Raw genomic sequence first — 144,179 nt, forward strand, 5'->3', positions numbered from 1 at the left:
AGAAATCCTGAATTGGAGAGGGTGCAGGCTGGCTGAGGACACCCCTTCCCAACTCCTGTTCATGAATATTTAAAATATATACCATATTTTCCTACGTATAAGACGACTTTTGAAACGAAAAAAAGTCAACTGAAAATCGGGGGCAAAAGACCAAAATTGCACAAAAATTACCTGCAGATCTTAAAGGCAAAGTAAGTCTTTTCTTTGAAGTGGGGGGTAGTCTTATACAGCGAATATAGGCCTAAACCTATGTTTAGACTGTAAAATTAGGGGGTCGTCTTATACGCTGGAAAATACAGTATTTACTTTATTGATTTTTTACAAAGAGGAAGAGAAAGGGATAGTTAGAAACATCGATGAGAGAGAGACATTGATCAGCTGCCTCCTACACACCTCCTACTGGTGATGTGCCCAAGATACATGCCCTTGACCAGAATCGAACCTGGTACCTTTCAGTCTGAAGGCCGATGTTCTATCCACTGAGCCAAACCAGTGAGGGCCCATTCAAGAATTTTGTTCACCAGGTCTCTAGTTTAAAAATATTTTCTATTGAATTAGGAGTTGAAAATTTTGAGAGAACCTAACTTATAATGTGAGCTCTGGATTCATGGTTACTTAAAGGTCCATTGTTAAGTGTTCCATCTCTAGCAGGGCCAAGTTTTCCAAGACATGTTATTCTCTGCTAACAATGGCCTGGCTCACCTCCAGAATCATAGAGACCTTCTGGAGCTTGTCATGAGTGCCACACTGCATCATCTTTGTCCCACTGGCAATTCCTAAAACTCGGGATATACTTGATCAGATGCTCCCAGTGGCAGGGCTGATGACACCATGGCCTAGACCAAATGCAGTGCTCTTTCCTGCTTGGAGTACTTTTCAAAGCAGGCAGCCTTCTTTGTTAACTGCATCATGGACTGGACCAGTTTCCCAGATGTGAAATGTGTAGCAGCCAGAACCCAAAGAGACCTGCTAGACACCACATTTCTTATTTGTGAAAGATTCAAGATGTTGCAATTTGCATTTGTTTGAAAGAGGTATCCCAGCAGGCTCTTACCAACAGACCCTTAAAAACTACACTAAATTGCCCATTGAATCTTCAGAGCACATGTGATGTACCCAGGCTTCCAGTGTACTGTGCCTCTTCCTCATCTTGCCCCCGCACCATGATGGCGATATGATAGAGTGGTTTGTGTAGCACTGAGATGGTCACTAGTATTTGTCTGCAACAATGTAACATTTGTTACTTTTCATTTTTATCTTATTTTAATTTTAATGTTTGATCATTAATTGGTTGAATCCATGCTGTGGAACATGCAGATTTAGAGAGCCAATAGCAACACCAAAATTTCCGTAACAGCTGCAATGAGGCTGCTGCTTGGTCTTTGGTACTATCAGTCATTCTCCAGGATCTATCTGGTTTCTGCAGGGGCCAGACTGGTGAATTAAATTGAGATATGATAGTGAACATCACCCTGCCTGCATATTTTAGGTTAAAAATCTCTAACATCCACACACAGTATCATAAAATTCCTCTTGGGCCCTAGCCAGTTTGGCTCAGTTGATAGAGCCTCGTCCTGCGGACTGAAAGGCTCCCAGGTTCAATTCCAGTCAAGGGCATATACCTTGGTTGTGGGCACATCTTCAGTAGGGTGTGTGCAGGAGGCAGCTGATGGATGTTTCTCTCTCATCAATGTTTCTAACTCTCTATCCTTCTCCCTTCCTCTCTGTAAAAACAATCAATTATATATATTATTTTATTTTATTTTTTAAAGAAAATTCCTTTTGGCCTTCCTCATGATAAAAAAAAAACATTTACTCTCTAAACCATGGATATAAATGTTGGGTATCTATTTCAACTATGCACTAGAAACTAGAAAGTGACATGAAATAGGTCCATGGATCCAGGGGCCCCACTGTTAGCTGGTTTTAAGCCAAGACTCCTTTTATTATTACCTGGTTCCTTCATCATCATCATAATCATCATCATCATGATTTGAATCTCTGGATATCAAAGTCAACTTAGATGTAGTTCTCAAAATTTCTGTTTTTTCTTCTTTCCACAGTCAACTGAATAAATGGCCATAGGTCAATTTGGGGGGAAATGAGGGAACTGTCACAGAATGAACTTTGTCATGATGTTACAGAATCCTAAAGGACTTGGCTACCTCTTAGATCAAAGGGCACTAGAATTGAAAAATGGCTCAGATGTGGGAATTGAACATTGAATTGTGATTTTTTTTGAGGTAACTACTTTCAGATTTTTACTTCTTCATTCTTACTTTTTTATTCTTTTGAAATTATAGATATTAAATAGCACCTTGCTGTCTAGGGCAATAATCTGAAAACTACTTCTGGAATATTGCCTGTTTTTGTAAATAAAGTTGTATTGGAACATAATCATGTTTAGGCTTTTAATTTTTTCCTTAGTACCTGTTATGAAAGTTAAGGCATTTCTACTTTGCTAAGAGTTGGCCACTATTTCTTCCAGGTTTTTAAATACCACACCAACATGAGTTTGTTCCATCTCCTGGGTCTTTGCTAGAGTGATAATTTTACATCATGAGAAATTGTCTCAAAATCAATGAATTCTTGCTTATCCAACTTTACATTCTGGCATCCTACATTGAGTATCCTTAGAATCTAACCTCAGGAGTACTTCCCTGGTTCTCATCCCATTGGGAGTTGTTATTTTAATTTTTTAGGTGTATAACATTTTTCTTGTCTTGCCAAGCTTTAACCTGACCACAGATGGATTATCCTGGGATTTAACCCTTATTATCTGTCTGGAAGCTGAGGTGAAGATGGAGCCAGTTCTAATTATCTATACTTGTGGCAAGAAGGATTCTGTAGCATCTTCCAGCCTGGTGAAAGTATTAGCTCCTGTGAAAGTATTAGCCCCTGCTAGAGACAGGTGGGCCCCAGGTGCATGCCCAGAAGGTAAGGGTGGGAGTGTTCAAAATCATCAAGAACATCTATCCAGGTTTCTCTGCCTTGAAGGAGTTTTTTTTGTTTTTGTTTTTGTTTTTGTTTTTGTTTTTAATATCTCTGGAACTCTGCCATTCTCACAATTAGGTCTAAACTTGCCTTTAGATTATGTCTGCTCTTCAGCCACATTTGATAAGGACCTCTTTATCTGCTACCACCATTACCATGGAAGGCTCAATGAGTCTCATACTTAGCCATTAAACACTTGTTAATAGCTATTAATCTCTCAATCTTCTCATCAGAGAGTCAATACAATTAGTGTTGGCTGGCCAATCAGGTTGTCTTCATAGGCACTATTTTCCTTGTATTTTTTTTAAGCGCTAGCAATGTAACCCACGATAGAATTTGCCTCCACAGAGACATTTTTAAGGGTCACCACCAGAGAAATATTTAGCAATTGAACTGTGTCTTGTATCAAGGACCAAACATGTGCTTTCTACCTGCCATGTTATAGATGAGCTAATTCCGTTTCTCTGTCTTAATGCCTGTCTTCTCATACCACTCGTGGTACTATTTGTGTTATTCCAGACCATCTGAGAAGCAGACATGAAGACAGGGTTAAATATTCAAGAATTTTATTAAGGAAAAGCCTTCCAGAAAAAGATTAAGAAAAGAATGAAAAATTCTGGGAGTAATGCCAAACTATGAGGCACGAGTGAACCCAAGCGAGGAAGAGAGTGAGAACATTGAATGAATTGTCCTAGTGTTTCCTGCAGTTTAAGAAACCTTCCACAAAGATGGCAAGTATTCCTTGAGTTTAAATTGACCAAAAGAGAATTTTCATGTCTCCCCCACATGAGTCTCCTTTAGTATTTCTCACTATACTCAGTCCTTGACTGGGGAGGAGCCTATGGGAGTCATAGTTTTGGCCCAAATGAAGCAATAGATTTCCAAGAACAGCATCTGGGCCTCTGGGTAAATTCGCCTCTCTAAAACAGTAGGTTAAGAAGGCACATTTTCAAGTCTTCCATAGAGAGGCAATGTGATTTCAATCAAAATCTCATCAGGATTAAGAGTTCTGTTTCGTTTTGTTGGTACAAATTGATAAGCTGATTCTAAAATGTGCATAAAAATGTAAAGGACTTAGAACACCTAAAATAATTTGGGGGGAAAAGTTGAAGAATACACAAACTAATTTTAATATTTAGTATAAATCTACAGCAACCACATATACATATAAGTCATTGAAATAGCATAGAATCCAGAAATAAATGCAAACATTTATTGTCTATTGTGATGTTGTTTTTTATTAAAGATTCAAAGATAATGGGGAAAGGATATTTCTTTCAATAAATGATGCTGGAACAATTGGATATTGTTAAATTGCTAAACTTAGATCCTTACTTTATTTACTTTTTATTTTTTTAAAATATATTTTATTGACATTTTACAGAGAGAAGGAAGGGAGAGAGATAGAGAGCTAGAAATGTCGATGAGAGGGAAACATTGACCAGCTGCCTCTTGCACATCCCCTACTGGGGATGTGCCCACAACCAATGTACATGCCCTTGACTAGAATCGAACCTGAGATCTTTCAGTCCACAGACCAAAGCTCTACCACTGAGCCAAACTGGTTTTGGCAGATCCTTACTTTATACCACATATCAAAATTAGCTCAAAATGGATCATCAATCTACATGAAAGTAAAAAACTATAAAATTTCTAGAAGAGAATATGCAACAATCTTTAGAATGGGTTAGGCAAATATGTCATAGAATAAAAATATTGTGCACTATAAGATAATTTTATAAATTAGACTTAATCAAAATTAAAAACTTTCACTTTTAAAATATATTGTTAATATGAAAAGGCAAAAAACAAGCTAAGATAAAATATTTGCAAAGCATATATGCAAGCAAAATTTTTGCAGAACATATAAACAGCTCATACAATTTAATAAGAAAAAGACAAACAGATTAATTTAAAAAATGAGCAGAGAAAAAGTTTTGGCCAGACACATCACCAAAGAAGATATAGGAATGACAACTAACATGAAAATATGCTTAACATCAATAACTATTGAAAATTAAAGATTGAAACCATAATAATATGCTACTACATAAGCACTAGAATATCTAAATTGAAAAAGACTGACAATAGCATGTATTGCCAAAATATGAAACCAACAGAATACTTATATATTGCTGATGAAGTGCAAAATGGTACAACCAACGTAGAAAACCATTTGGTAGTTTCTGATACAGTTAGACATCCACTTAACATGTGAGCCAATAATCCCATTCATACATATTTACCCAAAGATAATGGAAAACATATATTCACACAAAGACTTGTAAATTAATGTCCATAGTATCTTTATTTATAATAGCCCAGATTGGGATCAATCTATACTTTAGCATATCTGTATGTTCACACAATGAAATTAGTATTTAGTAATAGAAAGTCATGAACTGTTATATGCCCAACAACATAGATAATTCTCAAAATGATTTGCTAAGTGAAAGAGGCCAGATTAAAAAACAAAACAAAACTGTATGATTCTATTTATATGAAATTCTAGAAAATGCAAAACTATAGTAGCAGATCAGTGGTCTCTAATACCTGAAAATGGAGAACAGAGATTGATGGAAAATGAATACTTGGGGACTTTTTGTGAGAGATGGAAATGTTTTGTATACCATCTGGGTCGTGGTGGTTACACACTCTACACATTTGTCAAAACTCATTGAATTTTACTCTTAATAACTCTGGCTTTTAAAATTTAGAGAAAATAAAATAATGATGAGGATATAAAATAGAATATGGAGTAGCATTAAGAATAATGGACTCCTTTAATGCACCATGCATTTGGTTTTAAGGTTTATAATTGCCATCTTGAAAATGAAAATCTAGTCATTTACAGAATTTACTGTTCTTGATTATAAAACAAAATATAAATTTTCCTCTGTGCATATAATAGACACACTTTGCTATCAGAACAATATTATTATAGTAAACTCAACTATCATGACTATCAAGACATCCTCTGCACTGTTTCTCAAATTGACCCATTTTATAGGCAATTCAGTGAAGGAATTTTAGGAACAGTCATTAAAACACCATATAAATTAGCAGAGATTTTTTTTTTTTAGCTATCTTGTGATTTTAAAATATCAGAGGACATTGAGTACTGTAGGACTTTCCATTTTTTTCCCCCTAAAGGTTATTTCTCCCAATGAGGCTTTTAACAAACATTGGCAATAAGTTCAAGGTTGCATTTCTTGGCATGGGCAATGATACAAGCTACTCAGTGGTGCCAGTGACCAGCTTCCCCTGGTCCAACACTTGAACATATCATTAAATTGGAGGTAAAGGTAACTTGTTTGTGGAAATTGATGGTTCTAACAAGAGAGGACTCTGTTAGCTTTATCCTTTATACAATAGTCTCCTTTTGTATTTCCCCGTAAGAAATATACAGGAGTTATTGTTTTTTAACTGTTACCTTCTCTGCAGATTCTCATAGATTAAGAAGCTTGAGTCAACTGTACATTTTTATCAAGTTATAAGTATATTTAAAAATAAAGGTTGCCAGAAAAATCTCTAAATATTGTGATAAATTTATATGTTAATAATTGATAACTTATGGATCATTAGTAATTTATAAATCTGTCAGTGTGTCTATGTGACTGCATGTTTACCTTCATTTAGAGTTATAGTCTGAAATTACAATGAAATAATTTCTGAACATGAAGTGCTTGACAAATGTCTCTCTTGTAGCTGTCCACCCCACCCCACATAGACTATGTCCTCTAGGATGACATATATAATAGGGCCCTGCAAAATCATATGAAAAGGAAATAAATAATGATCTCTATATTCTAAAAACTCTTCTAAATGTTAAATGCTTTACATGTATAAACGCATTCATTTTTCACAAATGCTGTGAAAATAAGATTATAATTATGAGATAAATACTATTTAGATGACGAAAGAAAGGCAGAGTAGTCAGTAACTTGCCAAGGATCATGGCTAGTAACTGGCTGAACAAGCTCCAAAGTCCACATTCTTAACCATTATGTTATAGGTTAAATTATGTAAAGTTGCCAATTGTCAATCATTTGTGACCTACAAAATTAGCAATTTCACATGCTGGGATTGACTCAAGCTATGTTCATATGAGTATGCATATATTCGACACACTGTTCTTATTGTTGCTCAAGAATACACCTTTTATATGAATTTGGCAAATAAAGTATTTATATCTGAGTGCTATCTGCTGCAGGGCAAAGACATTTTAAAATTCATGACTCCTTTGTGCAGAGGTGGGAGGCATAGTAAAGCCAACAAGGGCTTAGTGGAAAGAAAAATTTTCTATTGTGTACAGCTGTCAAGGTGGGCTGATGGCCCTGTATACAGTAGTGGGAGTTTTTTTCCTGAGAGCCACTCTCACAGGTGGGACATGCTATTATCCAAGATGTTAATTGAGGTTTGCTTCCTCATTACAGCTCCAGCCAGAGCAAGAGTCAAGTATCTATCCCTAAACACCCAGGAATGGTAAGGTCGCTGTGCTGGCAGTATACTATGGATGATCTGATGCCAATACAGAAATCCAAGGCAAGGGGATTCTACTGAAAAATAGGATGTTTTCTCAGTCCAGTTGAAAATGTTTGTAATTTGTAGAAGATTTAGAGAGAAATAATGCTATGTCTTTAAAAAGCTCATATTGAGAGTACTTAAATTGTGTAGCTTCTTATAAGCACCAGTTTCTTTTTGCTTCCAATAGCTTGCTAAACAACCTTGATATTTTTCTTCTGGACAGAGCCCATGCAGTTTTTTAGATGTTCACCACTGGGATTTAATAGCATTGGATTTATTATAAATTATCTCTGGAGGTTAATCTGATCATGGCTACTCCCATGATCTCCATTTTTGTACCTTTGTTCACCTAGATATCAGGATGCACCTAGACATGTTTACAGCAGCTGGCCAAACTGCACAGCCCTGACTTTAGCTGGAAGTGAAAAGTTATCCAGTTCTATGAGCTAGCTCAGTTGGCTCATCCTGACCAGTAGGACATCATACAAACAATGCCTGAGAAAACAAAGTCAAACCGTCTGTGAGGCTACACAGAAAGAGGTGAACGTTTTTGCAGGGTTAAATTTTCTTCTTCCTTCCATACCATGTCCACACACAGCTCCCCTGACCTGGGTAAGGATAGCAAGTGTCCCATTTGCTGTGAAATTTGGTTTTACTGATTATAGCTTATAAAGATCGCTTGGTTCAATGGATCAGATCTTACTTTTCCAAAAGTCATTTTACGTAGGCACAAATGTGTTTGTCTCTCCTCACTTATCCTGCTCAGAGGGACAATCACTTATCAAGATCAGATTGGAAGTGATTTCTTTGATTTCCCTTTGATGTTTACAAAAGGAAAGATTTCTGCATCCCTCTGAGTGCTCCCTAACAGTGTGGGGAGCCCTAGGACAGCTGGGATGGGGGTGTCCTATTTTCAACTACAATCATATTGTTAGCCAGGACACTACATGCCCAGACCTTTAGAAATGTGTCTCATACAGTACTTACATGACTTGCCCCTCAAGGAAGCTGTCCTGTTTTCTGGTTGCTCTTGGATCTCTGGAGTCAGGATCAGGGTGAGAGCCCATCACTACCACCCTAGTCCACTCTTATCAGAGGCTGGTACATTTTTCACTTTCTGCCACTACCTTTTCTTTCTGTGCTTATAGATTCTTAATAAAAGCAGCAGCTGAGAGAATCCAATCTAGCATACTGATTGAGAATGCAATAGCAGGGCCAGGTCACTCTGGACTTCCTCTCTCCAGATGGTCTGCATGGCTTCAAACTGGTCCTGCTCTTTCCCTAAATGTCAAGGAAGGGCTGTTGTCCTTGCCTGTCAGACTCAGCCCCAAGGCAAATGCAAGGTGTCTCCATTTATCTTGTGTTACTTTATGCCTCTGCCTCCAGGGTTTCAAATAATGATTTATAGTTTTTTGGATTGGTTCCCCTTTGTAATATGTTATGCATTCTCTTCTTCCTCAAGTTTTCCCTTAATATAGCCCATGCTTAAGGCTGCTGTGTGGATCTTTACCACAGGAGAATTTTCAGGTATTCAGCAACTGAGAGAAATGAAGACTTATGGAAAATCTTTTTCCTGATACCAATCACATCTAACAGTTCTGACACTGACGTAATTAGCTAGTTATAATAATAGAAAAAGAGCAAAGAGGGAAAGCCAGACATTATAGGCATGTCATGTGACCAGCTTCACCAGGAAGCTGCAACTTTGCACTCCCCAGGGAACCACCAACCTATTCCCTGCAAAATACTGGGGTAAGGGATCCACCAAAGAGAATATAGACACATGCCCAATGAAGTTAGGGTGACTAGGGGAGATTCTTGCCTATCAGTCAAGTCTGGGGAACCATGGGTTGGCCATTACAAACACAGGGAAATTTGGGAATACATAATCTCCTAAACAAGGAAGTTTACTCCCTTGTTGATCTTGGCTTGTGACTCTTGGCTCAGGAATTCTTTTGCTCCTGCGTCCTTGCATTCACCCATATGGCCTACATGAAATGGACTAATAGAGTGCAGCCGGGAAATACTTATTAAACTAGGCTGATGCCAGACTGGACACTGTTCCAACATGGAAAGAAAACTATGGGCACTGGCTCTAATTTTAACTCTTCTAAAGCCCCAGCTATACCTCTTCTAGGGCAGGAAAAACGGAAATGGGACTTTGGAAACCCAGGGGTGTAATTCCATGCAAATAAAACTTTCTACTATATCTCCCATGCAAGAATCAGAAAATTCATTTTCTCAGGATATCACAAGAAATCCACTCCCCACAAGCAAGTGGAGAAGATGAGGCCCTCTCTCTTTTACTAACATTTCCTGAGAAAATAAAACATCAAATAATTAAACTGATAGCAGCCATAATCTTAGTATAAAGGCCAAAAGGCAGAAATTATCTCTTTGTGCTGGTGCATGTATATATTTTAGTCAACAAAAGAAACTGCAATGTGCTCAGTCAGGCCATTTTGTTTGTTGGCTGGTCTGGTCTGCAGATTGGATCTGAGATTATATCCCATGACAACACACAGGTCCCTCAATAACTACATCTTTTCACATCCAGATCACATTAGAAACACATTTAGTTTATTCAAAAAAAGTGTGAGATGTTCAGTCCTGACTCTTTGGTCATTATTGGCATCTGAACATGACTGCTCTTGTCCTCACACACTTATGAACATTTTGAACTGTGATTTTTATTTTTTAACCTAGGGCTTTTCAATTCTCCTAAAGGGAAAAATCCAAACAATAACACCAGACCTTATGCTATCATATTAGCTCTATAAAGGAAACAATAGGGAGCAATAATAAGTGAAATAACAAATACCAGGTGAGATCATTAAAATCATCTTAATCCATCATACTGAAAGAGAGATGTCAGCCCATTTTTGTCTTCTTATTTTTTTAAACTATGTAAGTTTCAGCTTTGATTTCATTTCAAACAGCTCTCCTCATCACTGATTGTTCTGCAAATGCTAATCTGTGGCATAAATTAAGTATGTCTCAAGGCATTTAATATAGTAATAATCTGCTTCTCAGAGGAGAAGTAAAGGGGGGAAATAGCCAAGAATATGCACCCTACAGTGCCAAGTCTCTAATGACATGCAGAGATGCAAAGAGGAAAGGGCTCCTGACCAAGGCAGAGCCATTAGAACAAGTTTGACATTACCATTGAACCCTACCGGAAAAGGGTAGAAAAATCACTGGAAGTATAAACATAAAATGAAGGGTTTTTTTTAACTATTTTTTCTTTGATGGGGATGAGGAATAAAAGAGCAAAGTGCAGTCCTTAAGGGAAGCCAATCAAGGAGCCTCACAGACTGTAAGACCCCAGTCATGTGACACTGGAAATCCCACTGTGAAGAAAGAAGCCACAAAGCTCAGAGGCTCAAGTGGGCAACAGTTGCTATACCTTTAATGATCCTGTTATATACTGGAAGGAGCAACCAAAATGAGAATGTATTAGGTTGAGCTCAGGCTCCACCACTTTGGGGCAGTCTGTTTCTTCATTTACAGAAAAAGAAAAGTTAGATCTGCCCCAGGAATCCTAGATGTTTATGCAAGCCAGCCAAGAAGACAGAATCTGAGTAGGCTTTGCATAGGGTGAAGGGAGGTATAGTGAAAGCTGAGGTAACCTGAAGTCACATTCTAGTAACTATGATTTTGCATTAAGATTGGACTTTCTTAGCACACACGTTAAAAGAATAAAGCAGAAGATAGAAAAGGTGCTTTATTAGAGAGTGGCAGAAGGGTGGAGAGAAGAGAATTTTGTTTTGAATCTTACCAATTAATTTCAAAACACTGATAAAATTTGGATTTTTAAAAATGGAAAGTTCTAATGAAGCAGCTAGAGTCATATTTCTAAAAAAACATCTAGTCACACAGTGCTTTACAGAGACTTTCAGGAAGAAAATTCAAATACTTAGATATCCTACTTGGGTTAAATTAATAAGTCAAAAACTGGTACCATTGGCCATTAATATATGCTAACAAGAATAGCAAATATAAAAAAGGAAAGAATATTGAATTTCTCTTTGATTAATTTAAAGGATTGAAAGAGAATTACAAAGACTAGCTTCAGTATTTTTTTCACATGGAACCACCAAAAAATCCTCAGGCACCAGTACTATGGTGACACCTTATGTCATCCCTTCTCAATCTTACTCTTCTTAGTCTTCTTCTATAAAAGCTGACCAAATCTGAATTTCAGCCCATTAGGAGACTGAAACGAATTTGATAAACTCATTGAAGGGGAGGTGCTAATGAATGATAATGGCCAAATTAGGGTGAGGAAATCTCCAAAGAAGCTATCTGTGTTTATTGATCAAGTCCCAGAGCACAAAATGGACAACTCCTCAAAGACACCCTGACAGCCACGGAGAAGGCATCAGCATGATTCTTTCCTTTCAATTGGAAGTAGGGACAATCTCAGGATGGCCCATCTTCAAAATAAAGGCAGAGAGCTAAAAGGAGGCAGGAGCTATGCAGACCCAATCAACTGTGAAAGCTCTGGCTGGTCTCCTCATTTGCTATTTTTGTGTCATTTTTCTCAGTGTTTCTCCTGAGACTTTAAATTTTAAATCTGTGTTTCTATTCATAATGCATGTCACTCCTAACCACATTGACACATAGAAACTTGGAGGGAGAATCACGAGGTGGGGAGGGGTGGGCTAGTGGCTTGTTAAGTAACTCTGACTGTCCCCTGAAATTTCGCCTTCCCCTAGGGGTATGTGTTCTTTTTCTTATCACATACTGCAACAAAGGGCCTCAAACACAAAACCTTTCTTTTGGCTTTCTGTTATAAAACAGAAAAAACCTTGTCTATTCTAAGGGGAAAATTAATATATGTAATATAAGAATACTATTCAAGAAGCCTAAAAACACCTCAATACACAAAACATGTAAAATAGCAACTCCTGGAGATACAATCTTCTAGAAAAATCTATCAAAATTGGGCAGGAAGTGGGAGAGGTTGTAGTTATCCAAACTGGGTATGTATATTTACAAAACAACAGCAAAAACCTTGCAAACACTGCTCTATCCCCAAAGGACTAGCTTCACTTCCTTACATCTGGAACAAGGAAATGGTTCTTCCGCTAATAACAAAACAAAACAGCACGTAATAACAAAAATACAAACAAATTAAAAGATAAACAGAAGTCCACATACAATTAGATCTTAAAGCACGTGCTGCAACATTAATCAGACATAGTAGGTGGAGCTGGCTGCCTTTTCCCCATCCCCCAGAACTCCCTGTCTGAACAATGTTTGCTTTACTCTTTCTTAACTCTTTTCCCTCTAATTTTTCCTTCCAGGTTAGTTTCTGTGTTCACCTGAACCTGTTCCAAGTGTGTAATGCAGGGTGACTTTACCATCTGCACCTGCCCTCCTCCCATCTTCACTAACCTTAATGCTGGGTGGGGAAAGCAACTGCCTGAAAGGTATGTGATTGGAAGGCAGAATGGAAGATTTCTATCATTTCCAGATAGATGTACCTCCTCTTGGCTCTACCATGAATCCTTGATGATGAAGTTATTCTGCTTTATCTTGAAGAACGTACTAAATGCCTCATTAAATTGCAAGTGGAACCTGAGTGAGTAGATACCTGCCAGGGAAGCCTGGCCTTTGATTGGTAAGTGCCAAAGCTACATCTCAGCCTAAATCTACTGCCTGGATTGTTGTTGTTGTTGTTTTACCTTTACCACAGTCTCCAGGTACTCACCATTCACTTTCCCTTTTTTTCTCATCTATTTATTTCTGCTCTATAGGAAGATGGTAATGAAAAATATTTTAATAACACTGTAGGCTTTAACAAAAGCAGTGCTATTTTTTAATGATAATATAATATTTTTAGAGTCATAAACATAATCAAAATCTCACTTTAAGGGTATGGGCATCATCTTGAAACCAGTCTGGCCATAACGTTTAAATGTCTTTGAGCACAGGCAAGCAATACAGCAAGTTGCAGACGTTTGTGAGAACATGTGGAATCACCAGACAAGAAAAGGTCATTCACTTTTATTCATTCATTCAGCATATATACATTGAGACCTGTTTGCTTAGCACTCTGCTCTGAGTATGGTATTTCTCTGCCCTTATGGAGAGTAGGCAAACATTCCACAGCTAATTACATAAGAGTGTAATTACTACTCATTTACCGATTCAATAATTACATGTTAGACACCTACTATGCTCCTTGATGAGAATGCAATAGGTAACAAAAAAAAAAATAACATTCTGTACCTTGTAACTTAATCAAATGTAACACAAGGGAATGTAAAATTGTATGTAAGGTAAGAACTACAAAAGGAAAACAGGTGTGTGAAAGTGCATAATTAAATATATATATGAATCTGTAATTGGAAAAAATGCCTCCTCTGGAAGATCACAGAAAGGCTTCTTCGCAAAAGAGAATTGAGCTAAGAATCTGAAAGAGTCATGTTTAAGGAAGGTTGTTCCAGTTAGAAGAAACAAATGTGCAAAGACCTGACAGGTAGGAATAGAGTAGATAGAAAACCAGTGTGGTAAGAATGGAAAAGGAGGGAGCTGGTTGCATATAAGAGACATTTAAGAGGTAAAACTCCAAAGAACATGGTAATTTGAGTTGAATGCAAAAGTGAAAAAGATGATTGAAGAAATACTAGTGCCATTCACTCAGATGACAAACACTGAAAGGAGAGTAGGTTGGATAAAGATGTAGATGCTGAACTTCACACTCCTGAACTCATTTTCAGACTTTGGCAGTTAAGGTAGGGCATACTGGAGGAGGTTTGGCTTTGGAAGTTTGGAAAATAACACAGTTCTGATAACAGGAAATTTGAGAGCCCATAGAATCTCCTGTGGAGTTATCAGATAGAAAGCAGGGTTCACAGTTCTGAAACCTGTAGGGCAATGGCTTCACCATGGCATCCTGTCAGCCTTGCACAAATCCACATAAGCTACACACACAAAGCACAAAAGCAAAATCCGAGTAATCTGATTCATGCAGGAAGCCTTATAATCCTGTGGGGACCTGCTCTGAGTCCATCTTCCATTTCCATTCCCCACTCACTTCCCTATCTTCCTCAGGAGGCTGTTATGAGATATTTTCTGGTCACCTCCAAGGTTATAATTAGTAGGAGACTTCCTGTCTCACTCCTCAGAAAGGCGCTCTAGAAAATAAACACTCTTATCTGTAGTCTAGATTTGGGGCCCTGCAATGGAGCTCAATGTTGTCATCTGAGCCTTTTGTTTCAGTGTCACCCTTTTTGGTGAGTTGGATGAGCATTATGGGAAGCTAACATCTTTGGTTAGTGTTATGTTTTCTGCAACAAACTGTCTCTGTCTAAATGTAGTTCACACTATCTTTACTGCTTGAATAAGTGATGGCTTGGCTTTGAACAAAACTAAAAAAAAAAAAAAAAGGGAGAATAGATTTAGAAGGCATAAGCCCATTGATGATATTTTTGTTTCTGAAGTATAACTCAAACATAGTAAAATGCATAAATCTTAGGAAGATGGCTTGATTATTTTTTACATATGTGCACACCTGTATCCATTCTGTATGGCTGACATAGATCCATGCCAGCATGCAGCAGATACTCCACATCCAGATACATTGATGTTCTTATCCCAATCATCACAGATTAGCTAAATCTAATTTTGGAACTTTAAACAGATGCAATCTTACAGTCTCAAATTTTTTGTATCTGTATTCTTTCACTCTACATTATCCTATATATAAGAGCCTAATATGCAAATTGACCACATGGCTGAATAACCAGTGAAAGGACCAGTCACTATAATGTGCACTGACCAAGTTTTCTAATCCACTCACCTGCTGATGGGCACTTAGGCTATTTCCAAACCTTAGCTATTGTAAATTGTACTGCTATGAACATATATGAGTGCATATATCCTTTCTGATTGGTGTTTCTGATTTCTTATGGTATATTTCTAGAAGTGGGTACACTTGGTCAAATGGCAGTTCCATTTTTAATTTTTTGAGGAAACTCCAAATTGTTTTCCACAGATGCTGCACTAGTTTGCATTCCCACCGGTAGTGTACCAGGGTTCCCTTTACTCCAAATCCTTGCCAGCACTTGTCATTTGTCCATTTGTTGATGATAGCCGTTCTTATAGGTGGGAGGTGGTACCTCAATGTTGTTTTGATTTGCATATCTCAGATGATTAGTAACTTGGAGGATTTTTCATATGCCTTTTGGCCTTCCGTAAGTTCATTTTGGAGAAGTGTCTATTTAGGTTCTTTGCCCATTTTTTAATTGAATTGTTTATCTTCCTTTTTTAGTTGTATGAGTTCCCTGTACATTTTAGAGATTAGTCCCTTATAAGATGTATCATTGACAAATATATTCTCCCCTGGAGTAGTGTCTCTTGTTATTTTATTGATGGTTACTTTTGCTGTGCAGAAGCTCTTTATCTTGATGTAGTCCCATTTGTTAATTTTCTCCTTAATCTCCAATGTCGTAGGAGATGTATCAGTAAACATATTGCTATGAGAGATGTCTGAGATTTTGTTGCCTATGGTTTCTTCTAAGATTTTTATGGTTTCACATCTTACATTTAAGTCTTTTATCCATTTTGAATTTATTTTTGTGTATGGTGTGAGTTGGTGGTCTAGTTTCATTTTTTGCATGCCTCTGTCCAATTTTCCCAACACAACTTATTGAATAGACTGTCTTGATTCCATTGTATTCTTGCCTCCTTTGTCAAATATTAATTGAGCATAATGGCTTGGGCTGATTTCTGGTTTCTCTGTTCTGTTCCATTGGTCTATATGCCTATTCTTGTGCCAGTACCAGGCTGTATTGAGTATAGTGCCTTTGCATTATAACTTGATAACTGGTATTGTGATTCCTCCAACTTTGTTCTTTCTCAAGATTGCTACAGCTATTGGGTGTCCTTTGTTTATTCCATATAAATTTTTGTAGTAATTTTTCTAGGTCTGTGAAATATTCTTTTAGTATTTTAATAAGGATTGCTTTGAATCTATAGATTACATTAGTAGTATGGACATTTTAATTATGTTGATTCTACCAATTCATGAACACTGAATATTCTCTCACTTGTTTATATCTTCCTCTATCTCTTTCTTAACCTCCTGTGGTTTTCCAAGTATAGGTCTTTTACCTTTTTGTTTAAGCTTATATCTAAGTATATTAATTTGCAATGGTAAATGGGATTGTTTGTTTAGAATCTTTTTGAGAGTTTATTATTGGTGTATAAAAATGACATCAATTTCTGGGTGTTAATTTTGTATCTTGCTATGTTGCTGACTTCACTTATTAAATCTATTATGTTTTTTTTAATGGGGTCTTTAGGGTTTTCCATGTACAATATCATCTCATCTGCAAATAATGACAGTTTTACTTCCTTCTTTCCAATTTGTATGACTTATATTTCTTCTTCTTGTTTGATTGCTATGGCTAGCAGTTCCAGTAATAAGTAGAGTAGGAGTGGTGAGAGTGGGCATCCCTATCTTGTTTCTGTTTTTAGGGAAATTGTTGTAGTTTTTGCTCACTAGTGTGATGTTGGTTGTAGATTTTTCATATGAGGTTTTTGTTATGTGAGGTATGCTCCCTCTATTCCCACTTTGCTGAGAGTTTTTAATCAATAAAGGGTGTTGGAATTTGTCAAATTATTTTTCTGCAGTTATTGATATGATTATGTGGCTTTTGTCTTACAATCTGCTCGTGTGCTGTATCATATTCATTGATTTGTGCATATTGTACCTGCCTTGCATCCTTGGAATAAATTCCACTTGATAATAATGTGTGATCTTTTTTTAATTTCTAGATCTGATTTGATAAAATTGTTTTGAGAATTTTAGCATCTATGTTCATTGGGGATATTGGCCTGTAATTCTCTTTCTTTGTAGTGTCTTTATCTGATTTTGGGATTAGGGTAATGCTTGCCTCATAAAAAGAGTTTAGAAGTGTTTCTTCCTCTTGAATTTTTTGGAATAGTTTGAGGATAAGTGCTAGTTCTTCTTGGAATGTTTAGTAAAACTTCTCTGGATAAAGGCTTTTGTGTGCTGGAAGGTATTTGTTTGTTTGTTTGTTTGTTTTATTAATGCTTCAATTTCATCAGTATTAATCGGCCTATTCACATTTTCTGATTCATCCTGATTGAATTTTGGAAGATTTTTTTTTTTTCTAGAAATATGTCCATTTCTTCAAGGCTGTCAAGTTTGTTGGAATAGAGTTGTTTGTGGTATTTTTTTTTATTTTTTTACAATCCTTTGTATTTCTATGGGGTAATTTGTTTCTTCCCCTCTTCTGTTTCTGATTTTGTTTACCTGAGTCTTCACTTTTTGCTTCTTGGTGAGCCTGGCTAGAAGTCCGTCACTCTTGTTTAACCTTTCAAAGAATTAGTTCTTAGATTTATTGATCTTTTGTATTGTGTTTTTGTGTTGTTTTTGGTTTGTTTGTTGTTATTTTTTGTCTCTATATCATTTATTTCCTCTCTGATCTTTATTATTTCCTTCCTGGTATTTAGTCTGGGCTTTTTTTTTAATTTCTCACTTTCTAACTCTTTAAGTTGTAGTGTTAGATAACTTATTAAAAGTTTTCCTTGTTTTTTTGTAGTAGGCCTGTAGTGCTATATAGTTCCCTTTCAGGCTTTATTAGATATTGGATTGCTGTGTTTTCATTGTCATTTATTTCTAAGATGCTTTTATTTCTTCTTTGATCTTTTTGGTAACTCATTCATTGTTTAATAGCATGCTATTTGGCCTCCATGTGTTTGATTGTTTCTGAATGTTTTTATTGTAGTTGATTTCAAATTTTGTGTCATTTTGATCTGAGAAGATCTCTGGTATAATTTCACTCTTCTTCAATTTTTAGGGACTTAGCTTGTTTCCTAACATGTGGTCTGTCTTTGATAATGTCCCATGTGCACTTAAGAAGAATGTGTATTCTGTAGCTTTGGAGTGAAATGTTCTGAAGATGTCAATTAGTTCCATCTGATCTAGTGAGTCATTTAGGATTGCTATTTCCTTGTTGACTTTTTGCCTAAGAGATTTATGCAGTGATGTCAGTGGGGTATTAAAGTCCCCTACTATGATTGCATTGCTGGTGATCTCTCCCTTGATATCTTCCAGAAGTGTTTTTATGTATTGGGAAACTCCTATATTGTGCACATATATGATTACCAGAGTTATATCCTGTTGTTATATTGTCCCCTTTAGTATTATGAAGTGGCCTTGATTATCTCTTATTATAGCCTTCATTTTGAGGTCTATACTGTCAGAGATAAATATTGCTACCTCAGCAATTTTTTTTTCTTTCCATTTTCCTGAAGAATTTTTTTCCATCCCTTCACTTTCAGTTTGTGTGAGTTCTTTGTTCTGAAGAGGATCTCTCTTAAAAAGTATATAACATATATGGGTTATGTTTTCTTATTTATTTAGCAACCCTATGTCTTTGGACTGGAGCATTTAATCCATTTACATTTAAGGTTATTATTGATAGTACTTGTTTGTTACATTATTATTCTTTTTTTTAAGTCTACATGTTTATTTTATTTCTCCACAACTATACCTGCTTCCTGGCTGTTTTCATTTCAATGGACTACTAAAACCTAAAGTAATGCATCAAAGGAGGGTCTGATAATGAGGCTAGAGGCGAGCCAGGGTGGAGGTGAGAGGCGGGTTCGGAATAAAAATGTGAGCCAGTCTAAACTTCAGACAAACCGCAGCCAGGGATCTGAGATGAGAAGCTGGGCCAGGACAACTCACAGTCTACAGTCCACACATTAGGCAAGCAAGGAGGCAGACATAAGTTGAAGTGAGTCCATGTAAGTGGTAGAGCCTGGTAGTGGTACCAAACATGAGGTGAGGGATGAAGCCCAGTGAGGAGGCCTTGAGGTGAGCTGGAGATGAGAGCAGGTACAGCCAGCCTGTGAGGACCAGAAAAGTGTGCCTAGACTCTTTCTGGGGTACAAGTCTCAGGTGCAAATTTAAGTGAGCAATTCCTGTAGAACCATCTTTCTGTGAGTACATTCTCTAGTCTAGACATTGGATTTAAGAGTGTATAGTTCTGGCCCAGTTTTCTTGAGCATTCTGAGGCCAACCTCATAAGTTCTCAGGAGCAGAGCTGAGCCTTAAGCATAGATCTTAGAAAACTATAAAAATGATAAATTTATGCCAAAACCGGTTTGGCTCAGTGGTAGAGCGTCAGTCTGCGGACTGAAAGGTCCCGGGTTCGATTCCGGTCAAGGGCATCTATGTTGGCTGCGGGCACATCCTTGGTGGGGGATGTGCAGGAGGCGGCTGGTCGATGTTTCTCTCTCATCCACGTTTCTGGATTTCTATCTCTCTCCCTTCCTCTCTGTAAAAAAATCAATTAAAAAAAAGAATAAATAAATAAAATGATAAATTTATTAGTAATAAAAATGTGTAAGGTGATACCTCATTGTCATTTTAATTTCCATCTCTGATGATCAGTGGCTGAGTATCATTTCATATATCTCTTGGCCTTCTGTATGTTTTCTTTCGAAAAGTGTCTATTTAGGTCCTTTGCCAATTTTTAATTGGGTTGTCTTCCTGTTGTTAAATTGTATAAGTTCCTTATATATTTTGGAAGTTAACCCTTTATCAGATGTATCACTGCTAAATATGTTCTTTCATAAGTGGGCTCCTTTTTAATTTTGTTGATAGTTTCTTTTGGTGTGCAGCAGCTTTTTATTTTCATGTAGTCAAATTTGTTTATTTTCTCCTTAGTTTCCTTTGCCCCAGGAGATATATCCATAGACATTGTGCTACATGAGATATCTGAGATTTTGTTGCCTATGTTTTCTTCTAGGATTTTTATGGTTTCCTGACTTACATATAAGTCTTGTATTCATTTTGAGTTTATTCTTGTGTATGTATAAGTTGGTGATCTAGTTTCATTTTTTAAAATATCTCTGTCCAATTTCCCCAACACTATTTATTGAAGAGACTGTCTTGACCTCATTGTATGCTCTTGCCTCCTTTGTCAAATATTATTTGAGCATAGTTGCTTGGGTTGATTTCTGGGGTATCTGTTGTGTTCCATTGATCTATATGACTGTTATTATGCCAGTAGCAGATTATGTTTTGATTATGGTGGATTTGTAGTATAACTTTAAATCTGGTATTGTGATTCCTCCAACTTTGTTCTTTTTCTCAAGATTACTGTGGCTATTTGGAGTCTTGTTTGGTTCTATTAAAATTTTTGGAGTATTTGTTCTAGATCTGTGAAATATGCCATTGGTATTTTAATAGGGATTGCATTGAATCTGTAGATTGCTTTGAGTGGTATGGACCTTTTAATTATGTTGATTCTACCAATTCATAAACATATTATATTCTTCTACTTGTTTTTATCTTTTTCTATCTCTTTTTTCACCATTATGCATTGTTTTGAGTACAAATTTGTTTTTACCTCCTTGGCTAAGTTTATTCCTACGTATTTTAATTGTTTGTTACATAGTGAAAGGAATTGTCTGATTAGTTTCTCTTTCTGATAATTTATTATTAGTACATAAAAATCCATTGTTTTTTTTTAATTTCTTTATTGATTAAGGAGTTACATATGTGTCCTTATTCCTCCATTAGCCCCCCTCACCCCGCATAGATTTTTGTGTATTGATTTTGTATCCTGCTACATTGCCAGATACATTTATTAAATCTATTGGTTTATTTTGGTATAGTCTTTAGGGTTTTCTATGTACAATATTATGTCATCAGCTAATAATTACAGTTTTACTTCCTCGTTTTTAATTTGGATGCCTTTTATTTCTTCTTCTTGACTGATGGTTGTGGATTGGACTTCCAGTACTGTATTGAATAATAGTGATGAAAGTGGAAATCCCTATATTGTTCCTGTTCTTAGGGGAAATGGTTTTAGATTTTGCCCATTGAGTATAGTGTGCATTGTAGTTTTGTTATGTACGGCCTTTATTGTGTTGATATATACTCCCTCTGTTTCCACTTTGCTAAGAGTTTTTATAAAAAATGAAGGTTGGATTTTGTTGAATTTTTTTCCTGCATCTGTTGATATGATCATGTCATTTTGTCTTTCAGTTGGTTATATGATGTATCATGTTTATTAATTTGCAAATATTGTGCCAGTCTTGTATCCCTGGAATAAATCCAGCTTGGTCATGTTATATGATCTTTTTAATATATTGCTGGATCCGATTTGCTAATATTTTGTTAAAGATTTTAGCATGTATGTTCATCAGGGATATTGGCCTGTAATTATCTTTATTTGTTTTGTCTTTATCTGATTTATGAATTAGGGTAATGCTTGCCTCATTGGAAGTGTTCCTTACTCTTGATTTTTTGGAATAGTTTGAGTAGGACAGGTGTTAGTTCTTCTTTGAAAGTTTGGTAAAACTCCCCTATGAAGCCATCTGTACTTGGGATTTTGTTTGCTGGGAGTATTTTGATTACTGTTTGTATTTCATTAATTGTTATTGGCCTATTCAGGTTTTCTGATTCCTCCTGATCCATTTTTGGGAGATTGTACTTTTCTAGGAATATGTCCATTTTGTCCACATTGTCCAGCTTGTTGGCATATAGTTGTTCATACTATTTCTTTAAAATCCTCTGTATTTCTGTGTTATCAATGGTTACTTCTTTGCTTTTGCTTCCCATTTAATTTATTTGGTTCCTTTCTCTTTGTTTTTTCATGAGTTTGGCTAACTGTTCATCAATTTTCTTATCATTTCAAAGAACTAGCTCTTTATTGCATTGATTTTTAGTCTGTATGTTATTTATTTCTGCGTTAATGTTATTTGTTTCCCTCTTGTTACTTACTCTGAGGCTTTTCTCATGGTTCTCTTTCTAGTTCTTTAAGTTGTAAGGTTAAGTAGTTTATTGTTGATTTTTCTTAATTTTGAGGTAGGCCTATAGTGCTATGATTTTCCCTCTCAGGGCTGCTTTTGCTGTAGCTCAGAGATTTGTGGTTGTTGTATATTCATTTTCTTTTTTCTTTTTTTCAGTAAGTTGTTTATTTATTTCTTGATTTCATTAGTAACCAATTCATCCTATATAATAAAAGACTGCAAATAGACCACAAGGCAGAATAACCGAAACAACTGAACAACTGGTCTCTATGATGTGCACTGACCAATGAGGGGGGGGGGGGGAGGAGGAGGGGTGGAAATAGCAGGCATCAACCACGACAAGATGGTGGAGCAGATGAGCGGCCAGACCAAGGTGAGGTGCCAGTCACTGCCATTGGGGCAAGCTTTTGGTGGTTACTGAAAATTCTTTGTTTCCATGTGCTGCAGTCCTGCTCAGTGTTTGCACCTGCTGCTAGTGCCTGGCACTGGCTCTGAACATTTGGCACCATTGGTGGGTGTGAGTGGTGGCTGCTGGCCCCCATCACCCCTAAGGGCTTCTCCACCTCCCCTTGCTCCTGAGGGAAGATCAGAGCTCACAACCAACTCTCAAACCCACTGCCAGTGCCAGAACCACTGGTTGCACCCACTGCCAACACCAACTCTACTCACACCTGCAGCCAGTGCCCGGTACTGGTCCTGATTGCTTGGCACCATCAGCAAGTGAGAGAGGTGAATGGCTGAACTGACCCAGATTGGCCCTGAGAGCTTCTCCACCTCCCCCTGATCCTGAGGGGTGATCGGGGAGAGCAGGGCTGGTGTCATCAGCATGTGGGAATAGTGGAGACAGGAGTGGGGCTGCAGGCAGACAGGAGACAAGGGGCCATGGTGGGAGAATATGACAGGGGTGCAGAGGATAGGCCAAGACCCGCCTTTGTGTCTACCACAGCCTCGTGGCCCACAGTTCATTTCAAGGGGATGGAGTTTGTGAACTGGGCCCTAGTTGTTTAATAGCATGCTATTTAGTCTCCAAGCATTTGACTATTTTGGGGTGTTTTTACAGATGTTGATTTCTAATTTCATTCCAATGTGATCTGAGAAAATGCTTGATATGATTTCAGTCTTCTTGAACTTGTACAGACTTGTTTTGTGTCCTAAAATGTGGTCTACCTTTATGAATGATCCATGTGCACTTGAGAAGAATGTATATTCTTAAGCTCTGATGGGAAATATATATATATATATATATATATATATATATATATATATATATATATATATATATATATATAGAGAGAGAGAGAGAGAGAGAGAGAGAGAGAGAGAGAGAGAGAGAGAGCGCCAGGATTGTAACATCCACAATGACCAAAGGCTCAACTGATCACCAGGCTGCACAAAGCAGGCAAGTGGGATGAACTGCTGACCTGAGAGAGAGAGACAGACAGAGAGAGAGATGATCAACAGTAGATGCTGGCAAGGCCCAGATAGAGAAGCAGGGTGATCAGACCCTGCTTCTCTCTCCTGCCTCACCAGCAGCCAAGACTCTCTCTCAGAGGTCAGCAGTTCAGCCATTCACCAGCAGCCTGGGCAGAAGCTGATAAGCTCGGCTATTATCAGGCCCAGAAATAAGCCTGGAGATGCTGACTGGCATAGAAACCAGCCAATCAGAACTAAATCTGGGTGAACTGCCAAGGCAGAACCTAAGATGGAGGCTGAGAAGGGGTTTTAAGGGAAACAGCTGTTTGGTGCAAAGTGTAAGAAAGTGATTCAATTTTTAAAAAATATATTTTGTTGATTTTTTTACAGAGAGGAAGAGGGAGGGATAGAGAGTTAGTAATATCGATAAGAGAGAAATATCGATCAGCTGCCTCTTGCACATCCCCTACTGGGGATATGCCCGCAACCAGAGTACATGCCTTTGACCAGAATCGAACCTGGGACCTTTCAGTCTGCAGGCTGACGCTCTTCTCCTGAGCCAAATTGATTTCAGCTGATTAAATTTTTTAATGACTAGTTTATCAGTATAGTGCATATGGTTGGCTATCAGTGCAAATACAGGTTTTTGTCTGCCAAGAGCATCTGCTTCTACTGAAAAATTATTTTCCCCCCATTTCAGCAATCTTATCCTATATAATCTATCTATTCTAATAAAAGTATAATATGCTACACCAGGTAGAGGTGTGCTTCCAAATAAAGCCATGGTAGTGGGGGCTGAGGCAGAGGCAGTTGGGGTGATCAGGCCAGCAGAGGAGGAAAGTTAGGGGCAACCAGGCAGGCAGGCAGAGGCAGTTAGGTGTGATCGGGCAGGCAAGGGGGCAAGATAGGGGCAATTAGGCCAGAAGGAGGGCAAGGTAGAGTTGACCAGGCAACAGGGGGGCATGGTAGGGGTGATCAGGACAGCAGGCAGAGAGGTTAGGATCAATCAGGCAGGTAGACAGAAGGGTTAGGAGCTAGTCATCCCGGATTGTGATTGAGATGTCTGACTGTTGGTTTAGGCCTGATCTATGTGGGATTGTACCTAAACTGGCAGTCAGACATCCCCCTGAGGGGTCCCACATTGGAAAGCATGCAGGCCAGGCTGATGAACCTCCCTCCATGCATGAATTTTTGTGCATCAGGCCTCTAGTGTTCTATAAATGTCATTTAAATCCATCTGACCCAGTGTGTCCTTTGGAGTCACTGTTTCCTTGTTAAGTTTTTGTCTGGCAGATCTACCCAGTGAAGTCAATGGGTTATTAAAGTCTCCTACTATGACTCTATTATGGTCCATTTCTCTCTTAAAGTCCTCTAGAAGTTCTTTTTATGTAGTTAGGCATCCCTGTATTGTGTGCATTTATGTTTACCAGGGTTATATCCTCTTGTTGGATCAATTGCTTCAGCATTATGTACTGATCTTTGTTGACTCCTGTGATGGCCTTCATTTTGAAGTCTAGTTTGTCAAATATGAGTATTGCTACTCCAACTTTTTTATCTTTTCCATTTGCATGGAAAATTTTTTCCATTCCTTAACTCTAATCCTGTGTGTATCTTTTGTTCTCAGGTGGATGTCTTGTTGTAGCCTGCATATAGTTAGGTCATATTTTTGTATCCATTCAGGTACACTATGCCTTTTGATTGGAGCATTTAATCAATTTACATTAAGGTTATTATTGACTAGAGGCCTAGCACATAAAATCCATGTGTGGGTATGGTCCCTAGGCCTGGCCTTCAATCAGGGCCATTTTTCCTGGCTGCTGGCAGCTGGCCCCACCCCTTGTATCCACCCATGCCTGATTCCCCATTTGCCATCTGGTGATTGGAGCCTGCCAGCCAGGGGGAGGGACCAGAGGTCAGCTATTCTCACCCACTTGTAAGCCTCACCTGTGCTGTGGGTCTTCCTCTGTGTGGGGGGTGACTGGCAAGGTGGGGGCCTTGGACTGGCACCACCAGCATCCCCTGCCACCCACCTCTGGTTGCCCATTTACCATCGGGCTATGGGAGCCTGCCACCCAGGGACAGGGACCAAAAGGTGGTCAGCACATCTCACAATGGTTGAGTAGTTGTTCTGATCATTCCACTGTTAGGGGCAAATTGCATATTACCTTTTTATCATATAGTATAGGTACCATTTTAATTCTGTATGGCTAGATTTCTCTCTCTGTTTCTTCTCATTACAGCAGTTCCTTTAGCATTTTTTGTAATGCTGGCTTGGTGGTGATGTACTCCTTTAGCCTTTCTTTGTTTGGGAAGTTCTTTATTTTATTATTTATTTTGAATGATAGCCTTGCTGGATATAGTAATCTTGGTTTCAGCTCCTTGCTTTCTATTACCTTGAGTATTTCATCCCATTCTCTTATTGCCTTATGGTTTCTGATGAGAAATCAGGTGTCAGCATTATTAGAGCACCTTTGTAGGTAATAGATTTTGGGTTTTTTTTTTTCTCTTGCTTTCTTTATTATTCTCTCTTTGTCTTTAATTTTTGGCATTTTAATTATGATGTGTATGGGCATGGGCCTGTTTTGGTTCTTCTTGCTTGGGGTTCTCTGTGCCTGCTGGACTTTTGTGACTTTTTCCTTTACTGGTTAAGGAAGTTTTCTTCCATTGTTTTTTCAAACACATTCTCTAGTCCTTTCTCCCTTTCTGCCTTTTCTGAAACACCTGCTGTTCTAATATTGTTACATTTCACATTGTCACACAGATCTCTTAAACTGTCCTCCTGATTTTTAATTGGTTTTTCTTTTTAGTTCTCTTATTGAGTGATTTTTTCCAACCCTGTCTTCTAATTCACTGATTTGATTCTCATCTTCCCCTAATCTGCTGTGAATTCCTCTCAGTGTGCTCTTTATTTTTGTTATGTCATTCTTTATTTATGTTTACACAGTTACTATATCTATTTTCATGCTATTGAGCATATTTATTATCATTACTCTGAATTCTCTTTCAGATAAACTTCTTATCTCTGTTTCATTTATCTTTTCTTCTGGAAGATTCTCTAGTTCTTTCATTTGGGAGTTGTTTCTTTGTCTCCTCATTTCAGCTGCTTGTTTGTGTTTGTGACTTTATATTAGGTATATCTGCCTCTCCTCTAAATTTTTAGTGTAGGACAGAATCAAATGCTATTTTTTACTAATTAGATCAGCCAAAGGCTCAAAGCCTCCAGAGAACTACCTCTGCCTACAGACTGATAGGATGACAACATGAATTGCCCTGATAATAGTCCTCAGGTGTGGCCAGAGTATTTTTCAACAGGATGAGGCAGTTGCTTCTGCCTGGAGGCTAATTGTTACTTTTAGTCTCTCAGGTGGCCTCAGGCACTCCACACTGTGGGGCAAAGTGTTTTCCAATAGAGTGGGTCAACTATTTTTCCCCCAGGCATGGTTGTCTATATAGCAAATGTCTGTGTGGGAAAGATGTTCCCTGTTGTGTGATGAAGTGACTCAGCACAGAAAACCATGGTGTCTGCCTACTGAGCTCTAATCCAGAGTCCCTGATCCTGGCTTCTGCTCACACAGCTCCAGTCCTCTTTGCCCTCCCACTGCCAGAGCACAAGGTGGGTGACTCCACAGGGAATTTTGTGCATTGGCCTTTTAAGAGGGTGCCTGAATTTCCAGCTGTCTCTCCCTGTCCAACAGCAACCCTATTGCTTCTCACAGCCAACTGTTATGTGGGTATTCCTTGTCAGTTTTTATGCTCTCTGCTAAAGGGCCCAGGTTGGGAATTAGACCCAGAGTTGTCAGTGGAAACCTCCCACAGCTAAGATTTCTCTCAGGAACTTCAGCTGCTGTCTGTGGGAGCCAAACCATTCCTCTCATGCCTCCGGCACACCTACCAGTCTCTATGTAATCTCCAGTTATGGTCCTCAGTGATCAGGGTTCTCTCCAGTGAGTCTTCCAGTGATTATTCAGGAAATTTTTCTTTAATTTAGTTGTAACTCTAGTTTGTTTCTGGGAGCGTGTCTGTGTAGCATCCACTTACTCCACTGCCATTTTTAATCTCCTTGCCATTTTTATTCTTTACTAGAGGCATGGTGCACAAATTTGTGCCCAAATGAGGTTCCTCCACCTGGCCAGAGATCAGGGACAATCAGGGCTGTCTTGCCCAGTCCCAATAGGGCTGATTGGGGCCAATAGGGGCTGGTGGCTGGGGAGGGACTGTGGAAAGACTCCAGGGCGTGTCCAGCCACATCTTGCCCAGTCCTGATTGGCCAGACCCCAACAGCAAGCTAACCTATGGGTCAGAGCATCTGCTCCCTGGTGGTCAGTGTATGTCATAGCAACCAGTCAGTCAACCACTTGGTCAGACACACACACACACACACACACATTATATATATATATATATATATATATATATATATATATATATATATATATATATATATATATATATATATATATATATTCTTGTGTTCCTCTCTCTTTTTTATTTCTTCCTCCTACAACAGTCCCTTTAGGATTTCTTGCATTGCTGATTTGGTGGTAATAAACTCCTTTAGCTTTCTTTTTGTCCACCAATCTATCACTTGTGTCTGCCTTCACAGGCCTTGGCCCCAAGAAGGAGGGGTCAGAGTTTCATTGTGTGTGTGTGTTTTTAATCTCTAAACCCAGAACACGGGAGTTTTCATTGCTACTACTCACCAGAGAGGGAGGTGTGGACTTGAGGTGCCTGAGGAGAGGCAAAGGAGGGAAACAGGGTGTGGAGATGTGGAAAAGCATTAGCCAGAAGTCCCACCAAAACAGCCATTTCTCCAGAGAGGAGCTAGTTACCCCCAATAGCCAAAGGGCAGGCAAGGGGGGAAAAATGCCCTAGTGATATAAAAATAAAAAAGAAACAATGAAACTGTGGCTTTCTCTTCCACAGGCAGCATGCTGCTTTGCTTTTCCCTTTTGCAGCTAGAGTCTCAGGTCCAAACTCCCTGGCAGCCAGCAGTCCTGAGGCTTTTCCTTTTCACAGTTGGATGTTATATGTGCCACCAAGCATTATGTATATGTGGTTTTATTTGTTTATACTACTGATATAATAAATGGTATTTTTTGTTTTCTAGCAGTAAACCAACTATGCATTCCTCAAAAAAACAACAACAAAAAACTTTGTAATATATATCATAGATTGCTTTATTCTACGTGCTATTATTTTATTTAGGATTTTTACATCTATATTCATGAGTGATATTGGTTTATTGTTTTCTTCCTTTCTGTTTTTCTCAGTTTCCCTCCTTGTTCCATCCTCCCTTATTTCTTCCTTTTTTTTCTATTTAGGCCTATTGTTTTATATTGCAATTTCCTCCTTTGGTTTTAATATCAAAGTTATGATGATCTATTAAAAATGTTGTTAAGTATTTATTCTTCTCTATTCTCTGGAAGTGTTTGTTTAAATTTTGTATTGATTATTTCATTAGTATTTGAAAAAAATGTGTCAGTAAAACAAACTGGGCCTGGAGTTTTCATTGTGGGAAGGTTTATAATTAAATATTTAAAGATATTCTATCTAAAGATGCTCTATTCAGTTTTTAAATTCTCTTTTTGAGTCACTTTTAATAATTTATGTTCTCTTAGGAATTTGTGCACTTTATCAAAATTTTAATTTAAAAATTGTTTATACTAGTCCCATATTTAACTGCCTATAGAACATGTATTCTTAATCCTCTTCTCACTCCAAATATTGTTAATTTGTGTGTTTTGTTCACAATTTTCTAAATCAGTCTTTCCAGGGGTTTATCAATTTTATTAATCTTTTTCAAAGAACTGTGTTTTACAAATTCTGCTCATATCTTTCTCTGACTGGATTATTTCATTTAGAATAATACTCTCCAGGAACTTCCATGCTATTGTAAATGACAAGAATTCTTCCTTTTTTATAGCTGCGTGGTATTCCATGTGTAAATGTACCACAGCTTTTTGGGGGAGTGGTGAGGAGGGAGTGATTAAATGGGGAACTTATAAACTTATATGCATAACCCATGAACCCATACAAAAGAGTCATGGAGGCCTGGAAAGGGTGGGAATGGAGAGGAAGGAGTCAATGGAAAAAGTGCACAAACAAGGGGTCATCTGTAAGACTTTTAACAATAAAGATTTTTTTTTAATCTGCTTTTATCTGTGCTATGTTCTTTGAATATAATATAAAGCTTTTTTTCTAGTTTGTCAGTGTAGAAACTTAGGTTTCCACATGTGAATTCTAACATGTGAATTTACAATCAGAATTTTTTTTTCTGAGTGCTGCTTTAACTGCATCCTACAAGTTTTTATGTTTTTATTATCATTCAGTTCAAAATATTTTTAATTTTCACTTTGAGTTCTTCATTGCCCATGCGTTATTTAGAAATGCATTACTTAATTTCTAAACACTTGGGTGAGTTTCTAATAATCCTTATGTTATTTCTTTTAAATCAATTTCAAATTCTATATATTTTAATTCTTTTATATTTTGAAAAATTTTATGACCAACATACAGTCTGCTCTGGTCAGTGTTTCTTGCAAATTTGAAAAGAATGTGATTTTGTAGTTTTTGCACGTGACCTTTATTAGTTTCATAGATCTGAATTAGTCATGTTGTGCAGATCTTACTATATCCTTAGTGACATTTGTGTTTACTTTATATCAGTTACAGAAAAGAGAGTGCTAAAACACCTCAACTATGATTGAGAACATGTATAATTTTTCTTAATTCTATTAATATTTGATTAATTCTTCTTAATTCTATTAATAATTCTATTAATAATATCTTAATTCTATTTATATGTTTTGAGTTTTGTTATTTGGGCAAACAAAAATTTCCCCAATTGTTATGTATTCCTTTTGAACTGACTTCATAATAATCACTTCTAATAAAATATCTTGTCATATTCCTTCTTTATATGATATCAATACAGATATATTAATTTTGTTTTAGTTGGTATCTATATGATACATATTTTCCTATCCTTTTCAACTTAAAACTTTCTAGACTCTTATATTTAAATTAGTAGGGGTTCTCTCAGTCCAGCCTGCACCCTCTCTAATTGGAGACCCTTTGAGGGATGTCCCACTACTATCTCACAGGGATCAGGCCTAAACCGGCAGTCAGACATCCCTCTCACAATCTGGCACTGCTGGTTCCTAACTGCTCCTCTGCCTGCCTGCCTGCCTGATCACCCGAAACTGCCTCTGCCTGCCTTCCTGATTGCCCCTAACCCCTCTGCTTTCCTGCCTGATCCCCCCTAATCTCTCTGCTTACCTGCTTAATCACCCCTAATCTCTCTGCCTGCCTGCCCTGTCGCCCCTAACTGCCCTACCCTGCCGGCCTCATCTCACCCTCAACAGCCCTCCCTTGCCAACCTGATCTCACCCCCAACTGTCCTTCCCTGCCAGCCTGATCTCACCTCCAACTGCCCTCCTCTGCAGGCCAATTTGGTGCTGATTGGTCGGTTTCTATGCCAGTCAGAATCAAAAACCCTGCCTCCTAGACAGTCAATGGCTCCTCACAGTTCACCCAGATTTGAGTCTGATTGGCTGGTTTCTATGCCAGTCAGCATCAAAAGCTCCACCTCCTAGGCAGCCTTTGGCTCTTCACAGTTCACTCAGATTTGGTTCTGATTGGTCAGATTCTATGCTAGTCAGTTTCTCTGGGCCTATCTCTGGACCTGATCAGAGAGACAGGGCTGATCAGCAGCCCCTGCAGAGGCCCAGAGAGAAACAGAAGTGTGGCTGCTGGCAAAGCCCCTAGAGAAAGAGAGTAGCAACTAAGATCTGCTGTTCGACAGCTGCCATGGAGGCTGAGGATCAAACCCTGCCTCTCTCTCTGATCCATAGCCTCCTCAGCAGTCAGTGCTGGGTCACTGCACCCCCACTGGGTTGCCACAGCAACCCAGTACTGACTGCAGGATTGACTTCCTGTGTTCAGTAGAGCCTTCAGTTGATCTTTAAGGACCCTGGGTTTTTATATAATAGAATTATTGAATTAAGAGGTTGTAATTGTTTTTATTATTCTACCTGGTAATCTTCACTTTAGTGTAATTACTGATATGATTGGATTTAAGTCTACTATGCTGTTTATTTCTTTTTAAAATATATTTTATTGATTTTTTTACAGAGAGGAAGGGAGAGGGATAGAGAGATGAGAGAGCATCATCCATCAACTGCCTCCTGCATACACCCCACTGGGTATGTGCCTCCAACCTTTAATCAGAATTGAATCTAGGACTCTTGAGTCTGCAGGCCAATGCTCTATCCACTGAGCCAAACCTGTTAGGGCTGTTTATTTTTTCTTAATTTGTGTTATGATGCCACTCTGATTGCTTGCTGGGCATTCTCTCACACCCCTTTTTCAGTTGCTAAATGTCAATACTTACCATACACAAAACAGCGGTCACAATAATTTCAATTTTGTTATTCAATCAGATATATGTAAAGCAAGGAACAGTCCTTGGGTAAAGGATTAGGCCCATTAGTAAAAGCAATCTGTGAAGACTATCTGAGGAGAAGAGAAAGCGAGCACAAGCCTTGGGGGCAAATATATATAGGTCAAGAGCTGCAAAATGGTATTTTTGAATTATACTAGGGGACATCTAATTTCAGGCAGCCTATTACAGTCCAGGAGGTCTAACTGGGAATGGTGGAGTGGTATGCACTCAATTAACTGAGGTGCAACAGAAATAAGTGCATGTTGCATTTATTGGTGCCTTCCCTGTAAATTCAGATATCAGCTGTCAGTTTTCACATTTCTCTGACAGGTGTTTGATGACTGACTTAAATAGTTTTATTTAATCGTTTAAGTGTGAATTTTCTGAAGGTGACTCAATTCTATTTCTTCACATTTTGTATTTTCTGTGTGTTTTTTTCCCCCCATTATTATTCTTTTATTTCATTCTTTTGGATTAATCCAAAATATATTTAATGCTTTCTTCTTTTTAACTGCTTACTTTTACATTGTTGTATAATCTGCAGACTTAATTTGTTCCAGTTCACCTTAAAATGATACTTTTATAACTTCTTAATCAATGCAAGAACTGCACAACAGTTTCTGTCTATTTACTTCTACATATCTCATTAGTCCACAGATATTATTCTTACTATTGCTAAGATACCAAGATTATTTTATATTTATTCCTATATTTAGATACTTTAGTGTTCTTTATCCTTCCTCCAAATATGGGCTGTCATCGTTTTCCTTCAGCTTATATAACTTTAAAAAAATATTTCTTATAGCCCATTTGTCTAAAGAATATTTTTATCAACTTCTGTTTGTGTGAAAATGTCTATGTTTTGCCTTCATTTTTTATTTCCATTTTCTTATAGAATTTCAACTTTGCTTCTTTAAAGATGTCATTCCATTATCTGTGGCTTCTATGATTCATTTAAATGTCAGCCATCAGTTTTATTATCCTTCATTTGAATGTATTATCTTTTTACTCTGGCTATAATAAATCATTTTGTTTAAGTAGTTAAACTGTGTTAATTGTTTTCTTTTTTTTTTTTTTTTTACCACTACAAGTGAATGGAAACCATATGTTACTAGGTAAGTTAAGATGGTTAGGTAAAATGAAGTAACTTCTAGAGAGGAACAATGCTGTCTTTACCTACTAGTATATTAATAATCTCTAGTTGACTTTTATTTATTTTTTTTAATTAATAAATCTTTATTGTTCAGATTATTACAATTGTTCCTCTTTTTTCCCCCCATAGCTTCCATCCACAAAGTTCCCACTCCACCCTCTGCCCTTACCTCCCCCTCTCCCCCACTGTCCTCACCCATAGGTGTACAATTTTTGTCCAGGCTCTTCCACACCCTTCTCACTACTTTTGCCCTGAGAATTGTCAGTCCACTCCTTTTCTTTGTCCCTGATTCTATTATATTCACCAGTTTATTATGTTCATCAGATTTTTAATTCACTTGATTTTTAGATTTACTTGTTGATAGATATGTATTTGTTGTTTAATTTTTATCTTTACTTATTCTTCTTCTCCCTCTTCTTAAAGGATACTTTTCAGCATTTCGTATAATACTGGTTTGGTGGTAATGAACTCCTTTAGCTTTTTCTTATCTGTGAAGCTCTTTATCTTACCTTCAAATTTAAAAGATAGCTTTGCTGGGTAGAGTAATCTTGGTTGTACATTCTTGCTATTCATCACTTTGAATATATCTTGCCCTCCCATCTGCCTGCATAGTTTCTGTTGAGAAATCAACTGACAGTTTTATGGGTGTTCCCTTGTAGGTAATTAACTGTTATTCTTTTGCTGCTTTTAATATTCTCTCTTTGACTTTTGCTCTTGGCATTTTAATTATGATGTGTCTTGGTGTGGGCCTCTTTGGATTCCTTTTGTTTGGGGTTCTATGGGCTTCCTGGACTTGTATGTCTATTTCTTTCACCAGGTGGGGGAAGTTTTCAGTCATTATTTCTTCAAATAGGTTTCAGTATATTACTCTCTCTCTTCTTCTGGTACCCCCATAATTTTGATGTTGGTATACTTGAAGTTGTTCCAGAGGCTCCTTACACTATCTTCAAATTTTTGGATTCTTTTTTCTTTTTGCTCTTCCGGTTGAGTGTTTTATTTGTTTGTTTGTTTTTTGCTTTTTTGTATTTCAAATCTTTGACTTGATTCTTGCATTCTTCAAGTCTGATGTTAGGTCTCTGTATAACATTTTTTTTTTTATTTCAGTCAGTGTATGCTTAATTTCTAGTTGGTCCTTTTTCATATCCTCAAGGGTCTCACTAAATTTGTTGGCCTTTTCTAGGAAATTCTTGAAAAACCTTATAACCGTCATTTTGAACTCTCTATCCAGTCATTTGCTTTCCTTCATTTCTTTCGTTTGTGATCTGTTTCTTTGTCTCTGCATTTCACTGAGTTGGTATGGTAGCTATGTGTGCTAGGTGTCCTATATGGCCCAGTGGTTCAGCCTCCCCAGTTACCTAGGTGGACACTCTTGGTGCACCCGTCTGTGGACTGTATGTACTACCTTGTTGTAGGTAAGTCTTGATTGTTGTTGGTATCACTGGGAGGAATTGACCTCCAGGCCAATTGGCTGTGAGGCTCAGCTATGTCTACACTGGGTGAACTTCTGTGCTGGAGACAGTCTTTTTTTTTTTTTTTTTTTAATATATTTTATTGATTTTTTCAGAGAGGAAGGGAGACAGATAGAGAGCTAGAAACGTCGATGAGAGAGAAACATCGACCAGCTGCCTCTTGCACACCCCCTACTGGGGATGTGCCCACAACCAATGTAAATGCCCTTGACCGGAATCGAACCTGGGACCCTTCAGTCTGCAGACCGACGCTCTACCACTGAGCCAAACCTGTTTCAGCTGGAGACAGTCTTTTGAGACAAAACTTGCAAAATTACAAAAGTCTGTGCTCAGCTTGGCTGAAACAGAGTCTCAGGGCTGAGCAGTCTTGGCTTCCTGTCAGCTCTGCCCTATGAGGCCCCTGGGTCTCAGTGTCCATTGGTAATCGCTGCAAGCACCTCTGAGAGAAAGCCTCCCTCGAGGTTCACCCACTACCAGACAGTCCAGTTTCTCCCCCAATGAATCTGGATTCCCAGATTCTTGCCTGGAACTTGGGTTCAGCACAGTCAGGAGCTTCTGTCTCTTTCCTTCTAGGGAAAGCCAGCAGCACACTCAGCAGTCAGTCCTTCCTGTGCACACTCACGCACGTGCCTCCAGACCTCTGCCTTTTGCAGCTCCCTGGAGTTTCCGTGTGCTCTCTTCCTGACAGTCCAGATTCTTCCTGTTTGAGTCTGTGTCTCCAGGATCTTGCCTGGAACTGGAGTTCAGTGCAGTCTGGAGCTTCTGACTACCTCCCACTAGAGAAAGCCAGCAGCACCCTCAACAGTCAGTCCTCTGTGGGCGCATTCGCATGTGCTCCTCCAGAACCCTGCATTCCACAGCTCCTCTGAGTTTCCATGTGCTCTCTCTCTTTGTGTCAGTCCAGACACCCCCTGTATGAGACTCGGTCCCCAAGGTCTCCCACAAAATTGGGGTGCAGTGCAGTCAGGAGCTTCTTTCTCCCTCCTGTCAGAGAAAGCCATCCAGGCACTCAGCCACCCTTCCTCTCTGCGTGAGTGTTTCCATACGTCTGCCTTCTGCAGGTCCTCTGAGTCTCAGTGTTCTTTTCTCTTTCCTTCTAGTTGTAGAATTTCCTGTCAGCCAGCTTTCCTGTGGTTCTGGATGATGTCCATTTTGTCTTTTAGTTGTAATTTTGGACTTGTTGTGTAAGGCAGCAGTTTAGATGTTTACCTATGCTGCCATCTTGGTTTCCCTCTTTGTAAATCATTATTTTTTTGAGGGGGGAGGAGGGGTTTAGAAGTTTAATTGTGAAGTAGGTAAGAGTAATTTTTTGTATTTATTTTATTTAGGGTCCACTGATTCCCTCCCATCATCATTGATATCTCTCTCTCTCTCTCTCTCTTGAAAAAGAGATGAAGTCTTAATTTTGTGAGGAATTGGAAGGAGACAGATAAAGAATACTTGGAAACTTTGAGTCTAGTTGATGCTGTAAATGAGTACCATCAATCTAAGAGGTTTGTAATACTAGAAAACATGGATGTCAATCAGTTGAGTTGATTTGTATTTGTATTTAGAGTTTAATATGGCATGTGTAACAGAAGAACAACAGATCAAAGAAACTGAGAATGTTGGCAAATGAGTGGTAGATGCAATGGTCCAAGAAGTATAGGCTAGATGGATGTAAAGTTATGATAAAGTGGTAGAATGGAATAAATTAAAGTAATCACTGCTGTTTGGTGAGATCAAAGGCCAGAGTAAAGTTAGAAGTTTATGACCAGGAAGTAAAATATGGAAAATTAAGTTTTCAGAGGTGGAAGAGTTCTGCGCGAAAAGGTGCACACAGCAGTTGCCCAAATAGATAGCTAAACTTAAAGGGATGGTGAAGGCCATAGGTGCTTAGGGATCCTAAGAGCTTCAAGGTCAATTGCTAAAATAGCAGCACAAATAAAGTAATAAAAATACTAATAGAATTATATGCATTGAGAAGACTAAAAACCTGATTTTCAAGTGTATTACTCTGATCAGTGCAGTGGCAATACCCCGTTTCCCCAAAAATAAGACAGTGTCTTATATTAATTTTTTCTCCCAAAGTTGCACTAGGTCTTATTTTCAGGGGATGTCTTACCTTTCCATGAGCTAGGTCTTATTTTCAGAGGATGTCTTATTTTCAGGGAAACACGGGTAGTTGTTTTCAAATGTGTCCTTGAGAAAGCTCACCTGACCAAGAGAAGGTATGTCTGGCTTCACTCATTAAACAGCTTATCCCTCTTAAGATTGTAAAGAGCCTCCAGTCACTGGAGTCTGGAACTTGTCCACTCAGGGAGGGCTTCCTTCCAGGGAGTAGTCTCCTTGCCTGAACTACTAACAGCTCCTCCCAACTATTGTTCTCACTTTCTTCTAAAGCATTATGACATTAATTGTCATGGACTAGTGCAGGAAGAACAGAGACAGACTTTATACATAAATGGATACTCATGGCATGGAAGACCAATGGCTCAGTGCGCTCTAGAAATAATTTACTGACACAGAAAAGAGAAGCAAAGACTGAGCTATCATGTGATCCCCCTGTAGACTAGACAGAAAACTGAGCAGAACATGACAGCAGTGGGCCCTTCAGATTCAGATTCAGATGACATGGTTTCTATTAGGTCAATGTTGAGAGGAGCCAGGCTAAGTGAACCAAAATGAAAAGTGAACATGGTGGATGGTGTACACAGGCAAGCTAAATAGCTATCTCAGACAGTGATTAAAGAAAACTGAATTTATTTAGGGAAAGGAACTGGGTAATGGTATACCAAAGGCAAAGACTTCACAGCACTGAACCAAGAGAACATTGGGTCAATGATGGCAGCCCCAGGAGCTGGAGTTTTATCCTTATACTAGAGGTCCAGTGCATGAATTCATGCACATAGAGAGGAAATTAATTAGATGGCCAGTGGGGTGGGACTGGGCAAGACAATGTGGGACATGCCCTGGAGCCAATCTCCCGCAGTTCCTCCCTGGCCAGCTACACCTGGTGTGGCACTGGGGCTCAAAGGGCATCTATGGAATGAGTGGGGATCCCTTTGGCAGGTGGAGTCCATCAACCTGGCCTGTGGGGATCAGACTGAAACCAGCAGTACAACAACCCCCGAGGGGTCCCAGAGTGTGAGAAGGCACTCTGAAAAGTTGCTGTCGCTCAGCAGCTCCTGTGTTGAGCATCTGCCCCCTGGTGGTCAATGTGCATCATACCTATCAGCTGGTTGCTTAGCCTTTTATATATATAGATGCAGTCACTGGCAGGAAATTTGTCAGTGGGTTTTGGGGCTGAGCTGGTGAGCTTGGAATGCAGATGGAGTACAGTTATGCAATCAGGTGCCTTCAGGACAGTTTCCATTCCTTGTATGGTCTGAGTCCTGGTATCCAGGGAGTCATTCCTAGTTTTTGTTCTCCTGTCACTGGAAGATTACAAATGGTCATTAAAGATTGTGTTGCCCTAAAGACCTAACAGTTGCTTCATAAGAAGATTTGGTATCTGTTTAAACTAATTGTTAATTGTTAATTTGGATGTCAATGGTTTCATAGGTTTGTTTCTATTTTATTTGAAGATTTGTTTCATTTTTTGAAGCTGTAAATATTTTAATGTTTGTACAAATTTAAGTAATGTAATTCAACACTGGAAACCATGGATTATTTTTCTGGTAAGAGATTTAAACTATACATTATTCTATTCTGAGAAGCAGTGTTAAAAAGAAAGCCAAATGGCACAGAAGTCTTAGTTGAAGGCATATGATAGTAAATGCACTGGGCCAATGCTTGCAATCCCTCTAGGTTTGCCTGTAAGGCTTGAGAATGAGATCACAGGTCTTTAGAGTCTTTTCTTCAATTGCCTGGGAAGGAAGAGCTCAGCTTTGCAAACATTGTCTTGTTCATGCTTTGCTTTAGCTTAATAAAGAAGGGGTGGGGAGGGAGGAAGAGATACTCTCATCTATGTCTGGGAGTACCCTAGGGATCCAGTGTATGGAATTACACTGTCTCTTACAAGCACTTTTACTTTGCTATGCCTGCAATTTGAGCATAGCAGAATGCAAGATACCCTATACTATCATGATGGCCCCAACTCAAAGTCACTTGGATGCCACTTGTAATCTTAAAACAAAACTCACCTTTCCTCTTCAAGCACAGTCAGCAGTTTAATTATGCTAAGTACTTTTCACCCCAGGAGTCTTTGGGTTGTTGAATTAAGCAACCAAACAGCATTCTTTCAAGGAAGGCTTAAGGCTATATATTTGGAAAACTGGTAAATGTTTCACATCAGAAAGACCACACTTTGCTTGAATTGGAAATTACCCAAAAGAGAGGCCCTAACATCCTAGATCTTTACAAATGATCCTTGGCCTTGCTAGTGTTTTCTAGATAAATATTAATGGAGACTTTTAGAACCAACAAGACAAACATTTGGTTGAACATGTAAATTGTTCAAGATTAAATTAAATTCAATTATGTACAAAGAGCAGTATCATAAGCTTCATGCTAATTATACTTGTGAGTTTCAGCTCATTAAACTCAGAATGTTCAAAAAGAAAGAATCTGTCTGTCAGCAGCAAGCCATGCATCTCCCTGGCTGTCCCTTCTCTGGCTTTCATCAATGAAATTCTGCTTATTGGCAAAACCAATTCACATCCAAAAAGTCTAAGAAAAAGCCAAGAGAGATGTCCAGGGTGTGATGATGGAAGTTGTAGCCAAGAATAGAGGGCTGATGTGCACCCCACAAAGTACTAGGGAAGTGTTGCTTTAAGGGGACAAAGAAGCAGATGAGGCTTTCCAAGGAAAATGCTAATACTGGGAGATGATAAGTCTTTTCTCATATCCAATATTCACTCCCCCAGGGCAGGAGTCCAAGCCAGGACAATTCATTTTCCTCTCATTGGAGTGGGCAGTTCTCCTGGGGGAGCAGAGCAGATTAAGCCACAGGGGCACCCTGTTTGTTCAAAGGGCCTTGTAACTACCTTTTCAGCCATTACTTACTTCTCTTTTTTGCTGTTTATTCTCACCCCAACTTTGACCCCCTAGTGACCCAGATATCTGATATGTCATTCACAGTAAGAAGGTGACAGTATGCTAAACAACCCAGCAATGTTTGCATTTTTTAAAGGCCCCATGAGGAGCACAACTTCAGCACAGAGAACAAATTGCTGATGCTGAAATTTTAAGTATTAATCAAGAAGACATGTGGAGAGAGGAGGCCTCTCCTACAACCTTCAAATCTCATTCAGTGGGTCATTTCTGTCACTGGGTCATGCATTGTCTCAGAAATTAAATTTATACAACAGATGTAGACAAGTGACTCCAATTGTACAAGGCTCCAGAGCTGGAGAGAGATATGAGTCTTGAAGAACAGACCTGAGAGTCCAAATGCACTTTTAGTCAATTAATTCTGTCATATCCTTTATGTCCTTATGCATCCAAGATATTTTTGTATCAGCTATTCTTAAAAATATTTTGAAGACTTGGCAAACAGTTATATTGACACATAACAAACCAGTACAAATATCATGGCTTAAAGCAACTGAAAGGTGAACATGGTGGATGGTTTGCATGGTGGTTCATGTGGACTAAATAACCATCTCAGATGGTGATTAAATAAATTTAATTTATTTAGAGAAAGGAGATGGGAGATTGGATATCCAAAGACAAAAGGCCTGCACAGCACCAAGCCAAGAGGACATTGGGTCAATGATGGCAGCCTTAGGAGCTGAAATTTCATCCTTACATGCAGTCACTGGCGGGAAACTTGTCTTCAGTGGGTTTAGCCCCTGAGGTGGTAAGCTTGAAATGTAGGTGAGTGATGTGGTAAATTCAGGACAGTTTCCATTCCTTGCATGGTCTGACTCCTAGTATCTGTTAGGGTCACTGGAGAAGGAACACATGAGGCCAAAGTGGTGAAGGATTATGGATTTATTAGATCATTCGAAAACCAGATGGGCTGAGCCCCAAAATGTCATCAGTACCCAAAGATGGGAGTCAGAGGTTTTTAAGGACTTTTAGTAGGCTTTTTATGGGTAGAGAATTATTTGTGCAGATCCAAGAAGATCCAGAGGAGAGAGATAATAGTCTTAGCAAGTGGAATGTGCTCTAAGCAAAAGGGAATGCCCATTGTGAAGTGGCCTTAAGGTCAGTTCCCAAAAGAAGGGTATCAATTCAATTATTTGATCAAACCTAACAGTGTCCAGCAAGTTTATGTTTCCTGGTCTTTTGTTCTCCTATGACAGGAAGCTTGCAAATGTCATTAAGTATTATATTGCCCTACCTAACATTTCTCTGCTCTTTCTATTTGTTAATAATTATTCTTAACTAGAGGCCTGTTGCATGAAAGACATGTCCAGGGGAGGGAGGCCTGCACCCTCTAGCAATCCAGGACCCCTTGGGAGATGTCCAACTGCCAGTTTAGGCCTGATCCCACAGGGATCCCTATGGGATTGGGCCTAAACTGGCAGTCAGAGATCCCTCTCACAATCCAGGACTACTGGCTCCTAACTGCTCACCTGCCTGCCTGATTGCACCTAACCACTCTGTCTGCCTGCCTGATCACCCCTAACTGCTCTCCTGCCTGCCTGATTTCCCTAGCTGCTTCTGTCTCGGCCTCCGCCTCAGTGACTTTGTCCAGAAGAATGTCCAGAATGACATCCAGAAAGTCATTTGGCTGTCTGGTCTAATTAGCATATTATACTTTTATTATTATAAATCGGGGCAAGGGCTTCTATATTCTGTTAATTGTCCTGAGGAACAAGGACCCCTCATGCTGTTGGCAGGGATATATGAATAAATAGTTACCCACGTATCAGAAACCAACCAGCTTAGTATAAGGGAGGGTAAAATTATCAAAACAATTCATATTGTAATTATTAGATACTGAAAGATAATAAATGGAACACCCAGTAAAAGTCAGACATTCACCACAGGGAACTACTATAGGAACCTTTAGAGCAGTGGTTTTTCAACCTTTCTAATGCCACAACCCTTTAATACAGTTCCTCATGTTGTGGTGACCCTGCTAGTGGTTCTCAACCTGTGGATCATGACCCACAGGTTGAGAACCACTGCTGTAGAGTCTTAGACCATTGGAAAACACAGATATTTACATTATGAGTCATAACAGTAGCAAAATTAGAGTTATGAAGTATCAACGAAAATAATTTTATGGTTGGGGGTCACCACAACATGAGGACCTGTATTAAAAGGTTGTGGCATTAGAAAGGTTAAGAACCACTGATTTAGAGAAAGCATCCCTGCATCCTTATCTAGGACAGGGGGACCCAATGCATAAAGGTCCCTAGATGTGACTTTTCTTCCCAAAATTTATAGAATGAGTATAATTCTTTGTAGTAGCAATAGGTGTTCCAACTGCTATTAGGCAAGATGTAAAGGTTCCTCCTTGAGGTTCCTTAGGTTCAGTCACCCATTCTTCTCTTTCCAGCACCCTCTTCACTCTAGTGTGGTGGATTCAGGGATTTACGCCTCCAGCTTCAGAGCAGTTGGAGTGGTGAGAAGCATGTCTTAGGGTCCTGTTCATGTTGATCTCCTGCTAAGAAGGGATGTAGAAAAAAGTCCATAGTACATGCCAAATCAATAATTATAGTAGTGTTTGATTAAGATGCTGGGTGGAGTTTGTATGTGATAACCAAGACTGAGGAAATCTGTTGAATGAGTGGGAGGTAAACGCTGGTTGTGAGGCAGCCACTGTGTCACTAATCTGGTTCTCTTGGCCTGGAGCCAAAATACAACTGAGGCCTAGATTTTATCTTTAGAGAGGAGAAGGTCGGGGAGTTCTAAACTGCCAACTAGTGATATAAAGGGGAGGATATATTATCTTGGGGCCAGGTTATTGTTTTCACAGTTTTGCCCCTGATTAAGCCTCTGGAGCTTTCTGCCCTGGTGAGTTTCTGTTCCTGGCCCATCATCCTTACTCTGGGGGTCTACAGTGCCCCACTCAAGGATTTTTGGCACTGAATTCCTTCAGGGAAAAAGGGGTATAGAGTCTCTTCTATAGCTACTTTCCTGTTGAAAGGAAGTGACAGTTTTCTTCAGAGCCAAATATCCTTGCTCTTTGTCAGGGATGATGAGGCCTGGACACAAAGGAGGCTATGATGGTGGCTAGGGGTGGTATTTTCTGAGTACAAGCAGTATTTGTAACCTGGTGGAGACAAAGTATTTTATAAATCTTAGTATTATTGGGACAAAAGCTAGAACAATAAGAATTATGAATGGTCTGGTGAAAGAAGGAGATATCAGTTTGGAGGGTTGTAGCCCACTATTTAAGATAAATTTAGGATCTAGTTCAAATCATAATTGAAAAGTAAAGATCTGAGTGTAATATTCACAACTGTGTATTATAGAGTCTATGGAAACACAATTCTCCTCCTAAATCACCTTCATTTTTATTAAAGAGCCAAATTAAGACCAACGTATTTATTGTATTAAGCTTAGTTTCAATTTGGTCTGATTGCTTCTGGGAAAACAATTAAGAATAGCAATTGTCAAGTAGGCATTCTTAAAAATCTTCTTTGCTGGAGTCTCAAGAATAGCTTTAGTAAGCTCCTCTGGGCAAAGAAGCTGAGCCCTCTAACTGCCATCAGTACCTGTAGATTTGGGTGATTCCTCAAGTTCTTGGGGTCCTCAATGATGTCTGGAGGTTCTTTCTGCCAGCTCCCATAAAAACAATTTTTGTTCCTTACCTGGAAAGACTGCCATGAACCACGTGAACAAAAAAGGTACCAGGCCATTTCTTACATGTGGCTTTTGATTGGCTTCTACAAGTTTTGAGAAAGCTTTCTGGTGATGACCAGATTCTGGGCTTGTTTCTCTCAGACATGACATTCCAGTCAAAGTCTTGGTTAATAAAACCATAATTAGAACTTGGTCTTATGAAATTCACACAAAGAAATGTAATACCATGATTTATGCATTAAGAATTGTCAAATTCTTTAGGGATAAGGTAAGCAGAAAAATATAAAAGCTTCCATGTTGCTTATAAAGGTACTAGAGGCCCGATGCATGAAACTTATGCAAGAGCAGGCCTTCCTTCCCCAGGCTGCTGGAACCAGCTTCCCTGTGGTACCCAGGACCCGGGCTTCCCTTGCAGCCCCAACTTCATCCAGAAGGTCATCCAGAAGGATGTTCGGTCTAATTAGCATATCATACTTTAATTATCATAGATAATTTATCAAATTGTTCTAGGAAAATAAAAACAAGCTTTCTTATATTTTAAAGAGATGACCTGCTTAGAAACTTGTAATTTAGAGTAAGTCAAAGTCCTTGTTATGAAACTTTATTTTGTTTTGTTTAAAGTATTACATATGTCTTCTTCCCTTCTCCCCTGATTGATCCCTCCCCAGGTGAATCTTTCCAATATATTTGTGAATGAATCAGAGCAAAATAATGACAGTCTGTAAATGATAAACTTAAGTGACATGATTACATTGACCATAAAACAATTGACAAAGAACCTTGATTTTCTGTAAGATATAATATTTCAAGATGATACTAATTTTTGGTAAATAATAATTATTAGGAAATGACATAAAAGACCAACATAAAGTTTATGTCCTTTGATTAAATGTAGAGTTTTAAAATACAGACAGTCCCCAGGTTACGTCGGACTTGACTTATGTCATTTTGTGGTTATGTCACCATCTTTCATTTACAGTATTTATAAAAAAAAAAGTTCTGTAATTCCAACATATGTACACATGTGCTTTATGTTTTTGTTTTTTTATTTATTTACTACAAGTAAAGGTCAGGTATTATCTTTTAAATGTTTTTACTGTTTCACTTCATAACTTCTGTGTATGTGCTCCATGTGAGTGATGTAGGTACTTGTGTAGGTAGGTTCCGACTTACAGCGAAAATCGAGTTATGTGGTAGGAATGGATCTCTGGTGTATAGGCAGTCCTCAGGTTACACCAGAGATCCAAAATTTTAAAATGCTGCACATGATTCATTGGAAATGTGTATTGAACATTGGAAACAATTCATAAACACCTCAATGTGTGGATAACGAACATCTGAAGTACTACTGTCAGATACCTTCCATAGGAAATTATTACTATAGGCTTGTCACTGACAAGATACCTGTTTCTCCTGAGAATTTCCTATTTGAACTCAGCTCTGAATCTTTGCAAGTTCCTTCCTAGAGTGGACTGAAATTTCTACAATATTCATTTTAATAAAAATGTATGTATATTTTTATTTGACAAAGCTTCCCATGTAATTTTGTAAGCATATTAAATAGGCCTAATTAGTTTAAAAACTTAGGAGAGAGAATTAATCCTTGAGGTAATCCAGGGTTTGTGGAATAGCTCAAAGTCATTTCTTTATTTAAAAAGTATTCAAAAAAATTAAACTTTGGGAAGGTTTTCACATATGTGTATACTTAACCAAAAGATTATATTATAAACCTTTTGCAAATCTTGGTAAAACAAATGTATAACTTTATGGTAATAATTTTAAACTTAAACTGGTTTAATATTAAATATTTTGTCTGAACCATAGGATTCTACTTAATTTGTAGAGGCCAATAAAACATTTTACCCTAGTGGTGCCATCAGGAGGCAGAAAACACATCCTATCTAATAAAGAGGGAATGAACAAATTGACCATCACACCATCACAAAGATGGTGGTGCCCATAGTCACAAGATGACAACACCAAGTCCCCTAAGCCCCACTGGAGTTTCCCAGTCCTTTTAGCCCTGCCAGGCGGGTAGCAGGCAAGCAGTGCAGCCAGACCTGCCCTCAGCCCCCAGCTGCCCAGGGCAGGCATGAGGTTCAGGAAAGCATCAGATGTCAGCTGCCAAGCCACCCAAGGCTGCCCAAGGCTCAGGTAACCAGGGCCACCTGAGGCTTGTGATGCTGGCAGTGGCAGATGGGGGCATTGCCTTGCCCTGATCACCAGGTCGCCTCCTGCCCCTGAGGGCTCCTGGACTGTGAGAGGGGGCAGGCCAGGCTGAGGGACTCCCCATCCAGTGCATGAATTTTCATGCACTGGACCTCTAGTTATGTATAAGCATTATGAGGCTGGAGAAAAGGTGAGGGGGGAAGAGCAGGCCCTTCAGCCTATTCCAAGGACTAGTTTCCAGCCACTTGGATTTAAAACTGCTACATTTTGCTGAAACTGGTTTGGCTCAGTGGATAGAGGATCAGCCTGCAGACTGAAAGGTCCTGGGTTCAATTCCAGTCAAGGGCATGTACCTGGGTTGCGGGCACATCCCCAGTGGGAGGTGTGCAAGAGGCAACTGACCAATGATTCTCTCTCATCGGTGTTTCTAACTCTCTATCCCTCTCCTTTCCTCTCTGTAAAAAATCAATAAAATATATTTTAAAAAATAAAAAATAAAACTGCTACATTTTTCCTTAGTTATAAAATGCTAAGGTTTGGATGATAATGAGTTCTGCTTCTGATAGCAGACAGACTGTTGTTTGCAGTTTTGTAAAGAAAGTTGTTTTTTGGGAAGGGGGTATGGTGGTGAGAAGGCAAAATCCTGGGCCTGGAGGAGGAGGCATAAACAATACTGAGGAGATAGTAGAGGGCTAGATAGTTAGGACAGGACCATGGGAAAAGAAAGTAGAACCAGGAAGTCCAAGAATAAAAAGATTTTGCAAAAGTAGACAGAATGCAACTTGCTGATTGTGCCATTGTTCCAAGAGAAACCCCAGAGAGAAACAAAGTAACCTAGGGCTAAACCCAGTGAGGTGAGAGTTGTTAAAGTAACCCAACTGGGCAAGAAGGAAGCACAAATGAGAGACATGAGCTTTAAAATGTATGGATGTTGCTAGGGCAGAATTCTTTAAAACGACTAATCAGGAGCTAGCAAAGAAGCACACTCTCTTCCCTCTCTGGTCCACTGGATTCCTGGCTCTCCTGTGGCAGGGGACATGCTTCCCAGTGCCCAAATAACTTATGGCCATGTGGTATTCCACACATAGAGTAATGGACTTTAATTACCGTGGATGCTGAACTATACTTGACTGCAGCATGGAACAAAAGCTCTGGACACTAGCCTGCTTTTGGCTCTCCTGGAACTGCAGCTGCACCTTTTCCATGACTGGCTTAAGGGGCATGGGACTTTGGAACCTGAAACAAAGAAGCTTCACTAGAAACTGGCTTTGGGCCCCTCCCTGCTGCTCCCTGATGCAAGGAATCCATCTATCTCTCAGTAAACTGTGCTTCCACTTACCATCTTTGTCAGTAAACCCATTCTTTGATTTTGTGAGACAACGAACTCAGACCTGATCATAGCACTTTGGTTTCAATGTGACAAGAGGAACAGAGTTGAGGGTAGCGGTAGAACTCAAAGAAGGACTGAAGTCCAAATCTAACTAAAGAATGGTGTTATAATTAAGGGTGCCATTCTGGGGCCAGATCTCCTGATTGCCTAATTTATATTGTGGCCATGCTATGGCAATAAAAAACAAGGCATTTGTGTCTAATTTTATCTTGTTAATCAAAGGTCTTAAGATTCTGTAAAAGGCAGGCCAGAGGTGAGTCCTTGGGAGGAGTTGAGATTGAGCTGCCCAAGGCATTAGCAGAGGGGAAAATTGCGAACTTACTGAGAAGGAGAAACTGAGAGCCAGAGTCCCATCCTGGTTGCTGCCCCCCTACAGAGTGCTGAGTCTTATTCTAGGAGGTGTCACTTGCTAAAAAGGTTCAGTGTAGAGGTCTTGGTCCCCTGGGTGGTTAGGGATAAGTGGGAGCTTCCTCACTACTTACTTTCTAATATAGACTGGTTGGAGCCAGCTCTGGGATTCCTTGTGTGCCTTGTACCTAATGTGACACTACCAGACAAGCTATCTCCCCCTTGAAAGGGCGAAAATTGGCAATTCTGAGATACACATGCCAAGACTCATAGTTCTTAAAGTAAAATCCTACATGGTGGTTTGAGCTGGAGTTTGGGTGAGTGTGTGCTTTTTCATAGGCCTCCATTGCTTGGATCTTTGCTTTAATAGGAAGACTGCCTAATGCAATCCTGCCCATGCCAAGCCCAGTTTATCCTGTCACAGGAGTCTTCTAGCAGCAGCCACCCTAGTTGTGGCTTTTAGTGGCTGACCCGTGCCTGCAGGTGGTGGCCCAGTGGGGAGCTGAGAGTCTAGGTCCCTAGTACCCTCTTCCAAAAAAGTGACTCACCTATTAGTAGAAATCAGAAGGACTGATGTTCTGAGATTCCTGCATCTGCTTGGGAGTCCAGAAGATTTGGTCAGTGTTGAAACCATAGACTAAAAATTTCTAGGGCTTGGGGAGGAAGGAAAGGGGCTTTCCTTCTGGATAGCCCCATATAGGTCACCAAAATGAAAAGTGAACATGGTGGATAGTGGTGTGAGATAAAAACCTATTGCAGACAGTGATTAAAGAAAATTGAATTTATTTAAGGAAAGGGAATGGGGGATGAGATATCTAAAGGGAAGGGCTGCACAGCACTGAGCCAAGGGGACATTGTGTCTATGATGGCAGCCCTCAGGAGCTGGAATTTCATTCTTATATGTAGTCACTGGTGGGAAACTCATCAATGGATTTGGGGACTGAGCTGGTGGGCTTGGAATTTGGATGGAATGCTAGGCTCACTGGTGTCTATGCTCACTTGATAAGCTGGAAGGAAGCCAGCTGGTCCCAACAACCTCATGCACATATTTGGTAGTTGGCTGGATGTTGACCGGAACAACAGGAGTAACTGGGCCAAGTGCTTCTCACCATTCTAGGTGGCAGAGGCAGGGTTTTAATAGTAGTTTAATCTGCAAGCACTCTTCAAATGTCTGCTGTCTCAGATTTGTGGCAGTCCCTTTGGCTCAAGCAAATCACACAGTCCAGCCTGACTCATTGTCACAGAAGTCTCCCCAAAGGTGTGGACACTTCTGAATTTCTACTTATCAAACTCAGATAGTGCTCAGAAAGAGGGCAGCGATAAGGATCATTACTGGGAAAATCAAGCCAAGCTACATATGATATATACCATGGTTAAACAAATAAAAATCAAGAATCCTGTCCTCTAAAGATCAGGGACTTTTTGGTTATGTAAACTAATAGCACTGAATGGGAAATGGGAGTAAAATACAGAATTGCTGAGATTTTTATTTTGTTGACTAAGCATATTAAATAAGGAACAAGTAAATATCATGTACTATCATCATTATTTTGGTAAAAGAAAGGACACTTTAATACCAAAGTAGAAGCAAGACATAATTTTAAATATACTAGACCTTTAGCTAGAATAAATTCAATTTTATGAAAAATTATCTCCATTGCCTTCATTTTTCTCATTTCACTGAAGACAATTCAATAATAGAATAATAGAAAATTCAATTGGAATGGCCCTAGTCATGTGACAGACAAATAGGAATCTATGTAATAGGGTAAGGCAGGGTCTCCTTAAGTCTTTGCTGAGAGTGTTTGCTATAGTACTGTCTTGCATGCTTTAAGGAGTAAGATAAGAGTAAGATAGTAATTTTCCTCAAAATGTTGTAGTTCAGCCTGGAATAAAGACTGGGAGTTAACATAAATGGTTAAAAATTTGTAAAACAAAATTTCAAGTGAAGATAAGAATTGCAAAATTAATAAAAGTGTGGCTGGCATATGACTGTGGTACCAGCTCAAAGGCAAGAGAAAAGTATTACTAATTAATTTCACATCTAATTCATTAATCCAGGTTTAAATGGAAGCCTTCTAAAATTGCTTTGAAGACTATTTTTTAACGTGTCTCCATCTTTTGTCTTGCCAGTTTACATTGCAGTTCTTCTGGACAGAATGTGTCTGCTTCTAAGCTGAGAACATCAGTAGCCTGAACTGTACTGGTGGAATTTATACTGTGGTCCTCTAAACAGGTTTCATTTGACATATTTGGATTTGCTGATTGCACTGAAATGAAAAGAAAAAAAAAGAATTTTTAAGTCTATTGCTTCCAAAGATTTTTGGAATCTCTTTGCAGAGGAGATGCAAGTTGAAATGGTGCATACATGTGAGGGATGCCATTCGTCTTTCTGAGACCTTGAAGTTATTTTCTCTAGGGATATAGAGACTAGGTGAGACCAAAGTGAATCTGTGTCTATGTTGGGGAGGTGCTTGTTTGTTTGTTTTGTTTTGTTTTGTTTTGTTTTAGTTTCTTGCCTGTTTCCTGCTACTCAGCACATCAGGTGAGGGTGGCTCTCATTTGAACATCAGCCCACTAGAAGCTGAAAAAAAACCACTAACAAATTCTGATCACTAAATTGTAATCCAGTATCATCTTTACATTCAAATAAGATGTCTTCTGTGGAAAACTACCTTTTTGGAGAAACCTAATTTTAGAATAACTATCATATAGAAAGATGTTTAACATAGACATGAAACCTCACATTATTTGTTACTTTTATAAGAATCATTCTCTATCAAGGCTTGTCTGTTATCCAAAAGAATGGCACAGCAGCTAACTTCCTTCACTATTTTTAAGAAAATAGTTCTTTGCTACTCAGAATCTTTTCATTGCAGCATTGTAAATGTGTGAGTTTAGGAAGATCTAGCAAGATCTAAAGTGTGACTCATACATTCTAATTACTGATAGAAAAACTTTCCCATTGCAAAAGTAATAATCTGGTTCAAGTTTATCAGGTAACTGAATTCCTAATATGTAATGCAAAGGTTATAATCCAGGTCTTTAGAACATCAGTGTATTATTCTTTGAACTCTGCTCCTAATACTAGGTTCTGCCTAAGGAAAAATTCCTGGCAGAAATTACTTGATGTGCTTCCACTTGTTCTGAAAGTCTCAGAAAACACGATCCCAAGACAGAGCCATGTCCCTCCCTAAACTACCACTTTTTGTGGACCTCTTCTAGACCATTCACACAGAAACAAGTTCTCACAATGGCAGACTATCAGAACCTGACTCCTAGTAGCTCTATTTTCAATTCGATTCTATTAATAAGGAAGTCATATAATAAATTGTCTTTAATGAAGACAATTCCTAAGTAATTTGAAAACCTAATCAAAGGGATTTCCCTTTCAAAGTACTCTGTTCCAAGTTGCTTTCCTTTAGCCTGTCACAGCTATCACTGCATGAGTGAAGTTGCCCACCTGTCTAGCTCTTTTAAATCATGACCATATATAATTTTCAGATAAGCAGAGAATACGTGCTGCTAGAGGTTTGAATCAAAAGATCACCTAGTCCCTGTCTGCCTTTAGCAGAGATGCAGTAGACACTAACAGATGGCCTTTGTTACTCTCCAGAAGTGAACAACTTTCTGTAGAGGTCACCATAATCAGAAGGTACAAAAACAGTTTCCCTTCCACAGGATTGCCGACCTTCTCCCTCCACTGAGCTCCTAAGGTACTCAAATTGCACTTGAAATCTACATATAATTGCTTCTGTGCATGAGCATATTTTTATGAGGATATGAAATCAGCCCAAATTTCTCATACACAATTTTTATAATGGTGACCAAGTAAAAATGTCACTCCCAATTCTGGAATGAGTTGTCAGTTTCCCCACTTTTGCTATAATTATTACATCAAAATGTGGGTCATATATAGGTCAGCAGCAGAGTGCATTGAAAGAGGGCAATAATGTGAGTTGTCTTTTTAACAATTGTAGGAAGCATTAGCCACCGTTTCCAGTGAGTCCATTACCACCCTCTATCTTGTGTTTGATTTGGCAACAGTTCCAGGGAACTTCAAGTATACACTTGTGGAGATTTGCCTATCAATTAAATCCCAAAATAATCTAAAGACTGTCTTTTAAAAACAAATCTAAGTCACTACATTCTGAGGTAGATCAACTTTCATTTAAAAACAAAGCTGCTAATCACATGGCTAACCTACCATGTCTTTACTGGTATTCCAGATGATTGCAGAAGAACAAGGCATGAGAGAAGTTTCTCCCCCATTGTGAGGTTCCTGCCAGGTTGGCAGCAGCCCCCTATTTCCCTGGGCCAATACTGCTCCCAAGATTACCTGCAGCTGGTAGATAATATAAGTAACATACACATTTCCCCTGATTGTAAAATGTCCTATTGGCCATTGTGAACAGATACCTCAAACTGTAGCATGTCCATAAGTCCAGAGATAATTTCTTTGCATTTTAAGAGCTAGATAATGCGAGTTCAGCTAGAGACAGTGTAGCACAGGGCGAGAACGTGAATTGGACATATGTGATGTGGCATATGTGATGAGGGGGAGGACAGCAGTGACAACACAGAAGTGAGCTTTCTCATAAGGAGATAAGAAATGTGTAAGACACATGTCATATGATAAATGAGGATAAAATGGGTACTATGGATCTGAAGAAAATTTTTCCAAAGAAAAGAAATACTACTGGATAAAGTAACATGAATGGAAACTGGGCCTTGGAAGAGCTTCAGTATGTGATCCTACATTTATTTTTGTAAAGAGAATTAGAAATTATTGAGTAAGTAGAATTATGCCACCCTATTTTTGTCAGGGGGAAAAAAACACAATAATAAGAAAAAAGTCTCAGTTATCAAGATATCCAGAGGAAGAAACCATAGAGTTTTGATGTTTTGCAAAGAGGAACTGGAGTGGAGTTTGATAGGGGATTTGTACAGAGTGCATAAAGTGCAATTATGGGGAGAATATAAATGGACGGTGGGAACTTACTGCATCTACATATGAGAATGGCTTGGCCAGTTACTTGCCAATTGCCCCTGAAGGCACCATAAATAAACCAAATCTCTTATTGACCTGCTGGGCACCTTCTGTGTGGAAGAGCAAAGCTCATTTCTAGGAAACTTTCAGAGTTGGCCTGAGTTGCTAAAGAGCCAGAGGAAGCATCTTGTTACCTCTTCACTGTGCTTACTCATTTTTCCTTCATGTAGAGGCTGATCTCACACAAGAAGTTCTCAGAACATGGATTATCTTGGGTTTTTGAACCAAAAGACATAGCATTCTCTCAACACACCTCTCATATCAAACTGAGTAAAGAAGTGAAATAAACCCAGCCACACCAAGGAATAAATACCCGTCAAGTAATTTAATTCTCAGATGTATTTCTGATATCATGAGGTACTCTTGGTACTCTAGTCATATTCTTGGTTACTGTGGAATATGTGGTTGAGACAATAACCCAGTTGAGCAGCATGTCTTAAGTCACCTGCAATTGCTAAGGCTGGAGGTGAAGAAGATACCTGAGAGATCATGCAACCAAGCATGGCTCTACCATTGTCCTCTATAGTGGTCACACTTTTACTTTTAAAAAGCCTCCTCCCCTTTTTCTGCTGGATGTGAATCTTCAGGATAGTGTGATTCTTCCCCCACTTCCTTTTCTCTTAGGACAAATGCTTGCCTTGAGTATGGTGCTCATGGTGGGGTGAGGTGGGGGATATTTCTAGAGCAAGAAAAACAATCTCCTCTAGGTTCTGCACTGGTGCCTGTCATACCCCAGTGTAGAAACCCACTGGCCAGTTACTTTGCCTTCAGAAGATACTGCCAAGGGGCAAATACGTTACTTCAGATTCTGATCCACTCACAGCCATTTTCTATTCATGGTTGGCTGGTTCCTAAATCAGTTGGTAAGGTTGCGGAAAGGTTCAGATATTTAAATTATTAATGTTTGAGGGGTATTTCTTAATTGACATACATCTCCATAAACATTATTTTACTGATCTTTAACCAAGAAATAAGTGGATATAATTTCTCCTTGTTGATGAGAAGCTGATACTCAAAAGAGTAATAAAGTTATATGTGGCAGCCAGGAATAGAGTCTGGGGCTCCTTACTCAATATTCCCTTCTCACCTATGTTATATATAGCTAAGTGATAAATGTGGGAAGAAAGAGAAAGAGAAAAGGAGTCTGGGAGTGGGGGGTGAAAGACCAGATAAGACAATATGAGGAAGTGGTGGGGTGGGAAGAAGGAATCTGGATGCTGAAACTGCAGGTAGTTGGAAAGTGAGGAGGAGAAGGAAAGGTAAACCAGAGACCAGGGGAGGAGTAATGATCAACCTTAGGAACCAAATGACAGCCTACCACAGACTAAAATGTAAGTCACCAAGGGAATTTGAGGAAAACTTTCTGTCCTATTTGTGGTTTGAAGGAATGTGGTCTAGGAAAGAGGACTGGGAATAAAAGAACATGTGTTGATCTGGCTCTGCCAGGAACAAGCCTGGGCATGTGACTTAAATTTCCTAGCCTCATTGTCTTCAGATGTAAAACAGAGGACTTAACTCAGATCATCCTAATGTCCTAAGAGGTCTCAAACAGGTATAAACCTGATTCATGTGCATATATAATGCTGGGGAGTCTGAGGTGGGCACTTAGAGTGGCAGAGGGTTAACAGGAGCCCCAATAAATTTTTACCAGTTCCCTATTGTATTGTTTGCCCTAAACCAGCCTTTGGTGGGGGGAGGGGGGTCAGGGAAGAGGCATAGACTCTGGCCAGTGGTATTTAGGGATGAGATCTCAGTGACATTATTTGAATAATGCCAGTGATGGGAAGAAACACGTTGACCAAAAGGGACTGAATTTAAACCATTTTCTCAAAATAAAGTGTCTTTATTGGCCTCTTCCAGATATTTCAAGGAGCAGTACAGGATAAAGGGAATTCTGATATCTCAAATTAAAAGCAGCCAAGACACTTCAACATTCATCCAGCCTTCCATCAAGCACCTTTGACCAACACTAAAAGCCTGTTACCAAGAGAAGAGTGAAAATAATTTCTCTCCCTTTAGCCCTTTCTCCTTCCCAAATGTGGTGCTAGCCATTGGGAGTTGTAATTGCAGACATCACCCATGGACTCTGGATATAAATTTCACAAAGGGCAAGACCTTCCATTATGAGTGGGAAGATGGCTTTAATTTAAAAAAATCAATATATTGTTTCCAATCATTAGAATCTCATGTAGGTTGCAAAAATCAATTTTTGTCATATTAAAATATTGATACTTACATTTTCTCTCGGTTATATTACACATGAGTCATTCTGGGAGGTGGAGAGGGGTCTGCCAGAGGCCCAGGATGGGCCCAAGCCCTGGCCATGCTGAGAGCACTGGGCTTTTCTGAGGGTTGTTTAAAAAAAAAAAAAAAAAAGCTGTGAAATAAGAAATTCAACATCACACCACACAGATTTGCAATTCTATGTAGTGAAAAGGGCAGCTCATCTTGACAGGTTCACTCTTCATTCTCCCAAATCCTCAAATGAAATAAAAAAGAAAAAGAAAAGCTAGAATCATTTTTGAAAGAGGGGAACAGTTTTGTGTTGTAATGATTTCTCTCAGTCTGTCAGGACGTCAAGATGGCAAATTGTTACCACAGGGTTTAGCCAAGAAGCACCAGGGGATTCTAATGTTTAAAACAAGAAAAAGCTCCATTTTAAGAAAATAATTTACTTATTGCTGCAAGAAAATGCCTTTGATTTTAATCAGTGGCAAGGGTTTGAGTCTCTCTTCTCATTTCCTTCAAAGTAGCAGCAAATGGAGACAGGGCTGATGGTACTGGAGAGCATCATATATTACTGAGATAGACTCTTGACAGTGTTCAGTTCCCACTGGGACTATTCCATTTCCCACACAACATAATAGTAATGATCTTATGGAGAAATTTTGCTTTTATGGAAACTGTTTATTTCTAAGAACATTCTAATGTCAGGCTAATTGTAAAGCTTCCTAATAAAGAAATAAAAGAAAACGAGGTTTCTAATTAAAAACATTGTTTAAGGAGACACTTGTGAGATAAAAGAAAATCACACTTCACATGGAAAACTTAATCATGTACATTGCTAAAAAGCACACAGCAGATTATTCAAGCCAATTTCCCAGACTGCTTCTTGTCATTATCAATATTTTTCAAGCTCAGCTCTTCTGGGTCCAGTTTCCCTTAACTCCAGCTGAGTAGTTTCTCTCTTTGAAGTTAGTGTGAACCAGATGCCCAAAGGGGAGATATATACTCGAGGAATATCTAGATTTTTGTTTCTTTTCCTCATTTCACTGTGTTTGGAGAAGGATGGAACAGTCTTATCATCTGTCAAGCTCTGCCCAGCTTGATTTCTCCTCTGTGTGAACAGAGCAGACATGCCTGGGTGTTGCCTAGGCACTCATCAATAAGGACAATTAAAATATCTTTATTAGCATTTTAGAAAATTATGAGGCTGGTTTCAAATGCTCATATATTTACCTTCTTCAGTTTTTTTTTTTTTTTTTTTTTCCTGCCTATGGGAACAAAACTCTACCCAAGTTATCCCTTGCTACCCACATCGGCCTAGAGTCAGACTGGCTGAAGTCAAATGTCAGCATTGTCCCATTCTTGGGAAGTAACTTTACCTCCGTGTGACTCATTGCTTCTCCTATAATCTGGGGTTGGTTCTAGTATGTATCTAATAAGGGCTTTTCTTTTTTAATTAGGTCATCAAATTCATATAAAAAGCCTTTATTGACTAGGTTCTAGTATTATTCCCATTTACAGAGGAGGAACTTGAGGCTCAGGGAGGCTAGTGAGTTATACAGATCCTATATGAGGGTGTACATGAATTTGATGGCAAATAGTACAGTACCACCTACATAGGAAAGGTGCAGTACATATTGGCTATCCTATCTGATAAAAGTGATATGCAAATTGATCATCACTCCAACACATAAGATGGCTGCCTCATGTGCCTCAACCTGGCCACCACAAAATGGCAGGCAGGGGAGGGCAGTTATAACTATCAGAATAGCAGGGGAGGGCTGTTGGGGGGAACCAGGCCAGCAGGGGAGAGCAGTTGGGGGTAACCAGACCAGCAGGGTCAACAGTTAAGGATGACCAGACTGGCAAGGGAGGGCAGTTAGGGGTTATTGGGCCAACAGGGGAGAGCAGTTGGGGTGACCAGGCTGTCAAGGGAGGGCAGTTAGGGGTGACCAGGTTGGCAGGGAGGGCAGTTAGGGGTGATCAGGCCAGCAGGGAGGGCAGTTAGGGGCAATCAGGCAAGCAGGGGAGTAGTTAGGCATCAATCAGGCTGGCAGGGTAGTGGTTGGGTTATCAGGCTGGCAGACAGAAGCAGTTAGGGGCAATCAGGCAGGTGGGCAAGTGGTTAGCCAGCAGTCCTGAATTGTGAGAGGGATGTCCAATGATCCTACCAGTGGATTCAAGTCTAAACAGGCAGTTGGACATCTCTTGAGGGTTCCCAGATTGGAAAGGATGCAGACTGGGCTGAGGGACACCCCCCTCCCCCCCGGCACTGGCCTCTAGTTTGTTATAATAGTTTTTGATCATTCCAGTGATATTTTAAAATAGCAAACAGAAACATAGCTACAGATGGGGTACTGGATAACAACAACAATTAAAGGACAGGTAGAAGAAAAGGGAAGACAATTACAGTAGTAAGGACAAACAACCAGTAATTATATATGTGCATTTTTGTGTGCATCAGGTACTATTATAAGTGTTCCACATGTTTTGACCCATTTCATGTTGATAACAACACTCTGAGACAGGGAAGCACCCACCACTTATAGATGAGAAGACTAAAGTGTAGAGAGGTTTGGAAAGTTTCCCGAGGCTACACAGCTAATCTGTGTCACTGCCTTGCTGACAGTTGGTTCCACTGCCAATTTCCTTAAGCATCACATTCAGCTAATGTCCAAAGGGAACAAATAGGCAGAGCTAGTATGTGAAGGGGAAAAGAAGAGACACCTTATAAGACCAAAAAGGAATGGGGTGGTTGTTGGTGTTAAATTACCTTATGCTGTTCTTGGTGGGAAAGACATGACACCTCTAAAAATGGGAAATTAAAAGAAAGTTCAATAAAGGGATTATTTACAAAGTTGTGGGCAGGTGTAGGGATCCAAAAGTTATACTATAATACCCAGTGGCAGGTTACAGCAAAGAGAGTAGCTATTAGAATCGAGAGAGAGAGATGTATGGAGAAGATTTTTAAGAGGATCTGTTACTTCTATCAAGGGCAGTCCACTGGGAGACAATAGGATGGATATATACCAGCCCTGTCTCTTCACTCTCTCCTATTGTTTGCTGGGACTTGTGTTTGTTACATGCTGTTGAGTAGCTCCAACTGCCAACTGCTGAGGGCTCTATGAATGAGTATTGTCCATAATGTCTTGTACTCAGAAGTCCTACTCAGCTCCTATAGATCCATACCTGTGGCTTCTTTTATGAAGTCAGTCCATCTCATGTTTGGTTTTTCTACTTTCCTGCTGCCTTCTATTTTTCCAAGCATTACTGTCTTTTCCAAATAATTGCCTTTTAAAGACAATTTTAGTTTTGTCCTTTTTGCCTCCAGTGATGTTTCAGGCTTACTTTGCCCTAGGACCCACTTGTTCATCTTTCTAGCAGTCCAGGTATCAGTAGAGTTCCATCCAAGACCACATTTTAAATGAATCCATTTTATCCTATTAACCTTCTTTACTGTCCAACTTTCACAGCAGTACATAGCAATTGGGAATATGAGAATGTGGATGATCTTAGTCTTGGTGTCTAATGCTGAGGTTTCCCATTGGCCAAACCCACCTGGCACCCAGAGGACAAAGAAGGTTATTGAAACACCTGGTATAGTTCACCTTCCCATACTATAGAGGCGATGCAAAAGCAAGACAGAATATTTAAAGGAACACACAGAGACTATTCAGCAGAGACTCAGAAAGGTTAGGTAAAATAAGGACCAAAATTTTACTACTGGATTTAGCAACTCAAATACTTCTGGTGACTTTGGGGAAAATATTTGCCATTGGAGACATGGAGTTCTAGAGAAGCCTGAGGGCCATGAGCTGAAAGTACATGGGAAATGACACAGAGCTGTTTTAAGAACAACAGCTGTTCAGGATGGAGAAATAAAGCAAATAAGGGTAATGGAGGGAAAAAGAAGTCATTGGAATCCAGACAATGGAGTAAGGTTGTTGGGAAGTTGAAGGAGCCAGGATCAGGGCATCTCTTCCAGTGAAGTGGGACAGAAGAAAGAGGGGGTCCATATAGTTGCAGATCAACATTTCTCCTGAAGGACAGGAAGTAGATAACCTAATATCATTGCAGCTTAACTGAAATTGCTGTTTTTTATCACTTTTTACAAACAACTTAATAATGTTATCTAACAGATCAAATTGGTTAGGTGACTTGCGAGAACATTTTGTGGTTAATTTATTTGAGCACACCTATTGGCAGGCAGTGCTGATCAAAATCATATATCCCAGAAGATGAACTCTAGTTCTTCATCAGGAGGCAGAAGATAAGAGACATCTGTCCAAAACTTTTCAAGCTATAATCATATTTGCTTAGTTTCAGCAACATCTCTGGGGTCATTTGTATTGGACTATCTTGGATCTTGTAAAAAACAAACACACACACACACACACACACACACACACACACACACACACACCTAAGCTCAAACCTAGACAACCCCAAATAGAGTACAGGAGGTGAAGTCCTATAATCTAGATTTCTGAAAAGTTTTTCAGGAGATTTATTCGCACCTGAAGTTTGAATACAACTACTTCATAGCTTCCAGAGAACGTTGTTCTAGACCATTTTCTGGAGAAAGTAGTGTCCCTGCCTGCAGAAGCCACTGTTCATCTACCTCACTGAAAATCTGGATGGTTTTACTGTGCTTCTCATGTCATAGATGCATAGACTGGCAACTACTCTGCCTAATCAGGTGTCTTACACCACGTGAGCAATGGTCCTCAGAGAGCCATTCAGTCCTCCCGGAGAGTCACAATTCAATATTTTATATCACAGAGATGAGTATTTTCACTTCCCTGGCCATTTTGAAAATACACCACATAGTTAATTTTTTCCCCATCAAAATAATCTTTTCTCAAGTTTTTACTAATTGCCAGTTATCAGACTTGACATTCTAAAATGGAGTGCTAAATGTACCAAGGTGACTGGATGCTTATGAGTTTCAATTAATCAATGTTTGGAGAGTGCCTAGAGAAGTGTGTTGTATCAATGTTTAATATTATTATTTATTTGTAATCCTATTTAAGAATATTCTCCATATTGGGGGAAATTAGAAGCATCCATTTAATTCCTCAAGGCACTCAAGAATAAAATGCTGGCTATGGGAGAGCAGGGAATCACTGCAGTCTTTGCATGTAATGAAATAATATATTACCTCCAGGTTGGAAGGTTATCTAAGAGCTTAAATAGGCCTATTGGTGATATACTCATGGCTGGCACAGCAGAAAACCACTCTAACTCCCACCCCCCTTCCCCTGAAGAGGTCAGCATTAAAGCCCAGAAACACCAAGTACGTGAAGATGTCAGTGACAATAAATTCTTCTTCCAGTTAATGAGCTTCATGTATACATAAATTTTTAAGTTAAGGCAATTATCTAATTTTAACTCACCACTTGCTAATTTACTAATTCATTAACTCTAGGAAATGGCCTTCCTGCGTGATGTTGGTCTCCTGACGACAGAGCAAACTCTTGGCCAGGATTTTTTTTCAACAACACCAAGGATAAAAAGCATGAAATATTTTTGAAGAATGATAAAAAATGGATTAAAGGGAGTAGAAGTAATTTATCATGTGCAGATGTGCAGAAAGAAAAGATGGCAGCTTTGTAGCCTGGTTTTATGAAAACATAATTACAATGAAGGCATCTTGGCCAATCACCAGTTTGTGAACACAGGGACTTAGACATCTGATGAGCTATCAGGTGTACTAGCTTTCATAAAAAATTACATCTTCAAAGGAATAGTCAGTAAATTTCCCATCTTCTGGCTAACCAACCCCAGACCTTGCAAAATCTTTAAGAAGGGAAAGCAAGAAAAATCTGGCAGGTTCTTTGTTAAAATCCAAAGGCTGTGCACATGTCAGTGCTTCTCTGAGGAGTTGTACGTACCACTGCTACATGACTTGAAAGTCTTTCACAAGTTTTACTTGGTAAGAAAGGATGAAAAATAGGAATCCAAATAGGAATAAAAAACAAATTAAAGTATCACTTGCATATCCTAGAGTCTCTCAAGGAGGAAAGCACCTCTAAAAAGCAGTCAGGGATATGTTTATAAATTTGAAAAGTAAATGGAATATCCAATGAGCCTCACTTTTATAGATGGCTAAAATATTTTGTTAAGGGCATTTAATTTTAAAAACATAAGAAAAGGGGTAATGATTTTTAGAAAGACTTACAACAAAAATAGTTACAATTCTTTCTCTTACATTATGAGTTGCTTTTCACACTTTAAAGGTGTCCTTTGATGAGTAATGTGTTAATCTTTTTCTGTTTGGTAGGTGCTTTTCTGTTTTGTTTAAAAAATGATTCCATATTTTAAGTTTATGAAAGTATTCGTATACTAGTGCATGAAATTCATGCACAGGGGAGATGGGGGAGGGGTGTGTCCCTCAGCCTAGCCTGCACTCTCTCCAATCTGGGTCCCCTCTAGGGATATCCGACTGCCTGTTTAGGCTCTATTCCACCATCAGGTCTAAACGAACAGTAGGACATCCCTCTCACAATCCTGGACTGCTGGCTCCCAACTGCTCACCAACTGCCTGATTATCCCTAAACACTTCTGCCTGCCAGCCTGATCACCCCTAACCACTCCTCTGCCAGCCTGATTGACACCTAACTGCTGCCTTGCCAGGCCATTGGCCCTAACTGTCCTCCTGTACCAGCCAGATTGCCCCTCACTTCCCTCCCCTGAAGGCCTGATTGCCCCTAACTGCCCTCCCCTGCTGGCCTGGTCACCCCTAACTGTCCTCTTCTGCAGGCCTCATCCCTCCCAACTGTCCTCTCCTACTGTCCTGATCACCCACAACTGCCCTCCCCTGCTGACCATCTTGTGTTCACATGGTGGAGGCCATCTTTAACCACATGGGTGTAGCCATCTTGTGTGTTGGAGTGATGGTCATTTTGCATATTACCTCTTTATTATATAGGATTATCTTCTGAAAGCTCGACTCTTTTGATTTTGACACTTAGGCCAAGAATCTACTGGGAACTGATTTTTCTCATATGCACATTCATTTGTCCCAAAGCTTTTTATTGAGACAATTCTTTTCCCACAAACTCTTCAGGGTCACTTTTGGTATATAGTAAGTTTCTAGCTGTATCTAAATTTTCTATTCTGTACCACTGATCTATCTGCTTATCCTTGCACCAATAACACACTGTTTTATCTGCTGTAGTTCTACTTAGCCTTGATATCTGATCGAATAAGTCTGTCTCTCTCCCCCAACCTGCTTCTTCTTATTCAAGAATATCTTGCCGAAACCGGTTTGGCTCAATGGATAGAGCGTCAGCTTGGGGACTGAAAGGTCCCGGTTCGATTCCGGTCAAGGGCATGTACCTTGGTTGTGGGCATATCCCCAGTAGGGGGTTTGCAAGAGGCAGCTGATCGATGACTCTCTCATCGATGTTTCTAACTCTCTATCTCTCTCCCTTCCTCTCTATACAAAATCAATAAAATATATATTTTTTAAAAAGAATATCTTGACTATCTATATTTGCTTTTGCTTTCCTATATAAATTGTATACATTTGCCAAATTTTACAAAAAAGTAAAAAACTATTGATATTTTAACTGGATTTATATTCCATCTATAGAACAACTTGGGGGAGAATTTAAACCTTTGCAATATATATTTATAATATATATTGCAATGCATGAATATATTTCTATTTATTTAGGCTTTCTTTAACATATTGTTTTTGTTTCTTATATAATTTCTGATACTACCATAAAAATAACACATATACACAACATGTATGTCATATATTCAGAATATATTAAAAAAAAAAAAACTCAAAATAAAGAGACAAAAATCCTAGTAAAAATAGTTAAGATACTTTAAGAGTATTTCATAATAGAGGGTACCCAAATGGTGAAAAAAAATCAAAGAAGGCACTTTGACCTCACCAGGGAAATGCAAATTAAAATTATAATGATGTAACACCCCTACCCCTAAATTGCTATAATTCAGAAGATTGAATATAGCAAATGTTGTCAAGAATATGAAGTAATGGAGAACTCTCACACACTGCTGGTGGGAGTATAAAACTACTTTGGAAAATAGTGTGTAATTTTTACTAAAGTCAATGATACTTATACCCTATGACCAAACAATTCTATTCTTAAGAATGGCCTAGAGAAACCAGTGTCTTTGTCCTCCAGACTACATATACAAGAATATTCACAGGAACATTTTTTTTGTTGTTTAATATATTTTTATTGATTTCAGAGAGGAAGGGAAAGAGAGATAAAAACATCAATGATAAGAGAGAATCATTGATTAGCTGCCCACCACACACACACACACACACACACACACACACACACACACACACTGGAGATTGAACTTGCAACCCCTCAGCCCCCTTCTATACACAGACACACTGGAGATTGAGCCTTCAACCTAAGACTTTCTCCTGGGAGAAAGCATGTGTCCAATTATATTCTATTTTGTGTTTTCAGTTTGGTATGCATCATCACAGAGAATCAAATTATGACCTCCTGGTTTATAGGTCAATGCTCAACCACTGAGGTATGCTGGCTGGACCACAGGAATATGTGACTTGCATATATTTAACCCAGGGGACAGAAGTGAAGAGGGAAGCCTATAGTTGAGGCAGAGACTGATAGTGGGAGGTGAGTGAAAGTATAATAACAAAATACTTGGAAAAAGTCAAATGCCTAGAAACAGAAGAATTGAAAGGTAAATTGTGGTTAGTTCATTCAATGGAATATTATACCAAAATTAAAATGAACAATGTTTATGAGTTCACATAAAAGCCAGGAAATCTCACAAATATTAGGTTGGTTGTAAGAGGCAGACAGAAAGTAATAAATATTGCATGATTCCATGTATATAAAATTTAAAAACATGCAAACAATAAATAGAAAATCAAGAAACTAATCACCACAAGAGTCAGTCCAGAGGAAAGAGAGACCTGTGCCTGGGAAGGGGAACTAGTGGCTTCCAGGGTTCTCATATGGGGCTGGAAAATAATATTCCTCCCACCTTTCTAAGTTCTGATTGCCTGATAATCAAATTAGCATGAGATAGATTAACTGGAGAAAATGTCAAAATATAAATGTATATTTATGAGGATATGAGATCCAAGGACACATTGGACAGTTGAGGTTTACATGCCATTCTGGACTAAAGAAAGGGAGACACAGCTCTGAGATTTCAAAGAGAATGGAGGCAATTCACATACAGACAAGGAAGAACAAACATGTGGTAAGAAAATTCTTGCAACCAGAAGCAGTGGGACCTGACTTTGTTGGCTTTCTCCCTACCTATCACATTTAATTCATATGTGATAAGGTGAATATACTAAAGTTCCCTTCCTGAAGCAAGATTTTTTATCTGAATTCCTTTAGGAAGGGAAAAGGAAGAAGGTCAAATATTCTTTCTGAGTGTTTCATTTCTTAAAAATAACCAGCTTAAAATCAATATCTTAAAAGGCATATATTGGGGTGGGTGCCAAAATCTGTTCCCATCATTGTTAGTGGTCTCCTTTTGAATTGAATGATGATTACAAGGATGTTAATTCTGTAATAATCAAGTAACATATACATTCACATAATTTTCTGAATGTGCCTATATTATAAAATATTGATAATTAATACAAGTTTTACAATTTAATTTTAAAAATGGAAATCACACTCATTTACCTTATTTATTTATTTTTTTTTAGTCTGTTGATGAGTCTGTGAGAGTGTAATGCATGGAGTTGTGGATTAAAAAAAAAAAAAAAAAAAAAGGTACATGTTAACCTGACAAGCTCAGGGAAGGCCTGCATATCAGCCTGGCAAACTTAAAGTCCTTAAGTAACCACAAAGGATGGTCTGAAATTCAAACTTTAACACACACACACACACACACAAAAAAAAATAGTTATGTTGAGTAGTCATGACCTAGGCTGGTATTCTCCTTAACAAGGTCAATTTTTACCTTAACTGAGCCTATTGTCTTTTTGCATCTAAGATAACATAACTTGTAATTTCCCTCCCCCTATCCCTCCTCTTCTGGGGCACAACTAAATGCCCTGGGCACCAGGACAGAGACCATAAATTCCTTTATTGTTATTGTTATCATGTTAATTGTTGACTGTTAACTATCCTGTACTAACTAAGTATCCTGTACACTAACTAAGTAATGTGTCACTTTTTATCTAATCCCAGAGGTTTCCCCACTCTGCTTTCTCCTGCCTCCCTAATCTATCACCAATGGATTTCATGTAACCCATTTATGTCTCCTCCTTTGATGCAATGAATAATAAATAAATAATAACAAATAGGTGAAAAACTGCCATTCTCCAAAGCATTATCCCAGACTCCTGATATATTGCTTTCTGGCAATTATGGACAGTTTGGCTCAAATAACTCACAAAAAAATTCTTTATGGTTTGAATGTCTTTACGTTAACAGAGATTATATGTTGGCACATCATTTCGCATTTACCAATTCTATAACTTAACCTTTTGAATATAATGTTTCCTTTAAAAAATTGTCTCCCATTTCACCAAGTGATACCATTTCTAGGAATATATCTCAAGAAACTAGAAATACCAATCAGAAAGGATATTTTCACCCTATGTTCATAGCAGCACAATTTACAATAGCTAAGATTTGGAATCAGCCTAAGTGCCCAACAGCAGATGAGTGGATTAAAAAAAATTATGGTACATCTACACAATAGAATACTGTAAAAAGGAAGGAACTCCTACTTGTGAGATCCTCTCTCCCCGAAACTGGTAGGCAGAGTTATAACATTACTGGCATCTGCCACTGAGACATCCCCAAGACATTGAACCACCAATCAGCAAGTGCCGAGTGCCCTGAGGCCCACCCCTTCCTGTTCCACCCTGAGTCCAACCCTTTCCTGTTTCTCCCCTCAAAAGGCTCTTCATTGTTCCATGTGCTGCTGTTCTCCATTTCCATCTGTGGAGTCAGCCCGATTGGGTCCCTCCTTCTCCCCTTCCTTTAATTCTGATTTCTCTACCTCCAAAATGAGTCCCACTCATTACTGGGGAATAAACCTTCCTTTAATATATCTTGGTGGCCTTGACTTCAGTTTCCTGCCCCTCAAACCTTACACTACTATTTGCAACAGCATGGATGGACTTGGAGAGCATTATGCTAAGCGAACTAAGTCAGATGGAGAAAGATAAATATCACATGATCTCACTCATTTGTGGAATATAATGAATGACATAAACTGATTGACAAAAACAGATCCACAGAAAAGCATTATTCTGTCAAACCTCAGAGGGAAGGCAGGGGAGGTTAGGGATAAAGGGGAGAGATCAACCAAAGGACTTGTATGCATGCATATAAGCATAACCAAAGGACACAAACCCCAGGGGGGGTGAGGGCATGAGTGGTGGTGGGGCAAACAGGGGCATTGAGGGGATAAGGACACATATGTAACACCTTAATAAAGAAAATTAAAAAAAAATGTTTCCAATACCATCTATATTAATCTATACTAGTAAAAAGATAATATGCTAATAGGTTGGATGTCTTCCTGACAAAGCTGTGGTGGCAGGGGCTGAGGCAGAGGCAGTTGAGGTCATCAGGCAGGCAGAGGAGCAGTTAGAGACCATCAGGCCAGTGGGGAAGCAGTGAAAGATGATCAGGCCAGCTGGGGTACAAGCAGTGAAGGGCAATCAGGACAGCAGAGGAGCAAGCAGTTAGGGGCTATCAGGCTGGCATGGGTGCAAGCTGTGCGGGTCTGACTGCTGGCACCAGATGGGGTCTTGGTCATTATTTCACTTCCCCCCTTACAACAGTCACAGGGGCTGCAAAAGCTCATGAAAACTCCAAAAGCCTGGTCCATTTTTGGGAGACAAACAAACTAGGGGGATAAAAGGAAAAGTCCCACTGCATTTGGCACTCAGATTTGGGAACCAATTTCCCTGTGCTCCTACAACAATGTGTTTTCTCTGAATCTTCCAAGTGCCTCGCTGTTCTGTCTTCCTGCCACCTGAACATTTTGCTGTAACATATTAGTGGAGGGAGAATGAGACAAGGAAGTTAAATACAACAGTATAAAAGTGTGTTGAGGTCACCTCTGCAGGTAATGGGGGTGAGGAAAAATCCTTGATAACTCTCCTCCCAAAATAGTCCATCCAAGGGCTGGGAGGCAAGAGCAAATATCCATCAGTGCCCACTCCCCTTCATTTGAGGGTGGTATCTAGAGGTGTAAACTCTAAGCTGCACAGGTGCACCAGGCAGGTGTTAGAGGAACCCAGAGGACAGAGGAAACCCAGGGAAGCCTATGCTTGAGGCAGAGACTGATAGTGGGAAGTGAGTGAAAGTTCAGAGAGAACTGTCCACTCAGAGGCAGTTAAATTCAGAGTTTAGGTTGTGAGGATGTGAATCATGGAACCAGAAGCACTTAGAACATTCTACCACACTGATTTGTCTAAAACAAGTTCTAAAAAGTGTTAGAAAAATATTAGAGAAAGGAAAAAGATGAAACAATTATGATTTAGTTGTGTGGTTAAATTAATTCAAATTCAGCCACAAAAATAAAATCAGATTGAAATTTCTGCTTCCTTCAGGCTTCAGATAATGTAAGATATATCATAATATTAGTAACAAAGTATTAGAGTCTGAGAGTTACTTTTATTTTTCTTTCAACTTATAACAATTATTATATTTGAAACAAAAAAGTTCTTAAAATATAAAACATAGAATATAGAAACATTAAGAAAGGGGGTGATCATTTCCCCTGTTGAAAAGCACATTAGCACTAAACAAAAATGTGCAAATCTTAGAGGTGTATGGGAGAACAAAACTTTTCTTCTAGCCTCTTAGATTTAGTAGTTGGCAATAAGAGAGAGTACATAATTCTGATCCCCCCTCAGGAAATATTATGTGCCTTCATTCTATCTCCAAAGGCTCCCTTTGTTAGAGAGTCAAACTGAAAACCTGATTTATCTTGAAGCCTTTGAGCCTAGTCATGGCAAAAGATCTCCTTCCAAAATAGTATTTATATTTCAACATTCATTTTGGTGTTGTAATTCCTAATAATAAACACTTTTGATATTGCTGGAAATGTGGGAAGGCCAAAGAAGGAGATTCTAGATGTCATGAGAGGCTTTGCTTTGACTGTCCATCCATGAAAAAAGTCTTGCTTAGGATAATAATTTTGCTCCCAAATGCCCCTCCTACTGGGAACCATATTTTCCTCCTTTATTCCTTTTCTCAGTAAATGCCAACCCTGTTAACTGTTCTCTGTGGGTAAGAGAAACCCAGGCCTTCCACACTCAAGACATAAACACACACAGGAAGAAAACTGGTTGAAAATTGGGGTACTTGGTGACATCACTTCTTTCTGACTCCATCCTTGAGCTTTAATCTTAAAGCAACCTTTGACTTTCATTCAAATGAGAATATCTATCCCTGTCGGGCAGGATGACTGAGATGAGGGGGCTGGTGAGAAAATCTGGAAGAGAAAGGCAATGCAAGTCTAGTTTTACTGATGATAAAAATAAGAATGGCCCATGGTAAGGGCAGGCAATGTTGTCTTTTGTGATTGCAACTCTCTCCAAAGCAAACTACTTCACAATCTCCAGTGGGGCTAAGGTCTGCAAAGTAGCATTGGCCTTTTATGAATTGTATTAATTATATTCTTGAGCCCCATGTAAATTGCAAAATCATTTTTTTCTAATTGAGTTAGTGAAGCAAGTTTAGCACAGGCATACTGTGTTTCCGCAGAAAATTAACCTGGTGCATTGTTGGTAGATGATAGAAATTTGGTGGATGATTTTCCTGGCTTATCATGGCAATAATTCTGGTCTGTATACTTTGTAATTTTTCTTCTTTGTGAGCATGATTCATTTTCCGCTGACTGAGGTGGATATGCAGGGGACTGTAACACTTTCTGATGGTGTTAGCCATCACTGGGGAGCTGCAAATTCATTCTCCAAGTCTTAATACAGAGAAATGTTATTATCACTTGGAAACTTTCACTGAAAAGAAGATGGTTTTTGCAAGTGGCTGGTCACTTCCTCACTGATCTGACCTCCTTTTCCTCATAAACCCCCAGTAGCAAAAGAGAAACTACCTCCATCACCTCCCAGCTCTCTTCAGAGGAACCCCAGTTCATTAACAACCAGAATTCCTCTGCATTCTCCTGACCCTGCAGTCTGGAAAGCTGTGGACCTGAACCATTTAATAGGGCCTATGGCCGTGGTCGGCAAACTGCAGCTCTTTGGCCCCTTGAGTGTGGCACTTCTCCAAAATGCCAAGGCCTAGGCAAGTCTATTTTGAAGAAGTGGCGTTAGAAGAAATTTAAGTTTAAAAAGTTTGGCTATCAAAAGAAATTTCAATCATTGTACTGTTGATATTTGGCCCTGTTGACTAATGAGTTTGCCGACCACTGGCCTATGGCAATTTTACTTCCATGTTATTTTAAACACTAGGATGCCTTTGTAAGGCTTAACAAAAGACGTCTCCTTCAGGCAGTGCAATTACAATTGGCTGCCCCTCTGGGAAGCCCCCCTTTTCTGCACCTCTGATAGGCAGCAGATACCCACCTACCAATAGCTCACATACCTGTGCCTGGTGACCTTTCCCACAGATAATTACAAAATGCAAATAGGTCATCAGTGTTTTATAATCTCCTTATTCTCTATTTTATTTCTTCAAGGTTATAGGGGTGGGAAAAGAGACAATTCAATGAAGTAAATTCACTTTAAAGCAAGAATAGCTATTAATGGTCTAATGGGCTATCTCCCAGCTGATTTACTCTTTATTGATTTTATTTATTTATTTTTTATTCATTCATTCATTCATCCATTTATTCATTTATTTATTTATTATTTTAGAAACTCTCAAAAATGGTCAAATATTCCTGACCAGAAAACAAAAAAAGGATTGAAAATGTTCAAATATTTACACAAGGGTCAGTCAGTGAGGGGACTTACACTTTGGGTGAGGGGCTTACTGCTCATACCTGTCAGACAAGATAACTTCAGCATTTCCAATCAAAGCAGGAACACGCCAGCTGCCACCATTTGCCTGCTTCCATTCACTGGGAGATGGGATTTCCAATTGGCTTTGCTGGTAACTCATAAATTATAGCTTTTCCCTCTTAGTCCTGTTCCACCATGTTGCTATGTCCTTCAATTGCCAGAAATTTGGAATCTCAGAATTCTTTGCTTCCCTTTGGTCTTATATTCAGCAACATCCTCTCTCAGAAGACAGAGATCTTTACTTTCTACCTCCTGCTGTCAACTAGTCCCCTCTTGAGAGAGGACTCTCCATTCCACATCCTGGTATTAATTCACTGGAAAGGGCAGCATTCGCTCAGAATGAGATGACCTGGCTTCCTTATGGGCCCAGCCTGCATCTTGGCTAACTCACAAGTCCCTTGTACTGTCTATCCCAATGTATAGATCCACATAGATCTTCGAATGTCCTGGCATGCCCAGTATCTGGAATCTGCCTAAATTAATATCATATCAAACAAGCCTTCTCCATATGATTCCTCAAATCAAATATGGTTGGTCCATGACCCAAACACCAGGCTAGTTTCAGCCATTATATTAAAACTAGAAGCCTCGTGCACAAAATTTGTGCACTGGGGTATGTGTCTCTCAGCCCAACCTGCACCCTCTCCAATCTGGGACCCCTTGGGGGATGTTCAACTGCCAGGCCTAAACAGGCAGTCGGACATCCCTCTTACAATCCTGGACTGCTGGCTCCCAACTGCTCACCAGCCTGCCCAATTGCTCCTAACCACTTCTGCCTGCCAGCAGGATCACCCCCTAACCACTCCCCTGCCAGCCTGATCAATGCCTAACTGCTCTCCTGCTGGCTTGATCATCCCCAACTGCCCTCCCCTGACAGCACGGTCACTCCCAAATGCCCTCCCCTGCATATTCCCTCTTTATTAGATAGGGTTTTTTCTTTAACATATTGTACAGCCCTAACTGGTTTGGATCAGTGGATGGAGCAATGGCCTGCAGACTCAAGGGTTCCAGGTTTGATTCCAGTCAAGGCCATGTACCTTGGTTGGGAGCACATACCCAGTGGAGACTGTGCAGAAGGCAGCTGATTGATGTTTCTCTCTCATAGATGTTTGTAGCTCTCTATCCCTTTCCCTTCCTCTCTGTAAAACATCAATAAAATATATATATAAAAAAGAAACATTTAAGATTCTTCCATATCTGCCTGGCTGGTGTGACTCAGTAGCTGAGAACCCAAGCTGTGCTGTGAGGGGGGTCTATGTGCAGGTCCGTGTGCCTTCATCAGCCTGAGACCCCAGGCTGGGGTCCCGGCCTGATCACTGTGTGGGTGCCAGTGCTACTGCAGGCCTGAGACCCAGGCTGGGAGCGTGGACCCAAACCTCCGCTTGGTGCTAGAGCATTCCCAAGTGGCTGCGGGCCGGGCAGAATTTCCTGCCCCCAGCCGCTTGGCACTGGTATTCTGGGACCCCTGCCACTCAGGACCTAAACATGGACCTACGGGCTAGGAGCAGCATGGGTCCAGAGGATGTTCCTATTGCCTCGGAAACCCAAGCCTCCCTCCTGCTCTCTGTAGAGGTAGCCATCTAGGTTGGGTTTATTTGCATATTATCTCTGATTGGCTGGTGGGCATGGCTGGTGGGCATGGCTTGTGAGTGTAGCTGAGTGATGGTTAATTTGCATATTACTCTTTTATTAGGTAGGATGTATAATTACCATCTCTTTTTATTTTCACAAACATTTGAGTGAAGTAGATAGGAAAAACATTGCTATTCCAGATGATAAAAAGTTATAGATAAGCAAACAGATGTTCAGAATGACCAACCCGGAATCATACAGCTAACCAGCAATGGAGCTGGGATGAGGACCTATAATGCCTGGTTTTGGTCCCAGTGTCTTTTTTTTTTTTTTTTTTTTTAATATATGTTATTGATTTTTTACAGAGAGGAAGAGAGAGGGATGGAGACATAGATGAGAGAGAATCATCGATCAGCTGCCTCTTGCATAACCCCTACTGGGGATGTGCCTGCAACCAAGGTACATGCCCTTGACTGGGGTTGAACTTGGGACCTTTCAGTCCACAGGCCGACTCTCTATCCACTGAGCCAAACCGGTTTCGGCATTTGGTCTCAGTGTCTTAACTCCACTACTTATTACAATGCCAGGCTTCTCTCCTCCACCAAAGGATTTTTATAGAGACTGTTACTGTTACCATGGGAGCATATGACACACAAAATTGCTTGCTCTACTGGCTAAAAAATACTTTAAAAGAGTACTTCCAATTATTGATTTATTTATTAGGCTGCAAAGTTCTAGCACATGAGGTGCTATGTTAGAAGATAATATAGATTATGGACTTAGAAATAAGAATGCTTCCAGCATTATTAAAGAACCCACAGTACTTGCTCCATGTTCTTGGTTCCTGGTGAAATGTCTCCTCCACACTGAGGTCCAATGGGCAGAGAACACTCGCTGGGCTGCACAACTCTCTCCAATGCACCCTATAGGAAATGAAACAGAGCCCTTGGGGCTGGCCCTGGGAGGCACATAGTTTAAATCCTTGAAGTGTGTGATTATGAGAGAAATAACATTTATTCTCTTCTTTTTGTTGTTACCCTTGATTTTTATTTTACCCAGGGAAGTTTACTTCAGGTGTCAGCAAATGTTTTTTCTAAAGGACCTGTTTGTAAATATTTTAGCATTTTGAGGGTCATATTGTTATGTAAATGAAGGGTATGACTGTGCTCCAATAAAACTTTATTTACAAAAACAGGTGGTATGATTTGGCCTGGGACATAGTTTGCCAATCCCTCTGCATTTTTAAATTTAAAAAAGTTACAACTTTCATTACCAGCAGGGAATATTCCTATAAACACCTTCCATGTGTTAAGTAAGAAATGGCCAAACCTGTAGAGAATTTTTATGGGTTTATTTGAGCCAAATTGATGACAATTACCAGGAAGCAAAATCTCAATGGATTGAGAAGATGCTCAGGAGAAGGGCAGTTTTGCAGCTTACTTAATACATTAAAATCAAAGGAGGGGGAAAAATGTAAGGAGGGTTTCATGAAATCCATTGGTGGTAGATTTAAGGGGTGGAAGAAAACAAAGAAGGGAAATTTCTGGGGTTAGACAAAAAGCAAAAGAGAGAAATATTCTTTTTTTACAGTGATGGGTACAGAATAGTTAATAGTTCACATTTACTGTACATAGAGATCGATAACAATTAACAATGAGGGGTTCTGAGGTCTTCTGCTATGGTGCTGGCAGTTGTGTCTGGAAAAGAAGATAACTCTGACATTGCAAAGGTATGTCAGATGCACAAAGACCAGAGAGACCAGAGACCATTTCAAAGTTAAAGGTTGATTTTTGTCAAGGAAGCTATAGGCGTAAGATGTTACTACACATCATAATCCACTTTTAATTAGGAATTTATACATTCAGACTATCCTGTGTGGTTGCTTTAGTCTACAGGTTTGTAAGGCTGACCATGTTGCCCTCCCCTGAGTTTGTCAGATTTAGCATGTAGCCCTATTTTATTCACACATGCTTACTCAAAATCATTATTCCATGTCCAAAGAAAAAAAAGGAAAGTCCACTTTGGCCCAGCAAGAAATTCATACTGACTTCAGAAATAAAATCTGTTTACCATCTACTTTCAAAATCAATTTATTGCTCGAGTAGGATGGTGTATCTCCATTAAATTTCTAATCAATGGAAACAATTTTAGTATATTAAAGGCCTTATCTTTTATAGAAAACGTTATATTATTTTCATTCTCTGACAAAGGTAGATGCTTTTGTTAATGGCAAATGGCACCAGATGTTGGACCTCAGTCCTTGAGTTCAGCTAAGAAAAGAATTCTGAGACAGGAACTCAAATACAAGTGAAAGTTTATTTCGAAAATCACAGAAGTATAAGAAGTAAGCCATGGAATAAGTGAGCCAGTTGGGCTGCATGGACTCAGGAAACAAAAGAGGGAAAAGAAGGGCCTTTGGACCTTAGGAGAAACAAAGGTAAAGAAAATTCACCTGGGTGAAGGAGATAGGGAAAAGCTTGGGCATGGCTCTAGAGCAGTGGTTCTCAACCTTTCTAATGCCACGACCCTTTAATACAGGTCCTCATGTTGTGGTGACCCCAACCATAACACTATTTTTGTTGCTACTTCATAACTGTAATCTTGCTACTGCTATGAATCGTAATATAAATATCTGTGTTTTTCGATGGTCTTAAGCTCTATAGCAACCAGTTTCCATAAGTTGAGAACTGCTAGCAGGGTCACCTAATTTTTTTTTTACAATTTACATTACAATTCATAACAGTTGCAAAATTACAGTTATGAAGTAGAAACAAAAATAGTTTTATGGTTGGGGATCACCACAGCATGAGGAACTGTATTAAAAGGTCGCAGCATTGGAAAAGTTGATAAACACTGCTAGAGAGTTAGTGAGCATGCTGGTCCTTGGTATTAGGGGGTTTTATCTGTTACCAGAGGTGTGTATTTCATAAATATTTATCAGTTTTTCTATGTGTGTTCTTTCAGGGTGGTGGTCTCTACTGAATGGTTGGTGCCGGGGAAGGGGGCCATTAGGTATTACAGCTGATCTTTTTTTTCTTTTTTTTTTTGTTTGAAGGATTACAAATAGTAGTACATATGTCTCCTTTTCCCCCCTTGACTTCCCGCCAGTCCCCCCACCCACATATGCCTTTACCTCTCACCTCCCCCCATGTCTTATATTCATTGGTTATGCTTATATGCATGCATACAAGTCCTTCGGTTGATCTCTTATACTCCCCCACCCCCACTTCCCTTGCCTTCCCACTACAGTTTGACAGTCTGTTCAATGGTTCTTTATCTCTATAACTATTTTTCCCCATTTATTTTCTTTGAATTGCCAGGGTCCAGAGCAAAAATATCCTTACATGATATTATTCTACAATGTCATTATAATTTTTGATATTTCACAACAGCATATTATTACCACCCCCCCCCCAAAAAAAAAAAACACAAAAACAAAAACAACAACACACACACACACACACACACACACACACACACAAAAACAACTTACAAACTAATTCTCTGAATGTTTGGCAGCAATTTAAAAAAGAACATGAAAGGATTTAGTCCCTTTCAGAAGGAATTAAGGCACTGGGAAGGTACTGGAACATTCTATATTGTCCGCTCTGCCCTTTTGGCCAAGAGGGACCCTCATTTTACAATTGAATTGCCCACAGATGTTGCCTGAGCTTTCTGTTCAAGCTGAGGTTGAAACCTCGTGGTGGCTTGTACCATGGATCTGTCTCTCGCCCAATGGTGTGAGCTGGGCCCTCCCTGGAGAAGAAACCCGAGTCCTCCAAGATATGTGATCAGTGCTTGGGCCTGCCAACAGGCAAGGGGATTCCAAAACAGGAGCTGGGTGAGACCATGGGGACATAGGCTACCATGGAAACAGAACTGAACCTCAAATCACCCTGCTTGTCCCTGGAGGATGACTGGTTAGCCAGAGATGGTAAGATTCCTCAGGGAAGGAACAACTTAAGACAGGCACAGTTGCAGAGGGACCATCAGGAGAGAATGTGAAGATCAACAGAGGTGGGGCATAGACCCTCACCCTCCAAACCTTGCAGGGACCCGAACCCTCACCCCTTTGAAGGGAGGTCTCCTGCTTCCATGGCTGCTTCGCTTCCCATGCCCAGCTCAATTGAGACCCAGGTAACAGACAGAGACTTGGCCCAGCTCAGATGGAGACCCAGGTAACAGATGGAGACTTGGCCAACAGCAGCTGCCCTATATCTAAATCCAGCATAGCACCAGGAATACTCACGGCCTACTCAAGAATGCAAATAATCCTTTCCACTAACATTTACAGGATAGATTAAGATTGTTGTTAGAGTATTAAATTTGACAGTAAAACACTAATCAAGTTTTTGGGTTAATTTAAATTGATTAATAGAAATAGGTGAACATCCAAGAAAATTTAAGTGTACTGGACAAAAAGCTGTTCCTAAAGTATTAGCTAAAATTTCTATTGGTAATGCATCTCACGGTAAAATTGCTTAACATGAAATGAACCTAAAGCAGTCTTATTTTTGTGCAAAAACTTAAATTTTAAAGTTATCAAGACTGCATTACAAAATTTACAAAAGCATCCATTAAAAAAAAAGGAGGGATAGTAGGGTAATATCATCTAAGGAAAAATATCCTGTAAGCAAATTACATCTAGAAAATTTTTACTGTAGAAAATTAATTTTCATTTGTAATGCTAACAGCAAGACACCCATAAAACCACACATGGTGTCAAAACAAGCCAAAGAAAAATCGTTTGGGCAAAAATAAAAAGGATCCCATGTCAATTTTATAGAAAAGTTTCCTTTATTAATTTTTGGTCAAGAATATGTTTGTATATTTTCAGAAAACTACTTCAAGACCATAGGAATTCCTGCAACAGAAAGGAGTTGTCAGGTCTGCTCCAGCCACGAAGATAAGAGGAGAAACAGCCCAGAGATGGAAGATGCTAATGACACCTGGCCACACTAGCAGTCAGCAGCTATGTGTTGTTGCAGGTTTCCCAGGACCAAACCAGAGAGGGTTGGACCTGCATTGCCACCATCTGTTCATCATCCAGATGTCATTGTTGGCATGTACATATAAGGAACTACTTGACATTGAAACTGGGTCTCAGAATTGTTGGACACTGAAATTGGGACTCAAACGTTTTTTGTTATTATATGATTATTTCTAGTCTGCCGTTGCGAGATTTTTCAATTTTACAGCTGGTCTTGATGTCATCCATGACATGGTTTTGTTGCTTTTCTGGGCCTGGAGCTGAAATACAACTGAGGTCTAAATGTTATTTCTAGTTTGACCAAAATGATATCTCTTTGGTCAATAGGACTGAGGCTTTGTTCCTAAGATTATTTTATGCTGATCAGAACCTCATTGCCCTGAATGAGGGCTTAATGCTTAAGGGAGTGGTCGAACAAGGGCTTGTATGGGAATCATATGAGTCTATTGTCTTGTGCTGGGAGCCAAGATCAACAGTAATTAATATAAAGTCTGGTCAGAAGGCTGAATAGGGTTTTTTGATATTCACAGGGCTGGAAAGCTACATTTTATTACCTACTGCTGATGACTCAATGGCCTAAAGCAAATTCCTCCAACCTGATAATCTTATTGTTAATCAAACATCACCTTTGATATGTCTGCTTGCATTCCTAAAAGGCAATTGTACAATATATTCTAGTAAATAAAAAAAAAATGGAGACTCAGTGGAATTTGATCCCTTGTACCAAGCTCACAACTGGCTTCCCCATAATTTCCAAATTTATATTTCTTGTCTTATGCATTAATTTGTGTGTCAACCCTTTCTCCAAGTCTTTGAACCCAAGGCCACATGGGCCATGGCTTCACACTTTGGCCTCCTTGCTCCTCCTTCAAGGGGATCTACCATATGACTAGTGACATGCATAGGGAAGAAAGGTTAGTGGAGGGTTCAAATCACAGGACCAACAGTAGAAAGTTCAGAGGGTTTAAACCAAATGACCAGTGATATGCTAGGGGAGTAAAGGATCACCCCAGGGGTGAGATCCCATCTTACACTTGCTAGACACCCCAGGATTTATACCTGCTAACCTTCTGAACCTTGCTTATCATTCCTATTCTGCTCATATTTATCTCACTGCTTACTATATCACTTTATCTAAGCAACCCAATAAAGACAACTGTGACAAAGAAACACATACTGTTAAAAAATATTATAAATGTTAAATTATAAGTAAAAATGAATAAGTCTGATTGTTATAGAAATATTATACAGCTTTATATATCCTTAAGGATATTATATGTATATTCCTAATATTTATAAAATTAATTAGCATTATATATAATATTTAAATAAAATATATGTAGGTATATGAATATGTAAGAATATATCTCTCTATATATACGCCTCTTAGCTATCTGTGGAGATGATGCTTATAGGACAAGGTGCACTTGAGTAGAGATTGAAGGATCTGAACAGTTCTTTCATTTCATCCCATGGCTGACAGAAACCTGACTTCTAACCTCTGTTATGCTACCTCTCAGATGCAAAAGATATTTTTTAATGGGAATATGTTGCTTAGTTAAATGGTGTCAGGTATGAAAAAAATTTTAGAACCTCTACACTAAAGCAATTAGCTCCTGTGGGTCAGTGCTAATGGGTTGCCTTTATATGTGCTTGAGTTTCATAGCAGAGGCTCAAGCTTGGAGCACAATCAGGTCTAGTGGCTTCTCTTTTCACACCATTCATTGCTAGTGTCCATATTGACATGGATTTTTTTGGACTGGAACCTGATTCCTTGCCAGCCAGAGTTGAAGAATGAATCCATGGCCAAGGATAGTATAGCAAAGGTGGAGATTTATTAAAGAACAAGTACACACTCCCACATGGGGAGAGGAAAAGAGTCCCACAGACTGAACTCCCACATGGGACGGGGGGAAGGGTTCCTCTTCCCAATGGCTTATAAAGGCTACAGATCCTGGTGCCTTGATATCTCCTCTGATTGGTCACTATTCCCTTGGACTGGTTACTATAGTAACTCCTGTGCTCAAAGGTTGAACCTCACATGGAACATGTGAGATTTTATCCTCGTCCTTCTGTATTGTTTTCCTATTCTCTTTGGACTTTCTTTTTCTCCTCTGGATGAAGGGCTTCCTTTTCTTTATTTTAAAAATATAGACCTTTTGCTGTTCCCAGCTCCCTCACTCTATGGAAATGTACCTATTGCAGCTTTTCAGCTCTCCTGTTGTATGGAAATATACCTTCTGCTGCTCTGCAGCCCTGTGCTTCCTCTTCCATGGTCCCCTTAATTTCTAAAATTTTCTAAAACCTATCCTATTTTACCACTAAAGTTCCTGTTTCAATATCTTAAGGTAGGTTGTAAAAAAAGACACTGTAGAACTGCAAAAGCACAATGTTTAAATTCTCAAAGCAATTATTCTTTCCTGTGTCAGACATTAGTAAAATATTGAAATAAATAAATAAAGAGGCTTAAAGGTCTGTGACATATAGGGTTTTATCGGGGCACCAAATGAACTCCAAACAATGATATGTGGTACAAAGATGATGCGCCTTAGTAGCTCTCCAACACAAAGGAAACAGAAAGCAGAGACTGGGAAGCTGTCCACCCCCCACTGTGGAAATGAGCCAGCAGAGTGTTCTTATCCCCTACACATTTACTTAATCTATCAGTGGGGCCTGAAGTGAAGCTCTTTTCAAGATCAGATTCAATTTAAGCTCTGGTTCTATGCATTTAATTAAGTATCTCCATAGAATTTTAAATATCAAAATGGATTGCATATGTTTGGCATTTCTGTAGGCACATAAATTGCATACTTTAATCAGGGAGGCCTTACCTTTCCGATTTCATTGGTGGTAGTTTAAGCAAGTTCATCATGTAAATATCCATCCTGAAGCAGGAGGGAAAAGGCCAGTATCTTCAATTCCTGTACAGGTTTTCAGCAGTCTTCATTGAAATAAATGTACTGGAAACAGGAAGTAGAAAGTGGCACAAAGGCAATAACATTTGCATAAAGAAGCCATTAGGAAGGTGTGCCAATGGAACAATTGTGTGATGTTGCATAACAAATGCAAACATTCATTTAGTTATTTTAAAGATTCAGTTTATCTAGTTGTTTTTTGCATTTAAAGGGCATGATATTGAATGATTCTCCTTTCCTCAGATGCCCACAGTTCTTGAAAAAGTATTCATGGAATGATTGAAAGCATAATAAAAAGGTAAATTTCAATGTAATATTTATCCAGCCTGAATTTTCAAGTTAATACATTCAAACTCACCCCATTTTCACAATCACAGCTTAATAAAGGACATATTTTAAATGTAGGCTGTTAAAAAGACAGTGATAGAAACCAGAAACAGAACCACAAAACTCCCCCAAATGCCTCTGAGACTACATAAAACTAGAGAGTGGAGAGAAGTTTCCAGCTCCTACCTTTGAAGTTGCTCCCAAGGATGGGAGCTGAAAAGTCTACCCCACTAATGGCAGAGTTGGAGTGCTCCTGTTAGAGGACTGAATTCAGTCCACTGCTCACAGAAACTCAGCACAAATTGAAATAAGACATTAAGAATATACATCTCAAGTAAAGAATGCTGTTTGAATTCAAACCCCCTTTTCTTTTTTTCTTTCCGGCCCTTGTATCTGATTAAAACACAGGGTACTTACCTCAGCTTTTAGGTGGAGACCTGGAGGCTAAGGCAATTTCCCCTTGCCCAGGGCCAGGACCACAGGAGATTGATTCCCACTGACTCAGTAGCTTCGGGGATAGAAACTAGATAACCTTTAGAGACTAACCCCTGAGCTCTGCTTCTGTGTTATCAGCTATCACAAGATAGGACCACATTCCAATGTCCAGCAGGATGTGACTGGGAACCAACCCTGTGGGCTGTCCCTGGTCTTTAGAATTTAGTCTTTATGATTTAGGAACAAAGGAAAATTCCTGTGATTTGAACCTTTAAAAGGGCCTGCCTACCCCTGAAACGGGGCAGTCATGTGGAGACCACCTGCGTGTGGTGCCCTCGCTGCTGTCCTGGCCAGATATTTCAATAAATCCTTGCCTGCTTTTTTAAATTAATCATCAGCCTCTGGTGGTCTTATTTTGAACCCAGGTTTCGACCCCACAACAAAATGTCCAAGAAGTACTTGGAAAATGCAACTTCACAAGTAATCAGGAACGCAGATTAAAAGGAGAAATATTGTCTGGTCCATCAAATTACTAATAAGTAGATGGTGCCTTAACTAGCTTTGCTTCCATACTAGGTGTCCTATGGTCTCATGCAGATGCACACAGAAGCCTGAGTGATCCTGATATAACTTAAGACACAGGGAGATCCTCCCCTCATTGGAGCCTTCGAAAGGCTTGCTTCCCACTCAGAACAACCCTCCATCACAGACTGCCCACTGGCTGCCACTCCACACACATCCTCCCATCCTCCCCTTCAGTCTCCTTACCAGCCCCTGAAATTATAAATTAGTGCCAGCTTCAGGGCTCTTGGACCTGCTCCTCTGGTGGTCTGGAATGCTGTTTCCTTGAATCTTCATCAAGTTTCATTTTATTCTCTGCTGGGCTCAAGTGTCATTTCCTATCTAAATGCAATAGTTAGCATCCCATCTGAAATAGCACCATCCCACAGCCCCTTACCTCTTCATAGGATTTATCTCTGCACACAGTCTTTATTTCATTGTTTTTGTCCATCTTCCCTCAGGACCTGAGAGCCTTAAAGACAGGAAATTCTTTGTTGTTGTTGTTGTTTTTGTGTCCATATCTCAAGTTCCCAGAACAGTACCTAGCACACAGTAAACAGGTGCTGATGGAATGAATTGAAATGGTGTGACCTGAGGCTATTCTACCTGTATTCTTCTTCAAGGACAGTGGGAAGAGACATCCAGACAATCACAATGGAAAATTATCTTGCAATGTTACAAACACCTCTAAAAAGTTTATATCCTTGGATGCAGTTTACTGAGAGGGCAGGGCGGGGCGAGGATGAGCTCCCGACTCCGCCCCACAGGGCAGAGTTATCCCTAGCCCTCACCCAACCAATCAGGGTTAGCCGAGGTAGTGACATCACCACCGACCGGAGTAAAACTCCTGGACTGGGCGAAATTTGCGCTCTCTTCCGCCATGCTGCCGGCGTGAGTGGGAGGAGCCCATGCTAGCATGGAGAAGGCTCTTTTGTTTATTGCATCGGACTTGGCTCCCTGGTGGTCCTTGGGGATCACAAAGTCTGGGTGTAACATTTACCACTTTCAGATCTTACACTAGAGAAATAATCAGAGATCTGAACAAAGGTTTACCTAGGAAGATATTTATTGGAGTGTATTTGTAACAGGAAATGATTGGAATAAATAGTAATACTAAAAGTGATATAAAATGGCTACTACTTAGTGAGCAGTTGCTATGTGTTGGGTAAGATGCTAAGATGCTTTAAACATTCTGCCCTGGCCAGTGACTCAGTGTTAGAACGTTAGCCAGTGTACCAAAGGATTGCAGGTTTGATTCCTGGTCATGGGCATGTACCTGGGCTTCAGGTCCCATCCCTTGCCCCAGTGAGGGTGCATGCAGGACGCAATCAATCCATTTGTCTCTCTCATATCCCCCCCCCCCCCCCACACACACACACCTTCCTTCCCTTCTACGCACTCTAAAAATCAATGGAAAATATTCTCCGATGAGGATTAACAACAAAAACAAACAAATAAAAGACATTCTAAAAACTTGTTATTTTCAATTAGCAGAAGAGAACACTGAGGTAACTTGCCCAAGGCATGGCCTGATAGGCTTTGTAAAGAATTGGGAATTAGGTTCTGGCAACCTGAGCTGAGCTAAGAAATAACAAACTGTGCCAGCATTTTGTCTTACTTGATGGGAGGATGTCTGGGCAAGGGAAGAGGCAAGGAGGTGCCTGAGCCATGGTGATTATAGTGGTTCTTTCAGTTCTAAACATCCCAGATCCCATGGACTGAGCAAGGAACCTGATCCTTTTGGTCCTCTGAAGTTCTGTGTGCAGCCAAGGATTTTTGCAAACATTTATCACTGACCTTTAATAGATCAACATTTAGCAAACAAACTCTTTCCTCTACCCCACCCTTGCTTCTTCCTATTGTTGCCAGGGTTGATGGTTTCCTCTCCAGTCCCTGAACTATTCTCTGTGGAGTCTCACTCATTTCCTGTCTGGGGAGCCTTGGCATCAGATCTGCAGGCCAGCAGCAGGCCCAGGAGCCAGCAGCCCCAGGGTCTGCTTCTCCTCATTGTATTTGGGAAGACCATGAAGCTGCTCTGCTCCCCTCCCAGCCCTCACCACTGTCTTCAGAACCCAGCCTGGGGGTTGGAGGCCATCTGGCCCTGCAGCCAGACCTGTTGGTGTGTTGGCTCCCAGGCCTTGCTCCTGCTTCCCACCAACCCCTCTGTGCCCCTATCCACAGGAGGAAATTCTCAACCCCAGATGCTTGCAGCTTCATTGACTCAATCAGTCCTTAGCTCCAGATGGTCTGGATTCACTTTTCGAAATGGCTCTGCTTCTAATTCCCCATTTACTGTTCATGTGCTTATTTGAAGACTGTGTACCTTTCCATGTTTTCTCCTTATCTATTGGAAATCGTTTTAATTTAAAGCTGATGCTGCTAGCTAATTAATCAAACTTCTGCCAACCACATGCACACATCCACCCTCTGTTGCATTTGAGCTCACATGTGCGTCTGTGTGTGTGTGTGTGTGTGTGTGTGTGTGTGTATGTGTTTGTGTGTGTGTGTGTGTGTGTGTGTGAGAGAGAGAGAGAGAGAGAGAGAGAGAGAGAGAGAGAGAGAGAGAGGGAAAGAGAGAGAGAGAGAGAATTCCTTTCACATGGTCTCTCATCCCCAGAAATCTAAAAGTTTCTTTGTCTTGGCTGTTGTCCCAGCAATGCCATCTCTGTCCTTTCCTTTGGCCTATTCTTAGGGTATTAAAAAATAAAATCTTAAGGGCTCCTACAGTGCTTGTTTTCACAACAGCTACAAGAAACAGAACCAGCTTGGCCCAATTAGGGAAATCCAAGTTACCTACTGGGAATTCACTGGGAGCTCAGTTCTGAGTATTTGCCTTAGTGTTCTTCTGATCTCTCTCCTTGCTATTTTTCTGTCCCTCTCACTAGTCCCTCTCTCAGACAGTAAAGAACTGCAAGTACGGTTATAGACCATTTTTTCTTCACCTCCCCTAGTTGTCAGTTCCTTGGAGTCTTTCTGGAAAAAATAAAAGAAATAACATGATTAGCTGATTCAATAAGCCATCAGAATTGATGGGCAATAGTAACTCCATTTAACTTTTACTTTGTTGTCTATAATATCTTAATCCAAAGGAGTCATTACTACAGGAATTTTAAACCCCATAGTCACCTCTCTTCTCAGTTTGGCTTGTCTTTTTCCCTCTCTCATATGACTCTAGACCACTAGGTAATGCTTTTCTGTGAACTTGGTCTTACCTAGCTGCACCTGGCAGAGTGTGTCATTGGAATTGAAGCTACAAAGCTATTCAGGGCTGCTCTGACCACCATGGACCTTCTGGTCACACACATGTTCAAATGAACAATCTGAGAGATCAAATGAGAACCTGAATATGTATTTGCTTTCTAGTAGTAAGAATCAAATATGATTTATCCCTTTTCTTTGTTTTTCTCAAAGTGGGATGAAGCAGCAGCAAAGGTTAGGTAGCTGTTATGAGGCCAGAAGACAAGGCCTCTTTTTTAATATTGTTTTTATTGATAAACAGCTATTTACATCCATTTCCAGGCTCTCCTTCCTGTCTATAGTGCACTCAAATATATTTTCAGGATCATGTGCACAGAGATGATTCTGCCTTCTTCTTTTAGATATTGGTTGGGGTTTCAAACAAAGGGGACTGTGTTTTTAAAGAGGAAGAAAATTGGAGTCAAAATTGCCTTGTCTTTCTGATTGCAGACCAATGACTATTTGGTGAGCTGGTGAACTCTGCCTGTCTTGTGTCTTTGTCCTCATTTTCATTTCTCCAGTGCTGAAGGGTGCTGTGGCTCTGCTAGAATAGGCCCTGCTTTGAGGAACAGTCTTCTTGGTCACCGGTGTTAACAACAACAATAACAACAACAACAACAACAAAAACACACAAAACATTGAAACCTGTAAAGAATTTTAGTGAGTTTATTTGAGCTGAACTGTGGACATATGCTGGGAAGCAGAACCTTAATGAATTGAGGTAATGCTCCGAAGAATGGTGGATTACATTTCTATTTATATATTGCAATCAAAGGAGGGACATAGGTGGATTACATAAAATTCATTGGTGATTGATTAAGGAGGCAGAAGAAAGCAAAGCGGTGGGAAACCCCTGGGATTGGATAAAAAGTAAATGATGGACACATACTTAGGTGAGTGCAGGAACAATTAACATGATAAAGAAGGAATTTGAGGCATCTGTCCTTGTGCCCACCACATTTGGTTGTGCCCCAGAGGCTCCAGAAAAAAAAAGGAAGTTACAAGTTAACCAGACGTCTCACAGGCATGTGAGCTTAGAGGCAAAAAGGAAAATGGGCTCAGTAAAAAAGATCTAAGTTGATCTTTGTAGGGGAAAATATATATGACATGACTACCCACTATAACCTGTTTGTAGTTTAAATATTTAATTTTCAAACCATCTTTTGTGGTTATTATAGGTCTCTGAGCTTGCAAGACTGCCACATAGGCCTCCCCTGCACTTGCCAGGTTAGCATGTAGCTCCTTTCGTTCACACTGGAAAGAAAGAAAGCTGATTGTGAACCAGTGTGCAGAGGGCAGACTGGTGGGTTACCTGACCCCCATGGTCTTACCACACCAAAAAAAGCTGCTGACTTCAATATAAAAACCAGTTGAACTAATCTGCCAGTGCTAATAAGTCTAGTGGATTAATGTAAACTCAGTGTGAAAGAATGGGTTGCAGGGTCAATATTCAAGAGATCGACGTCTAATTTTTAGCTCTGCCACTTACTAACTATAGGTTATGAAATACATCTATAACATTAATCTACCATATTTTTCGGTGTATAAGACGACTTTTGAAATGAAAAAAAAGCCTGTTCAGATTGGCCAGAGTCAGAGAGGCGGTTTATTAAAAAAAGAACTGGTGTTGCCTTGGAAGTGGGGGGTAGTCTTATACAGCGAATACAGGCCTAAACCTATGTTCTAACTGTAAAATTAGGGGGGTTGTCTTATACGCCGGAAAATATGGTAAGTCTTAGTTTCCTACTCAATGAACTAAGATCAGAAAAATTTTTATCCATTGGAGCTATCAGGAGTAGGTAAAAGGTTCCTGTGTATAGAAATCTTAATGTAAGTGTTAAATAAAGATTTATAATCAGTTGATCTGGGTATTAAAAAGTAGTTTAGTCTGAAGATAATGTCCCCCACATATATCTCACAAAAGGAAAGCACCCTGTTGGACTCCCAAGACTGAAGGGAGGAGAAGATAGCACTTAAATTTGGGTGATCTTTGAGAGCTATATGGACTTCTCTCAGAAATCACATATTTTCTATATTGTTTTGTAGATGCTCTAGAATCATTGTGGGTCCATCCTGAGTCAGAGATTTGGTCTCAGTATTGATGGCATTTTTTTCAATGATGTACCATATTTTTCTGTGTATAAGACTATGTTTTTCTAAAATCATTAGACTGACAAGGGAGGGGTGTCTTATACATGGAAGTCAGCTGAGACGGACTATAAGGGAACTTAGCTGCCCATAAGTTGTCAAACAGTTTCTCTCCAATCATGAGCCTTATTGTTACTGACATCTGCTGATGCCATAATTGGAGGCAGAAAGTGTGAAGATGGAAAAGGGACAGGAACATTCTGAGCCCATAAAATTTTCAAAAAATAAAATAAATAAATATCGATAAGTGATTGTGTTGCTCTGAAAAATTCAAACTGAATGTAACAGCTATGCAAAAGAGCATGGAAACAGAGCTGAAGTGAGACAATTTGGACCTCCCCCCACTGAGTGTATGATCAGGCAGTGGAGAAAACAGGAAGAACAACTCTTTAAGATGCCTTAAGAGGAAAACCACCAAAATGTCTAAAATATTGATTTCTTAATTTGGGGTTGGAAAACTGGGGAGTGTCTTATACACGGAAAAATATGGTAATACCTCTGAAAAGAATGATCTCTTTTACAAAGGAAGCTGCCTGCTGGGCCACAATAGGTTGGGCATCATCCAGCTACTCTTTTTCAGGTAGAGAGAAAGGAGCACACATAATTTATAGTAATATGGAAGATGAGCCGTTCCTGGTGCATCAACTCCTGGCAAATAGTGTTAGTTCTAATAACTAACAGGTAAGCATTTCTCAACTAAACTTCATAGGACTTTGCCAAGACCGGTTTGGCTCAATGGATAGAGCGTCGGCTTGGGGACTGAAAGGTCCTGGGTTCGATTCCGGTCAGGGGCATGTACCTTGGTTGTGGGCATATCCCCAGTAGGGTATGTGCAAGAGGCAGCTGGTCGATGACTCTCTCTCATCGATGTTTCTAGCTCTCTATCTCTCTCCCTTCCTCTCTGTACAAAATAATAAAATATATTTTAAAAAAAAATAAACTTCATAGGACTTTGAACCCACTGCTACCTGAGAAATAGCCCCACAAATAAGGTAGAGTAGTTCCATCCAAAATTAGTTCCAAAGATATACCTTGAAGATTCACAGAAGCATTTTCTAAAATTTTAAAATAAAGCTCCATTTTTCTGTAGTTGAGTTTTTATGTTTCCTATTGTTGAATGCTTCTTTGAAACCAAAAGTATTGATATATTTTATCCTGCAGGAAAGTCAATAAAAGCTTTAATCACAAAATTAAATAAAAACCAAAGCCACTGACATTACACAGTAACACTCACTGAAGCAACAACTTGACGTTTTATGGTTCTCCTGCGGCTGCATTTATTATTTGCAGGAAAGTCAATATCATCTTCAGAGTTATTTGGGATACATTTTGTCATAGAAAATAAATTCCTGATAGACTTCAGTAAAAAGGTAAGAATGAGGAATCAAAATGTGATTTCCCACCAGAAAATGATTACTCTTTGACATCAAGAAAAAATAATACAAGTAGGGTAGCTCTAAATGGCACCTTCAATGATGTGTCTCAAAACACATAATCATCCAGGGTTCTGTCCACCTTCTACCAACACACTCTGCAGCTCTTGTCCATGAGTTACAGGCCTTTTCTGCAATGATGAAAAGGTTGGAGTAGAACATCAGTTAAAATGTCAGCAGATGCAGCACACATTTCTTAGGACAACCAGTAATAGTGTCCATTTGTTATATGACTTCATGATGTTAGGTAACAAAAGTCCTATTTCTCATTTGGAAAAAGAAAAAACAAAGCTTTTACAAGTCCCAGAATTGGGAGGAGCTTGAAGATGGCAACCGAACTGACGGACTTGTTCGGACTCCGGTCCCAGAACAGAAAAAAGCAGCGTCTGAGTCGCTCAGGGAAAGTTGATTGGCAGCTGAGGGACAGCGGAAATCTCAAGGAGGGTAAGGAAAGATCCGCTGGACAGGATTTCCTGACCAACCGGCCAGCACTGCGGCCGCCGCCGCGGCTCTCCCAGAGCTCCGGGCTTGGAGAGAAGGCTGCGCCATCTTACCAGGAAAGGAAGAGCTTCTCTGAGGCCTGGAAAAACCCACAGCGGCGGAGACCATCGAGTAGCTGAGACAGCCCAATAGGGGCAAACACTTGGTTTCAAGGGAGTTCTTCAGTCACCCACGGAAAGGTCAGAGTTTGCGGGGAAAATTTGAGGGATCTGGGTCCCGCGGCACAGGCAGTGATGGTAGCCGCTGAGCTCCGGCAAGGCCCCGCCCCCCACTGTAGCCGCCAGCGCAGTGCTGCCGCCAGCGCAGTGCTGCCGCCTGCACTGAGCTGCGCCTAAAGAAGGCTGCAGCGAGAATTCTGCCTGGGACACCCAGTGCTGGGTTTGGCGTAATCTGGGACTTTTTTAAAAACGCCATGGGACACAGGACAGATTGTTAAGAATCGTGGCTGTCCCGACAAGGGTGGATCATCTGGAAACCTTGGCGCCTGACCCCCTTCACCCCCTTGCTTCTGAAAACTAGGGAAGGACTGCTCAGTTGGGCTTATCCGGGGAAATTGCCTTCCTGGAAACAAAGGATCGGAGCTTTAGAGATAGTCTGGGAGCCAGTTGGCACTCTGCCAGCTAGAGCCATAGAGAAAGAAGGCCAGAGCAACCAAAAGGACTGGGAGGTCAAACTGGAAACACTGACACCTAAGAGTTGAGTTACAAACTGCTTTTTTTTTTTTTTTCTTTTTTCTTTTTCTTTTTCTTTTTTTTCTTTTTTCTTTTTATTAATCAAAAATAAATGGACACAAATAACTAAGATATAGCCTACTTAAAATTAAGGATTACCTTACAAAACTGAGGTGCAGTGGAATGCTGGGAACTGCAAGTCTGTCTGCTCAGTGAATCAGGCGTGCCAAATACAATAACAGAGGAAGTGAATGACCACTACTGGACATTTTTATGCTAATTTTACCATTCTTTATTTTATTTTCAGTTTTTAATCTTTTATTTAATTTTCATTTTTTTCATCTTTTACTTAAGAAACGAATTTTTTTTCTTTTTTCCTTACTTGATTTTACCTTTTCAATTATTACATTTTTCAATCTCTATCATCACTATTACTACTGCTATTTTGCAATTTTTGTTTCTTTTTTTTTTTTTTTTCCCTCTCCACTACCATTTTATTTTTTCTTTATTTTACATTGGGAGTAACCTTCATTCTATTTTAATCTCTACTATATCATCATTCAAACCTTTCTCAACTTGTCCTTTACACCATCACTCTTGTACTAAATGTTACCCTTTTAGTCTCTGGTTTATCCTATCCCTTTCCTGCTTTAGTTTTTCCTCTATTCTTTCTGCATACCCCCTGCTAAAGCTCTCACTATACTTATAGACCTAAGTTCTAACCCCTGACCCAAGTGTATAAATATCACTCTCTGCACTATATTAACTACTTAAAAAAAAAAAAAAAGGTTCTCCTCTCTATCCTTCTCTCATTGTTTGTGTGAAGGTTGATTATTGTGAATTTTTATGCTTTTTAGTGAAATTGTTATGCTTATACCTGTGTTGTTATTGTTGCTTTGTATTTTTTAAAAAAAATCCTCTGTTTTTGTTTGTTTCTTGTACTTCTGTATATCATAGCCTTACTTAATAATAGTGGATATTGTAGTTTGTATTGATCTCCAAGTATTGTTACTGGCATTGGCTGGGTTCAGTGGTTGTTCTATGGCAATTTTCTCCACAGATATATAGTTTGTCTCCTTCTTCTCTCTCTTTTAGTTTCCTTCTTCTCTCTCTTTCTTTCTCTCTCTCTCTCTCTTCTTTTTTTCCGTTTTCCAACTTCATTTTGTCAAGACCTTTTTCCTTCTTTTTCTATCTCTTTATCCCTCTTTTTTTTTATCTTATTTACTTATTTTATTTAATATTTTTTAAATTTTTCTTTATTTTATTTTTACCTTTCTTCCTTCTCTCCTATCCCCCAATTTGCCTCTCTAGTGGTCAACTTTGTTGGAGGTTATTAATATTGTAAATACATTCCTGTTAAGTGCCTCTTGTGTTGTACCTGGTAGTGTTGTAGTTTGTACCTTTAAATCAACGCAGGGGAAGAAACACCACATAACCAGACATCCTGAAAAGAGAGGCCATGGGGAGACATAGAAATAGCCCGCACATGAAAGAAAAGCAGGCATCACCAGAAAAGGAAGTAAACGAGTCAGAGGCAAGCAGCCTACCAGAGCAAAAATTCAGAATAATGATCCTAGGATGGCTAAAAGGAATGGAAGAGAAATTTGACAATAACCAAGAAGAAATGAGGAAGAACCATGAGGAATTGAAGAAGAGCCATGAGGAATTGAAGAAGAAACAAGAGGAATTGAAGAAGAACCAAGAAGAAATGAAAAATGACATCACTACCATGAAGAACTCAATAGAAAGCATCAAGAGTAGACTAGATGAAGTAGAGGACCGCATTAGTGAGCTAGAAGACAAGATGGAAAAAAATACCCAATTAGAGCAGCTTCTAGAAAAAAAGATTAAAAAGCAGGAGGAGAGCCTACGGAAGCTTTGGGACAATACAAAACAAAATAATATTCGAATAATTGGGGTTCCAGAAGGAATGGAAACTGAGGTAGACATGGAAAAAGTATTTCAAGAAATAATGACAGGAACTTTCCTGAGATAGAGAAGAAAAAACCCACACAAATCCAAGATGCCCGAAGAGTCCCAAGCAAAATAAATCCCAGAAGATAGACGCCAAGGCACATTATAATTAAATTGGCTAACAACAACGACAAAGTAAGAATCTTAAAAGCAGCCAGAGAGAGACAGAAAGTGACATACAAAGGAACCCCCATCAGACTAGCAACTGATTTCTCAACAGAAACATATCAGGCCAGAAGGGAATTGGGATGAAATATACAAAGTCATGCAAAGGAAGGGTCTGAATCCAAGAATACTGTATCCAGCAAGGCTATCAATCAAAATTGAAGGGGAAATCAGGAGCTTCACAGACAAAAAAAGACTGAAGGAATTTATCTCCACCAAACCAGCAATGCAAGAAATGCTAAAGGGTCTACTGTAAAAATAAAAAAATAGGAAGTGAAGAAGGAACACGGTTATAGAATAAAAATGGCATCAAATGAGTACCTATCAATAATAACCTTAAATGTAAATGGATTAAATGCTCCAATCAAAAGACATAGGGTGTCAGATTGGATAAGAAAACAAGACCCATACATCTGCAGTCTACAAGAAACCCACCTCAGAAAAAAAGATGCACACAGACTGAGGGGGAAAGGATGGAAAAAAGTTTTCCAGGCAAATGGAAATGAAAAAAAAGCTGGAGTAGCAATACTTATATCTGACAAATTAGATCTCAGAGTGAAGGACATAACAAGAGATAATGAAGGCCACCTCATAATACTAAAGGGAACAATCCAACAAGAAGAAATAACCCTGGTAAATATATATGCACCCAATACAGGAGCACCCAAATACATAAAAAAACTGCTGGAGGACATTAAGGGAGAGATTAATAGCAATACAATCATAGTAGGAGATTTTAATACCCCACTGTCACCCTTCGACAAATCATCGAAACAAAAAATCAGCAAAGAAATATCAATCCTAAATGACTCACTAGACCAGATGGAATTAATTGACATCTTCAGAACATTCCACCCCAAAGCCACAGAATATACATTCTTCTCAAGTGCACATGGGACATTCTCAAAGATAGACCACATTTTGAGACATAGGCAAAGTCTCTTCAAATTCAAGAAGATAGAAATCATATCAAGCATCTTCTCAGATCATAATGGCATAAAACTGGAAATTAACTTCAATAAAAATAATCCAAAGAAATCAAACACATGGAGACTAAATAGCATGCTATTAAACAAGGACTGGGTTACCAGAGAAATCAAGGAAGAAATTAAAAACATCCTGGAAACAAATGACAATGAAAACACAACAATCCAAAATCTATGGGACACAGCAAAAGCAGTTTTGAGAAGGAAGTTCATATCCTTACAAGCATATTGCAAAAAACTAGAAAAAAGGCTAACAAGAGATCTAACTCTACAACTCAAAGAGTTAGAAAAAGAGAAACAAGAAAAGCCCAGTGTAAGCAGAAGGAAGGAAATAACAAAAATCAGAGCACAGATAAACCACATAGAGACCAAAGAAACAATACACAAGATCAACAAAACCAAGAGCTGGTTCTTTGAAAAGATAAACAAGATAGATGGACCTCTAGCCAGGCTAACCAAAAAACAAAGAGAGAGGACCCAAATAAACAAAATCAGAAATGAAAGAGGTGAAATAACAACAGACCCCACCGAAATACAACGGATTGTTACTAAATACTAAGAACAACTCTATTCCAACAAACTGAACAACCTGGAGGAAATGGACATATTCCTAGAAAAATACGAACTTCCAAAACTCAATCAGGAAGAATCTAAAAATCTCAATAGAGCAGTGACTTGGGAAGAAATTGAAACAGTCATCAAAAAGCTTCCAGCAAACAAAAGCCCAGGGCCAGATGGCTTCACAGGAGAGTTTTACCAAACATTCAAGGAAGAACTAAAACCTATCCTCCTCAGACTATTCCAAAAAATACAAGACGAAGGAACACTTCCAAACTCCTTCTATGAAGCCAGCATCACCCTAATACCAAAACCAGATAAAGACAACTCAATGAAAGAGAATTACAGGCCAATATCCCTCATGAACATAGATGCCAAAATCCTCAACAAAATTCTAGCAAATCGACTCCAAAAGAACATCACAAAGATCATACACCATGACCAAGTAGGATTTATTCCAGGAATGCAAGGATGGTACAATATCCGCAAATAAATAAACGTGATACATCACATTAACAAATTGAAAGATAAAAATCATATAGTCATATCAATTGATGCAGAAAAAGCATTAGATAAAATCCAACACCCTTTCCTGATAAAAACTCTTAACAAGGTGGGAGTACAAGGATCATACCTCAACATAATAAAAGCTATTTATGATAAACCCACAGCCAACATTATACTCAATGGGCAAAAACTAAAACCATTCCCTCTACGAACAGGAACAAGACAGGGATGCCAACTATTGCCACTCCTCTTTGACATAGTACTGGAAGTACTAGCCATTGCAATTAGACAAGAGGAGGAAATAAAAGGCATCCAAATTGGAAAAGAAGAAGTAAAGTTATCCTTATTTGCAGATGACATGATATTGTACATCAAAAACCCAAAAGACTCCATTAAAAAACTAATTGACTTAATAAATGAATTTGGCAATGTAGCAGGATACAAAATTAATGCCAAGAAATCCATGGAATTTCTATACACCAACAGTGAAACTGCAGAAACAGAGACTAAAAAAGCAATTTCATTTACCATCACACCAAAAAAATTAAGATAACTAGGAACAAATTTAACTAAGGAAGTAAGGGACCTATATGCAGAAAACTACACGACACTGAAAAAAGAGATAGAGGAAGATGTAAACAGATGGAAGAACATACCATGTTCATGGATTGGTAGAATCAACATCATCAAAATGTCCATTCTTCCTAAAGCAATCTATAGGTTCAATGCACTCCCCATTAAAGTACCAACAGCATACTTCAGTGACCTAAAAGAAACTCTCCAAAAGTTCATTTGGAACAATAAAAGACCCCGAATAGCCACAGCAATCCTGAGAAAGAAGAGTAAAGTAGGAGGGTTCTCAATACCAGACTTCAAACTATATTACAAAGCCACGGTTCTCAAAACAGCCTGGTACTGGCACAAGAACAGACATATAGATCAATGGAATAGAATCGAGAACCCAGATATCAACCCAAATCAATATGCTCAATTAATATTTGACAAAGGAGGCACGAATATACAATGGAGTCAAGACAGTCTCTTCAATAAATGGTGTTGGGAAAATTGGACAGACACATGCAAAAGAATGAAATTAGATCACCAACTTACACCATTCACCAAAATTAACTCAAAATGGATACAGGATTTAAACATCAGACGGGAAACCATAAAAATACTAGAAGCATCCACAGGCAACAAAATCTCAGACGTATGCCAAAAGAACTTCTTCATTGATACTGCCCCTAGAGCAATGGAAGCTAAAGAGAAAATAAACAAATGGGACTACATCAAAATAAAAAGCTTTTTTACAGCTAAAGAAACCATCAACAAAACAACAAGAAAGCCTACGGTGTGGGAGAATATATTTGCAAATAATACCACTGATAAAGTTTTAATCTCCAACATTTACAGACAGCTTATACAACTAAATAAAAGGAAGATGAATGATCCAATTAAAAAATGGGCAATGGACCTAATTAGAATATTTTCAAAAGAAGACAGAAGGAAGGCCAAAAGCCACATGAAAACATGCTCAAAGTCACTAATTGTCCTAGAGGTGCAAATCAAAACAACAATGCAGTACCATCTCACACCTGTCAGAATGGCCAACATCAACAAATCAACAAACGACAAGTGTTGGTGAGGTTGTGGAGAAAAAGGAACCCTCGTGCACTGCTGGTGGGAATGCAGACTGGTGCAACCACTGTGGAGAACAGTGTGGAGTTTCCTCAAAAAACTGAAAATGGAACTCCCATTTGACCCAGTAATCCCACTTCTAGGAATATATCCCAAGAAACAAGAAACACCAATCAGAAAGGATATATGCACCCCTATGTTCATAGCAGCACAATCTACAATAGCCAGAATTTGGAAACAGCCTAGGTGCCAGTCAGCAGATGATTGGATCCAAAAACGATGGTACATCTACACAATGGAATACTATGCTGCCATAAAAAAGAAGGAATTCTCATCATTTGCAGCAACCTGGATGGAATTGGAGAACATCATGCTGAGTGAAATAAGCCAATCAATGAAAGAGAAACACCACATGACCTCACTCATTTGTGGATGATAAAGAACATTATAAATTGATGAACCAAGAGACAGATATAGAGACAGTAAAGCAACAGGCAGACTGCCAAATTACAGTGGGGAGGGGAGTGAGATCTGGGGGAGATAATAGATCAACCGAAGGACTTGTGTACATGCATATAAGTACAACCAATGGACATAAAACTCTGGGGAGGGAGGGTATGTACGGGAGGGAGGGAGGGGGGCAAAAAAAATCAATAAAATATATTAAAAAAGAAAAAAAAGAAAAAAAGAAAAAGAAAATTTAAATTTAACAAAAACAAAACAAAACAAAACAAAACAAAAAAACAAGACCCAGAATCATAGAATTAGATGTAAAATTAAGAGATATTATGTCTAATAAGCCTAACCTCTCGCTAATGTGAAGAACCACATATAGCAAGTGTGTCAAACTCACGGCCCAAGGTCCATGTGCAGCCACAACAAATATTTTTGCATTCCAGCCAATATAACAGTATATAAGAAATGTTGTTCTTGTTTTTTTTAAATATATTTTATTGATTTTTTTTTTTTTATAGAGAGGAACGGAGAGGGAGAGAGAGTTAGAAATATTGATGAGAGAGAAACATTGATCAGCTGCCTCCTGCACACCCCTTACTGGGGATGTGCCTGCAACCAAGGTACATGCCCTTGGCCGAAATTGAACCTGGGACCTTTCAGTCAACAGGCTGACGCTCTATCCACTGAGCCAAACCAGTCAGGGCAAGAAATGTTTTAATTAAAAAATGTTAACTTAATTTTTGCAATATCCTGTTATACAGTTATTAATAATGAACTACAATGTTCATTAATGAATCATTACTATAATTGTGTTGCATTCATTTCCCTTATAAGCCTTACACACAGACACACCATTTCTCTCCACTAATACTAGCAGTGAATATTTTAGCAGTCAATCGCCACATCATAATGTGTGCTGACCTGTTTGGTGTGCACAACAGGAAATATTTCCCTTTTGAAGAACAAGAAAAATATGTTTATTAACTTTTAATTATTAAATTAATAATAATAATATTATTATTAATTTGTGCAGTTATTCAGTGTCTAGTAAGTTAATGTCCAAGAAAAAATATTAACTTTTATTAAAATATTCTATTATTTTATGTTAACGATTACTCATTTATTTCAGCTCTTTGTATTCAGCATGTCTCTATCAAAATAAACCCAAGTTTCTATGAAAATTGAAGCTTTTGTTTTGTTTTGCAGCCCACATAAATTTAAACCTTGTTTATCTGGTCCTTGTTAGCTTTGAGTTTGACACGCTTGTTCTATAGTATGTCAAAGATTCACTTTTTCTTAAGTATCATGTTTCCTTCCTCATACTTCAGTGGTAATGAATATGCACAAATGTGTATGTATACAACCTTTTATCTACAGGAGCTTCCAATAAATAGTTAGGCTGAGTGCTTGTTATTCTCCCCATAATACTGTCCATGTGGTAAGTCACAGAGTATTAACTGAAACCATTGGCAACCTGAGCCATCAAGGGCTTCTCCCAACAGTGTTGTGATAACACACTCTCATTGAACTTCAAGAGAACCTGAGTTGCCACAGGGTTTATTGCTTTAATCCCTCTGCTCTTGAGTTACTGTATATCTTCAAAATGGCTTTTTTTTTTCAGGACGTAATACTGCTCACTCAAAACAGAAAGCAGAACCAGAGAATGGGGCCCAATTTGTATGTGGCAGGAGCCAGCTGGATTAGGAAGGAAGATTTTGAAAGTCAGGAAATGAAAACGGAAAGATTTTGCAAGAGTGAGACCAATAATAAATCCAGCCAAGTCAGTGCTCACAGCCCTGGAGTCATCAAACTTGAATCTACAAAGCAGGACTTAGACTCCATAATCCAGACACTAGGCATAAGAACCATTTCTCAAAGCAGGAGTCAGAATCCACTGTGGGATGATACTATCCTCAGGAAGCCAGACAACTGTAAATCTAGAGAATGCTCAGTGGTCCTTACTTCTTATCATAGATAGAGGTTGCTAGTGAGTGAGTAAGCTCCAGGGACCAAGGCAGATAGTGTGCTGAAAGACCCTGGGCCAGTGAAAGCAAAGAAATCAAGTTGTCAGTTAGACACTTGAATCTTCTCTGTCAACCCCTAAAACATTAGTATTTTTGTTCCACTGTTCTTCTTCTTTAGAGCAACTTTACTGATTAAACAACTAAGGGCCTCTTTAGCATAATTTTCTAAAAGCAATCTATTCCAGAAGGTTCTTGTCACATGCATAGTCCACATCTTTATTTATAATACTTATTTATTATTATTATTATTATTATTATTATTATTATTATTACAGGGGATCCTCCAGCAAGCTTACCCAGCAACCTTTTCCCTACTCTCCAATCAAAATTCTCCAGTTTGTGTCATTTTCCTATGCTAAATATAAACAACCAACAACAAAAATATGCAGATTTCTATCATGGAGCTTACTGTATTATTGATATAAAGGTTGCATCATTGAAATGTCCAATATCAATCATTTTGACAAAAAAAAAACACATCAAATTTCATATAGTTCAAAATATCTGTTTCTGTGTCTATATCCTCTGCTAGGCCATGCTAGGCCATGCGTAAGGACTGTGCTTTGTCTTCTGTTTGTGTAATCAGATTTAAGATGTGTTGGCGCTTCACTGGGTCTCAGTCAATGGCTAATGAATGAATGAAAGGGTTGAGAGCAGAGGTTTCAGGACCTTCAAGACTCAAAGCTGGGGCTGCATAAAGAAGTTATGTGACCTAGAAACAACCTTTCCATCTGACAGAACTATAAATAGTACACATTTCTTTGGATAATCTATTTCCTCAATAAAAACATGGCCATACTGACAGATAAATATACTGTTTTACACCCCAGCTGAAGGATTTTTCTCTCCTTGGAGGTTAGCATAGCCTCTAACACCTCACAGGGCAGGACCTAAGTCTTGGGTCTTGCTCTTTTACATGTTGCTCTGTTGACAACAAAGGCCAAAGCTTTTGTCCTGAAGACTTTGGCTTTAAAAATTACTGCAGAGCATCACACAGGTCAAATCTGGTTCCTGGTTAGACGCTGACACTATGCCATGCTTATTTTCTTCCCGAAGTGATCCCTTATCCAACCCACAACTATGTATTTCTTGCAACACCCACGTTAGTGAGGCAAGGCTAATTTTACTTGTGATCAGATTGCCTTAATCACTAAGGAGCAACATTTCTGAGGAAACTTGCGGAAATATCTTTAAGTCAATATATTTTCTTCATGATTATGGTAGAAATTTCCACATTTAGACAAAGACATTCTTCTAACTAAACATAGTTTAATTTATAGTGCAAAATCTTATCATAAGAAAGTGGAATAACCTAAAAATTCAGACCAGCAATTTCTAGGGAAAAAAGATAAAGAGAAATAAAAGAAGTCTGCTAAGAATTACTTTGCCCTAGCAGGTTTGGCTAAGTGGATAGTGCACTGATCTGCAGACTGAAAGGTCCTGAATTCAATTCCAGTCAAGGACACATACCTCAGTTTCAGGCTCAATCCCAGGCCCTGGTCAGGGCACATGCAGGAGGCAAGGAATCGATGTGTCTCTCTCACATCAGTGTTCGTCTCTCTGTGTCTCTCCTGCTCCATTCTACTCTGTTCTTTTTGGTTGATATTGTGTTGGTGGGTTGAAAAATCTGTCAACTTTGGGAAAATAAAAAAAAAGCTCTCAATCTTAATGTTAAATTTCATTTCTAAAGTCCATGGGACAATTGTTCTAATAACTGGGCATCATCACATCATCAGCAATTGGATCTGCTCAAAGTACAAGAGCCAGGCACTGTCGACAGAGAGGGCCAGGGAAAGTGGGTGACATGTGAGGAGGATGTGCTTGATTATTGCTTAAGGCCATAATCAGTTCATATTGTATTTCAGTGTTCTAAGTGCCAACGAGAAAAACAACTTAGCAATAAAGTTATGTGTGTTTGTGTAGACATATTTTATATCAACCAACTGATTTGTACTTGACAGTCCCATCTTCAGCACCTTTCCTCGAGGAAACAATCTGGATTAGCTATTTATTAGTACTGAGAATTGTGGGTGATTTAGGGGATAAACCATTAAGCCCACTTTGAATTTCCAAGTGACAGTGAAAAGCAGAGCTCTGTTTATGGACAACAGATTTTTTTCCCCCCCACCTCACTAGATCGGCCTTATTTAGGGGACCAAGAATAATAAGTGATGAGATCTGCCAAAATGTGTAGTTTAATCTAACTCTGTTATACTTATCTTTGGAGTTAGACACCATACTAACTCCTGGCCCAGCTACTTTGATCTCAATAGTTTCTGCCAGGCAACTAGTCCTCCCAGCAGGTCTTCAGCCACTCAGCATTTGTTCTGAGGAAGGAAAGACTGGGGTCCCACTGATTCACACTCAAAAATCTTCTCTCTAGCCACACACCCATATCCTGTAAAAAGGAATGCATACACTTCAAATCTCTCTACCTAGTGGTACATTCTTGGCTCTCCAGCAACAATATAATCTATTCCCTTCACTCCCATGTATCGATAGTTGAATCATGTTGTGCTTCTTTCTTTGTTCATCTTAAGAATCTTAACTGGATGTGTTGAGGACCTCATTAGTACTCTCAACATTCCTTTCACTGCTTCTAGAAGATGGATGTGGAGATAGGGATTATATGCATAGAAAATCTGCCCAATATGGCAGACTCCTTCAAAACAGGTTGTCTCCCCCTACCCACATACCTAATATGACCCTCAAAAAGATTGCAGATTTAAAGGAGCCAAGTAGAAATCTCCCAGGAATAAAAATCAACAGCTGCTTTAAAAAAAAAAAGAATGGAATGAAAATCAGTATACAAGTAGTGAACAGTTTGTAAAGATTGGTCAGAGAAACGGCCCATTAAGAAAGGCAGCAAAGTGAATCACCTGTCAGTTACCTGATACGCAAAGGCCTGTGAGGACAGTGGGATCTTCTAAGATTGAACAAAAGCACCTGCAATGTAAGTAAAAGTCTCACTTACCTTTTCTAAGGGAAACCAGAACTTTCTTTAAGATATATGCTAACTTTTTCCTTTAAGTAGAAAAGATGATGGGTCAACAGATAATTATGTTTTAAAACATCTATTTGGTTATATTTTCATATGATTTCCAGGAGATATATTACCTCGGGCTAAAATAACATTTACAAGAAAATCCTTAGACAATGTGTAAGTGTTCAGTAGGGCATATAAATGCCTGGACTTTTTATGTATTTGACTTCTCAGCATGGGAAATGTCATAATTGCTGACAATATTTCATAGTGTCCCAGAAATATTTTGCTTGGTCTTGAATTTTAATTTTGGAAATTTTTCTTACAGAAGTCATGAGATTTGTGTAGAAGACAGAGCCTTGTTTTATCAGGGATTATAAAATAGCCCCCAAAACAGCATACAGAGCTTTAAAGACAAGTTCTCAGGATTTTAAAGGGCTTTCCATGGACTAAAAGAATCCATATCCCTGAAAAAGGAAAGGCTAAGAGGGTAGAATTGATCTCCAGAGCCAACTCCCTGGGGACCATAAAACTGACCTACCCTAATGGAACCCACACTGGCCTTCAGCTCAATTATGAAGTAGATAGACTTATACTTAACATCTTCCCTCTCCACCTGAAGCCATTATTCTATGGAGATTTACAGCTGCACTTTTCTTTGCACTGGGAAATGAAGGCCCCAAGGTTTAGGTTTTCCTTTCCTCCATAACTGTATTCCTTTCCTATACACTTCTACTCTGAGCTTGCTGCTTTGGGGTCAGAGATCCATCTATGCTCATGGATTGCCATCCTCTGAGGAAAGAAGTTCATTTAAATGAGGACCCCTGGAAAAAGCTATTGGTCTTTATCCAAATGAGTCCAATTATAAAAATGTTTAATGCTGGTGACACAAGTGGGGGCAAGATGAACCCCTTTAATTACATCACATAAGAGGCTCTCCTGTCCACGTACAAGTGTCTCCTTCATTTCTAAATCTCCAGGACATCAGATAGCAATGTCAGTGTTATCACTAAGAGCTGCTTTTGCTCCAAGAGTAAGCAGAAACCTTTCTCACTCCAATCGTTAAAAGGACAATCTGAATTAGTGAAGGGTGAATAGTAGAATGTGTTTCTACTTTCAAATGTATACAATTTATAGATCTAGATTTTATGTCTAATAGAGGTCCTGGGGAGCTTGTTTTAATGAACAGATGAGAACGATTTGTAATGCTGGCATTAATTGCTTATATTTAAATAGTTGCTTCTGAAATGCTTAAGGATCTGTTTGAAACCACTTTGTTCTTTTTAAACCTCAGCCTGCAATTTAATTTGCATTCTCAATTTACTCCCAAACCTTTTATTATGTAGATAAATTAAAAGTAAATTTAGCTAACTAATCTACACATGAGATCCAGATTTCTGTAATTTTTACCTGAGTTGCTAGTTTTGAATCCTGAGTTATCTGTTGTGTTCTTATGACTAATGTTGGTTTCTTGTGACTAATGTTTAGTTTTAAGGCATATTTAAAATATACAGTTTTCTGTCCTTGCTTCATGATGTTAATTTAGCCAAGGCTGCAGTAATAAAAATCTACATAAATAATTACATAAGTCAAAAAATCTACAGGCTTCCTGGAACTACCACTTTTCTGAAACAATAGTTTCCAGAAATGATTGTAATCAGTGAGTGTTCCATTGGCTCCAGTGGGCAGTTTGGAGATGGTTTCCATTTGCAGCGACTTGCTTACAATATGCATCTACTTTCATAAACACAAATACACACGTTGTTATTCATTGGATTCAGTATATGCCATCCACAGTTCAAATTAGGCTGAAGCTAAATATAAAATATGGATTCAGTAAGGTCCTGATCACATATCATGGTAGAAATTCTACAGAACTCTTTTTAAAAGATCTAGTTGCTGATAAATCTGTAATCCTTTTTATAACATTTCTGTACTTTGAAAAATAGGGATCCAAGACCCCAGAAATACACAAAATGTAAATCTGAATGGCAATGAAATATATATTTTGCAAGGTGGTTCCCTTTAGTCTTGGAAAATGTGGACTTCCCATTTATCTATTTTAAACAGCTGAGGAAACTCAATGCCAATGTCAATCAGATTCCAGTGAATGGAGGTCTGCACTAACATTTAGTTGACCTGTCTTACTGCAACATATCCTTACACTTTCCTCTTTCCTACACGTGTTCACTCTTTGGGAAATATTTTATTTATTCCACCATGCAGAACAATATGGACTCTGGAGCACAGATGAAAGTTGGACCTCTTCGAATTTGTCTTAGGTCAGTGAACTGTGAAACAGAAATTATTCTTTCTGCATTGACAGGTTGATTAATTATGCTCACATCTCTTTTTCTGGAGTTACAGATTTTATTACATCTCTTATGAACAAAGATTAAGCCATTAGTTTGTAGTAATTTTATTTTACTAGGTGAGAGAATGACAACATCATATCCATTAGTGTTGGCATATTACCCAGAAAAAGAACAATGAAACTCACTCGTGTTCAATGTTAAAGTCTTAGGAAAGAGCTTAAGATCAGAGTCACCCATGAGGGTCATGACAAGCTTCAGCCTCACAAAACATCCACACAACTTTGCCTTCCCATCACGGGTCCTCTTCTAATACCGAGGCCATGGGAACTTGGGCAGTGGATGGGCTCCAGACATGGGGCACTCTCTAAAGATGTAAATTTCTATTTTTCTTCTTTTTTTTTTTTTTTGGAGTATTACCCTAAAAATGTTGGCAGATCATGTAAAGAGTTTTCTTTTTCTTTTCTTTCTTTTTTTTTTTTAACTTGCTTGAGTCAAACCAAGCTCTGCTGGAATTCTTGTCAGAAGAGACTCTCTCATGGTTTCTAGTATTTCCTGCCTCTGGACAGGCTGCAGCAATCTGAACAAAGCTTCTTATGGTATTTTATCCTGTTTGGACTCAGTTCCAGTTCAAACCTGAGGCAATGCAAAGCTGTAAAAAAAAATGTTCAGGAAAAAATGATCATGCTAAAAGAGTGTGATCCCTGCTAAAAGGGTGTATAGTTTGTTATTATTATTTTTTTTAGCAGCAGGTCAGTGGGAAGAAACAGTACCATATTAAAAGCCTAAGACCTGAGTTCCAATTCTTATTCTTTTGCTGTCTAAGGTGGTATTTGAAGATATTTTGCTTTATATGTAGCAGAGACTGTAATTTATTTAAATCCCTTCCAGATTTCACAGAACATATTCCAATGGTCTATGCATTTTATTCTGAAAATGCTTAAATATTTAGAAAGGCTACTTATCTGACCTGGTTCTTGACCTTAAGACAAAGCACTTCCACTTATGAGGAGACTCTATGACTAGCAATTTTCCCTGTACTGCCATTGTTACATTTCAAGCTGATACCATGGAAATTAGTTACAAACATATGTCTAGTTGACAATTTTGCTCAACCAGGAAAACACAGTTTTTGTCCCTTTAATAATGGGCAAATCTGATGTTGTTTCCCCTTTAAGTATATTCCTACTAACATTAATTGAGAAAAATAGTATGGGTCCTTCTTTCCAAACTTACCCAGGATCTCCCTGTTCAGCCTCTGAAGTTGTGCCTTAGACAACATTAGAAAATTGTATTTACCTGGGAGACAATGACATGATGTGTTTTGGGATTATGCAGAGCAATGGCCTTGACATTCACAATTTTCTATACTAATCACATTGTATTACATACTTCTTTCCTGAAACAAGTCATTTTTTTGTGCACAAAGTTCCCTTTGCCCAAAATACCTCCACCATTGCATTATAATTATTGCTTTTATTCTAATTCCTCAAACACAATAAAATTCTCACAGGCAGGCACTCTGTACTATGCCTCATAGCACAGGTAAATAAAAGTCTTTGGAAAGCATGTTATTTTGCTGCATTTTGCACAGTTTACATTATCCAGAAATAAAACCAATCAAGAAAAGGGAAGATTAAATGTTAGATTGTAGGAAGCATAAATTAAAAATGCTTTGTGGAAACTGACACAAACAAATTTTAACCTTTCTTCTCTTGCTTCTGACTCAACTTCCTCAACTCAGTTAGCATTTGTCTCCCTTTTTGTCTGTCTGCATATTTCTATTTTTAAGTGCATTATAATACCAAAGGAAAAAATAAAGGTGCACAGAACATTGAAATTCAGGAAAGCAGGATAAAGCATAACATATAAAGGTACATTAAAGATGAAAGGCATAAATATAAATTTGTTATTGTAAGAAACAAAAATTCTAATGAGATATCCTATCTAATAAAATAGTTATATGAAAATTGACCATACCTCTGCTACACCCACAAGTCATGCCCACCATCCAATCAGGAGTGAGTATGCAAATTAACCCAACCAAGCAGGAGCCACAGAGCAAGCAGGAGGCTTGGGTTTCCCTGGCAATGGAGGAACTCAAGCTTTTCACACACCCTGGTGGGCTCAGGCCTCTACTAAAAACTATAACATTTCAATTATACAAGATAAATAAATCCCAACAAAAATGGCAGCATCCATAGAGCTAGAGAGAGCAGGAGGCTTGGGTTTCCCAGGCAATGGAGGAAGCCAAGCTTCCCACATACCCTGGTGGGCCCAGGTCTCCACTCAAGGCTACAAAGTTTCAATTATAGAAGATACATAAATTACAGATACCAGGGCCTCTACTTGGATCACTGGTGGGAGTGGCTGGTCTGCAAATCACCATAGGCCCTTTGCCCAGGATTCCCCATGCCCCAAAGGAACCTCTACCTTGATCTAAGATACCCTTCAGGAAAATCAGCTGGCCTCTACCCATGCACCAGGACTCTATCCTGTCTAATAAAAGAGTAATATGCAAATTGGCCATCATTCCACACACAAGATAGCTGTCCCATGTGGATGCAAGATGGCCACCACAAGATGGCTAGCAGGGGAGGGCAGTTGGAGGTAGCCTGCAGGGGAAGGCAGTTAGGGCTGACCAGGCTGGCAGAGGAGGGAAGTTGGGGGCGACCAGGCCTGCAGGGAAGGGCAGTTGAGGGGGACCAGGCCTGCAGGGAAGGGCAGTTAAGGGGGACCAGGCTTGCAGGGGAGGGTAGTTAGGGATGATCAAACCTTTAGGGGAGGGCAGTTAGGGGCAATCAGGCTGGCAAGGGAGCAATTAGGCATCAATCAGGCTGGCAGGGGAGTGGTTAAGGGGTGACCAGGCTGGCAGGCAGAAGTGGTTTGGAGCAATTAGGAATGTAGGCAGGTGAGCAGTTGGGAGCCAGCAGTCCTGGATTGTGGGAGGGATGTCTGCCTGTTTAGGCTCAATCCCAGTAGGACGGGCAGTTGGACATCCCTCGAGGGGTCCCAGATTGGAGAGGGTGCAAGCTTTGCTAAGGGACACACACACTCATGAACAAATTTTGTGCACCAGGCCTCTAGTATAAAAAATAAAGAGAAAGGAATCCAAACACAGCATTAAAGACCCAACAACAAACAAGAGAAGAAAGCAAAAGAATAAGGGAAGAACTACAAAAACAATCAGTAAAGAATTAATAAAAGGGCAATAACTATATAATTATCAATAATAACTTTAAATGTAAATGGATTAAATGCTCCAGTCAAAAGACAAATGGCTAAAGAAGTGGTACATATATAATAATGAAATATTATTTGACCATAAAAAACAATGAAGTCTTACCATTTGTTACAACAACGATGGACCTAAAAGATATTGTACTAAGTGATATAAGTCAGACAGAGAAAGACAAACATCATATGACTCCACTTATATATGGAAACATAAACAAAATAAATTAGTAAGCAAGATATAAGCAAACTCATATATGCAGAGAATAAACTGATGGTTCCCAGATGGGAGAAGGGTTGGGACACTGTGTGAAAAGGTAAAGGGATTAAGAAGTACAAATTTTCAGTTAAAAAATAATCAAGTGCATGTAAGTATAGATAGGGAATACAGTCAATAATATGTAATAACTATACATGATGTCAGGTGGCTGCAAGGTTTATTGAGGGAATCACTTTGTATGTCATATAAATGTTTATCCATTATTCTGTACAGCTGAAACTAATATTATATTGAATGTCAAATGTAATGGGAAAAAATTTTAATAGGAAGGGTAACCTTATGACAAGTATGTCAAACTCAAAGGCTAACATGGGCCAAATAAAGAAGGTTTAAGTTCATGTGGGCCACAAAAAAACAAAAGCTTCAATTTTCATAGAAACTTAGGTATATTTTGGTAGAGACATAATGAATACCAAGGGCTGAAATAAATGAGTAATAATCCTATCTTATAAAAGATTAATATGTCAATTGACCAACACTCCAACACACAAGATGGCTGCTCCCATGTGGTCAAAGATGGTTGCCCCATGTGGACACAAGATGGCTGTCACAAGATGGCCAGCAGGAGAGGGCTGCTGGAAGGGACCAGGCCTGAAAAGGAGTGCAGTTGGGGGTGATCAGGCCAGCAGAGGAGAATAGTTGGGGGTGATCAGGCCTGCAGGGGAGGACAGTTAGTGGTGACCATGCTGGTAGGGGAAGGCAATTAGGGGTGACCAGGCCAGCAGGAGAGGGAAGACCAAGGCCTTCAGGGGAAGACAGTTAGGGGTAATTGGGTTGGCAGGGGAGCAGTTAGGCATTAATCAGATTGGCAGGGTAGTGGTTAGTGAGTGTCAGGCTGGCAGGCAGAAGCGGTTAGGGGCAATCATGCAGGCAGGCAGGTGAGCAGTTGGGAACCAACAGTCCTGGATTGTGAGAGGGATCCCAGATTGGAGAGTATATAGGCTGGGCTTAGGGACACACATCCCTGTGCACGAATTTTGTGCACCAGGCCTCTAGTTGTTAACATAAAATAATAGAACATTTAAATAAGAATTAATATTTTTTAACATTAACTTAACCAGTTACTGGAAAACTGCACAAATTAATAAACATAATGCAAATAAAACCTAATTTTCTTGTTCTCTATAAGTGAAATATTTCCTTTTGCACACACAAAACAAGACAGTCCAAAACTAATGACAATTGGCTGCTAAAACATTCGCTGATAGTATTAGTGGAGAGAAATGATGCGCTTGCATATAAGGGAAATGAATAAACATGATTATAGTAATCAGTCATTAGCAAACATTGTGGTTTGTTATTAATAATTATGTACAACAGGATATTGTAAAAATTAACTTATAAAATTTTTATTAAAATGTTTCTTACATACCGTTATATTGGCTGGGCCACAAAAATATTGGTTGTGGCTACATGCAGCCCATGGGTCACAAGTTTGACATGATTGCACTGTGAGTTTAAAAAAATATACAAAAGGAGATTATTCTCAATGTGGGTGGGCCTAATTCAAACAGTTGAAAGTCATAAGAACAAATATTGATGTTTTCTGGAGAAGAAATTCTGCCTCAAGACTGCAGAATCATCTCTGAGCTTTCAGCCTGATAGCTTGATTTAGGATTTGGGAATTGCCAGTCTCCATAATCACATGAGTCAATTTTTTAAGAGAAATATCTGTATGAACACACACACACACACACACACACACACACACACACACTCACACACTCACACACACACTGCTTCTGTTTCTCTGGAGAAAACTAATACATTCATTTTATTATTTTCTCTCTTGTGGTGAAGCAGTCAAGTGAGAAGTACACCTGACTAGAAATCAGGAGGTCCTGATCTTTATCAAATCTATCTTTTCTTTTCAGGGATTTCATCAGCCACATAGTTTGACTGGCTAGTCTCTGTGGGTCTCTTTAGCTCTAAGATTCCCCAGGCAGAGAAAAGAGTAAGCAGAGGACTTCATTCTCCCTGCCCTGTCTTCCACCTCCCCTCATAGAATCATTGAATATGAGAGTTGGCTTGAACCTTAGAGATTATATCATCTAAGCTCTTTGTTTCTTTATTTCTTCAAGTACAAATGTAAAAATGCAGGCTCACATTCCTTTTTTCCCCCTAAAATTGAGCATAAACTATTATAAGACTTGCTAAATCTGTTGCCAGATTCCCTGAGTTTTTGGGAAGTCCTGCCAAATGCAGTCTAAACAACAAAAAAATTAGGGGAAATTAGTGGTGGGTGGGGAGGGGGGAGGAAAGATGGGATCCTTAAAGCCTTGAAATGCCAGCAGAAAATTGATCAAAGCCGAGATGAGTTTCACCCATCTCTTCTAATGAGCTGCTAATATTGTAGTGGCAGCCCTGTCAGGATAATTTGTCACACATGTCCCTGTGTGGGCTGAAGCCCCTTCAGAGTCATATTCCCAACCCACTGCCACAGGCAACTTGTCTGAAACAAAGCTCTAAGACAGAACGGAAAGGGAAATGCTGGGGCTGGGGGGATGGGGTGGGGAGAGTTAACAGCCACTGACAAGTTGTCTGGCCCACTCCTCCAGATCTTGTGACCACAACAATATCTGCCATCATTAGGCTTGAAGAGCCTGCTGTTACTTTAATTACATGTGTGTTACTGCCACAACTGCAATGCCCACTGTCACAAAGATGCTGTCCAGAGAAAAAAAAACACCAAAAAACCACATCCTGAAAAATAACACAGTGTCAACACTAGTTACCAGACCAATAAAAACCGTGATAGCAAATTTTCTAGTGGAGACAGGCTCAGCAGTGATCCCTTAACCAGGGCAAAGTTCTCTCAAGCTGAATGACTGCCTGTGACCCCAGAAGAACCTATGTCCAAGCATAGCTGTGGGGTGCATGGCTCACACAGTGGGTTCATCCATCAGAAGGGGACCCTGGGACTCTCAGGCAGACCATCAATTGGCCAACACTGTTGTCACTATTGAGCCTTACAAAGATCCCATTCTTTCTGCTTTCAACATACAAGCACCAATAAAATACATGTTGTGGGCAGACGAGGGGACAAAGGATGGAGCAGAATCCAAGATGCAGAGGTGTTGGGCAGAAATAATGCCCATGTCAAAGGCCAGATTATACAATGTCTCATCTAGACTGAGCTGTACAGTGTGAAGAAGAGAGGCATAATTTCTCCATATCCTTAACAACATACCAAATTATAAGGAAATTGTACTTTTTCTTTTTTCAAGAAAGACATCTGAATTATCTTTATGTTCATATATCTATACGTGCCCTGTTCAAGCCAAAATAGATTTTAAGATGCATAATTTCTCAAATTGTATAACCTTTATGTGGAAGCTAACTTAACTAATGCAAGTTAAAGGCTAGTCACATTTATCTTCAGATGCTGCAGATGCAGCCAGGCCAACTCCATCATTTATCAGAGAAGTAATATGAACAGATTGGTGAAGTGACTTTTCAGAATTCATACAGCTAGTTCATGCTTTCAACTTGGTGCCCTCAAAACCCAGTTTTCCCTATTCCACCACATTAATTGTATGAATAAAGAAGAAATAAAAGTCCAGGGGGAACTTTCTGTGGACAGAAAGGAGTATCTCAGGTTCAAATCCTCAATCAGTGCTCAAAAAGTCATGTTATCTGGTCTGGACAGGCAGCTAAAAAGCCAGGCTTAGTTCCAGAAGGACAGAGAAAAATGGGCCTTGCTAGAGGGAGATGTAAAAATGAAGGTAACCAAGAGATAAGACCAACTTAAAGAATTGAAGAGGCTAATATGAAATAGGACTTGAAAATCTTAGAAAAAATTACTCAGACTATAAAATTTCCAATTCCAACTTAAAATTTTACACTGGAAATGGCTTTTTATAACTTTGTTGCATACCTCAAGTTGCAATCCTCTTCTGAGTAATCTGCTAGATTGCTTACATGTTAGTCAAGGATATATATATATATATATTTCAGAGAGGAAAAAGAGGGAGAAATAGAAGCATCAATGATGAGAGAGAATCATTGACCAGCTGCCTCCTGTACCCCCTACACTGGGCACACTGGGGATAGAGCCAACTACCAGGGCATGTGACCCAATCTGAAGCAAACCATGACTTACTGGTTCATAGGTCAATGCTCAACCACTGAGCAACACCAGGGGGGCAAATAGTTCTTTGTGTTTTTTAAATATATATTTTATTGATTTTGTACAGAGAGGAAGGGAGAGAGATAGAGAGCTAGAAGCATCGATGAGAGAGTCATCGATCAGCTGCCTCTTGCACACCCCCTACTGGGGATATGCCCGCAACCAAGGTACACGCCCTTGACCGGAATCGAACCCAGGTCCCTTCAGTCTCCAAGCCGACGCTCTATCCATTGAGCCAAACCGGTTTTGGCAGAGTTCTTAACCTTCAGACATGAAAATATGCATCTTGCTGATAATAGTGACAAAGAAGTAAAATGAGAGAAAATGGCACAGAGAAATCCCTAAATCTGCCCCCAAAGATAGGTGATAACAATGTAGGTGAATGAAGAGGAGAAAATCTCTGATAAAGTTATAAATAATCTTCCATGAGAAAGGGCAAATCAGCATCATACTATAGAAACAGCAAAAAAGAGTAAACATATGTTTTCTTGCCTCCCATACTCTGTCTTAACCCTCTCTCTACTGTATCCTCATGCCTTTCCTCATTTGAGTTCTATAGAAGAATGGAATATATAGCAAGTTAATGCAGTAGGTACTTTTTTTGAGAATAAAATCAGAGAGAAATATTCCTCTCACCAGATGTTGGAAGTCAATTTTACTCGCTTTTCTTCTATTGTACATCTTCCCTCTTGTTTTTCCCCAGCCAGCCAAAGTAAACCAAATCTGTTAAAGATCTATGTGAGGCAGGGTTTTAAAAAGGCCCATTTATCATGCTCCATAAAAGCAAATGGAAAGTGGAGGAGGAAAGGGCTCAAATGCATGACCTCAGCAGCTGTGGGTCTTCATGTCCTGCAGCTTTCCCCAATAAGAGAATAGTTGAAGAGGTCCTCACTCCTTTTTGACCCTGTTGCTGAGCTGCTGAATTCACCTGCCACCCCGCTGACCTATGAACTACCCAAATCCTCAACTGCAGAGCACAGACAGAGGCTCCATATAGAAAAAGAAAACAATGCATGCAAAGCACTGAGCACAGGGCTGGCAATGAACCTTAGTTCATTAAATGTTCACACTCAGTAAATGTTCACTGCTCTGTCTTCCTCTTCCTCTTCCTCTTGCCCTCTTTGTCTCCAACCAGCCATTAGCTGCTGAATCACATTTAAGTTCTAATCCTAGTTTTCAAGAATAAATGCATAAATTAATGTTAAATCCTATTATAGTCTTTAAAATATCTCTAGTTAGATGAGAAACAAGTTTGGGGAGTAACTCAGAGTTTTTCAGATCCAGAGTTTCAGTGTTCTCTCTTTTTCTCTCTCTCTCCATCTCTACCTCTCTAATGTAGATTATTTTCTGGGAAGGTAGAGTGTACTGAATATTTAGAACCAATATACAATTACATGAAATCATATTTTTAAATGATAAATGTTGACTCTCATCTTATATATAATTGAAAAATCATCCATCATTTTAGTGACCAATATTGACAAATTAAAGTATGAATTACCTTACATTTAGTATATTTTTATTTTGTTATAACATTTTTAACTTTTGCAATAATATACAACTGAATTCTTTATTGCTTCTTCCATTTCCTTTCTCTCTTGTGGAGTATATTTCCTTGCAATTTTTTCAGAAGTCTATGAATGTTTAAACTTCCTACATTTTGCTTGAAAATATGTTTATTTTATTCTACCTCTTAAATGAGAGTTTGGCTAAGTATATAATTCTAGCTTTTATGAGTTAGGAGTTGTATTTGACTTTTTGAGTAACAATTGACTAATGAGTCTCATATGTGAGGTCTGACAAAATAGAGATTTTTTTAAAATGTAGTATGAATCTGGAGATGAGAAGTCTTAGGCTGGGACAGTTGCTCAAAGAAGTGATTAAAAATTCCTTCTACATTACTAGTCTGCAACCCTTAACATGTAGTATTAGTTTCCATTGTTGCAAATGGTTTACATATAGTATTCATTAAGTATATGTTCCACATATATTAAGGAAGAAAGGGATAGGATAAAGAGAAGGACAACATGTCCATTTTTATTAGGAAAACAATATATTTCTAGAGACCACCACCCAAATAGCTTTCTGTTTGCCATGCAGATTCACAATTATTTTCTTTCTATATCAGAAATTGCCCCATATGTCTTATTTATTCATTATTTGAAAATCCTATGTTGGTCTTTTTCTGTAAGTCCTCTTCTCATTGTTCTATTGATTCTGCAGATTTTGTGCAAATTCTTTCATTTGTTGACATTTATTGCTTGGCTTTCATGATGTTATATATTGAGGGTTTGCACTTGAGTGCCTATTTCTGTAGTTGAAATTCCTAGTAAGTCTGTTAGTTGCCTCTGTTGTGTTGTTGCTTGACTTGAGCTTCCAGGGCACTTTGGGGAGCAGTTAGGCATGCTGTAGCACAGGGCACCTCAGCATTTCACTTGCCATATGGTGCGACTCTCTACTTTCTGGGAGTTGCAAGCCAGCCAAGGCTCTACAATTCTCTTTCTAAGATCTCACAGACACTTCTCTTATGAGTCAGATATATACGTTACTATTGCTTATGGGGTATGGAAAGCCATGTGCGGGCCCATTCCCACCCTTCCTCCTGAGGCAGCACAATTCATCACTTTTCACTGTGGTTTTTTTGTAGCAGTGCACTCCCAGCTTCTACCAGCCCCAGGCAGGAAGCTTTTTCAGCGCTTCTCCTACCTGTATGTTACAGCTTTCTCCTATGCTTGTTCTGCCTTCCAGCCTCTCTCCCTGGCTGATGTTCCCTCCGAAGTTTTCTATTTGTATTCTTTTAGAACTTTTCATAGTTTCTGGTTCCTTTATTTATTTATTTCAATCTTCTTTGCAGGTAAGATAATGCATATACATATATTTGTTTTATTCAATTTGATGTGAGAAGAGGAAGTATACAATTTATGCTTTTTCTAACAACTTATTTTTCAAGTTTATTCTATTTCTTTATGAGATTATATATTATCCTATAAAATGAGCTGTGAGATTCAATTCACATGAGAAAATTGAGAATATGGTTTATCATGGTATTCTCCTATATCTAAGAAATACTTTTCTGTTCAATTTTATTTTTATAATTTCACTTGTTATATGTCTTTCTTTTTTTTTAAATATATTTTATTGATTTTTTTATAGAGAGGAAGAGAGAGAGATAGAGAGTTAGAAACATCGATCAGCTGCTTCTTGCATACCCTCTACTGGGGATGTGCCCACAACCAGGGTACATGCCCTTGACTGGAATCGAACCTGGGACCTTTCAGTCTGCAGGCTGGTGCTCTATCCACGGAGGCAAACCAGTTTCGACTGCTATATGTATTTCTGATTACATTTTCATTCCTGGAGTCTACTGTTGCCCCATTGGATAAACTTGAAAGGCAAGGGATTAATTCTTTCTTTTCCTAATGATAAAGCCTAGGTACCTAATCAGTCCCCTGTACCAGATCAACTCAGCCTCACATCCCTCTCTTTGGGCCTGGGGCTCCTGCTTCCACTGGGATGTTTCTACCTTGATCTCTCCAGTGCCTTTTAAACTTCTAACCTATCTTTCCTGTGTTTTCAATCCCTCACTCTTCAACCTAGAAAGAGGCCAGAAAGGTAAGTAATCTTTAAGTCAGAGCTACAATAGCATAAAATTAAGGTCTCAAACAGTCAAGATAGGGAGTCAGAAGTTAATATGATTTTCCCTTTAGAAAGAAATCCAGGGAAATCACACAGGGATCAAATTCCAAGGGATAAAAATGGTGGATGAGAATCACAGCCAAAGAGTAAAAAGCTAGCAGAACAGGAATTAACAAAGAGCAATGAAAAGAAAATGAAAAGGGAGGAGGAGAAGGAGGAGAGAGAAGAAAGAAGAAACAGGATGAAAACAACATCATCACCCTCACCAAATAAAGACCTAAATAATTTTCTCTAATTGGATTAAAGCACAAGAAACTCAACTGTTCTGACCTCTCATAATTTATGGGTAATCTATTTTATCTAATAAAAGAGTAATATGCAAATTAACCATCAATCAGCTACTCCCATAAGCTATGCCCATAAGCCAATCAGGAGTGAGTATGCAAATTAACCCAATCAAGATGGGTGTGGCCACAGAGATAGTAGGAAGGAGGGTTGGGTTACCCTGGCGATGGAGGAAGCCAAGCTTTCTGCACACCCTGGCCAGCCCAGGCCTCCACTTAAGGCTACAAAGTTTCAATTATAGAAGATAAATAAATTCCAACAGAAATGGCTGCCGCCATGGAGCTAGCAGAAGGCTTGGCTACACTCCAGGCTACAAAGTTTTAGTTGTAGAAAATAAATAAATCCCAGATACCAGGGCCTCTGCTTGGGTCACCGGGGGACATGGTCAGTCTGTAAACTACCACATGCCCCTCACTCAGGCCGCCCCATGCCCCAAGGGAATCCCCACCCTGATCCAGGACACCCTTCAGGGCAAACCAGCCGACCCCACCCATGCACCAGGCCTCTATCCTATCTAATAAAAGAGTAATATGCAGATTGACCATCACTCCAACACACAATATGGCTGCCCCCATGTGATCAAATATTCTTCCCCCATGTGGACACAAGATGGCCACCACAAGAAGGCCAGCAGGGGAGGACAGTTGGGAGGGACTAGGCCTGCAGTGGAGGGCAGTTATGGGTGACCAAGCTGCAGAGGAGGGAAGTTGGTGGCAAACAGGTTGGCAGAGGAGCAGTTACACATCAATCAGGCTGGCAGGGGAGTGGTTAGGGGTGATCAGGTTGGCAGAAAAAAGCAATTGGGGGCAATCAGGAAGACAGGCAGGCAAGCAGTTGGGAGCCAGCAGTCCTGGATTATGAGAGATGTCCAACTGTTCATTTAGATCCAGTCCCACTGGAATCAGGCCTAAAACAAGTAGTCAAACATCCCTCGAGGAGTCCTAGACTGGAAAGGGTGCAGGCTGAGCTGAGGGACATCCACTCCCCATGCACAAATTTTATGCACTGGGCCTCTATTTTGTGTGTGTGTGTGTGTGTGTGTGTATCCAGTGTCCATGATGATTTTGATGACCGGTCACCATAAGGTACAGTGAGCACCTCTTGGTCCCTCCCAGCAGCCTGCGAGCAGAGGCTTGCGGAGACAGTGTGAGGCACAGTGGCTCTCATGGCATGATAGAGCCTGTGCCAGGCAGAGGCAGGAGAGGTATATCCTGCACTCCACCAGGTTCTCAGACCCTGTGCACCAGTGTGGAGGCCACGGATGTCAGCATTTTATTATCTGCCACTACTCCACAGCCCAGCATTGCTGTAGCAGAAGTTTTTTGCACCTCACCTACCAGGCCTAGGGCCAGTTTCTTTGCCTACTCTTACCACCTGCTGCCAGCCAGCTGCTCAGACACCCAAGCCAGGGACCTGCTGTGGGGTGGGCCCAGATGCTCCTTCCTGCCCCTAAGGGTCCAGTGGCCTTGACACACCTGAGCCCGCTACCTGCCCCTGGGAGGGTGGATCTGGGCTAGGGATCCACAGCCCCTCCCCTGCAACATCCTATCCAGCAGTGGGGAAAGGGGCAGCCTCCCTCCTTTCTAAGCTCTGTCCCGGCACAGAGGCTGGGATATGTCCCCACCCCCAACACTCCCTGAAAGCCAGGGAAGAAGTGCCTGTCTGCCCAGCTGGGAACAGTGCCTCAGGCTCCCCACCCTCATGAGCACACACTGGGCCTCACCAGCAGCTATTGCTCCCCTCAGAGAGGAGAGGAGGAGGGAAGCTGCTGGTGTGTTCAGTTCAGCTGGCCTGACTGAAAGCTCCCCTCTCCCTGTACCTCCCTGCTCCACCTCTGATGATGGGACCCTGCCCCTGACACACATTTGTCTGGGTTCTGCCATCTTGGGAAGGTTGACGCCTGGCTGACTGCCAAGGCCTCAAGCAGTAGATGCCATGACGAAGAGGTCATGGAGGGTCAAAACACTGCCTCTGGTTGAAGCAGGTGTTGTGGTAGCAAAGTGACCAAAAGAAATGGTTGTCCAAAAGCCATCTAACTGCACAAGTGGTGTGAGAATTAGTCATTGTTAGAGCCGAATTCAGTACTGATGTGCCCCATTTTAAGCAGATCCCCCAAACAGACTTACCATGTTGATTATTCACTTTATTACACAAAGATTCTTGAAATAAGCAAAACATTTTGCACCTCATAGTACTAAACATTTAAACATAATTAAAAGCAATCTCTATGAGTAAAGGGAGTTGATATTAGCAAAATCTAATATACCAAATTCAAAATGTCATTCAGAAATGCATGTACTATGTAAAATCAAAGTATAGAATATCAGGTTTGTTTGCTCTCATCCCCTGCTCATCCCCTCAGCCTATGCTTTGCACAAAAGTCTCAATAAAGAGCAGAAGGAAAAGTAATGACTCATGGCACGGAAATTTATCTGTTACGTCAGCAAATATTTATAAAAGTTGTATTAACTTTGTGCCTGTATTATAGAAACACAATATATTTCTGTCTATATCTTCAAAGGGCTTAAAGTCTCTGTGAGTTCCCAGTAAGGTAAACCCATAAACAGCCACAGAAGGAGCAGGTTCCAATACAATTCTTATTATAAAAATCACTAAGTAAAAAACTCTTTCTCTACAAGAATTAAAAGAGGCAAATAAATATAATGAATGAATTTGAATTCCTTTGGGGCCCCCAATGCCCAGGAACTAACAGGTTTTGTGAGTCCTAAAGTTTACTGAACCTAAAGAACTAATTTAGTGTGGGGGAATTTTTTTAATAAGGTAAAAAATGACTTTATTTAGAATAAGAAAATAAATTACAAATAACTGTAGGCTTGGGGAAGCTGTCCCTTTTTCTTTTAAATCATTTCAGGCAGGATATCCAAAATGCTGTTGATTGCAACTTGCTTGCTCCCTGCCAGAAAACAAATCCAACCCTCACAGGGGGTCTGAAGCTTCCTTAGCTTTATCATCATCATCATCATCATCATCATTATAATAAAACATTTCAACAACACACCTTTCTGAAAAAATTCTTTCTTTTTAAATGTTTTAATTTTATCAAAGTAGTAAATACATAATTCATAATGTATTTTTTTTCCTAATAGGTGTGTAGTGTAGTGGTATATTATTGTTGTTTTATTCTATTGTTGACACTACTATAGATGTCTCCCATTTCCCCCCCTTTCCCCTCCTCCATCCAGCCACCCCCACCTCTGGCCATCACCACACTTTGTCCATTCCCCTCCCCTCTGACCTCTGTCAGTCCTTCCCATCCTATGTAATAAAAGGCTAATATGCAAATTGAACAAACTTGGAAAAAACCAGTCACTATGATGCACACTGATCACCAGGGGGCAGATGCTCATTGCAGGAGCTTCTCCCTGGTGGTCAGTGTGCTCCCACAGGGGGAGTGCTGCTCAGCCAGAAGCCCTGGGGTGGAGGGGTGGAGAGGGTCTAAGCTGGCAGTAGGACATCCCCCGAGGGCTCATGGACTGTGAGAGAGTATAGGCCTGGCTGAGGGACCCCCACTATGCACAAATTTTTTGCACTGCGCTTCTAGTATTAGTATAAAAGGCAGGGTAAGTACCTTTCCTTTCATGCCATTTCTCTACATCAGACAAAATTAGCTACTCTGATGAATTCAAAAGAGAATTAATGTGTTAATCTCTTGTAGACAGTACATTTAGAGCTAATTTTAGGTTTCTATAAGTACCTCCTTAATTTACAAATGAAATTTTGGGGGCTTTATAAGAATGCTAGAGTAGCTCATTAGGATATCATGATAGCATCTATAACAGCCTATATTTTTTAGAAACTTAAAATTATCATATAACCCATGGTGAACTTTGCCAAGAATAACAGTAATTATTTTTAACTAACGTAGGTCCTGAACAACTAAGTGATAAGGTGTATTTATGCCTATAATTTAATAAAACATAGAATCACTTTGTTATAAATTCCTGTTTCAACATAGATCAACCAATGTCAGATGTAACAATGATCAGTGGGAAGAGAAATATTAGCCCTTTAGGAACTTTGATACTCCTATGGAGTAAACATTGGTAGGCAGAGTACTTTTCCCAGTTTTTTTGGGAGCAGCTTCATCTTAATTATTATTATAAACAAAAGCCTAATGAAGCTAAGGGGTAGAAGACTGACATAAAGTCTATGTACCTAGCATATTCTCTACTAATGATACCTGCTTATAAATCTTGCCATTTTTCTTTCTGGTACACATGACATTTTCTTCATACCAGACACAGCAAGAAAGTATCTGATAGGAAGAGCTTTCTTTTGTAGCTCCCAGAATCTTGATATTCCCATGGCATACTGAACTGCAGAGCGAGGAAATGGAAAATAAGGAGATAAAAACAAACTCAAAGTAGGAAACTATTCTCTGGATCCCCACAAAATCTCCCAGCTGTGATCCAGAGAGAAGCCCATTTTGCATATTTCTTCAGTAAACTCTCTCAGGTATACCCTAGCACCAGCTTTCTACCAAAATTTTCCTGTGGGTTCCAGAGAAGAGAATTTGAAATGACCCCAAGGGATAGACTAATGTTCCCAGGAAGAATATTTAAAGGCATTTAGGTTGTTCCAACCTTACTTAAATTTCATCTTCATAAAAATTTATCTGACTATCCATCCAACTAAGGATGCTTTTCCAGTTTTCTGAATTCTTAAAACCCTTAGAATATATTACATATTCTGATTTTCAGCTTCTGTTCTTAAGTACCAATATCTGGTTGCTATTGGTTGAGGATTTTGTCTCTCCTGCCGAGGATCATCTTCGCATGCTCGCAGACAATGGCTGCAGAGTGTCCGGAACACGGAACTCAGTAAATACTGTTTGGCTTGACCTCAGATAAGTGGTTTAATTATTGTCCTCAAGCCAGCAAGCTTTTATTTCAAGAAAACAGAGCCACTTTTAATGTCCACAGAGGACTAAACAAAAGAAGTTTGGCATAAATTCAAGGAGGAGAGATTCCTTCAGTTAGGTTCAGAATCCATGCAAAAGTTTTCTGCAGCTGTGGATGGGGCCTGCTTGCCCCATCCACAGCTGTAGAAAACTTCCCTGGGTGCGAGTGACTGGTGTGTTTAACTCAGTCTCTCAGATAGATGGGAGGCTGCTCCCTGAGGTTGCTTTACAATAAAATTGATATAATGAAATGTACCTGTTTAAAGAAAGTTCAATGTTTGGACAAAGATATATATCCATGTGCCCAACAACTCAATTAAATATTTTAAAAACTTTTATAAGCTCCCTGTTATTATTTTTTTTTACAGTCAACTTCAACCCAACCCCTACTCCTAACTCCAAAATCGATGTGATTTCTGTTACTACAGATTAATCTGATTTTTCTAGAATTTTATATGAATTGATTCATATAATATGCTTTTTTTGTGTGCGCAAGGCTTCTTTCACTCTGCACAATGTTTCTGAGATTTATTCATATTTTTTAATATATCAGGTTCCCCTCCCCCTTTTATAGCTGAGTAATATACTATCATATGAATGTACCACATTTTGTTTTTCTGTGTACAATTGTTAAACACTTGAGCGGTTTATTTTTGTCTACTATGAATAAAACTCTCATAAAATTTTAGTTAAAATCTTTGTTTCATTTCTCTTGCAATACAATTGTTGGGTGCTTTGAAGGTATGGTGTAACTTTGTAAGAAACAGTCAAACTTTTTTTCCAAAATGCTGAGACAATTTTAAATCTGTGCCCATTGTCAATACACTAGAGGCCCAGTGCATGAAATTTCATGCATGGGTCCTTCAGCCCGGCCTGCACCTTCTCGCAATCTGAGACATCCCTCTGGCATTCTGGGACTGCTGATTCCTAACCACTTGTCTGCCTGCCTCATTGCCCCTAACCACTCACATACCTTCCTGATTGCCCCTAACTGCCTCTACCTCAGCCACAGCCTCCATGGCTTTGTCCAGAAGGACATCCAGAATGATGTCAGGAAGGTTGTTGAGCTATCTGGTCTAATCAGCATATTATGCTTTTGTTATTATAGATGAGCATCCTATTTGCTCCACATCTTTGCCCACATTTGGTATTGTCAGCTGTCTTAATTGTGTTTTCCCATTGTTGTTTGGTCATTTTATTTATCATTGCCTTCTGGAAACATTTCATAATCTGAATGGAAGTTTTTCATCAGAGAGAGGTAATGCAGCTACTGGTTTTCCCAGCCTCTTTCTCTCTTTCTCCCTTTCTCTCTATCTCTCTATTTTCATAATGGTGCCTTTAGAAGAATAACAATTTTTTATTTTAATAAAATCTAATTATTTCTTTTTATTTATTATTAATGCTTTTTTGTATTCTAATAAACCAAAATCATTAAGATATTCATTTATGTGTCATTTTATTTCATTTTTATTAATCCTTACCAAGGTTATTTTTCCATTGATTTTTAGAGAGAGTGGGAGGGTTGGGGAGAGACAGAGAGAGGGAGAAACATCCATGCAAGAGAGACACATCGATTGGTTGCCTCTCAGATGCACTCTGACTAGGGTTAGGAATTGAGGCTGCAACTGAGGTATGGGACCTTGACTGGAATTAAAACTTTCAGTCTGATAGCCAACACTCTAATCACTGAATCAAACCACTTAGGGCAGTTATGTGTCCTTTTAGCAATGATCAGCAAACTTTCTCTGTAACAGGCAAGATAATCTATATTTTTGGCTTTTAAGGCCAGACCACTACTCATTTTGCTATTGTAGCACAAAAGCACCCACTGACAATTCATAAATAAATAGGCATGGCCAGATTTGGCTAGTGGGCTACAAAGCACCAATCATTGGCTTAGAAGCTTTATAGATTTAACCTTTGCCTTTAGGTCTATGGTCCACTTCCAATTAATTTTGGAGCAAGAATTGAGGTACACATTTTTACATTTTTACATGTTTATCCACACATAACAGCAGCATTTGTTTAAAAAAAACTCTTTCCATTAAAAGTATCATATACCATGATCAAGTTGGACTTGTCCCCATGATGCAAGGATGGTTTCACATATACAAATCAATAAGTGTGATATAAAACATTAACAAAATAAAGAATTAAAATCACATGATATTTTAATTGATGTAGAAAAAACATTTGAAAAAAATCAACATTGTTTTATGATTAAAAACTCTCAACAAATTAAGTATAGGAAGAATGTACCACACCAAAATAAAGGCCGTAGTTGATAAACAAACAGCTAACATAATACTCAATGGTAAAAAGCTGAATGTTTTTCCTCTAAGATCAGGAATAAGAGTTGGGTTCCTACTTTTACCACTTCTATTCACCAATGTAACAGAAGTCCCAGCCAGAACAATTAATAAAGAAAAAGAAATTAAAAGTATCTAAATCAGAAAGAAATAAGTAAAACGGTCCCTGTTTGCAAATTACATAATCTTATATAAAGAAAATCATAAAACTAATAGATGTTAAACCACATGTGTCAAACACAAGGCCCGCGGGCCAAATCCAGCCCGCCAGGCCTTGCAATGTGGCCCGCACCGCGCTGTCATCACTGCACTCCGCTGTCAGTTTATGACATTGTCAGTTTATGACTGTTCAGTAAACCATTCGGCCCGCGATTTAGGCTGGATTTTAGATTTTGGCCCCTTCTCTGATTGAGTTCGACACCCCTATGTTAAACTAATAAACTGTTAAAACTAATGGATAACTATATAATTGCAGGATATAGAATCAATGTATAAAAATCAGTTGTATTTCTCTACATTCTATCAGAAAGATAAATTTTTTAAATTTCCATTTAAAATAGCACCCCAAACAATAAAATGGTTAGGAATAAATATAACCAAGGAGGTGAAAGATTTGTACACTGCAAATTATAAAACACTAATGAAAACCCTAAGAAAGACAAAAATAAATGGAAAGATATAAATGTTTATGGATAGAAATAATAAATTATGTTAAAATGTTTATATTATCCCAAATCATCCACAGATTAAATGCAATCTCTATCAAAACTCCATTAGCATTTTTCACAAAAATAGAAGAATAAACAATTTTAAATTTTGTGTGGAACCATGAAAAATCCTGAGTAGGCTAAGCAATCTTGAAAATGAGAACAAAACTGGCAGTATCATATTTTCTGATTTTAAACTATATTACAAAGTTGTAGTAATTGAAACAGTATGATACTGGCTTAAAAACACATAGGCCAATGGACCAGAATAGAGAACCCAGAAATAAACCACACTCATAAAGTCAAATGATCTTTGACAAAAGAGGCAAGAACACAAGCTGGGGGGGGGGGGGGGGGGGGAGGTGGAATAATTATCAACAATAAAATAAAATTTAAAAATTCTGGGAAAACTAGAATATCACATGCAAAAAAAAAAATGAAACTGGACTCCTAACTTGACACTGCTGACCAAAATTAACTTGAAATGGATTAAAGACTTAAATGTAAGACTTGGAACCATAAAACTCCTAGAATAAAAATTTTTTTTGACATTGGTTGTGATAATGATTTTTGGACATCAAAGGCATATAAAGCAAAAGCAAAATAAAATAGCAAATAAAATAAAATAAAATAAAATAATAAAATAAAATAAAAATGAAACTACATCAAACTGAAAATCTCCTCAGCAGCAGCGGGAACAATCTACAAAATGAAAAGACAGACTGCAATATAGGAGAAAATATTTGCAAACCATCTATCTGACAAGGGGTGATGTCCAAAACATATTATAAATGTATAAAACCCAATATAAAAGAATAATAAAAACAATTTAAAACTGTGAGTTAAAGGACCTCAATAGACAGTTTTTTCAAAGAAGACATACAAATGGCCAATCCTATATAATAAAAGGCTAATATGCAAATAGACCTAACAGCAGAACAACTGGTCTCTATGACACACACTGACCACCAGACGGCAGACACTCAATGCAGGAGCTGTCCCCTGGTGGTCAGTGCACTCCCAAAGGGAAAACGCCACTCAGCCAGAAGCCAGGCTCATGGCTCATGAGTGCAGCAGCAAGGGCAGGAGCCTTTCCCTGAGGCAACACGAAGGAGCAGATAGCCCAGCTTCTGGCTGAGCAGCACTACCACAGGGAGCTCCCGTAGGGAGCAGGCTTAAGCCGGCAGGTGGACATCCCTGATGGGGTGCAGGCTGGACTTAGGGACCCCTCCTCAGTGCACAGATATCATGCACTGGGACTCTAGTAGGTATGTAAAAAAGTAAATAACCTTATTAGTCATCAAGAAAATGCAAATCAAAACCATAATGAGATATCATGTCACAACTGTTAGGATAGATTTATCACAAAGAAAAGAGATAAGTGTTGGTGAGGATGTGGAGAGAGTAGAAAACAAAATGGAGATTCCACAGGAAATTTAAAATGTTATTAACATCACTCTTACAATTCTGTTTCTGAGTAATATATATCCAAATAAAGCAAAATCAGCATCTCAAAAGATATCAGCATTGCCACCTTCATTGTAACATTAGATACAATGGCCAAGATATGAAAACAACTTTTTTTTCAACAGATGAATTATTAAGATATGATTATATATATATATTTTTTTTTTCACTCAGAATTACTAGTAGGAAGAAATTCTACCATATGCAACAATATAAATGAAACTAGATGATATATGCTAAGTGAAATTAGGCAGATAGAGAAAGACAAATATTAAATGATTTTACTTATATATGAAATCTCTTGTTTTTTAAAGCAAAACTCAAAGAAACAGAGTGGAATGGTGGTTGCCTTACCAGGTGCTGGTGGTATGAAAATGGTGTGATCAAAGGGCACCAGTCTTCTATTATAGAATGAATAATCGCTGAGAATCTAATATATAGCATGTTCACTATAGTTAATGCTGGGTTGTGTATTTTAATGTGACTAAGGGTGTAGACCTTAAGTATTTTCATCACACACACACATACACATGCGCGCACACACACACACACACACAAAATGATAACATGTAAAGTAATAATTGTGTTTGTTAACTTAATTTTGGCAATGATTTCACAAAATATACATATGTCAAGTTACAATATTGTACGTTTTAAATATATACAATTGATTGTCAATTATACCTCAATAAAACTAAATAATAAATGAAGTTTAAAAATAAAATTTAAAAAGACTATCCTTTCTTCTTTGAATTACTTGGTATCTCTTTCAAAATTCATTAACCATACAAGGGTGGATATATTTTTGGACTCTCTGTTCTGGTTTATTGACTTATGATATACATGCCTATGTTTAGGCCAATACTGTGCTATTATTATTATTATTATTATTATTATTATTATTATTATTTTAGCTTTTCACTAATTCTTGAAATCTGGCAATGCATGTTTTTCAACTTTATTTTCATTCTCTCTCTTCAAAAGTGTCTTGGCTTTCATAGCTCCTTTGCTTTTATGATATAAAATAGGGGCCCAGTGCACAAATTCATGCACCTTTGAAAGGAACTGTGGGCTGCAAGGCTGCAGTGAGCATGGGGGCAGGTCTCAGCCCATCCTCTGCTCCCCTACCAAGCTCCTCCCCACACAGCCCCCAGTCCCCTGTCTGCTAGCAGCCCCACTCCCATGTGCTGACAGTGCTGGCCCCACTCACACCTGCTGACAGTGTGGAGTGATTGGGGCTGGCAACAGGAGTGGGTGCGAGTGGAGCTGGCACCCTCAGCAGGTGCGAGTGGCAGCTGCTGCCTCAAATGCCCCTCAGTAGCAAGGGGAGGTGGAGAAACCCTGAGGGGCAATCAGGAATGGCAGCCATTGCTTGCATCCGCTGACAGCATCAAGTGATTGGGGCTGAAACCAGGTGTGAGTGGTGGCTCCAGTGCCAGCAGCAGGTGTGAGCAGGGCCAGCGGGGGTAGCAGGTGCAAGCACCAGGTGGGACCATAGTATGTGGGAGTAAGAAAATTCAGCAACCACCAGAGGCTCATCCCAATGACAAATAACTGGCACCCCGCCGTGGTCTGGTGCTCCCGCTCACCTGCTCCACCATCTTGCTGCAGCTCATGCCCATCACATTCCATGCTCTGCCACCTGCTACTGATGCCTGCCATGTTCCGTGCATGCCCACATCATAGCCACCAGTTGTTCATTTGTTCGGTTATTAGGTTGTTCTGCTGTTCAGTCTATTTGCATATTAGGATATATATATATATATATATGAAATTAGGATAAAAAATATCCTAATATGCAAATTAAAATGCAAATATATATATATATATATATATATATATATATAGAGAGAGAGAGAGAGAGAGAGAGAGAGAGAGAGAGAGAGAGAGATTAGGGGCCCGGTGCATGAAATTCGTGTACTGGGGAGAGGTCCCTCAGCCCAGCCTGCCCCCTTTCACATACTGGGAGCCCTCAGGGGATGTCCTACAGATGGCAGATGGCTTAAGCCCCCTCCTCATTGAGAGTGGACCTAAGCCACAGTCTGGCCTTCCTTTGGTTGAGGAGACTGGGCTGATCAGGGGAAGGCGCCACCCCATCAGCCCGCTGCTGCAGCCACTGCCAGTCACTCAGCTGCCAAGGTATTTTCATCAACACGGACTCCAGTCCCTTCACCATGAAAAATGACAACTTTCTTTAAGCAATTTCAAGATGTGTCTTTCATAGGATATGACATTTCTTTCTCTATTTTTCTTTTAAACCTCACCTGAGGATAGTTTCCATTGATATTTTCCCCTTCCCTCCAATCCCAAGCTCAGCCCCTTCCCAAGCCTAAAACCTTTCTCCAGGTTTAGGCTTGGGAAGGGTCCCCCCCACCAGATCCTCTGATCACAAGCTTGGCACCTTCCCAAGCCTAAAGCCTCTGCCCCAAATTTAGGCTTGGGAAGGCGACCCCCTCCCCTTCGATCAAGGGCTCAGCCCCTTCCCAAGCCTAAAGCCTCTGCCTAATGGCCATCTGGGAGTGATCTGGGTGCCAAGGAGGTTCCTAGTACCCAGGCATGTATGCAAATTAACTGCCATCTTTGTTGGGTTAATTTGCATACTCACTCTGATTGGATGTGGGCATGGCAAAGGTATGGTCAATTTACATGTTTCTCTATTATTAAGTAAAAAAATTTTCACTTCGGTTTTCAGTTGTTAAATTCAATTGCTATTATATAAAAATACATTTAAGTTTTTTGTACTGAACTTGTATTTTATGATAGACCTAAATTCACCCTTTAATTCTTGTGGCTTTTTTTGGTAGATGCCCTAGGATATTTTCTATACACAGTCATATTTAGTATGCATTAAAATAGCAAACTGCTTTCTTTCCATCTTGTCAATTCTTTTCTTTTGCCTACTGGCTAGGATTTTCATAATAGTGCTGAGTAGAAGCTGTAAGAGTGTACCTTCTTATCTTGTTTCTGATCTTAGCAGAAAGCATTCAGGTTTTTTTCATCCCTAAAATATTAAGTTAACTCTAGATATTTTTTATAAATTCCTGTGATCAGGTTTAAAAGTATATTTATATTTTTAGTTTGCTGAAAGATTTAACTCTTTTTAATCATGAATTGTTGCTTTAAGTAAATCTTTCATATTTCTTGAGATGATAATACCTGGTTAAAATTTTTAATCTGATAAATTAAATCAATTTATTACAAATATTAAATCAGTCTTGAATTCCTGGGGTAAACCTTTTTCCTATATTGCTATATTTGAGTTAGTAATTTTTCTTAAGGATATTTATATCTATACTAGAGGCCTGTTTCAAGAAGAGATTCATGCAATAGGCCTTCTTTCCCTTGGCTTCCAGCACCGGTTTTCCTCCGGCACCCAGGACCCTGGCCTTCACTCTGGCCAGAGTCTGCCTTCTTCATCTTCACTGCAGACTCAGGCTGGTTTGTCTTTGCTTCTTCGCTGTCTTGTCTTCACTACAGCACTCTCCTCCTGTAGATCCCTTCGCCCCTCTCTCACCCCCCACCCTCTGTCTCATAGGCTTTCTGCCCCATCTGGCCACTGAAGCAGTTGGGCAGCAGCCATATTTGGCCTTCTAATTTGCATACTCACTCTGATTGGCTGTGGGTATAGCAGAGGTATGGTCAATTTACATGTTTGTCTATTATTAGGTAATCTTCATAAAGGATATTTGTCTGTAGTTTTCCTTTTCTGTAATGTTGCTGTCTATTTTTGGGATTAGATTAATTCTGAGTTTATTGTATCAGTTTTAAAAGATTTTCTCCTTCACTATTTTTTGAATAATTTTGAATAGGGTTGGAACAACTTCACCTTTAAATGTTTCATAGATTTCATCAGTAAAAACATCTGATCTGAGCATGGCTATTTTATAAAATTCTTATAACAATAATGTTCATTTATTTAATAAATATAAATGCATTAATATTCTTTTATTTCTTTTTATCAGTCTAGTTATTTCTATTTTTTTAATTGTCCCATTAAATCTATGTCAGGGAAAGAACCCTTATTAAGTATTTTAGGCTTTGGGGCCTGCTATAATAATTCAACTCTGTCACCATAGCATGAAACAACCACAGACCATGCATAAACAGATGCTTATGGCTGTTACTAAAATAGGTGGCAGGCCATGTTTGGACTATTGCCACAGTTTGTCAACCCAGATCAAATTTTATCAAGAGTTATTCATAATATTACCTCATTATTCTTCTAATGCTTGTAATACCTGTAGTAATACCCCCCTTTAGTCATGGTATTAATAATTATTTTTATATTCATTAGTCAAATGCATTGTTTATTAATTAATTTTTTACAAAGAACTATTATTGACTCTAATGATTTTCTCTTTTTTTATTTCACTGGTATCTATTCTTTATTATTTCTTCTATTTGCTCTGAATTTAATTTGTTCTTCTTTTTCTTATATATTATGATGGAAGCTTTAATCATTGATTTTGCTATCTCCTTGTTTTAATAAAATCATTTAAACCTTTAAATCTTCCTCTAAATACTGAATTAGTTGTGTCCTAAAATTTTTTATATTGTTATTATTTTAATTTAATTTAAAAATGTTCTATCTTTCTTTGTAATTTCTTTGACTCATGAGTCATTTAGATGTTTGCTGTTTAATTTCCAAATATTTGGAGAATGTTTTAGATATGTTTCTAATAAAAATTTCTAAATTAATTCCAATGTGGTCAAGAACAATCTCTGTTTCATCTCCATCCTTTTTATTTTATTGAGATATTTTATGGCTCAGCATTTGGTCAATCAGGGTGAATGTTCACATGCACTTAAAAATGTTTATTCTGCTGTCAGTGGGTACAGTGTGCTAAAAATATAAATTAGGTCAAATAAGTTGGCAATGTTTATATGTCTTCTATATCCTTAGAGACATTTTGTCTACTTGCTCTAGCTGTTACAGAATAAGGAGGGCAAAATTCCCAACTTTACTTAACATCTTTTAAAAATTTCTGTGAGAATTTGCTGTATTTATTCAAAGTTCTACCTTTAGATATATACACAGTCATGATGGTTATTTCTTCTTAAAAAATTATCATCATGAAATATCACACTTTATCCTTGGTAATATCCTTCCTTTAGAAGTGCTTAATAGCAATATATCCATTCTAGCTTTCTTATGATTATTGTGTCCATTAATTATCATTTTATATTTATACTAGTGGCCCGGTGCACATGAAGTACAGGCACTCCATCTTACCCTTGTAACCTGTATGCTGGGAAAAACTGCTGATTGAAAATTTCCTATAAACCCAGATGGTCCTTTGTTCTGTTAATTCCAGGAAGTAACTAGACCATATAAGTAATCCTGCTATTTCTCTCTTCTATGAGCATGCTTGCTCCAATAATAAGACATTTTGGGGGGAGGGCTGGCAATCTGAATCTGTGCAAATAACCCAATCTACATTCTTATCAGCCTATAGTCTAGTCACTGCCTGCTCTCAACTGTCCAGTCCTGGAAGACCTGTTTACTTTAGTGCTGCTCCCATTTTAGAAAGGCCATAAACCATGGATAGTGCACAGCCCGATGGGCTTGTCAGGGTGCCAGGCCAGGCCTTGAGATATGGTCTCACTTCCCTCTTCCCAACACATAGGGCTCTTTGTAAAGCCTGCAAAAGGTCCGGAAGCCCCATCCCATATTTGGGAGACAATGAAACTGGGAGGGTATAAAGGAAGACTTCCTCCATGTTTCTTTGCTCAGACTTTGAGAGATAATTCCTCTGAGACCTCTAGCATAATAAGAGCTCCAAAATTTGGCTTATTAATTGATTGATTAAGACATCCTCTATTTAGAAGAAAGATTCGTATGGTAATTATGTTACTGCAAAAATATTACATGTCAATATACATAATATTGTATTGTAAAATTAAAATATGCATATATGCATGCAATTGGCACTAGCAAGAGCTTTATATGTATTGTGCATGCATGAGTCAACATTTATTTTTAAATTGCCAGTGTGAGTCATATGTATCAGCTGGTTGATTGGTCAGGTGGTCGGATAGACAAATGGTCGGTCACTTAGCCTTTTATATATAGATAATTGCAAAATGTGTTTCTTATATACAGCATAAAGTTGAATTTTGCTTTTGAATCTAGGCTGACAATCTCTGCCTTGAAATTTGAATACTTATACCATTTGCATTTAATGTAACATAGATTTAGCCTGGTTTAAATCTACCAGGCTGCTAAATATTATTTATTTGTTTTATTGTCTACTTTTCTCTTTTCCTGCCTTTTAGCTGTTACATCTTCACTACTGTTTTTGTTGTTGTTGTTGTTGTTGTTGTTTTAGCTATTCTTTACTATTATTATTTTTTTCTAATTCCTTCATACAACTAACTATTCTGAATCTATCTTAAGGTAATAATACAATCAGTTCATCTACTGTCTAAAAATTTGTAACAGTGTACTTCTATCTCTGAGCTATTTTTCCATACATTTACTTCTACATTTGTTATAAACCCTAGAATACATTACTTCCCCTCACCTAATTAAATATCTTCTTAATGATAGGTCAGCTTTTCATTTCTGAGATAACCTCAGCTGGTCATCATATCCCATGCTTTAGCTTCAACTTGCTAAAACACTAAATATATTATTAAAATTTTATAAGTTGAAATAATATAAGCAAACAGACTGTAATGACAGAATGAGTAAGGCACCTATATCAAATTAGGCAATCAGAATATCCCTCTTGGAAAAAAAAATAGTATATAAGCTGTAAACTACAATGTAAGAAGAAAGCAGTTATGAATATATTCATTCCAACTTGATCATTTCATCATTTTGGTGACACTAATAGAAATTGAAAATAGTCTGTTAAACTTTAGGCCAAAGCTATTTTACAAAATGAGGATAAGAATATAGAGAGAGTGAAGAAGTGAAGTGACTTATCTAAGGTTTCCTAGTTATCTGTCTATATTGCTGGGACAGTTGACTAATCTAACCTTAACTCATATCCTCTCCTCACAAAAGTAGATTTCAATTAGCAATGTCTACACTCATTGAAGAAGGATATTGTACTCATACATGGTCCAGATTGGTTTGCCTCCATACTTCAGAGAAGACTTTGACATTGGTTGGAGTTTTAAAAATGTTAAAAAGTAGTCCCTGGTGAAAAGGATACTTTAAATCTTTGGGAAGAGCAGTCCTAAGTATTGTATTTGTTTGTTTTCCTCCTTAATTTTAAATTGAATTATATGTGTTTCACAGATTTATTTTTCTTTTTTCCCTTCTTTTTGTTTGTTTCACAGATTTTTAATGGACAGTTTGATCATTGTTATGAGCTGAATGTTTGTGTGTCCTCCCCAAATTCAGATTTTGCAATCCTACTCCTAAATGTGTTGATATCAGAAGTGGGGTCTTTTGGAAGTAATTAAGCCTTGAGGGCAGAGCCTTCATAAAGGGATTATTGCCCTTAAGAGAAGACACAAGGGTGCACGCTTTATTACTTTAGTTTTTACTTATTGATTTTAGAGAGAGAAAGGGCAAGAGAGAGAAAGATATATACTAATATCTGTTGGCACCTTGACCTTGGACATCCCAGTCACCATAATTTTGAGAAATAAATGTATGTTGTTTATACCATTCAATCTGTGGTAATTTGCTGTAATAGCCAAATTTAAGACAAATAGTTCAAAAAAAGCATATACTGAGTAACTCATAGTCTAATATATATACAATATTTTTTCAAACTTTAATTTCTTTGTGCTCCTTCCCAATCAATTCTTTTTTCCCAGAAGTGAACATTTTTATTGTGATTATGCTGGCTCATTTTGCTTAGCATAATGCTCTCCTCTTCTAGAACTTTATGTAAAGATAATCATTTAGTAAGTACTCTTTAGTGTTGGCATCTGTCACTCAGCATGTTTTTGAGATTCATCCATGTTGTTATATGGATCAAAATTTCATTCTTTTTTATTGCTAAATTACATTTCATTGTAAGACAATACCACAGCTTGTTCACAGATATTCATCAATTCATCTTATTGATGAATATCTGTGCTGTTTTTGAATTAAACTGCTATGAACTTTCTTGCACAAGGCTTTTTTAAAATGAATATTTAGGATTAAGAACTGCTGGGTCATAGTTGCATTATCATCTAAGAAACTATCAACAATGTTCCATTTTATTCAATCACCAGTGATGTATGAGAATCCTTGTAGTTCCTTTTCTTCATTTAGAGTTGTCAGTCTTTTTTTTTCCTTCCCATTTTAGCCATTCTAGTTATCTCCTTGTCCATTTAATGTACTTTCTTCTGTTGATTCAGTCTTTTTTTAAAAAAATTCTTTATTGTTTAAAGTATTGCATAAGTCTTCTTTTTCCCCATTGGCTGCTCCCAGTCCTCAGCACATACCCTCACTCCTCTACCATCTGTATCCATGGGATATGCTCATCTCCATGAATACAAGTCCTTTGGTTGATCTCTTAGCTTGCCAACTCCCCTGCCTTCCCTCATAGGTTGGACTGCATGTGTGATGCTTCTATGACTCTGGTTCTATCTTTGTTCATCAGTTTATGTTGATCATTATATTCCACAAATGCGTGAGACCATATGGTATTTGTCTTTCTGTGACTGACTTATTTCACTTAGCATAATGCTCTCCAAGTTTATCCATGCTGTTTCAAATGGCAAAAGTTGTTTCTTTTTTATAGTAGTATAGTATTCCATTGTGTGGGTGTACCACTATTTTTTAATCCACTCATCTGCTAATGGGCAATTAAGGCTGTTTCCAAATCTTGACTATTGTAAATTGTGCTGCTATGAAATAGGAAAGCATATATCCTTTTGGATGAGTGCTTCTGGTTTCTTGGAATATAGTCCTAGAAGTGGGATTACTGGGCAGGGGGAGGGATCCAGAGGCCAGTCCAATGGCAGAATGGCTCTGTTCCCACAGCTTCCTCCTGCTGCTGCACTATGGGCAGCCAGGACCCAGGACCAATTCCTGCCATGCCACTGGGATCCACAACTGACTTCCACTGTGCTAGCTGGGACCTGCTGCAGTATCCAGAACCGACTTCTACCACACTAGCTAGTGTCTGGTGTTTGGTCATCCATCCGGATATTTCGGTTGTGACAAACCCTGGCTCTTTATATATTAGGAAAATGTTTATTAATTCACTGACATTGTACCAGCCTTGCATTCTCAGAATAAATCCCACTTGGTCATAGTGTATGATCTTTCTGATGTAATGTTAAATCTGATTTGTGAGAATTTTGTTGAGAATTTTAACATCTATGTTCATCAGGAATATTAATCTGAAATTTTCTTTCTTTGTAGTGTCTTTATCTATTTGGGGGGTTAGAGTAATGCTGGCTTCATAAAAACAGCTTGGAACTCTTCCTCTTGAATTTTTTGGAATAATCTGAGAATAGGTTTTAGTTCTTCTTTGAATGTTTGGTAAAACTCCCCTATGAAGCTGTCTGGTCCAGGACTTTTGTTTGCTGGAAGTTTTTTTTATTACTGTTTCAATTTCATCAGTAGTTATCAGCCTATTCAGGCTTTTTTATTCTTCCTGATTGAGTTTTGGAAGTTTGTATTTTTCTAGGAATATGTCCATTTTGTTTAGGTTGTCCAGTTTGTTGGAGTAGAGATGTTCATAGTATTTTTTTTTTTTTAACAATCCTTTGTTTCCATGTGGGTTCAGTTGTTTACTTCACCTCCTTTATTTCTGATGTGTTTATTTTGGCCCTGTTTCTTTGTTTCTTGGTGAGCCTAGCTAGAGGTTCGTCAATCTTATTTATCATTTCAAAAAACCAGCTCTTGGTTTTATTTGTTTCTTGTATATTTTGGGGGTCTCTGTCATTTATTTACACTGTGATCTTAATTATTTCTCTCTTCTGCTTACTCTACGCTTTTCTTGCTACTCTCCTTTTAATTCTTTAAGTTGTAGGGTTAGATAATTTATTACCATTTTTTTTCTTTTTTTTTTAAGGTAGGCCTGTAATTCTATGAACTTCCCTCTCAGGTCTGCTTTCGTTGTGTCCCATAGGTTTTGGATTGTTGTGTTTTCATTGTCGTTTGTTGCCAGGGAGCTTTTTCTTTCTTCTTTGATCTCTTTGGTAACCCAACCATTGTTTAATAGCATGCTATTTGGCCTCCAATATTTGATTTTTTCATTTTTTTATTGTAGCTGATTTCTAATTTTTAGCCATTGTGGTCTGAGAAGATATTTGATATGATTTATATCTTCTTGAACTTGGAGAGTCTTTGCTTGTGACCTGATATATGATCTGTCTTTGATAACATCCCATGTGCACTTGAAAAACAAATGTATTCTGTAGCTTCAGGGTGAAATGTTCTGAAGAGGTCAATTATTGATAGTTCCATCTTATCCAGTGAGCCATTTAGGATTATTGTTTCTTTGCTGATTTTTTGTTTAGAGGAATATCTAGTGGTGTTAATGGGTATTAAAGTCCTTTACTATGATTGTATTGCTGTCTATCTCTCCATTGATATCTTCCAAAAGTTTTTTTTTTTTTTTTTTTAATGTATGTGGGTGCTCCTACACTGGTTGCATATATGTTTACCAAAGTTATATCCTCTTATTGAATTGCTCCCTTTAGTACTATGAAGTAGCCCTCCTTATCTCTTGTAATGGCCTTCACTTTGAGATCTATTTGTTTAATATGAGGATTGCTATCCCAGCTTTTGTCTTATTTCCATTTTACTAAAAATATTTTTTCCATCCCTTTATTATCAGTCCTTTGTTCTGAGGTAGATCTCTTGTAGACAGCAAAATATATGGGTCAAATTTTCGTATCCATTCACCTACCCTATGTCTTTTGATTGGAGCATTTTATCCATTTACATTTAAGTTTATTATTGAGTTACTTACTTGTTGATATTTTTATTCTTTATGTCTGTGTGCCTTCTTCCCTTTATATTTCTTCCTTTTATAGCAGTCCCTTTAGCATTTCTTGCATTGTTGGCTTGGTGGTAAAAAACTTCCTTACTACTATTCCACCAAGCTCCTGATTCCACCTTCAATTTTGAATATACCCTTGCTGGGTATATTATTCTTGGATTCAATCCCTTGCTTTGCTTCACTTTGTATATTTCATTCCATTCTCTTCTGGCCTCCTGTGTTTCTGTTGAGAAATCAGTTGATGGTATAATGGGAGATCCCTTATAGGTGACTTTATGTTCTCTGTGGAAGCCTCTAAGATTCTTACTTTTTCATTGATTTTTGCTAATTTAATTATGATGTGTCTTGGTGTTGGTCTTTGTGGGGGTCATCATGTTTAGTGCTCTTTGTGCTTATTGGACTTGTGTGTTTTTTTTCTTCCCAACATCAGGGAAGTTTTCTGTCATTATTTCTTTAAACAGGTTTTCTATTCCTTATTCCATTTCCTCTCTTTCTGGTACCCTATTTTATGTATGTTGTTTTGTTTTGTGTTTTCCAAAGCTCCTTAGGCTCTCCTCCTGATTTTTAAGTTTTCTTTCTAGTTGCTGTTGTGTTTGGGTGGTTTCTGACCCTGTCTTCTAACTCAGTGATGAGGTCCTCAGATTCTTCTATTCTACTGTTGAAACTTTCCATTGTTCTTTATTGCAGTTACGTTATTCTTCATTTCCTGTTAATTCTGCTTCATTTCCTCTTTATTGTTACACATGTTATTGAACTTGTCTTCTATCCTTTTCAGTGTTCTCATAACCATTGCTCTGAATTCTTTCTCTGACAAATTGCTTGCCTCCATTTCATTTATTTCCTTATCTGCTGATTCCTCCTTTTCCTTCAAATGGGGCTTATTTCTTTGTCTCCCCATTTTTTACTGTTCCTTTGTTATTATTTCTATGTATTAGATCAAACTTCTATGCCACCCAGATTTTTTTGATTTTGTCTTACGAGTATAGAGTTGATGTTTTGTGGGACCCATTGGTACAATCTCTCCAGTCTTCTGGACTGGATAACCTAGGAATGCCCCCTACTTGGAATATTTAGTGTATCTCTGTATAGTTTGGTCTTGAGTGTTACTATCCTTTTTGTGTATGGGGTCTCCTCTCAGGTTATCTGGTTTTGTGGCTTGCTCTTTACCACGCTGACTGGACAGCACAAATTACAACTAGATAAGACATGAAACAAAGGAACAAAACACAAATGTACTCACAACACCGATAACCCCAATTGAAGTGACCATGAGAGAATAGAGAATTAGGAAAGAGAGAGAAGAGAGCAAAAATAATATACAGAAAAGAGAAAAAGGAAAGAGAAAAGAAAAAGAAGAAAAAAGGGAAAATATATATGGGAAGAAAACACCACACAACAAACAGAAAAACAAAACATGCAATCTACAAATGCCCAGGAAAAAAAGGGGTTAGGGGTGAGGCAGAATCTGTAGAGGCACAGCTTATACACAGATAGTAAGATTAAGAAATTGAATGAATAAAGGGAGGACCTTGGTTCAGTATAAAAGAGTAGAAAGTGAATGAGTGGATAAGAAGGAAAGAAAGAAAAATAAATTTAAAAAATAAAAATTTAAAATAAAATAACAATAAAAAATAATAAAATGAAGAAAAAGTAATACAAAAAATAAAAATAAAAACACAGAAAAAAAGAGAAAAAATTTTAAACAAATGATAAAAAGAGAAATTCTAAAATAAAAAGTGAAGTGTCATTTGTTTCAGCCAAGTTTTAATGCCCCATGGATGCTGGTTTAAGATTCCACTCTCTTGTTCTGTCTTCCACTTCTCTGTTTCCTGATAGGTAGTCAGCACCATGTTGAAATTCCAAATGATCCACCACTCCTCTGTTTGTGTCTATCTCCAAAGCCTTAACTGAATACAGATAGGACCAATCTACCAATTTAGCTTGTCTGCCTGCTGTCAGTCTTAGTCTCCCAGCCTCTGTTTCTGACAAGGATATGGAGAGGAGGGGGTGGTGCTGTATTGCTTCCTGGATCTGAAAGGCCTCTCTTCAATCCAATCTCTGAGGGCTCTTCAGGACTATTCAGATTTTTTGTATCCCTTGTTCCATTCAGTGTAGTCTGAGTGTGGCTGTATTAGCTGTCTTGAGGCTGCTGGAAGGAGCTGGCTCTTCAGGAGAAAAATGGCTGCTTAGATTTGGAGGGTCACAAATGACTCAGTGCTGGACTCCTGGTCACCTCTCTCCAACCTGCTGTCCTCCACACCTCTTTCCAGACTCCACAAGTCTGCACCTCCACCTGCACTTCAGCCATAGGTAAGTGTTTATAATTGAAAGGTCCTATGAACTGGGTTTAGCAAATAAAATCAAATATTAAACAGAGGTAAAACAACTGCACCACTGCGAGTTTCTCTCCCCGTGGCACCATGAGGTCCAAGAAGTTCTTCAGCCTGCCCCTCTGTGCATAGCCTCTCTCGGCTGTGGACTTAGATCAAGAATCCCCTGCTGCCTGCAGCCCTGTAGACTTTCTTTCCACAGTCAGATATTATGCCTGTCCCTAAGGGACATGGACTTGGTGCTGTGCAGCCTCCTTCTGACCCTTTCAGCTTGTCAGCTTGGTGGTCTCTCAACTCTCTATAGCCCAGATCCCTGATTCTACCATTCTCCAGGTGTCTTCGTCCCTTCCCAGCTGCAAATTGTCTCACCAGCTGTGTCTCCTTCACCAATTCAATTCTGGGTGGATGTTATTTGATTTAGATGCTCCTTCTATCTCTTCTGTGTTAAGGCTCAGAACACATCTGCTTATTTGGCTGCCACATTTTTTCTCCTCTGTTGATTCATTCTTGAGCTTATTCTCATGTGTGTATTGGGCTCTATATAGCTTCCTCTGTCTATTTAAGTGTCTATTTAAATATTTTTCAATCTTAAAATTAGGATTTTATCTTGCATTTTTGAACTGTAGGAACTCTTTTTATATTTGGATTACTTTTCCTTTGTCAAGTACATGTCTGCAAAATTTCTAGGAGCTTCAGACTTGCTCCAGAGTAGAATTAGCCTCAAGAGTAGCTTTGAGGGTAGCTGGTATAAAATATCCCAGCACTTTCCCAACTCTGCCAGCACATTCTTACTTGGATTTGGGCTTCTTTTTTATTGAATTTTTGGGATGATATTGCTTAATAAAACTGTATAGGTTTCAGGTGTAGGATTCCATAATATATCATCTGTTTATTATATTGTGTGTTCACCACCCCAGTCAAGTCTCCTTCCATCAGCCTTTATCCTCATTTTACCATCTTCTATGTCTCCTCTCTCTATTTTCCTTCTGGTAATCAATATATGGTGTCTGTGTCTATGAGGTTTTTTTTTTCTCTTTGCTTAATCCCTTTACCTTTTTTGCCCAGTCCCTCAAGCCTCCTCCTATCTGACGGCTTCCAGTCTATTTTCTGTATTTATGAGTCTATTTTTATTTTGTTTGTTAGCTTATTTTATTCATTAGATCCCATATATAAGTGAAATCCACCCATGCTGTCAAAAAGTAAGATTTACCTTTTTTTTTTTTTTTTTTTTTTTTTACAGCTGGGTATATTCCATTGTGTATTGGCATATTTCATAGAACTAAAAAAATATTCTAAAAACTTATATGGAATCACAAAAGATCCTGAATAGCCACAACAAATTAGAGGAAGAACAAATTGGAGGAATAATGCTACCCGATATCAAATTATACTACATGTTTAGTACTCTTTGTGCTTCTTGGACTTGTGTGGACATGTGATTACTAAAAAAAGGCATATAGATCAATGAACAAATAGAGAGACCAGAAATAAATTCATGTATTTATAGTCAATTAATATTTGACAAAGGAGACAAAAACACACATTGGGGTAAAGAGAGTCTATACAATAAATTGTGTTAGGAATACTGGACAAATATTTGCAAAAAGTGAAATAATACCAGTAATGTACACCATACACAAGAATAAACTCAAAATGGGGTAAGTGGGCTTAAATGTTAGATTCAAAACCATAAAAATCATGGAAGAAACTTAGGCAGTAAAAGTTCAGACATTTTGGTATCACCTCAGTCAAGGGAATCAAAAGAAAAATAAACAAATTGGACTACAAACTAAAAAGCTTTTGCTCAGCAAAGGAAACTATCATCAACAAAATAGAAAGGCAACCTACTGAAAAATATAACATATTTATCAAGAATTCATCTGATAAAGGATTAAAATCCAAAATTTATAAAGAACTTATAAAATTCAATACCAAAAGAACAAACAATTCAACTAAGAATGGACAAAAAACATGAATAGACATTTCTCCAATGAGGATATACAGATGGCTAACAGACATATGGAAAGATGCTCAACATCACTAATCATCAGAGAAATGCAAATTAAAACCCCAATTGTAGGGAGCAGTTATAGGGCTAAGCCTCAGACTGACCTGCTGGCAAAGTCTCAAACAAGTCCCAGCTTAGAGGGCACAGCCCTCTAAGCATAATTAAGCTTGATCTTGTGACTGCTCCCTAGATCTTTCCTGGGTGGCTAATGGGCTGTGGGAGGGGCAGCAAGTGCTGTCAAAACAAGTGAAACTTACAAGAACATTGTAAATTGCCTTTTACCTTTGACTCTAAATAAAGCATCAACTTTGCAGTCTGGATTGTTCTGTGGCCTCAGCCAGGCACAGAAAATCCACCTAGACCCAGCTTATTCTCTTTGCCTGTCTTTTTCTTCATTCTTCACTGCCCTCCCTCAGGCTCCCCAAACCCTTGGCTGTGCTGGCGAGGCCCACCCAATAAGATATTACCTCACACCTATCAGGATAGTTATCAGCAATAATTCAACAAACAACCTGATATCAAGGATGTGGAGAAAAGGGAACCTTTGGTACTATTGGTGAAAATGCATATTGGTGCAGACACTGTAGAAAACAGTATAGAATTACCTCAAAATTTAAAAATGGACTGGGTTTCTTGATGAAAGTAAAGCAAACCCGGGCTCACCTGGGAATGCTTGTCAGGATCCTGCAGTTGTCTGGCTGTTGCTAGAGTGTAACAGCATTCCAATGAAAAAGCAAAGGAGGAGCTTGCAAAGACCTGAATCTAGGAGAAGACATAGTTGTTACTATTTTGACTCTCTTGCTCCAACCTCTCTCCTGCTCTTTGGAGAAACTGCTCAAGTTCAAGCCAAGGGATATTCTTCTCTGGCTCCTGGCTCATTCTCCCTTCCTATTGGCACTGGGCCCTTACAGAATAAAGTTAAGTTCCCACACTTCTGCTTCCAGTATCAGCTTTGAGACTCTGCATGAGTTCTGGTATCTGCAATTTGGCCATGAAAAAAGGAAGCTACATATAGATGTGCTTTAAAAACCCAACTTTCTGACCATCCTCTCTCACTCAAATATTGATACACTGGCTTTCTCCTCCTGCCTAAGGTTTGTAGTTGCTCAGACAATTAAGAAAACATTTATTAAAGAGCTGAGTATATTCCATTGTGTCAATGTAACAGTGTCTAGATTCAAGTTGCTATTTTCTAAATGGCTAATACTCAAGGAGGAGCTGTGCTGTTTTGGATACTATTGCTCCACACAATTCCCATTCTATCTATTAAGGGGTGAGTCACATGTCAATTTGTCCAAGCACATTCCCTGAAGTGTGTTTGTATTATTAGTCCCATCTGAGAAGAGAAAAGAAAAAAGAAAAGAGAAAAGAAAAGAAGAGAAGAGAAGAGAAGAGAAGAGAAGAGAAGAGAAGAGAAGAGAAGAGAAGAAAAGAAAAGAAACCTACCAGTTTAAGTGAAAGGACCTCATAAAATGCCTCCTATTTGCACAGCTCTCCGCATATTCACTGGCATTAGCCCATCCGGTTTTCAGAGGTCCCACTTGTTAGCTGAGTTACTTGCTATGCCTCCATCACAGCAGACGAAGAAACAAGGATGTTTGGGGCTAAGCCATTCATCCAGGATTCCATGAAGGTCGGTCATGGCACAGAAACCAGAGTGCTGGCCTCCTCCTTCCTATCTTATTACTTTTATTCCAAAATGTTACTTTCTCCACCCCCACATGCTTTTAAATTATAGTGAGTCAGTGGGATGGCAAATGGGAACTGAATTTGGACAGATGACAAGGAGGTGCTGACATCAGCTGACTGAAAGCAAGCCAAATCAAGGACATGTCCAAATCTCTCAGAAGGGGCTGAGGACAATACTGATGGTACTTCCTGACTGAAGGCATGCCCCTTGCTGCTCAGGCACAGCCCCCAGGCCCCAGGCTTCTCCAGACTATATATCAGGAGCCAGTGCCTCTAGTTTAGGCCCTCCATTCACTACTAGCTTAGAAACTTCTCCTGCAGAAAGCTCTCCTGTATCCTTCCTCCTGCTCCCCCTCTCCTTCCTGCCTGTTGACTACATCTAGTGAAGCTCATCATGAGAAATACTGGAATGCAAGATGGCTTCAGACACATTGTTTCTTGAAGAAAGGAATGTCTCTCATGTTGCTTGTGTGCTGACCTAGGTTTCTAGCTAGGAGCTGAGGCCCTTTGTTCAAGAGAAGAGAAGACAGAGCTGGATTTTTTTTTTTTAATGCATTTTCAAGTATTTAGAGAAAATTGTTTCTCTAGAAGGAAAAGGACACTTAGTAGAAATAAGGAGGTGCTACAGGAGCAAGTCCAAACTTATCCTGCAGTAACCTGGCTCAGTATTTTCTTTAATGTGTGCCAGTGGAAAAATAAATGCCAAAGATGACTCCAAGGTCAGTGACCAAAAACTCCTTCCTCCTCAACTTTGAATGGGATATTTTTACAATTTCACTTGTTTTGGGATTGTAAGCAAAAAGGAAAGTTGACATTTGAGCCTGACATAAAAGGGATAACATTTGGGAGAGGTCCAATTGATATTACAGTTTCAGGAGTAAGGTACAAATAGCAAAGAGACCCTAACAATAACAATATTTATAGGAATAATTATTATTAAAGCAGCCATTATGTGCTAGATACTTTACAATCTCAAGTATTTATGCATATTTAATGGGTTGTTGAAAAAACTTAATTGCTTTTAGTATTGTGCTCAAAATGCCTATTCCTTTAACATTACAATATTAGGAGACTGCTGTCCTGGCTGAGGCTGAATGCTTCTCAGTAGAGTCATCATATATTTCAAATACAGAGGATTCAGAAACTCAGCTACATCCTTTCATCCAAGAGTGACAAAGCACTGGTGAGCCAAATTTATAAAAGCTTGTTTTTCTTACCAGTATACCGACTGCTCAGTTTTAGCAGGGTAACTTCTCCTTTCTGGGCATATTTACATCAATTTCTTAGGAAAATTAATCTTAACAATGAGAGTGTTTAGGATTGGAACAAATAGAAATGGAAGATGGGGAGAACAGTTTGGGATAAAAGCAATAAGCAAAAATGAAAATAGAAAGAAGTATTCATACTAGACAGACCCTGCAGATCAACCATCTACTTAATTTGGCCAATGTCTGCCTTTAGGGCACATATGTCAAACACAAGGCCCACGGGCCAAATCCAGCCCGCCAGGCCTTGCAATGTGGCCCGCACCGCGCTGTCATCACTGCACTCTGCTGTCAGTTTATGACATTGTCAGTTTATGACTGTTCAGTAAACCATTCGGCCCGCGATTTAGGCTGGATTTTAGATTTTGGCCCCTTCTCTGATTGAGTTCGACACCCCTACTTTAGGGGAACAAAAAAAGAGGAATCAAAGATTTTTTAGGTTTCCAGCTTACTGATGAAAAGACAGGTGATTTCATCTTAGGGAAGTAAATAATTAGAGCATAAGCTGCATTTAAATTTGAACATAGGAACTTTAAATGTCAAATAGGTCCAAAAGAAGATACGAATTTAGTACCTAAAATTGTAGAATTACTTTAGAATATATATATATATATATATATATATATATATATATATATATATTCATTGAGTGGCCAGATTATTATGATCTCTAAACTGCATATATATATTAGAGGCCCAGTGCATGAATTCATGTATGGCTGGGGTCCAGCCAGCCTGGCCAGGGGGAGGACATGGTCAAACTCCTAGTCAAGGGGACAATTTGCATATTAGCCTTTTATTATATAGAATATACACTGAATGGCCAGATTATTATATGTTCAGAGATCATAATAATCTGATCCTAACTGGTTTGGCTCAGTGGATAGAGTATCAACCTGTGGATTGAAGGGTCTCAGGTTCGATTCCAGTCAAGGGCATGTACCTTAGTTGCAGGCACATCCCCAGTAGGGGGTGTGCAGGAGGCAGTTGTTCTATGTTTCTCTCTCATCGATGTTTCTAACTCTCTATCCCTCTCCCTTCGTCTCTGTAAAAAATCAATAAAATGTATTTAAAAATAACAATCTAGCCACTCAGTGTGAGTGTGTGTGTGTGTGTGTGTGTGTGTAATTTTTTTCAGGGAGCACTACAAATATGTATATCACCTAGATTGAAAATATATTGGGGGCAGAAATCATGAGTTTTAATTATTTGAATCTCCCTATAACACAGCCTTCTCAATGTCAAACCCATTCTCAACTCCTTAGGTTCAACTGTGAATTCACATCATGGAACTTTATCAAGCTTTGGTGAATTGATATAAAAAAAATATTTAGTGTAGTCTCTCTCTTCTCAGCACTAATTGCCCTAAATGACCTGTCATTTAGGAATGTTATCTTTTTTGGGGGTGAGAATCCCTACTCAGATTATATACTGGATGTAGCTATAGGGGCCACCTATAGGCTTCACACTACCTTTTTGTGTAAACATAGAAGAGGAGGATGCAGCCAGCTGAGATATCTGGCAGGTATTCCAGTGGCCGTAACCTTATACACAGCTGGGAGAAGAACAAAAATTTATGTTCTGTGAGAAGAGGAGATGACTCCTTTCCCACACTGGAGCTTCCAAGCACCCTGAAATGTCTATAGCCCAGGCATCTTGCCATAGATTGTATGAGACAGCTTCCCTGAGATTCCAAGACTACACGTTCAAAAGCCTTTTTTGGCCATTTTCTCTCTATTCCACTTGAGATTCCTAAGAGCAAAATCTCACCCTAGTGGAAAACAATAAGGACTGCCTTACCACTTCTAGCTAGAGGGGAACTCAGAAGGAAGACTTTCTCATTATAATTTTTAAGGACCATCACTTATCAGAAGTGTTCCCAGGACCTTCAAACTTATTGCAAAAAGATTATTACAATCCTATATAATAAAAGGATAATATGCAAATTGACCATCACTGCAATGCACAAGATGACTGCCCCCCTGTGGACACAATATGGCCACCACAAGATGGCTAGTAGGGGAGGGCACTTAGGGGTGACCAGGCCTGAAGAGGACGGCAGTTGGGGGCAACCAGTCCTTCAGGGGAGGACAAGTTGGGGGAATCAGGCTTTCAGGAGACAGCAGTTGGGGGGGGGGCGGGGGGGGCGGGTACCAGGCCAACAGGGAAGGGCATTTAGGGGCAATTGGGCCAGCAGGGGAACAGTTAGGCATTGATCAGGCTGGCAGGGAGTGGTTAGGGGGTGATCAGGTTGGCAGAGAAGCAGTTAGGAGCAATCAAACTAGGTGAGCTGTTGGGAGCCAGTAGTCCTGGATTGTGAGAGGGATGTCTGACTGCCCGTTTAGGCCCAATCCTGGTGGGATCTGGCCTAAACAGGCATTTGGACATCCATTGAGGGATCCCAGTTTGGAGAGGGTGCAGGCTGGGCTGAGGGACACCACCCCCACTCCTGGTGCACGAATTTCATGCACTGGACCTCTAGTAATTAATAATAGTGGATAGTTATTAATAATATGTCTTTAATAATAGCAATAATTCACACTTACTATGTGCCAGGCACTGTGTCAAGTACTTTACATTTATTGTTAAATTTAACCTTCACAGACCTTTTTCACAATTATTTTCATTAGGTATATTTTATCCCTATTTTGTAATCAGAATGAAAAATTATTTATAGATGATCCAGATTAGACTCAGTCACGAACTTGGCTGTCTATGTTATCTAAGAATAAGCCTATCTGATTTCTACTTTTTCTAGCCTTAAATGTGCTTATCAGTTATATCTTGGGTTCTTTAACTCTTGCAGTGTCTTCCACAATCTTCATACAAAATGACACCCAATCCTGTATCCTAAAGCCCACAAGATTCTAAGAGTCCTTTTTGTCCATGCAAAAATATAAA

General features: G+C 38.9%; 1 long non-coding RNA gene across 2 annotated transcripts; it reads left to right on the forward strand.

Moving 5' to 3' along the window:
- Nucleotides 1-12,760: 12,760 nt before the first annotated feature.
- On the forward strand, nucleotides 12,761-76,301 carry LOC311618869. 2 transcript variants are annotated; one of them, XR_014794400.1, is made up of 4 exons: nucleotides 12,761-12,830; nucleotides 13,001-13,147; nucleotides 49,533-49,833; nucleotides 54,310-54,933. It is a non-coding gene; the product is annotated as an uncharacterized lncRNA (long non-coding RNA). The 2 variants fall into 2 exon arrangements; XR_014794401.1 differs by lacking the exons at nucleotides 49,533-49,833; nucleotides 54,310-54,933 and adding an exon at nucleotides 76,047-76,301 and having other exon boundaries at nucleotides 12,809-12,830.
- Nucleotides 76,302-144,179: the final 67,878 nt, after the last annotated feature.

The sequence above is a fragment of the Pipistrellus hanaki genome (assembly GCF_964339955.1).
Source record: "Pipistrellus hanaki genome assembly, chromosome: 1".
Taxonomy (NCBI): Eukaryota; Metazoa; Chordata; class Mammalia; order Chiroptera; family Vespertilionidae; genus Pipistrellus; species Pipistrellus hanaki.